The sequence below is a fragment of the Vombatus ursinus genome, unplaced genomic scaffold (assembly GCF_900497805.2).
Source record: "Vombatus ursinus unplaced genomic scaffold, bare-nosed wombat genome assembly UNPS02014768.1, whole genome shotgun sequence".
Lineage (NCBI taxonomy): Eukaryota > Metazoa > Chordata > Mammalia > Diprotodontia > Vombatidae > Vombatus > Vombatus ursinus.
In genome coordinates, this window is record NW_020954546.1 from 37,433,362 (window position 1) to 37,577,540 (window position 144,179).

Genomic DNA, 144,179 nt, shown 5'->3' on the forward strand with positions numbered 1-144,179 from the left:
CAAAATGTCCACACATGGCAGTTCTCCTGTCTACCCAGCAGTAAGTCTTCCAGTATCTTCCATAGGCATGATGCCATTTTAGTTAATATTTGCATGTACCAAATCCCCATTACATGATGATTTGAATTCTAGTTCTAACATTTATGTATGACTATGGTCAAATAACTTAACTTCTCTGAAACTCAGCTAACTCTTCTATAAAATGGTAATAATAATACCTCCCCCCACACTCCCCTAGGATTGTTGTGAGACTCTGAATGCATAAACAATAGAAACTTCACAACAAATACTGAGGCTGCGGGGACCACTTAATTGGTAAACAACTGGATCTATTATCTATCAATGATAGTAATAAGTATATCTGACAGTTTCTTTGTTTTGTATCTGCTAGGGAGGAGCTTGGTATAACAGTTTCTCAAATGCAATCTAACCTGTTGTTCTATTCCTATTATATTATAGGAATTGTCCCTCCTAAAATTGTCCTCTTCAAATATTCACTATATAGATATACAGATCAAATATCCAATATATACACATGGGTGTATGGGGGGTTCAGGGAGGGCTGGTACTTCTGGTGTGAGGGCTACTGAGCCCTTTCCAGGGCTGCTCATCCACCTTTGGTGTTTACCTGGCACTCAGTTTCTCACCTGTGGCTCCAAGAAGCTGTAGCATGTGCATCGGCCATTCCCAGGTAAACTGTCTTCCCAGATGGGCAAAACAAGGTTGAGGGCAACACCAGGTTGAGGGCAACTGAAGGGCCGCAAACCTGTTGGTGAGTTAGAGGGATGTCTACCCCAAGCATGAGTGGAATGGGTGAATGAGAACAATTTGTTCTCATGGAGGTGGCTGAAGCAGGCTCCGTGGAGTACTTAGAACTTGGTCAGACACCAAAGACGTCAAGGTCATCCACTGTATCCCAGACTTTTGTCTTGCCACTGGACTTGAGACTGATGACTTTATGCAACTCTGCCACACTTAAATCTAATTCATGCATGAGTTAAGACATCACCAGTGAAGCCATCGGTCCTCTTTAAAAATGAAGGACAAACAACAACATACAGATCTATAAAATATACAACATATTCAATATATCTGCATTGATTGGCTAACTCAGCTCAATTCTAATCAAGTCAATAAACATTTATGGAGTGTCTACTACAGGGAAAGGAAGGGAAAAAAAGGGAAGGAAACAGCAGAGATTGGTGTTCCTGGGTGTGTGTGTGTGGTGGGGTATGTGTGTAAAGTATTAAAAGACTGGAAAAGTAGAAGGGGCCAGATTTTGAAAGACTTTGGACAACAAACAGAGGATTTTACATTTTATTCCTGGAGGTGACAGGCAGCTACTGGAGTTCATTGAATACGGGGAGGGGATAACACGGTCAGACCTGAGTTTTAGGAAAATCACTTTGGTGTCTAAATGGAGAATGGATTGCAGTGGAGAAAAACTTAAGGCAGGCAAACCAACCAGCAGCCTATTGCAATAGCCCAGGCATGAGGAAATGAGGGCCTACACAGGCTAGCAGCAGTGCCAGAGGAGAAAGGAGGAGGTATTTAAGAGATATTGCAAAGGTAAAATCCACAGACCTTGGCAACAGATTGGACATTAGAAATGAGCTATAATTTGCATCACTGTAAGGAATATCCATGTTGATGAGATCATAGGTCCGCTGGAATATTTTGAGTATCTCATTCCCAACCCCAGACCCTGACGAAAGTGCTACTCTGATATATAGAGGTGTTGTACAGTGATAAACCTAGGTTCTTGAAGGCTATAAGAGCGAAGCACAAGCTTTGACAATTCCTTCAATTTAGAATGCTTTTGAGTGTAGGTTCAGAAACAATCTGGGTGTTTTGTGTCAGAGAACCAGCCTAACCAAGTCAAGAAAAGCTTACAACAAGTTGGTTGCAGGATTATGATCACCATAACGTGAATGAGGTCTACCAGCTTTCAGGGGACTTGTAACCCTTGCCAGAGAGTTAAGTACTTTCATGGCCAAAATCACAGGTCTTTGAAGAATAAAGCGCTCATGTCCTTCTCTATGCCTGATGCAATAGGTCTTTGAGAACTGATGGGCATTCTGAGATTTGTAGTTTAAAGGGGAAAACATTTGCTCTCAGCTCTGAGAGCTCTCTGGGGCTATCATAATCTTTAAGCCAGAAGGTAGACTTGAGTCATGCATGGGAGTTCTTTAAAGTTCTTAAAGACTCACGGTCTATGAGACTTGACTGAACGAGGAAGATTTGCAAGAGTTGAATTGTAGCAGCAACAATGGGGAGGCAGCTTAGCCAGAGAAAATTTGTTGCACAGGGGCACCTGGCAGGAGAAACAGAAAAAGGAAGCTGAAAGAAAACAAGGAAAAGGAGGACAGAGCTGAGGCAGAGAAGGTAGAAATCAAGGAGGGCCATATGGGTCCTACAGACTTCTCAGAGAAGACTCAGTCTGAAGCTATGGGTTGTACCCACCTCTTTATGAACTGAGGGAAGTTCTGAAAGAAAAAAGGTCTGCTCTTCCCCCAACTTACTTTCCCTGTGCCTTACTAGTAATAGACCCTGTAACATACTCTGCTTGTTTCTTTTACCTAAACATTTCCTGTATCCCGATTTTTGCCTCAAGTGTAACGAGGCAATGAGTTAGTTAGAGATACATAAAAATTTAAATTAGGGCAAAAACCCAACTCTTAGTCTGAATGTTAGAAAATTTCCTAACAGGGCTCTGAGCTATGTTGATTGTAACTTTTCATTTGCTATGAAGTTCATAAAATAGAAAAAGTGACAATGTGGACCAGAATGCTTTTTATTGCCTTTAGACAAAAAAGCAAGCTAATTGTTATTACTGAGTGTGGCTCATTAGATCTCCAAAGAGAAAGTTGTGGGGAGGGGGAGAAGGATAGTGATTAGAGGAAAAAACATCACTTTGTAAATCAAGTTCTGGGAAGGATTCATCTCTGCCACTATCCAGCATAGAAGAGGGAGCAGAGATGATCAAGTATCAGCCAACCAACTCTATCCTCCACAGCAACACACAATAGTGTAACAGTAGTATGCTTTTCCCCATCTTCTCCCCTTTAAAGCCTGTTTGGCATTTGCCACAGGCTGTTGCCTTAGCTTTCTAGCTAGAAGTTCTGGGCTTGGAGTAAGGAAGACCTGGGTTTGAATGCTGCCTCTAATGCTTACTAGCTGTGGGCAGATGGGCAAGACACTTAGTCCATCTGCTTCAGGGTCCTCATTTGTAAAATAGGGATAAAGATATTTTATGTATCTAACTCACAGGGTTGTTGTGAAGTTGAAATGAGATAATGTATATAAAGTGCTTTGTAAATATTGAAGCACTATGGAAATGTTATCATCATCATCATCGAAATTCTGCTCATCTTTTTCAATGAAGCTTAGACAGAAATGGTCCTGGGATAAGTTGTTATAGCACTTTTTTTGTCCTTCTCTTATGTACCTATTATACTCTACTTTGTATAATACTTATTTGTGTACATTTCTTGTATCAAATTAGATTTTAAGTCTCTTATGCACAAAAAATTATATATGTATATATAAATCATATATGTATATGTGTGTATATATGTATATATATTATCCTTATTTACAGCTAACCAGTAGTTTACACACAGAAGATTTTCAATAAGTTTAAATGAATAACTTAATGAGTATGTATTATAGAATCATAGGATCTCAGGACGGTACCTCAGAAATTATCTAGTTCAACCATTCAATATTTTAAAAAATATTTCAGTCAATGAAAATCCACCTACCCTCTATCCCATCTCTCCACTTCACATTGAGAACAAAATAAAAACAAAACCCTTGTTACAAATATGCATAATTGAGCAAAACAAAGTCCCTATTAGTCATGTCCAAAAAATTATGTCTCAATCTGCACTCTGAGTCCATCAATTCTTTGCTAGGAATAGCACATTTCATTATGAGTCCTCTGGAATTACGTCAATATATTTATTTAAGAGCTGATACTGGCCTGCAAAGATCAAGTAACTTGTCCAAATTCATATAGTTAGCTAGAGGCACAGCTGGTAGTATAGAGTTATACGGTTAGAGCTTGAAGGGATCTTAGAAGACAGGTTTCTAGAGCTGCTTTTCCTGACTTCTAGTCCAATGCCTTTTTTCCCCGTATACCATGCCTATGCCTCTGATTGAATCACATAGTTTCTAAGATCCCTTTCAATTCTAAATTCTATAGTCCTATATCTAAGAGGCTGCCTCTTTCATATATGGAAAGTTTTACTGATGGAAATGGGGAGGAACTGTGAGAGCTGTGACAGAAACATGGGGGGGGGGAGTAGCCTCACCAAGAAAAGGCACTTAAGGAGATGATGGTTGAAGTGTCCTATTTCCTAGTTTCTCATTCACATATGATTGACCTGAAGATTTTGAAAGTAATATCTGGAAAACCCTGATTCCTAGAACTGTTTGCTGACTATGGAGCACATGTGTATTGCCTAGTTTTGGTGCAGATGGCAGAAATGTGGATTTTAGTCTATCTGATGGAATAGAGGTGAGTCATGTCCTTGAAGAGACTCTGCTTTAGACCAGTAAGGTTGCTGAGAAGGATAGAGCTGAGCTGAGCTTAGGGTTATAACACAGTTTGAAACCAAGAGCTGACCTCAGAAGAAACCCTTGGTCAGATATGAGAAGAAACCTCAAAATGTGCACTGCCATTTGTTGCTTGGAGTAACTGACTGGCTTTGCATCTCCTGGACGAAGAGCTGACTGGAGGTAGAAAAGGCATTTTCCTTGACTGACGCTGTCTGAGAGCTGGAAACCCTTCACAGCTCATGCAAGGCACAGACTTGGAGAAGCTCTGCAGATCCCAGGTTTAGGTGTTCTATTTTAGCTAAGAGTATAATATCAACTCAGAGCCCAGCCAAAAGAGCAGATCTAGAAAAGTTCTGTATGTTCTAGGCTTAGGGTTTCTGCTGTTCCTGAAAGAATGTAATACTGTCTCAACGATCCAGAGGAGGGAGCGACTTTATTGTAGCAATCAGTAGAGGTCAGGCTCAGCAGAAGAGCAGAGAGGCCCAAAACAGGAGAGGCTGGAGTAGAATAGCTGGTGGAGAAGCAGTCCTTGTTTATAATTGAACTATTGCACACTATGCCTGAGAGAGATAAAAGACATCAAGGAACACAGTCCAGAATTTTGAGTTGCTCTGGATACATTCATTCCCTATGGATGTGCCTATCTATTGCAGGTCTGCGGATTTATGCCATTCTCCCCTCCCAGACACTGTGTGCATTAGTAGGAGCATATATCCTTAGTTTGTGGGCAGAATGTTATGTTATTATTCTTCTTGCTTTGCCTTCTGATTAGCAAATATTTCTGATTAAGAGTTAAACAGAGTTTAGTAATAGAGTTGTGACTCCATTTGGGGTTTTCTCGCAGAGATTCTGCAGTGGTTTTCCATTTCCTTCCCCAGCTCATTTTACAGATGAGGAAACTGAGGCAAATAGGGTTAAGTGACATTTCCCTAAGTGTCTTTTCTTGGTGAGGCAACTTTTTTTCAGTGTTTCTCTCACAACTCTCCTTGTTTCTGCTCACTTTCATCAGCAGAACTTTCCATACATGAAAGAGGCAGCCTCTTAGATATTTGTTCAATGGGAAACCACAATGGCTACTCCCTCTTGAAATCCCACCAACCTACCCAAAGAGTCAGCATCTGAATTCAGGTTGAGATGAGGCGAACCAGAAAGAGGAAAGGGGTATGTAGCACACTAGTGCTACATTTGAGTCCTTGGTCACCATTTTCCAAGTGCAAGAAGAATACAGATAACTCAGCTCTGTATGTTCTAGGCTTATGGTTTCTGCTGTTCCTGTAAGAGTGTAAAGTCATCCTAGGAGTAGAGAGTCTCTGGTAAGGACTGTTGTCTAGGAGGCTAGTTTGGTCAGTGCGCACCATCATTTTCCAGACTTTATTTTCTCCCTGTGACATGGGAGAGTGAGCACTTCATGCTCACTGGAGCAGTTTGGTTAAATTCCCACATGACTTAATGGGGTAATAATGCATGAAAAGCTAGCTAGGGACTTTAGGATAACATCATTGTTGTCTGGGCCAGTCCATCCCCTCCCTGACACTTTGGAATCTGCTATCATGCTGGTGTAAAAACACCTATAAGAGGTAGTTTTTAAGATAGGTCTCTGAAAAAAAAATCTATGAACTCACCCTACATTTTCCTAACTTACCCTCATGGACACATAGTTTTAGACTAGAAGGGACCCCATAGATCATTAAGTCCATTCTCCTTTTACGATGAGGAAACTGAAGTGACTTGCTCAGGTTCACAGAGACATAAGGCAGAACATCTGGTATTTAGAGTCAAATCTGATATTTAAAGTTCAAATCCTGTGCCCTTTTCCCCTTATGCCGCTTCTTCTTCTCATGTGTCCTGTCAACACTTTGTCTGATGCCTGCAATGAGCATCAGAACGTAGTTTGCAGTAAGGAGGGTACCAGTCCTGGGAGTGCCATTTTCCATTTTCCATGAACTTTTCAATTGCCCTCCGGATTTCTTTTAGGCTCAACCACTTATCTCTTGAACCCTGGACTTGTGGATCCATGCAGCCTGGAAGGGACTGGAACTCTGGAGTCTGCTCTTGAAGGTGATTCAGGAACTGGGACTTCAGAACTTTGACCTCCGGGTCATTAAAACCTTTTTAGTAACTGCTGTCTGTCACCCCTCTGAAGCCTTCCCTGAGTTCCTCAATTGTTGGTGTTCTTTCTTCAGATTTCCTTGTCTTAAAGTTCCCATTCCCCTCTCCTGCCCACTCTCTCCCTTAGAATACAGTCTCCTTATTTTTGTCTTTGTGTCATATGATAGGTTGCACATAGTAGGTACATTCAGCAAACGTTTAACGAATAGAACTGAATTGAGGGTATAGTAGAGGAAACAGTGGCTTTGGAGTCTGGGGAGCTGGATTCAGGTCCCAGATCTGCCACTATTAAGTATACTATTATTGTTGAGTTATTTATTAACTCAATTAACTAATTAATAATTTATTATAAGAGTTATTATTGTTGACTCTTAATGATCACATTTGCAGTTTTCTTGGAATGGTTTGCCATTTCCTTCTCCAGTTCATTTGATGGATGAAAAAAACTGAGGCAAACAAGGTTAAGTGACTTGCCCAGAGTCACACAGCTAATAAGTGTCTGAGGCCAGTTTTGAACTCAGGAAGATGAGTTTTCCCGACTCCAGGTTCTGTCTACTACGCCACCTAACAGCCAGTTAAATGTGTATTCTAGGATAAGTCTCTTAACTTCACTAGGCTTCAGTTTCTTCATCTAAAAAAATAAGTCCCTTGGGCTAGATGACCTCAGATACTCCTTCTAACTCTAGAGCTGTATCCGATGAATGGAAATAACACTGGAAGGAAACTTTTTTTTAACACTATGTGATACCTATAGTTGTTACTTCTAGGAACTCAGAAGGAGTGGCTGTATTCAGCAGCTTTGGCGTGTCGTCTGAGTGGTTTCAAACCTTTTTTTTTTTTTAAACATCAAAAATATTCCCAGACTTTCCTCACCCCTCAGAGGATTACAGATGTACTTTTTAGTATCCATTGATTGAGAAAAAACATGAGGACAAAAAACTGCTGTGAATTCTGTCACACTTTCAAATAATTTTATATTTTGCTAATTACAAAAGCACCAAAATGCATTTGAAAAATAGTCATGCATATATGTGTGAAACATATGGTTTACTCAGTCTGCAGGAGGCATGTTTGCTTGTTTATCATACTGAGTCGTTTAATGAGTTAGCGGCTGGGGCTGTTTTTGCAGCTTTTGGAGACGGGAAGTCTAGTTGAAGCAATGAAATGTTCCCCCTTAGAGCTGGCTTCACATCCAGCTTGTTTTAGTATTTATTTTCCATTTTAATTTAAATATAAGTGCCAAAAATCCACTTTCACCCATTATAAACTTGCTGCATATTCTGTTAGAGTTAAACAAAAATCAGAGTGACAATGTGCTTGGTGCACATATAGATTGGTTCATGCCACCGATTAGGAACTAATGATCTAGAACATGGGCAGTTAGGGAAGCCCCAGTTAACACTACTGGCTCAAAGCAGAGTCTGCGTCATTGTCTTGTGTGGGGGCAGCAACATACCTTGGGATATAGCTTAGGGGAGTTGGGATATGGTAGAAGGAAGGTATAGATGAATCCTTATCTCAGGTGCTACAAATTTCTGGCCAAGCTATTTGCTTTTCATGACGGGAAAGGACTTTGAGACAGAGGAAGGCCAGAATCTCTTCCTTTCCCCTTTCTTCCCAGGGCTGCAACTGGGTACGAGCTTGAGACTTCATTCTAGCCTTTTGGCTCGAGGACAAAGACTCTTGTGCCTGTGGTGGGGGGTGGGGTAGGGAGGGGACGGATGGAGAGAGAAGGGAGGAAAAATTGGGGACTGTAAATTCCAACAGGATTTCCAACACAGACGTGTTGTCAGGGCAAGGCAGGGTAGCTCTATTGAGCAGAGCAGTTCATGCATGAGGGCCAACTGTGCCAATTCTATAGAGCAGGTCTCCTGTATCACCAGACTTCTCCCACTGACAAAGTTATCTTTCCCCAATCTGCTTAGCCAAAGCATCGAATACACTTCCCGTTTTTGTGCTGAGTGCACAGAAAGGATCAGGCCTCTGACATTAATCCAGTCTAGGCTAGGAGGCCTTGCTGGGGAAGCCACCTTCCATCACCTCTGAAAGCCAAGGGCACATGCTTTAGAAGCCTGGGCAAAAATGCCAAGGCAAAGATGGAAATACATCCTTTTGTCTGAGGCACCAATGGGGGAAGTGTAAGATAAACCCAAGATGACACAGAAGAGGAGGGGGATTGGTGGGAGAGAAGAAGGGAGCAGTACCCAAGGATCCCTTTTTTCTTTGTTCATTTTGAGTCAGTTAAGATATAGTCAGTTTCATTTTGTGATATTATTATAGTACATGCCTTCTGATTCTCTTCTTGAAAAAAGTGTTCATTGTAAAGCAGCATGAAACTTCTGTGCTGCATACACACTCAGAGCTTTCTCTTTTTAATAATGAGCCATGTTGTCTAACATTTTTTTTCCAGTCTTTCTCCCCTAGGACCATTTTGTATTGAAGTCACGTGATGTAGTTCAGTGGAAAAAATGCTAAATCTGGAATCGCAGGGAGTCTTTCACTTCCTGTATTCTCTCACTTGCCTCAGTTTCCTTACCTGTAAAATAAAGGGTTTGGGCTAGACGACTTCTAAGGTTCCGTCCAGCTCTAGATCTCATATGGTCTTTAAAATATATGTTGATTTCATTTATTTATTTTTCTTTTTTTAAAAATATTTTTTGTTTTTAAAAAAAATTTATGGAATAAAACAAGCCTTTCCATAACACAGTATAATAAAAAAAGATAAATGCACATGAACATTTAGAGGGCCTTATCAAGTTAATGGAGTTTTTCTGCCTCCTCATCCCATGTAACAGATGTTGGCAGATAAGCCATAATTATCTTCTTAGTGATCTGTGTGCTCATGATCATCGTACCAGCAGGAAACGCTGCGATGGAAGATAATTGTTCCTGTGAAATAACACTTCTTGTTGCTTTTGGATGCACGATCTGATCCAAATCCATCCAATCTAACAAGAATTTGTTAAGTGACTACTCTGTGTGCAAGGCACATATGTGAGGGGTGCTCAGGACAAAAAGACAAAATAACAACAGTAAAAACTCAATTCCTGCCCTCAAAATGCTTGCATTCTATTGAGGGGCAGTGAGGCTAGTTAGGCAGGGAATCCATATTTAAAACCAATGATCCAACCAGCTCCAGTCTCTTCACAGATAATCCGAGATCCACCGTTGAATTTAGCTGCAATTTCCTTATATCTTTTAGTTATATTTATAGCAAGAATGTCAGTATTGATCCTTTTAGAGCAAAGTTATTACATTTAGAATATCAACAGTTAAGTTGATAGATGATTTTAAAATATGTGATTCTGATCATCTTCTGCTGCCATTTCTGACAGTCTACCATTGTTACTGTGGAAACAGAAGGCCTGTAGGTGCTTGAGGGACATTTAAACATTTTCTTCTTTTTGTGGATTGCTTCCATAACCAAAGATTTAATCACCTGGGAGCAAACCTGCTGATAGTTGGTGTCTCCAACTTCATCTAGACTGCTCTATATCTGACACAGTCTGTCACTGGGACGACTCCAAGCCATTCCAACATGGTGGAATCTGCTAGAGATCACACTGTATTTATGGCACTGCTTTTGTGAACCCAGGGTCACTCCCATGCCATGGAGTATAACACCCCAACTCAGACTTGTAGTGGCTACTTGGGTTCTCAGAAAGCAATGACTACGACAGTGCTCAGTATTCTGTACTTTGGCAGTTTGGGGTTTCTAGTACTGTTACTCATGACCCTCCCGATTTAGTATACTATTCATTATCAATAAGCCATCTTTTAGCTCTTAGAAAAGGGATTTACCTAGAAAGTATGAGAAGCACAATAGTTACAAAACAATTTCCTCTGACTGGGGAACACTTTCTCCTTGAATACACAAGGTCCCTGGGGCACATGAGCTCAAACTGAAAGCGTATATATAGAGCAAGTGTATAGCTATATTAAAATACTATATTCTAGATAGTATCATATAGTATATAATATATAAAGCCTATATATGCATGTATACATACACTCATATACACATATATGTGTTCACACATACATATGCACATATATATTCAGATGTGTTCTCCATATAGCTATCTTCCACAGATAGCTATATGGAGAACCATGTAGCCAAAGGGCCACCATCTGACTCCTGTCCCTGGAACTGTTTTTCTCCCTTCATGGAGGTTCCCCTTAGGTCTAGCTCTCTAATGGGCTCCGAAGGTTGGTGCCTTTCTTGAATCCAGAGCCAGAATTTCATTTCCCTTCATCATGAGGGGTCATGTTCTCTGAAACTCCCTCCATCTTCAGTGGAGGGTATCTTTCCACCACTATGTGTGAGTGCTTCCCCTGCTGTTGACCACTAGTGCTTTAGCAGACTGTGCTACAGGTTGTGGGTGGAACCTGTGGTGGCTATGATTGATCTCCCTCTTGGCCAGACCCTTCCCCTTTGGAGTATGTATTTGCCCAAGACCAGGGACGTGTAAACACAAAAGAAACAGAGACAGTATATGCTCAAGGGCATATGGTGTCTGGTTGGAAGCTAGGGCAGCTTCCCATCCCTCTACCTGGCAGCTCTGTCTAGGAAGACAGATATCATTGCCAGTAGGGAAAAGAAACCAAAAAGTCAACCGGGGAGCAGAGCACTCCTTTTGTACGCACACTTAGTTCTGGCTCAGCAGGCTCAGGGATCACCAGTCCTTCTAGCTCTGTAGCCAAACAGAAAACCTTTCATCACCATATAGCACCACTCAGTCTCTCATGGCCAGAAATAGGTGCACCAAGCCTTCATTTGTGTTTAAATTGGAAACTGGCGGAGGGTGTCTCCCCATGTTCTCAAGGACTGGCTCTCCATTGACCATTTCCCCCATTATAGAGAATGCCTCCAGGGATATAGGCAGCTAGGGGGCATGGTGGATAAAGCAAGAACTGAGTTTGAATCTTGCATCAAACACTTCCTAGCTGTGTGACCTTGGGCAAGTCATTTAGCCTCATTCAGCTGTAGTTTCCTCATTGGTAAAATAGGTCTGACGGAATTGTTGTGGGGATCAAATGAAATAACATGTGTAAAAAACTATATAGATGCTAGCTTTTTTCCTTTTTTGTAGACATGTAACTTAGTCAATAAACATTTATTAAGTGCCTACTATGTGCCAGGTGGGTAGCTAGGTGGCACAGTGGATCAAGTGCTGGGACTGGAGTCAGGAAGACTCATCTTCCTGAGTTCAAGTCTAGCCTCAGACACTTATTAGCTGCATGACCCTGGGCTAGTCACTTAACCCTGTTTGCCTCAGTTCCTCAACTGTAAAATGAGCTAGAGAAGGAAATGGTAAACCATTCCAGTATCTTTGCCAAGAAATCCCAAATAGGGTCATGAAGAGTGGGACATAACTGAAACAACTGAACAACAACAACACATGGCAGGTACTGTGTCAAGCACTGGAGACATAAAAAAGAGGGAAAAGACAGTCCCTGTCTTCAAGGAACTTACACTCTAAAGGGGGAGACAACAAGCAAACAAATATATCCGAACAAGCCACATATAGGATAAATAGAAAATAAGAAATGAAAGACACTAGTATTAAGAGGGGTTGGGAAAGGCTTTCTGTAAAAGATGAGATTTTAGTTGAGACCTAAAGGAAGTCAGTTGGTGGAGATGAGGAGGGAAAGCATTCCGGGCATGGGGAACAGCCAGAAAAATTCCCAGCACTAAGAGATGGAGGGTCTTGTTTGTGGAACAGTCAGGAGGCCAGTGTCACTGGACTGAAGAGTATGTGTAGGTAAGTAAGGTGTAAGAAGACCAGAAAGGTAAGGGGGGGGCTGGGTTATGAAGGGCTTTGAATGCCAAACAGGGTTTTATATTTAATCACGGAGTTGATATGGAACCACTGTAGTTTATTGAGGAGGAGCTGACATGATCAGACTTGTGTTTTAGGAAAATCACTTCAGTGGCTTAATGGAGGATGGATTGGAGTGGGGAGACTGAGCTGGGCAAACCCACCAATAGGCTAGTCGAGTGAGAAGATGAGGGTTTGCACCAGGGTGGAAGCAGTGCCAGAGTAGAGAAGGGGAGATATTTGAGAGATACTATAAAGGCAAAATTAACAACCCTTGGTAAAAGATTGGATATGGAGAGTGAGAGATGGTGAAGAGTCAAGGATGACACTTAGGTCGTGAACCTGAGGGACTAGGAGGATGGTGTTGCCCGTGATAATTCAATCCATGGGAGCTGATGACATCACTAAGTTGAAGTAGTATAGAGGGAAAGAGAAGAAGGTCCAGGACAAAATTCTGTGGGATCTCTCTGGTTAGACGGTGTGATCTTGAGGATCTAGCAAAAGAGACTGAGAAGAAGTGGTTTGATAAATAGGAGGAGAACCAGAAGAGAGTGGTGTCCGAAAAACCTAGCGAGAAAAAAGTATCAGGGAGAAGAAAGTGAATAAGAGCCCCAAACTGCAGAGATCAAGGAGAATGAGGATTGAGAACAGACCGTTGGATTTGACAATTAAGAGATCAGTGGTAGCTTTGGAAAGAGTGGTTTCAGTGGAATGATCAGGTGGCAAACCAAATTACAAGGGAATGAGAGGAAAGAAAGAGGAAGCATCTATTGGAGATAGCCTTTTCAAGGATTTTAGCTACAAAGGACAGAAAAGATATTAGGATGATGGGTAGAGGGATAGAAGGATCAAGTGAGGGCTTTTTGAGGATGGGAGAGACATAGGCAAGTTGTTAGGCAGTAGGAAAAGAGCCAGTAGATAGGGATAGATTGAAAATAATGGTAGAATGGGGATAACAGAAGGGGCAATCTGTTGGAGGAGACAGGACAGAATGGGATTACTTGAACAGGTAAAGGAGTCAGCCTTGGTAAGGAGTAAGGTCACCTCATCATATGAGACTGGGTAAAGGAGGACATAGTGGCAGAAGGCATATGAGTGATATGAGATGAGCAAGAGGGGAGCTCATGGTGAAGGACCTCATTTTTTTTTTCTGTAAAATATGAGACAAGGTTCTCAGCTGAGAGGGTGAGGGAAGGGGAAGCCATGGAATATTTGAAGAGGAATGAAAATGTTTGGAAGAGCTTCTGTGGAGAATATGAATTGATGAGGAAGGCATAATAATATTGCCTAGCAGCAGTGAGTACCCATCTGAGGTTGTAGTGGACCCAGTCAGAATGATTGCATGATTTTCTTCACCTTCATTCAGCGATACGTGTACAGGAATGAAAGCAGATGGTAGGAGTGATCCAAGCCTGAGGTTTGGCAGGGTACAATTGGTAAAATGATAAGGAGGATGGTGACTCTAGAAAAGAGAATAGTGTAGGATTGAATGTTCACCGAAGGGTCAAGATGGAGAAAAAAGAAGAGAGTGGCAAGGGCAAGGGAGATTGTCTCAGAGAGAATTGAGGGGTCAAGGAATTGGAGGTCATGGTATAGGGGAAGAGTAGGGTTTGATAAGGGAAGACTGAGGGAGAAGTGGAAAACTAATAGCTTATGGTCAGATAAGGGGATTTTGGATTTCTTGAACATAGAGGTGGTACATTTGTGGATGATGGCAAGATTAAGGGTATGATCATCTTTCTGTGTGGTCAAGTGGGTAGAGGAGTACATCATACAAAGTGAAGTCGAACTGAATGACTGATTTTTGAGGCGGAGTCAATATGTATGTTAAAGTCTCCTAGCATGAGGCCATTAATGTCAATTTAATTTAATTCATTAAATAGTTATTAAACACCTTCTATGTATATGAGAGAGGAAGTACGGTATAGTGGTTAAAGTGCTGGACTTTGAATCAGGAGGACCTAGATTCCCATCCCACCTCTAATTCTTGCTACCTATGTAGTTCATGGACAATTCACTTAACTTCTGAGAAGCCTCAGGCAATTAAGACTTTAAATTACAGGCTACCTGCGCTATCTGTGTCAGTGAAGGAGTACCCACACCATTGAAGTCACAGGTTCCTTATGTTATATGCAAAATGGTGTGCTAGGTACTGAAGATAGAAAGTAGAAGTGACACAATATCCCTGCCCTCGGGGATTTTAGAGTCTAGATAGAAGATGGATGAACCATGCACACAAATAACACTAAATTAGAAAATGAGGATGAACATAGGAATGTTCAGACAGAAGGAAGCTGAGAGATTCAAAGAGGGGCCATTAGAGAAGGCATCATGGAAGAGGTGGCACCTGAATCATCTTTGAACAATGGGAATAGTTCTAGCTAATGGATATTGGTAGAGACTATTCTAATTATGAGGGAAAATGTACCACATCACACAAAGGTAGGAGAGAGCACATCTGTAAAATGGGCTTCTACTCTCTTCCAGCTCTAAATCTGGTACCTTGATGTGATAAGATTCGGAGTATAGAGTACTTGATGGGGAGTATCCTGAAATAAATAATGGTCTACTCTTGTCCCTCCACATGCATCATGAGCTCTGCTGCTTCTATGCCTTTGTTCATCTGTGCTCTAGGTTCTCTATACATGGAATGCCCTCCTTCCCTGTCAAATTACTTCCCCCTTGGACCTTACATAGCACTTTAAAAAAATTTTTAATTTATGGAATAAAACAAGCATTTCCATAACACAGTACAATAAAAAGATGATTGTACGTGAAACTGGAAATCTATTATGCACAACTGACATACTGATGCATTTCTGTGCATAGCTATCTATGTGGGTGCCTGATTCCCTTATTAGTTTGTTAGGTCTATGAAGACAGCTATATTATTCTTTTAACTCCTTGTCTTCTCCATGCTTTGGCTAAGGCAGGCATTTAATAAAAAAATTATTGAATGAATGAATGAAATAAAGATTGAAGGCTATATTTTTCCTCATTTGACTAGATCTGAAGCCTAGGCCAGGGACCCTTGGATCTCTGAAGCTTAGAAAGGAAACCTAGCTACCTCCCTGCTCCATGCTGGGACTCTGCCTGTTCCACTGAAACATAGCAATGGTTTTATCCATTTTGTGGAGTTGTGCGCTCATTTCTTGCATTTGCACTAAACTACCACTAGGTGGCCTCCGCACCACACGGAGCTAGCCCATGGGTCTAGGCAAGGCCAGAAACAGAGCTGTGGAATTCTAGCTCAGGCATGGCTCTCTGGAGGACTCATGTGGTTACCCCTCCTCCGTGCCCGGCAATATAAAGATAACAAGACATCCACTTACGATGATAAAAGCAGGCTTCTATTTTTACCCTCCATCACATTCTGTTTGGAGCTTGCTGAGGTAAATACACAGGCTTTGCAGTCTGAGGTCCCTCCTTGTGTCTGAGATACATTTCTGCTCTAGCATCCCTCAGAGCACAGTTTGGAAGCTCGAGGGGGCGGGGAGAAGGGGCTCCCTGCCTCCTTTGGGGTTCTCCTTCAGCTCCTCCAGTCATAAAGAGCTCATCTTGCATTAGCCTCCCCTCCCGTCTTCACGCAGTCAAAGAAAGAGAGTCTTGCGCATAAAATGAGAGATGCTTAGTGGGATCCTGGGAAAAAAAATGGCCCCTCCTGATCTGGTCCATTAAAAGGCCACTGTTAGAGTGGCAGCATTTACTATAGACACCATATTAAAGTGGCAGGACGTCTGCCCAGGGGCTCAGTTTCTTCAGGGTAATTTGCGGCTGTTTGCCGTCCTCAGAATGCCTTGGGAACTGTGACCATAGTGTTCTTAACAGGAAGCTGCATATGGTGCATGGTGAGCAGGGAGCCTGGCTCCAGCTCAGGGAGGGCTCTGTTCAGAGGCTGTTACCAATCCATCCTTTCAGAGGCTGGGTTGACTGGAAGCCAGGGAAGCACTGGTGTGACTTGACCTCAAAGAGAGTTGGGCAGAATGCCCCAGGATCTGTTTTGCTTGGGGGTGGGAAGGAAGGTGGTGGTGGAGACGGCAGCACGAGCAAATGCTAGAAGGAAACACAGTGTGGTGGAAATATTCATGAACTGCCTGGCCAGTAGACCTGCTTTGCCACTAATTGGATGCCTGTGGGGCAAAAGAGTTGGGGCTGGGGAGGATCAGGCAGTGGTAGCAAAGACTGCTGGGGGTACAGCTTCATTGGGAGAGGAGAAGACTTGTCCCCCAGAGAGTTCATTCTGCATTTCCATGAAGGTTAAAGGCAGAACCGAGGAGAGGGTGCCATGAACATCTCACCTACCCTGGGCTTGAATTCTCCACTAATCATTGTCCTATTCCCAGTCTGAAGACCATTCTCTTTGGTAGAGAAAACGGAACAGAATTTGAATAGCTGCCTCTGCTCTTCATCGTCTAGTGCTAGTGGCAGACCCTTCTTTAACCTTCTTCTTGCTTTCAACATATTCCCCGCCTTTTTAAAATCAAAGTTTATGGATGAGTTCCCTGTGTAGTCCCATTCTTTTCTTTAGCCACCTTTTCTTCTTTCTCTTTCTCATCTGCGACTGTGTCATCAGATTTTTTTTCTTGAGCTAATTGCCTTTTGAGAGTCTGAGGGTATGAGATCCCACTGATCTTATTTCTGAATTCTTCAAGATCAGTTTTTCTAGAGTCTATGGTACGTGTTAAGCTCCCTCCTTATCTCTCACAAATTTTATGATGGCATGATCATTATCTCTTAAGATTCCTTCATTTCTAGTACTTCTCAGTGTCAGCACGGTCTTCCTTCTGTGTGTTTGAGATCTTTCCTGATAGCTATGACATTTCTGATCATGAGGAGGTTATGTAAGGAGAATGAATGAAAGAGTTGTAGAGTCTTATAAGAACAGTATCAGGAAGGTTATGGTCCATTATGAGCTGAGGTTTGTGATAAATGCTAATAACAACTAAAATGAGATTTACTTTAGGTATGTTTGAGGCAAGAGGAAGAGCAATCCAAGTCCACGAACACTTACTTTGGGTAGACGGGAACACAAAGTCATAGTTCAATGCCTCATTGTGTCATGGAGGTGACCTTGGGTTATCAAAGATTGTGTCAGAAGAATATAAGTGCTGGTAGGTTCTATCATGCTGGAAAGGCTTTTAGTGTGTATGGTCCTAAAAAATTCTGGTAACTGTTATCCACCAATCTCCAGGACACTCTCCCTCCTTTCTCAATGAGTTCAGTGCTTGGGTCATAGTCTTCCTCAGCATCTAACTCCTGCCTTCGTTTCGAGGGAATGTTCTTATGTTGCTGCTGCCTCAAATAACTATTCTTCCACTCTATGTTGGGGCAGCTAGGTGGTGCCATAGTGCATCGAGGCCTGGAGTCTTCCTGAGTTCAAATCTGTCATCAGACACTTACTAGTTGGGTGATCCTGGGCAAATCACTTCACTGTTTGCCTCAGTTTCCTCATCTGTAAAGTGGGCTGGAGAAGGAAATGGCAAACCCCTCCAGTATCATTGCCAAAAAAACCCGAATGGAGTCACGAAGAGTTTAAAATGACTGACCAACAACAACCACCACTCTGTGTTAGCTACACGTAGGCTATACCTTTAGCCTTGCCATCATACATTTAGCCTTGCCATCACTCACAAGGGCCCTACTTCTGCGTTTAAGAACTCTGAATTTCCTTTATCTGATCATGTAAAGTCAAGTCAACAAGAGTTTATTAAGTACCTACTATGTGCCAGATACTGTACTAAGCTCTGGGAATTCAAAGACAGACAAAAACAAAACAAAAACAAACAAAAGACTCCTACCCAGTCCTGCTTTCAGGAAGCTCATAGTCTAATGGGGGAGAAAACATACTAAAAAAAAAAACCAAAACAACAACAATGTACAAACAAAATATATAAGATAAATTGGAGATAATCAACAGAGGAAAGGTACTAGCACTAAGGACAATTGGGAAAAGATTCTTGTAGAAGGCAGGATTTTAGCTGAGACTTGAAGGAAACCAGGGAACCCCTAAGTGGAAGTGAGGAGGGAGAGAATTTCAGGCATGATGGATAGCTGGTGAAAATGTCTCGAGTCTAGTGATAGAGGGTTGTGTGAGGAAAAACAAGGAGGCTAGTGCTTCTGGATCACAGGGTATTGGGGTGTGTGTGTGTGTGTGTAAGATGTAAGAAGGCTGGAAAGGTTGAAAAGGACCAGGTTATGAAGAGCATTAAGAGCCAAACAAGATTTTGTATTTGATCCTGGAGGTAATAGGGGGCCACTGGAGTTTATTGAATGAGGGAGAGGGTATGTAGGTAACATGATCAGATTAATTTGAAAGCTAATTGAAAGCTAAGTGGAAGATATACTGATCACAGTCTTTTGTTTTCCCTAAACCCACTCTTTGTGCTCATTATGACCTCTAATCTCTCCATCCATCTGTACTCTGCCTGTTGGCTCAACTGTGATATACAGTTGTTGGACAACCTGTAGAGATTATCCACAAGTGTGTGTTATCTTTCCCTAGTACTGTAAATGGATGTTGAACTGGGCCCAGAATTGAATAGGAGGAAAGAAGCTGACTCCCTTTGGGAAATCCTAGTTTGTTTAATGTCTCCCAGCTTCTCCTCGAAACAAAGGTCTATCTTTTGAATACCAATTTTCTTCCAGTTCTGTTAAATGGCTTTGTGTGGTGGAACCCTCCAATCTCTGAAAAAAAGGGGGGGTGCAATAGAGAGTTACATGGTTGGTGTGAAGAGGCTGGATGTGAACATGTTTTTACATTTTTAGGGTATCACGTGATCTTTGCCACCATCAAAGAACGAAAGAAATACCGGCAAAGGATTACTGAGTACTCTAACTCATAGTCGAGTCTATAATTCTAGTGATGCCTACACCCACTGGCAAAATTTGCCAGGTAAAGATGGGGCAAACACCCTCCTTTGCTCTATCAGAGTATCTTCTGTCCTCTACTTTGTCCTTTCAGAAAGATACTTTGATAGCCATGGAACCATTAATGTGGAAATTCAATCTGAAAGAGAAATATCTCCCTTTGGGATAATGAAGAAACTCAGAAAGGGACGGGATTGAACAGAAACAGATTGTTAAGGCACTAGGCACAGAAGAGGTCCTTCAGCAAGGAGAAGGGGCCAGCAATTGTAGTAACATCCCTCAGACTTCTGAGATACACATTTTAGGAAGTGCTCAGAGGCACCATGTAATGAGTATTCCCAAAAGAAGATTCTTAAACACACAAATATTGCCAAATATCCACAACAATAAGTTTACCTGATTTTCCGAAGGTTTGGATTACTAGTTTAAAAATGAACTGGTTAACAGTGATCTGAGACTAAATAAGAGAGGCGATAGTAAGAGAGCGACTTTTCAAAGAGGTAAAATCACCTGGTCTAGTTGACCCCAGTTTCAACTATTGAAACAACTTAAGGATGTGAATATTGAATCGCTTGTCAATGATCGCTGAGGAATTGTGTCTAACAGGAGAGATGCCACTTCACTACAAATGGACAAATATTACTCTGATTTTTTAAAAACTGGAAGAAAGTAAATATACTTGGTGTTGATATCTTGTAAAATTCTCCTAACCATTCATTCATTTATTCATCCATCCATCCATTCATTCATTTTTTTAGGGTAGAATTGATATTGTAAATATTTTAGAACAGATTATTAAAGGGATGTTTTTATTTTTTAAAATCTATTAATTTATTTTGATTTATCAACAATCACTTCCATAAGCTTTTGAGTTTAAAATTTTTCTCCCCCTCCTCCCCCCCTCCCCAAGACAGCACACAATCTGATATAGGCTATACATATACATTCCTATTAAACATATTTTCACATTAGTGATGTTGTAAGGAAGAATTAGAACCAATAGGAGGAACCATCAGAAAGAGGAAACAAAACAAAACAGAAGAAAAAAAATAGCAAATAGGGTGCTTTGGTCTGCATTCAAACTCCATAGTTTTTTCTTTGGATGTGGATAACATTTTCCATCATGAGACCTTTGGATATATCTTAGATCCTTGCATTGCTGAGAAGGGCTAAGTCTATCAATGTTAGTCATCGCACAATGTGGCTGTTACTGTGTACAACATTTTCCTGGTTCTGCTCACTTCCCTTAGCATCAGTCCATACAAGTCCTTCCAAGTTTTTCTGAAGTCTGCCTGCTCATCATTTCTTATAGCACAATAGTATTCCATTACATTCATATACCACACCTTGTTCAGCCATTCCCCAATTGATGGGTATTCCCTCAATTTCTAATTCTTTGCCACCACAAAAAGAGCTGCTTTAAATATTTTTGTACACGTGGGTCCTTTTCCCATTTGTGTGATCTCTTTGGGATACAACCCTAGAAGTGCTAGTGCTGGGTCAAAGGGTACACACATTTTTATAGCTCTTTGGGCATAGTTCCAAATTGCTCTCTGAAAAGGTTGCATCATTTCACAACTCTACCAACAATGCGTTAGTGTCCCAATTTTCCCACATCTTCTCCAGCATTTATTATTGTCCTGTTTCGTCATGTTGACCTATCTGATAGGTATGATGTGGTACATCATAGTTGTTTCGATTTACATTTCTCTAATCAATAGTGATTTAGAGCATTTTTTCATATGACTATAGTTGGCTTTAATTTCTTCATCTGACAACTGCCTGTTCATATCTAAAGGGATGTTTTTCAAGCACATGGAAAAAGGAAGAAGCTTTCACAAAGTGTCAGTATGAATGCCTTAAGAACATTATGTCAGACTAAACTATTTTCCTTTTTTTGGACTCGTAGATAAGGAAAGGGCAACTAGGTAGTACAGCAGATAGAGCATTGGGGATGAAGTCAGGAGACCTGAATTCAAATCCAGGCTCGGATGCTAGCTGTGTGACCCTGGGCAAGTCATTTAACCTTGTTTGCCTCAGTTTCCTCATCTGTCAAATGAGCTGGAGAAAGAAATGGCAAATCACTTCAGGGTCTTTGCCAAGAAAACCCCGAATGGGGTCATGGAGAGCTGGACGTGACTGTAACTACCGAACAACAACAGATAAGGGGAATGCTGACACAGGTGAAGTTTACCTGGAGTTTACGATGTCACTTAACCAAGTATCTCCTGATCCCATTTTAGACAAATGGAGACATGTGGGCTGGATGGTAATAAAAGGATGGATTTTGAAGTGGTTGAATGACAGAAGCCAAAAAATGCTTATAAATGGATCCATCCTTTTCAAATGTGTGAGAAATCAGTTCAGCCAAACAGACATTTGTTAAGGTTGAAGTAGTTCCTACTATGCACAAGGAGTAGAACTAAGCTCTGGGGATACAGAAACCAAAACGGAACACTCCCCTGTCATCAAGGAGCTTTCTCTCTACTGGAACTAATAGAGGGCCCCAGGTTCCTTCCTTGGCCATGCTCTGGCCAACACTCTTATCAATGAGTGGAGAAATAGCACACCAAGCAAATTAGTGGATAACACAAAGTATGGCAGGATAATGATTTAGAAACGACACTTGGGATCCAAAAAACTTACGCAGCCTGGAGTCATGTCTTATATAATCTTTGTATCTTCTTAGCACTTAGCAGAATATGTTAAACACAGTAAGCGTTTAACAAATATTTGCTGAATTAAACTGAATTGAACAGAATGGGGTAGTGAGTAGGAAAACCACTGGATTTGGAGTCAGAAGATTTAGTTTTGAAACCTAACTTTGGTCCTTTTGTTACCTGGTTGATTTTGAGCAAATAACAACCTTTCTGGGTCTGTTTGTCATCAGTAAAATGAAGGGTTGGAGTCGATAATCTCTAAGGTTCTTTGAAGCTCTGAATCTTATGATCCCATGAATTGAATCAAATCTCTGTAGACTGGTGTGATGAGCTAAAATTAAAATGAAACATAGCCCGTTAAATGTAAAGTTTGGTATATGGATTAAAAATAAACAAAAACTCGTTTAATCATAGCATGAAGATAGAAATAGCTAAATAGCTTGTGTGAAATCCTGGTAGTTTGAAAGCTCTATGTGGCACAAGTATGATAGTCAAAAAGCTAATGGAGTCTGAAGGCCTATCAGAAGTACAGTGTCCAAAATGAAACCGTATTCTGTATCTATAATTCAAGGTTCTTGGCCCTGGTCAGAACATGTTTGGATATTATACCTGGTTCTGGGCACCATATTTTAGAAGAGATATTGACAGGGTGTTCTAGGAAAGGTTGACCTGGCTGGTGATGGAAACCATGCCATGTGAAGATTGGTTCAAGGCATTGGAGATATTTAATTAAGAGAAGAGGGTTTTTTTTTGGGGGGGGGGTGTCGTGTGATAGTCTTCAAATATTCAAAGGGTTATCACATGGAAGAAGAACTTGTTCTTTTTGGCCCTAGAAAGCCAAATTGGGATTGATAGGTGGAAATTCAAGGAAGAAGACAGCCCTCAGTGTCAAGGAAAATTGGCTAACTCTTAGAGCTGTTAAAAAATGGCATGGGCTGACTACTTTGGGGAGATATAGTTTGGTTAGGGTTGAGCAAGATGAATTGAGAACATTCTAATCCTAGGATTCTAATGCTTCCAGGTGGGCTCATTTGAAGACAAAGAGAATCTAACAGTTATAGAGAAGAGCCCAATACTGTCGCTGAAGGATAGAGGAAGGTAGAGGATTGGGGGGCAGAGAGTGAAGTGATTAGAGCGCCAGGCCTGGAGTCAGGAAGATTTGTTTTTCTGAGTTCAAAGCTGGTCTCAGACACGTAGTAGCTGTGTGACCTTGGGCAAGTCACTTAACCTTGTTTGCCTCAGTTTCCTCATCTGTAAAATGAGCTGAAAGGAAAAGAAAATGGCAAACCATTCAGTATTTTTGCCAAGAAAACCTTAAATGGAGTCACAAAGAGTTGGGAATGACTGAATAACAACAACAGAGTTCTGAAGGCTTCCTGATCATGATGTAGGGCAGAACAGATGTACAGGAGATAGTATGGTATAGCTGAATAAACACTGGAGTGAGAAGATCTGTATTTGAATCCTATCTCTGCCATTTGTTAGCTGTGCAATCTTGAATAAATATCTTCAATTGCTTAAGTCTCAGTTTTTCATTTATAAAGTAGGGGTGATAATGTCTGTATTTTTTATCTCAAAGAGTTGCTGTGGAGGTAAGCACTTTGTAATCCTTAAGGTTTAATAGACATTAGAGGGCAGGATGGAGGGATAGTGCTACATTTTCCATGAGGCTCTCGGCCTCAAGGATGAATGAACTTGATTAAAGTTCTTAGGATTTCCATCCTAGATGCTGGGTGATTATGTCAGGAAGGCGATCATTCACTTTCTTACTCCGGGCACCTCTGTGAACAATTCCTCCACACAGTTTTCCCGGACTCCTCACCAGATTATCTCAAATTGATCTCGGCAGCTGGCAAGCAGGCTTACCCGCTCCTATTCCATTTTCTCCATCGGGTGCTGTCAGTGACCAACTTTTCTCTGTGTAGTTTCTCCTATTTCTTGCTCAGCAATCTTTGCTATACTCTTGATGCACTCACCCTTTGCCTCAGGCATAAAGTCCGAAGAGAGCCAGACTCAGGGAACTTCAATCTGGTCTATCTGTGATGCTTGAAGCCTCATGGGAAATGTAGTTTTCTTCATATAATTCCTCTTTCTCTTAGTTTCTTCATAATTAAATTGTTTGTGAAAATTATAATTAAAATGTTTGTTAGGTGGGTCTAATGCTAATCTACCTAACAGGATTTCTGTGAGGATCAGATTGGATAAATGAGGGCCAAATATATGTGAAATACTTTGTAATAAGAGTGCCATATTAATATAAACTATCATAGGCTAGATACACACAGTTTCAGTATTGTTTTAGGAACCCTTTGGACCATGACTTTCAGTCAGGTTGACTGGCACAATTATTTTGCATTTATGTGGCTATTTTAGGCTGTGGACCCTGGATCTCATTGAAGACAATCAGAAACTTTACAGGTCCTCCTACCCAAGATGTGAGGGTGGCTCATGAAGATAAAGGAGAAAGTTGGTATGGGAGAGCAGAAACGAGAACAAGGAAATGATGGCTCAAGAGAGTACAGCTAGTGAGTGGTCTTGTCCACCAGACACAGGTCTGATGTTTGCAGCCAGGAGAACTGGCCTTTCCACCCACAGCACTGGTCTCCACAGAAAGGTAGAGGTAGACAGTGGCTCCTCATTAGAAATGTGTGCGGAAGCCCCTTGCCACTGTCTGTTTGGAGTCATCTCTCCCTCCATTTTGCTTCTGTGTGGGTCCCCAGGCATCCAAACAATGTCTCTCCAGGCAGCCCAGCATTGCTATCATAAAATGCAACTGAAATCCGTATCTATGGAAACAAGGTTTGTTCCTTGTTTTCTCCTCAATCTCTCCCTCCTTCTCTGCCCCCCTTTCCTAGTGCTTATTGTAGCTGAAAAGGGAGACTTGGCTATGGGACTTGTGCAGTCAAATTCAGGTCTGGTTCCTGTCCCTACACTAAGTGTCCATTCCCTGGAACGAGGAGGAGCAGCTGATATGGGGCGAGAGGATCTGCTCTCTGGGCTGCTGGGGTATAATCAGGCAGTTCTACCAAAGCAGGATGAGCTCTGTTTTGGGTTGCTGTTAGGGAATAAGGGCTCACTGATCGCTGGAAAAGGGAAGCCAGTAGGTCAAATGGTCAGGATTCTGAGAGTAGGGGGAGTGACTGTCTTTTCAGTCAGCTAGGACTGTTATTTTTCTAGACAGTCAATCAGCCAGTCAGTCAGCTAGCCAATCATCAATCCAGCCAAGCAGTCATTTAGCCAACCAGGCAGTCATCCAGTCATCCGGTCAGGCAGTCATCCAGTCATCCGGTCGTCCAGTCACCCAGTTAGCCAACCAGTTAGCCAGTCAGCCAGTAAACTAGCCAGCTAGTCAGCCAGTAAGCCAATCAACAATTTTTATCAAGTGTCTGTTGGGTCTAGAGGCACCTCCTGGGCATTGCTTGGCTTCTCCAGGACCCAGTTTCTTTTGCTAATGAATAATAATAGCTAGCATTCATATAGCTCTTTAAGGCTTGCAAAGTACTTTACATAAGTTAGCTGCTATTTCTCCTGTACACTTGTGTACATAGAACACTGTTCTGAATCTGTGAAGTTCGACCAGTTGAGAGGGTTGCTTTTTGGCTTTAATATGGACTGAAATCAGCCTGTTTCAATTAGGCAGTTCTAGCCGAGGGAGAAACAAAGATGGAGAGAACATGTCGGCACGGAGATGTGGGCAGTGCTCAGTCAAACCCAGCTCCCTTTGCCTTTTCTAGCCCAATGCCCTCATGCTTGGAAACACAAGACACTCATCAGAAGCAGAAATGGGCTGGTGGGAAAACACACGGGAAAGGGAGGTGCCACTGTGGGACTGCCCAGTTATACCAGTATGCAGATCTTTGACCAGGGGTCCTGGAAAAACAAACAAACAACCAGTCCCTTTCATTCCCACCATTGAGGCTCATATTAACTCCTGGACATCTTCCAGGGAAAGCAGCTTGAATCAAAGATGAACTAACAGCTGTGGTGTTTGTGCTGAGACCACGAGGGGGCGAAATTGCCTTACTTTCACCCTATGCAGGATTTTTTTTTTTTAAATTTTTAAAAATTAAATGACCAGGGGGCTTGAGCACGAACTAAGAGGCCAGCTTCAGGCTTAGTGATGGCAGTCAAGTGGAATGCTTTCATAATGCCCGCAGAGATGGGGACAGTCCATATATTAGGGATTAGGGGGCTAGGAGAGGCAGAAGGAATGAACTAAGGCATGGATTGTGGTTTTGGTTAAATCATCCACTTTCCTGCACATCCATAGGAATGAACAAAAAGGTTAATTGATCTGTGTGTGGGTGGAACTGGGAAGACCCCAAACTGCACCCCTCTGTTTCTTCTTCCATCTTCCACCAGTCCATTTCTATCCCTGATGGGCAGGTCGGAAGCCCCCCCCACTCTCCACCCCCAGTAGCCACTTAAATAAAAATGCTACTGAATCTGAGATTCTCTGCTACGCCCACGCCCTCAGCAGTCTGTGCTGTTATTCATGCCTTACCACCTCCACCTCCACATACACTCTGCAGCCCTAAGCGGTGGAGTCAGAGGTTGAGGCTTTGACAAGGAGAGGAGTGGGTGGAAAGGGAGGGCAGGGGTGACTAACCGTGGGGTTGGGGCCACACGATTGGAAAGCAGAGGCTGAACTTCAGTGGACAGCAGATATGCTGATCACTGTTGTAAGAGAGGGAAACACTGGTGGAGAGGGGGGTGAGGAGATGGCAGAGTGGAGGGCTTGGGTGGGGGGCACAACTTTCTGGTTGTGTAGGGAAAGGATCCAGTCTGCAAGAGGCCACAGCTGAGATTTCCTGAAGCTGATTCTTCAACCTACAGTCCTGAGACCAAGTCCCCTGTAGAAGGAAGCCCCCTACCAATTTGTGGTGGCAGACATGTAGCTCTCCTGTTCTCACATGATCCAAGCCCAGCATATATGAGCACATGTGTGTGTGTTGGGGGAATGGAGGGAGGGCTGCTTATTCCTGCCCTCCCACTCAATGAAGCTTCCCAAGTGGTTCTGAAAAGCCCCTTCAGAACCTATATTTACAGTTAGCAATAAAAAGAGACTGCTGCCTTCTGCTGAGGAATCCTGTCTTTAAACCAGTCACGAGCCTAGTTCCAGTAGAAACACAGGAGGCACACGTAAGGTTTTCTCTATCCCCAGTGGTCGCCTAAGGTTTGTGGCTAAAGCATATTAAGGATAGTGGAGAATTAGCTGGCATAGTCAGTATTCATAGTCAACTTCTGATTATCTGTGGAAGTGGTGCATGGATTCCTGAGAAATCACTGGGCTCTGGAATGCATCCTGGTATTTGTTTTAGCAGATTTATTTTGCTAATTGTGTTTGGCTTAGACTAACACTAAAATGAGCTTTCATTTCCTAAGTACACTGCTGAATGATAGGGGGAAATGGTCCAGGGGAAGCTGGGTGGTAGGGAGAAGCCAGCTGGGATTAAAAATGTGCTATGATAAGCCTTAAAGGGGATAACCAAGAGTTGAACCTTTTCTGAGTAGTTCTCTATAGTTCATCCCTAACCACATATTCTGTATGGAATGAAGCATGTGCATTACCATCCCTGTTTTTTAGATGGCAAAAATGAAGAGTTTAAGTGTATTGACTGAGTTCACAAAAGGTTGTGCTTCCATGGATCATAGGTTCACAGATTTTGAACAAGAAGCAGGAGTGTGCTGGTTTAATAATGTTTAATAACTGGCTTTCTGAAAAAAAAGTATCAAAGACACACTTTTAAGTTTAATTGCTTTTATTAATTGTTTGCATCACTTGTCTAGACAATCAACAAAACAGTAAATCAAGTGTTGATTTATAGAGTCTGCAGATTTCTGAGATATAAATGCTCAGTGAAAATTTAACTATCAGCACCCAAGAGCCAATATGAGTTGGCTCCAACACACCCCTGGCTAGAAAGGTCCCCTAATCCAAATCCCTCATTTTAGAGATAAGTAAACTGAGGCCCAAAGAGATTACCTGACTTGCCCTAGGTCACAGAGGTAATTATTAGTAGAACTCAGATTTGAACTCAGTCCTTCTTATTTCCAAAATTTCTGAGTTTTGTACTACTCCACTCTGACTATGGATTTTCCATTCTTACAGAAAATTCAGTAAATATGTACACATTTATTATAGCCAACCAACTTTTAGTGCAGCAAAGATAGAGCCAGGTTTCTAATTTTATTTTCTGCATGTTAGACCCAGAAGATTATTTAGTTTTGGGGCTGAAAGGCACATTGAAGATCTAGCAGGGGTAGGGAATCTGCAGCCTCGAGGCCACATGTGGCCCTCTAGGTCCTCAAGTATGTCCCTTTGATTGAATCTAAACTTCACAGTGGCCTTGAGGCCACAGGTTCCCCATCTCTGATTCTAGACCATCTCCTTCATTTTGTAGATAAGGAAATCTCTCACAGTTACACAGTGAGCCAGTGGGAGAAAAATAGAACCCAGGTGTCCTGACTCCAGGTCTAGGGATTTGAGGCATCCTTTAGACACACTCTCAGAGACTCAATAGCAAAGCCAAGAATAGAACCCATCTCCTGGTATTTGTTACCCTTGTCTGATTTGTTTATATTTAATTTCTTGAGCAGACAGCTAGGTGGTGCAGTGGCTAGAGCACCAATCCTGGAGTCAAGGGGACCTGAGTTTGAATCCAACCTTAGACACTTATTAGCTGTGTGACCCTGGGCAAGTCACTTAACTCTGTTTGCCTCAGTTTCCTCATCTGTAAAATGAGCTGGAGAAGGAAATGGCAAACCACTTCAGTATCTTTGCCGAGAAAACTCCAAATGGGGTCCACAGAGAGTCAGATACAACCGAAACAACTCAACAACAAAACAATAACAATGTCTTGGGCAAGAAATAATAATGGAGAAGTTACAAGAATAGCTTGTAAAGTTTGGTTTGAACCAAAATATTGAAGCTGATGTTATGAATTGTTTTTAAGAGAAAAAAAAGAAGATCCCCAACCCATTGGGTACACCCCTGTGATTGAGCTGAGCCGGTTACAGTGGAAAGAGCATAGGCTTTGAAGTCAGATGACCTGGGTTCAAATTTTGCCTCCTGTCACTTAATGTTTGGTCTTTGGCATCTCTTAATCTCTTTGACACTCAGTCTCCTCATTTGTAAAATGAGGCAGACATGGATGGGTGGCAATTTGCATTGTTGGTGGAACTACACACGTTGATGAAATCATAGCTCTATTTGAGTCTTTAGTATGAAGCTCTGGGCTACCTGATTAGTGTTGAAATGGCTTTCAGAATTTAATAACAATAGCTAATAACTGGTGTTCAAATCATGCTTTACGATTTGCTAAGCACTCTACAAATATTGTCTCATTTTATCCTCCCAACAAACCCAAGAAGTAGGTCTATTATTTCCCCATTTTACAGACCAGGAAACTGAGGCACAGAGAGATTAACTGATATGTCAAGGATTACGCAGCCAGTACATATCTGAGGCAGGATAAAAAAACTCAGATCTTCTTGACTCTGAGCCTAGCACTCTAGTCACTGCATCAGCTAGCTGCCCCTGATCTGGAAGAAAGATCTTGAGGGAGAAGTATGATTGGCTGAAAGAGATCTGGTAATCATGTTTCTTGGATGTGGAGAAAAATGATTCCACAAATGACTACCTACCAGGTCTTTATATTTATATTAAAATGATAGAACAGAAATGAGAGTGAGGTGGGAGGGAACCTATCCTATTTTGATAATGGAAATAGAACTGAATTTGTAGTCAAAAGACCTTCGTTTGAGTCCCAAAATTATAATTTACTAGCTGTGTAATCTTGGGTCAAGCTTAGGTCAACCAATCTGAGCCTTAGTTTCTTTATTTATGAAACAGGAATAATACTGCTTGCATTGCCTACTAGTATTGTTGTGAAAATCATGAATGTTGTATCAAATAATAATAATAATAATAATAATAATGAATAATCAGCAAAAAGGTTCTCTTTCTTGTTAAACTTGCCAGAAGATAAACCATAGCAAACAAACATGGATATTTTCAGAAGGCTTTATTTAGATAACTGATATTTATGAGCAAGGAGATGTTTAAGGGAATTTCTTATCTACTTGCCTGTCTAGAGTGTTTTGAGGCTAAATCTGTGATATTTCTCTTCTGTGATAATGTATTCCTCTGTGGCACGTAGGGTTTGCCTTGGTCCCTGGGAACAATCTCCGGGTTGACATTTAATTGGCTTGAGTTTTGCTCCCCCTCAACTCAGGCATTGTGTCTGGCCCCCAAACACTGCCTTCAGGCCCCTAGGCTTTCCTTTCCATCTATTATCAGGTGCACAACAAAGGTGATAGGGAAATAGAGGGAAAGCCTGATAAGGTGAGGGCTGAGGCTGGTGATCTAGCGTAACCATATTAGTCACTCAAGATTGGAGCAGAGATTATTCTAATTCTCCTTGACTAACCATCCAGTTTGGCTGGAAACCTTTCCTTCAAATAAAAGAGCACAGCAGATCTTGAGAAAAACCTTTGCTTAGGCAGATGGAGAACTGTGGCACCAATTTATTCCTTTTAAATCAGTTCTTTCCCGTGGTGTAGACATGTGCTGAATATAAGCCTTTTCTGTTTGTATCCCCAGGGCTTAGCTCGGTGTTTGGAGTATGGTGTGCCCTTACTAAATGCTTTGCCATTCATTCACAAGCCCTCAATGTTACCCAAATGAACAAAACCTTGATAAATCCAATGATTAAGTGCTTCTTTGGAAGTTGAGAAGGAGTAAAGTGGGAGAACCTCCATAACATTTCTTTGTTTTCTTTTAGTGAAGAGACAGAGAAGGGAGAGAGAAGTTGGATGCTGAACCTCAGACTTGAGGGCAGTGAAAATAGCCCTTATGAGGAAGAACTCAAGTTGAGGGCATGTTTTTAAAATTTTTCTTATTTTTCCCATTTAAAATTTTTTAACATTCATTAAAATTTTTATTTGAATTCCAAGTTCTTTCCCTCCTGCCCTTCCCCTACTCATTGAGAAAGCAAGAAATGTGATCTCAATTATATATTTGAAATCATGCAAAGCATATTTCCATATTAGCCATGTTGCAAAATAATAATAAAGGCAAGAGAAATAAAGAAAGTGAAAAATTATGCTTTGATCTGCACTCAGACTCTTTCTCTGGAGGTAAACAGCCTTTTTCAGCATGAATCCTTTGGAATTGGAGGACATGTTTTGTAGTAAACTCTGGGATGAGGGTCCAGGAAATCTATTGTGCAGTATAAGATTTGGGGATGAAAGATCTTGTATTTTCTCCTTATCCAACCAAACAACCAATGTATCAAGGATCATTTATTAAGGATCTACTGTGTGCCAGGCACTGTGCTGCTGTAGCTACAATGTTTTGACACTGTAGGAGATGGATGGAAAGAGAAACAGAAAAGAGACAGCCAGTATACAGGAAGGTAAGAGTGACAGAATTACTGAAAAGGGGAGTCACTAAATATAGGTTGTATAGAAGTGGTTTCTTCCTAGAGAGGGGCCAAAGCTCATCCCCTCTTCTCCTACCCCTATCACGGTTCAATTGTATGTGGGGAGTTCTATTGAAAAAATCAGTCAAATTATCTTTGCTCCACTTAAAGTAAGTAATAAAAGCCTATGTCCTAACACCTTTGTTGTTGCTGAATTATTTCAGTTGTGTTCAACTCTTCTTGACCCCATTTTGGGTTTTCTTGGCAAATAAACTGGAGTGGTTTGTCATTTCCTTCTCTAGCTTATTTTATAGAAGAGGAAACTGAGGCAAATAGGGTTAAGTGATTTGCCAAGGGTCACACAACTAGTAAATGTCTGAGGCCAGATTTGAACTCAGGTCCTCTTAGGGATAGTGCTCTATCCACTGAGCCATCTGGAACCTTAACTATGTGCAAAGGCATCTTGATTTCATGAAATCAATTTCAACTAAGTGTGTAAAGGCCTAGATTAGTTTAGATGCTTCTGATGAACCAACCGCTAGATGTTCTAAAAAGACATTTCTCGGAAGGGAAATACATGGATTGGCTGAGGATCTTCCATAAAATAATGAACCAGTGAAAAATTGAGATTGACATTTTAACTAGTGGTGAATATAGAAAAATCATTCCAGCTCAAGTTCCCTGAAGAGTTGCTTGGGGGGAGAGGGGAGGAGAGCACTTTGTCTTAGGCTTTAGTCTTTCCCACTCACCCTATCTTTGACTCAAGGAGGACCTCATGAACTTCAGAGGTCAGGAAGACTTCTCATCTTTCTGTTGAGGTCTTAGCACTTGAAAAAACAGCTGTATCTGCCTTATGAGCCAAGAATAGGTTGAATGGTATGGTGGATAGAGCACAGGGCATAGAGTCAGGAAGACCTGAGTTCAAATCCTGTCTCAGACACTCACTAGCTATGTGACCCTGGGCAAGTCACTTAATCTCAGTTTCCTCATCTGTAAAGTGGGGATAATAATATCACCTACCTCCTAGAGCTGTTGTGAGAACCAAGTTATTTCACATAATTGTAAAATGCTTAGTTGGCACAGTACCTGGTCCACAGTAAGCAATATATAAATGTTAGCTATTGTTATTTTTAGAGAGTTCTGTAGAAAACTATGCTATGCCTAAGGGGAACTTCTTTCTCTTCTTTTAAAATTAATTTTTTTTTCTGCAAATTCCACCCAAAATCTAAGTTATCTCCTTCCCATCTTCCATTTCCTCTCCCCATCCTGCCCTTCTCAGGGCACAAAAAAAAAAAAGAAAAAGAAAAACAAAATCCTTGTAACAAATAGTCAAGCAAAACAAATTTCTACATTGGCTATGCCCAAGAAATAGAAGTCTTATTCTATACCCTGGGTCTATTATCTCTCTGTTAGGAGCCGGGGAGTATGTTTCATCATAGGCCTTCTAGAATTACTTTTGTTTCAGAATTACTTTGAGTTAGATTGTTCATTGTGTTAATCAGAATTCTTGCAATTTTCAAAGTTGTCTTTACAATGTTGTTATATGAATTGTTCTTGTCCTACTCACTTCACTTTGCTTCAGTTCATATAGGTCTTCTAGGTTTCTCTGAAACCCTTCCCTTCACAATTTCTTGCATTGTGAGTATTCATTATACTCATATACCATACCATAATTTTTTTTCAGCCATTCTCCAATTGATAGGCACTCTCTTAGTTTCCAATTCTTTGCTATAACATAAAGAGCTGCTAGAAGTATTTTTTGAACAAAGGGGTCCTTTCCCTCTTCCTTTGATCTTTTTGGGCTATAGGCCTAGTGGTAGTATTATTGGGCCAAAGTTGAGTGACTTTTTGGACTTTTTTAAATGGCTTTCCAGAATGGCTAAACCCACTCAGAGCTCTACCAATGAGTGGGGCATTAGGATACCGATTTCTTTTGTAGCCCCTCAAACATTTGTTATTTTCTTTTTTTGGTCAACTTTATCCATCAGAGTGTGAGGTAGAACATCAGAGCTGCATTAAGTTGTGATTCTCTAAATATTCATGACTCGAAACATCCTCTCCCCTCAGCCCCCCAGTATAGCTATTTGATAGCTTGAATTTCTTCCTTAGAAAGCAGCCTGTTTATATCCTTTGACCATTTATCAGTAGGGGAATGGCTCTTCTTTTTACACATTTGCATCATTCCTCATATATCTTAGAAATTAGACCCTTATCAGACAATCTTGCTGCAGAGATGTTTTTCCTACTTACTTGTGTCCCCTATCATTTGAGCCATGTTGGTTTTGTATGTGAAATATCTTTTTAATTTTATGTAATAAAAATCTCTGTTTTATCTTCTGAGATCCTCTTTATCCCTTGTTTGCTTACGAACTGTTCTTCTAAGGGAACTTTTTGAATACTCCAGGAAGAAGAGAAGAGGACTTCCAGCAGGCAGAGGCTATAATTATCCCTTTGCCACCTGTACTTTCTAAGCTTGAGCCTACTTTCCCTTAGTTTCTATAGATATTTGTAAGAGAGTATGTTGCACTTTTTTTTCTTTTGAAGGAAGGGTGGTTCATATTCTTACCATTACTTACAACTATTCTTACTGTATGACCTTAGTAACTACTTCTTCCTAGATGCTAATTAAGTCTGGTTGACTAAATAATAATCAAATCACAATCATGGTGGGAAGCATACTGGTGGAGGCTTGTGAGTCTTACACCATTAGAAAACCACTCTGAAACCATCACAGCTACCCCTAAAACTGTGAGGGGGATGTGGTAGTGGAGCTCTAAGGATGCAACTCATCAGTGTGTGTGTGTGTGTGTGTGTGTGTGTGTGTGTGTGTGTGAGAGAGAGAGAGAGAGACAGACAGACAGACAGACAGACAGACAAAGGCAGAGACAGAGAGACACAGAGACACAGAGAGAGAGATACACAGAAAGGGAGAGAGGCACAGAGACAGAAACAGAGATAGAGAGACAGACAGACACACACACACAGAAACAGAGACAGAGGCAGAGAGTTAGGGTTGCCATTCCACAGGTAATGAAAAATTAGGAGAGTTCACATTCACTTATTCACCTTGTGACTCTGTGTAGTTAGACCAGACCTTCCAAGGAATAAGGCTTTAACAAAATGTGGCGAATGCATAGCCCAGTTCTTTTCATGTTTTCTGCCTTAAGTCTTTGCTTATAAATGGTGTTCTTAAAGCCCCATTTTAATCATTCCTGGTTGCTTGGAAATCTCCTGTTAGGTCAGAGTCACCAAGCTGTTTAGCAGACTATGGAGGAGATAGAGCCAGAGCCCACAGAAGGATTAGATAAAGACAAATGGACAAGACATGTTTTGGTCTTCTTTGGCCCTTGATCTTCTTGCTCTATCTTTTGTCTTCTCTAGGCAATCATAGGATCAGAGATTTCAGAAGCCATCTTGTCTAGACTCCCTCATTTTACACATTAAGTGGTTTGTCCAAGGTCACAAAGCTAGTAACTGTCATAGATGGGGTTTAAACCCAGGTCCTTTGACTCCTTAGTGAGTGCTCTTTCTAGTGGACCAACACACCTCCTTCAAAAGATCTGGGCTCCATCAATCGAGGAATGGCTGAGCAAGTTGTGGTATATGAATGTAATAGAATACTATTGTGCTATAAAAAATGATGAACAAGCTGACTTCAGAAAAACCTAGAAAGACTTGTATGGTATGATGCTGAGTGAAGTGAGCAGAACCAAGAGAACGTTGTACACCATAATAGCCACGTTGTGCGATGACTAATATTGATAAACTTAACCCTTCCCAGCAATACAAGGATCTAAGACATCTCCAGAGGCCTCGTGATGGAAAATACTATCCACATCCAAAGAAAGAACTATGGAAGTTGAATTGCTATTTTTTTTCTCTTCTGTTGAGTTTTGTTTCCTCTTTTTAATGGTTTCTCCTATTGGTTTTAATTTTTACTTACAGTATCACTAATGTGAAAATATGTTTAATAGGAATGTAAATGTATGGCCTTCATCTTGGGGAGGGTGGTGGGGAGAAAACTTTTAAACTCAAAAGCATATGGAAGTGATTATTGATAAATCAAAATAAATTAATAAAGAAAAAGAAAAAGAAAAAAGAGATCTGGGCTCACCTAATATTTGAACCTGGGGCCTTTTGCATCTGAGACAAGAATCATCCCTATGCCAATAAGCTACTTTTCTCTTCTTCAACCTGCTCTCTCCTTTTCTATTTTTTTTAAATGAAGAAGCACTCACTACCAAAAGGAACATTTTTTTTTTTCAGTTTTTGTTTTAATTTTAGTGACTTATTCTCCTTTAATCTTTTTTTTCCTCAACTGAGTTAAATGAGGTCTATATTTATATCTGATGGAGTCAGCTAACTAACTCTTAACAATGGATTAAATGTGGTTCCAATTTAATTAAATCCAGCATGTTTAAGTGCATTCTATATTAAAGGTAGCTTACTAAGTTTTGTGTGTGCATGTGTGTAAAAATAACACATGGTCCTGGTCCTCGAATAATTTGAAAACTACTAGAGGATAAGACATGTACACAAATTGTTGTATATGACAAGAATGATTTGTGTCATGAGAATGTGCCAGTGCTATCTTCAGTGTTTAAAGAAAGATATTACATGTCAACCTTAATTTAAAGAATAGATAACAATAAAACTATAAAATTAAATAAAGGAAATTAAAACCCCATAGATGTATTTGCAACACATGTTCTAGCATATTTTTCTGCACACAGTTAAATTGCCCAAGCATTTATTAAACACTCACTGTCTGCAAGACCCTATGCTGGGCACTGAGAATACAAAGCTAAATATAGCCCATTCTGTTCTCAAGGATCTTACAATATAATTGGGGGCGGGGAGTGGTACATTCATGGATAACTTGTTGTTGTTGATTCTTCATCTTCAAAGAGGACATCATGAGTAATGTCTTGATTCACAAGTGAATTGGATTCAAGTGAGGCAGAGTTGTACCAAGTTATCAGCTTCACTCTCTCTTCCAGAGTCATCAAAGTCCAGTGGCAAGACAAAAGTCAAGATGACTGGTGATGGCTCAGGATGCCATGGATGACCTTGGAGTCTCGAATGTCTGACCAAGCTCTAAGCACCTTCAGTTGTGTCTTGAAGGAAGGAAAGGAGTTTAATTAAGAATGTTGGTGTGAAGTCTATTCCAGACATGGAGGAATGGTGTAAACAAAGGAATGAAGACAGAAGAAAAGGGAGCATAAGAAAAGGGAATGGAAACTAGTTTTTGCTGAAATGTAGAGTATGTAACAACAGCAACTAATATTTCTATAGCACTTTAGTGTTTGCAAAGAGCTCTCCTCACAACTTCCTTCTTCCTCCCCGTCTCTCCCATAGCTGAGGACCTCACCTCATACTTTGATGAGAAAATTGAGGACTTTGGCTGCTGAGCTCCCTATCTTCTCCTCTTCATCTCTAAGTCTCAGCACCGGTGCCTCTCCTCCACTCTCATCTCCTTTTCCCACAATGACGTGGTCTTTCTTTTTGCCAATGTCAATCCCTCCACAGGTGCCTTTGCTTCCTGTCTTCTCCAGCCAATTTCTTCTTAAATCATCCCTCCTCTCTTTTTAATCTTTGATCTCTCCCTATCTATTAGGGAGTTTCTTCTTGTTGCCTTCAATCAAACCCAAATCTCTCCCATCTTTGCAAAATCTTCACTAAGTCCTACCATCCCCTCAATCTACTCTCCTATATCTCTTCTCTCTTACTCAGTCAAACTCCTAGAAAAAACTATCTCTACTTGCCCACACACAACCTCTACTTCCTGTCCTCTTATTCACTCCTCATCCCTTTGCTATCTGGCTTTTACCCTTATCCCTCAACTGGAAATTCTCTCTCCAAAATTGTCAATGATATGACTAAGTTGGATTTATATCCAGAATTCAAATATGACTCATTATTAGGAAATGTATAAGCATAATTGGCTATATTAATAACAAGAACACAAAATTATGATTATATCAGTAGATGCAAAAAAAGCTTTTGACAAAATAAAACACCCTTATCTGTTAAAAATGTTAAGAAAACATGGGAACAAATGGAGCTTCCTTTAGTATCTGTCTAAACCCAGAAGTTAGCACTATATGTAATAGAAAAGAACTATAGGTCTTTCCCATAAGATCAGGGGTAAGGCAAGGATGTCCATTATCACCATTACTATTTGATATAGTGTTAGAAATGCTAGCAATAGAAAAAATACAAGGAAAATAAATCTAGAGAATAAGAATAGGCAAAGAGAAAACGAAATTCTTGCTTTTGGTAGATGATATGATGGAGTACTTAGGAAACCCTGGAGAATCAACTTAAAAATCAATTAACGCAATTAATAACTTCAGCAAAATAGTAGGATATAAAGTAACTCACATAAATCATCAGTATTTTTGTGGATTACAAATAAAACTCAGCAGGAAAAAATAAAAAGAGAAATTCAATTGAAAATAATTACACGTTTATTAAATACTTGAGAGGTTCTCTACCACAACACAAGGCACTATATAAACACAATTACAAAACATTCTTTATAGAAATAAAGACAAACTAAATCATTGTAAGAATATTAATTTCTCATAAATAAGCTGAGCTAACATAATAAAAAAGATAACACTACCTAAAATAATTTCCTTATTCAGTACCATACAAATCAAAGTACCAAAAGATTATGTTTATAGAGCTAGAAAAAATAATAATGAAATTCATATGGAGGAACAAAAGCCAAGAATTTCAAGGGTAATTTAAAAAAAAAGTGATAAAGAAGGGGGACTGAGCATTCCTAGATCTCAAGCTACAAGACAATAATCATCAAAATATTTAGTACTGGGTAAAAAATAAGCAAGTGAAACAGATTACGTACATTATTTTGTTGTTTCAGTTGTGTCTGACTCTGTGACCCCATTTGGGGTTTTCTTAGCAAAGATATTGGAGTAATTTGTCATTTCCTTCTCCAGCTCATTTTACAGATGAGAAAACTGAGGCAAACTGGGTTAAGTGACTTGCTCAGGGTCACACAGCTAATGAGTGTCTGAGGACAGATTTGAATTCAGGGAAATGAGTCTTCCTGATTCCAAGTCTGGTACTCTATCCACTGCTCCACCTAGCTGAACTGCCCATACATAGAAGCAAATGAACCCAGTAGTCTAGTGTTTGATAAGCTCTAAGACCATAGTTTTTGGGGTAAGGACTTACTATTGGACAAAATTGCTGAGAAAACTGGAAAGCAATTGATAGAATTTAAATTTAGACTCACACCATCCCAAGATTAGCTCCAAATGTTCACATGACTTAGATATAAAAGGTAATTTCAAACAAATTAGACAAACAAGGAAGACATTTTCTTTCAAATCTATGGGTAAAGGAAGAGGTTCTTGATTAAATAAAGGATAAAGAAAATCATGGAAGATAAAATGGACAATTTTGGTTACATAAAATGGAAAAGTTTTTGGGCAAACAAAATCAATGTAGCTAAAATTAAGCCATATTAGCTATATTAGAAAAAGATAGCTGGGGAAAAAACATATCCATAGCAAGTTTCTCTTATAAAGACCTCATTCTCAAGATATGTAAGGAATTCATTCAAGGTTATCAATGAACTCTCAGTTGCCAAATCATAGTATCACAGGATCATGGTTTTAGATATGGAAAGGACCTTTGAGGACATATCATTTTACAGTTGAGGAAATTGAGTCTGAGAGAAGTGAAGGAAATTGCCCAAGATCAGAGCTAGGATTTGAACCCAGGTCTTCTAACTCCAAATCTAGTTTTCTTTTTGCAGGTCTTTCCCAAGTACTCATCCTTCTAGACTCCTATGCAATGTTTGACACCGGATACTCTCTCTTCACTTGATTTTCTGTGACATGTTCTCCTACCTGTTTGACCATTACTCCATGTCTTTAGCGGGTTCATCATCCATATTGTGTTCCCAACTTTGGATGTACCCCAAAGACTCTGTCCTGTTCCTTCTTCTCTTCTCTTTATACTGTTTCACTTGGAGATCTCATCAGTTCTCATGGGTTAATTATCATCTCTATGCAAATGGCTCCCAAATCTACTTATCCAACCCTAATCTCTTTCCTGAGTTCTGGTGTTGCATCACCAATTTCCTATTAGACTTTCTAAACTGGATTCCATAAATCTGAATATGTCTGTAACAGAAATCATTATGTTTCCCTTAAAATCCTTGCCTCTTCTGAACTTCTTTATTTCTGCCAGAGATATCACTATCCATTCTGTCTCCCAGGTTCACAACCCCAGCATTAGTTCTTTATTCTCCCCACTCTCACTCATCTCCCAAATCTAATAGTTGCCAAATCTTGTCATTTATATTTCCTTAACATGTCTTGAATACGTCTCTTTCTCACTACTCATACAGCCACTGCTTAATTCAGGCCCTCATCACCTCTTGCTTAGATGATTGCAGCTGGTCTTCTTGCTGTTACACACATGACTCCCTCTATGCCATATCCATGCCTTTCCCTATCTATGATCATGCCTGCAATGGAATCTCTCCTCACCTCTACCTTGTAGAATCCTTTACTTTCTTTAACATTCAACTCAAGCACTTCCTTTTACACAAAGCCTTTCCTGGCCACTCTTAGATATGGTTTTAGAGATGGAAGGGACCTTTGAGGACATCTCATTTTACAGTTGAGGAAACTGAGTCTGAGAGAAGTGAAGTGAGTTACCCAAGATCAGAGCTAGGATTTGCACCCAGGTCTTCTGACTGCAAATCCAGTTTTCTTTTTGCAGGTCTTACTTCCCTACACTACTGGATACTTATTGTGTATTTATTCCATGCAGATTTAAAGATGTAATATTGGCTTTCTGACCAGAATGTTAACTCTTTGAGGGCAGGCACTGTTTCATTTTTTTTTTGTTTTTGTATCCCCAGTATCTAGTATAGTGCTTGGATTCTAGTAGGCACTCAGCAAATGCATCACTTATTGACTAATTACATGTATTATTTTGTACAGTTTACAGATGAAGCAACTGAGGCTCTGAGGATCAAGTGACTTGCCCATGATCACACAGCTATTGTTTAATTTTTATTATTTTAATTTTATTCTCTCACTCACTCTCCAATTCTTTGCCATCTGGCTTCTTCAAAGAGTTTACATTCGAATGGGGAAAGAAAACACAAAATGGAGCTGAAAAGGGTGTGGAGAGAGGGAAGGTACTTAGACTGGGGTATGATGGAGAAGCTCAGAGGAGCAAAATGGATGATGAAGAGATGGCTGACTTGGGTGGTTCCTCCTTAAATTGAAGTTCTGGGAGGAGCTCTGTACCTTCCAATCAGAGGAAGGGACCCCAGGGGCCCCACCCTTACAAATGTATAATGAGTCTGAGTCTAGAAAGGCTAGTGGGGACCTGATTGTTAAGACCTTTAAAACTCAAAAAGAAGACTTTATCATTTATACATTTCCTTGGTGGCATTATCTATTTTCATCCAGTGATCCAAAACTCCTATGGTTCTTTCAGACTGATTAAAAACTTCTTCACAATTCACTTACTTTTGATTTATTGATTGATTGATATCTAGGCCTCCTGTAGGGAGGTGGTGTGAAGTCCAGGGCTGAAGTGACCTTCCATGATGAAGAGGTCCCTGGGTAGTGATGGAGAAATCCAGAGAAGTGGGGTGGGACTAATAAATGCTTGTTGATTGATTGGTTACAAAACCATTGATCAGTAGAACATATCAAAACTTGACTCTCCTAACTCTTTGGAAATAAGTATAACCTATTAGAAAACCTACAGTCTACCCAATGGCAAATCCAGGTTTTGAAACAGATACTGTTGTTTGAGAACAACAATATCTGCTTGGACAGAATGCCCTGCATACAACTGAGTCCAGCTGAAGGCCAAAGCCAAGTACGTGTGTTACCAGGTGAGCCTGTGAAAATATTGCATAATACTGGATCTGGGGATGGCCCTGAAATACGTAACAAGTAATCAGAAAGGATGAGTTGGTTGGCTAATATTAGGCGCAACTGATGTGTGGTGGCTAATGAGACAGCTGAACATGCAATTTGGAGGACATCCAGCTTGAGCTTTGGGGATTTCACCAGCAGACATAACAGAGTTCCTACAACTATATGTCTATCAATTGGTGTGGAGTTATAGGTGTTATACCATTGTATTGTATGTGGTTGCACAGAATACATGTCATTAAATGGTCTCAGATGGAGTTAGCTTACCAGATCAACAATTTCTGGCCAACAGACCAGTTATTCTATCTTATAGTTAATAAAATTTATTAAATATCTGTTGTAATAGATTGTGTAATTGATTTTGCTGATTCATTGTGCACAAGTATTTCTGAGTAAAGCAAATATGATAATAATAGGCATTGATATAACATTTTAATTTTACAAAGCACTTTATATATTTCATTATTTCATTTGATTCTCAGGTAAGCTCTTGGGACTAGGTAGTACAGGTATAATTTTTGATATATTTCACATGAAGACTTTGAGACTCAGAGATCATAGGACCATAAGGTTAGAGCTAAAAGAAACCTTAGCTGTTTTCTAGGCAAATTCTCTCATTTTGTAGATGGGGAAAGAGACCCAGAGAGCTTAAGTGAATTGCCCCAATGTCATGCAGGTAGATGGGGCAAAACCAGGTTTTGAATATAAGTTCTTGGCTATGAAATGACTTGCCTAGGCTCACACAGCTAATGAATGGAAGAGTCAGAATTTGAATCCGGGTCTCCTGAAACCAAGCTCAGTGCTCCTTAAGGAGTTGGCTCTGGTGGAGAAGCTGACACTGGATGTGGAGAATGAGGAATGCCAGAGGAAAGCTTCTCATCCTATGGATGGTAGGAATGGTTCTAGCTATTTGAGGTAAACATCTTCATGACCTGGGGATTCCTGATTGGCTCAAGTAAATTCAGAAGAGGACACTTCTGGATATCTGGTGTGTAAACAATTAATTTTTTCCTCAACAGTTAATGCTCATAATATGCTCAGGGAATAATATCCAGATTGTTTGGAGATGAGATTAACCAGAAAGATAATCAAGAGAAATGACCCTTATGTCAGGCACTGGCAACCCATGGTGACAGTGTCAGAGGCAGCACATGTGATAATCTTTGGTGACACTGTGGGCAGATAGCCTCTGAGAGTGCCTTTGGCCAAATGCAAAGGAGGCTAAGTTTGGGGGCCTCCCAAATCCTCCTATGCACTTATCTTCCAGCTCCTCATGCTCTCTCTCCCTGGACCGTCAAACACCCAATGCCCTCATGCTCCTCTTCAGCTATCCAAACTGTACCTCTGAATAATCCATTCAGTTTTGTTCTTTCCACCCTGAAATACTTCAGAATTATCCTTCCCTCAATGATCTCCAAACAAAAAATTTCTTGATGCAATTGATCATGGAATCTTAAAATTGGAATGGTCCTTAGAGATGATCTAGGTCAACCTTACAAGTTTCCTGGCAGATAGTCATCATTCTCCAATGATGGGGACCTCATTACCTAACAAAGAAGATCATGGGGCAGCTAGGTAGCATAGTGGATAAAAGCACCAGCCCTGGAATCAGGAGGACTTGAGTTCAAATCCAGCCTCAGACACATAACACTCACTAACTGTGTGACTCTGGGTAAGTCACTTAACCCCCAATTGTGTTGCCAAAAAAAAAAATCACTACATTTTTGAGCAATTCTAATTGTTAAAAATTCTTTCACTGAGTCCAAATCTGTCTCCTTTTTGCTTCAACCCATTGATACTGATTTTTCCTTCTCAAGCTACATAAATTAGATCTCCTTCATCTTCCCCAATAGCTCAGCTAGGTGTTAGGAGGAAAGAAATTTGTTTGAAGTAATCATTCACACAGTAGTGTATGAATAATTTATAGCTTTACCATCCTAGGGGTACTGGGAGAGTTCTGGGTAGTTAGGTGGCACAGTGGTTAGAGTGCAGGGCCTGGAGCCAAGAAGAACTGAGTTCAAATCCCGCCTCAGGTACTTATTAGCTATGTGACCCTGGACAAGTCATTTAACCCTGTTGGCCTCAGTTTCCTCATCTGTAAAGTGAGCTGGAGAAGGAAGTGGCAAACCACTCTAGTCTCTTTGCCAAGAAAACCCCAAGTGGCATCATGAAGAATCAGACGATTGAAAAACAACTGAACAATAACAGTCGCTGATCTCTTTGTAATAAGGATGACTCTGGCCTTATTCTCTCAGGGCCAAGCCACTTACATCTCCTTCTCAGGGTTTTTAAAAAAAAAATTTTTTTTAGGCAATTGGGGTTAGGTGACTTGCCCAGGGTCACACAGCTAGTAAGTGTCAAGTGTTTGGTCTGAGGCCAGATTTGAACTCATGTCCTCCCGACTTCAGGGCTGGTACTCTATCCACTGCGCTGCCTAGCTGGCCCTTCTTCTCAGGGTTTTCAGGTACCCGGGGAATTGTGGGTGTTTCTTTTCTCTGCCATTGGCTTGAACCCCTACTGGCTCTGTCCCCTCATTTTAGGGGGCCAGTGACTAGCGCTCCAGTATAGTTTCTGAGGGAGGGTTGGGGGTAGATTAGGCTCATAACTTAGCTCGATTCCTACCTAGTATCGGGCCCACCAAGTTCATGTTCAGAGCTGACATCATTGTCAAATTCTGTTGGGACAGATTCCTGGATCCATGGTCCTCGCTTCACTGCTATGCTGGCTGTAATGACTGGCTTGAATTCCTGCACTTCCGGATCCCATGGCCCACACACCTGGCTCAGATCAGATCCTCCCTGCACCAAGAATGGAAAAAGAATGAACAAAAAGGCCAAGGACTCAGGCTCTTTTTGGGGAGATCATATGGAGCCAGAGGCAGAAGGACCCACAACCTTCCTTTACAGCACGGCCCCCCCCCCCATTGGAAGCTATGAGCGAAGGCATCGTCTTACTCCCTCAGATACAAATGCAACAAAAAGTGGGTCATGGCTGAATGTTGAAGGTGTAGACGGTTCTGGCTATGCAGCCAATGGGAAAAGATTTCCCCAGTTATTTGGCAGGCTGACAAGATGGTCCATGTGAACTCAAGTACTTCTGATTCTCTGGTTCCCTAACACCCTCCCCATGGATGAGCTTAAACCTTGTGGTATAAGCCAACCTACAATAAAAGACTACATCCCTAAAGTCACTAACCTATGCATACTCTTCTACTCAAGTAGATCACTTTGAGACTTCTACTCCAAAAGAGATAAAAGAAAAGAAGGAAAAGGATCCTTATATAGAAAAACTTTTATAGCAGCTCTTTTTGTTATAGCAAAGAATTAGAAACTAAGAGGGGTGTTCATCAATTGGGGAATAAATGGACAAATGGTATCTGCGCATAGTGGAATACTATTGTGCTGTAAAAAATGAGAAAAAGGATGGCTTCAGAGAAATTTGGGAAGATTTGTGTGAACTGATGCAGAGTGGGATGAGTAGAATCAGGAAAACAACTTCTACACTAACAATAACATTGCAAAGACAAGCAATCTCGAAAAGCAGAAGCACTTTGATCAACGCAATGACCCACCAGGATTCCAGAGGACCAATGATGAAGCAAGCTGTCCACCTCCTGACGGAGAGCTGATGGACTCAAGATGCAGAAGATGTATGTTTTCAGCCATGACCAATTGTGGGAATTTGTTTTGCTTGATTCTGTGTATTTGTTACTAGGGTTTTTCTTTCTTTTCTTTTAAAATTCAGTTGTAGGAGAACGCAGTGAAAGAGAAAGAGGCTAAGGATAGAATAAGCAAAAGAAAGAAGGAAAGAAAGATAAAAGAAAGAAAAGAGGGCTATTGAAGCATTTTTTTTAACTTTGTGGAAGAGAACAGAAGGAAGGCCAGAAGGAGTCGTAGATAAGCACAAGAACTTTGAAAGTTTCATGTTGAGTTTAATATATTTAAAAAGGAAGAAAATGTACTCACAATGTCATATATAATCTTATTTTTCAGTTCTACTTTGTGTATATATGTATATATACATATGTATATACAATGTACACATACTTATCTACATATATGTATGTGCACACATATAAATACATGCATACATATGTGTTTATGGGTGTATGTATTGGAAAACTAGGTGGTACAGTGGATAGATTGCTGGGCCTGGAGTCAGGAATACTCATCTTCCTGAATTCAAATCTGGCCTCAGGTACTTACTAGCTGTGTAACCCTGGGCAAATCACTTAACCCTGTTTGCCTCAGTTTCCTCATCTGCAAAATTAGCTGGAGAAAGAAATGGCAAACCATCTTTGACAAGCAAACCCCAAATGGGGTCATGAAGTTTTTTAGTCACATGTGGCTAAAAAACAACTGAATAACAACAAATATTTATAAGAAATGCTACTTTTACTTGGTGTTTATTAAATTCAGAATTTAAAAAAAACTGTGTCATTGCTGAAAAAAGTATGTTGAACCCTTTTTTCACAGTGCCACAAATAGAGGATTCCCATGGGGGCCTAGTGGAGAATGAGGCCAGAGATGGAAGCTGAGGTCAGATTGGAGGGGTCTTGGATGCTAAGATAAAGAAGAGTCAGTTTTATCTGGCATTTGGAAGCCTCCTTGTCCAGTTTCCCAGGGCATGGAGGGAGGTCAGAAGAGAGCCAGAGGGACCAACTCCAGTTTCCAGAAGTCATGGCTCAGGGTCTTACTTGCTTCTGGGAAGGATCCCACCTCTGCTCTCAGAGACGCTGATGAAGTCTGACTTTCCTTTTCTCACAGCATGTGTTCCCAGCCTCTGGCTGCCTTCCCCTGGGGAGGACATCCGTGGGGACAGTTCCTGTTCCAGTCCTTGCCTTCCTGAACCTGATATGATTGTTTCGCTGGGCACAGTGTAAAGATGCCAGCAGGGAACGGAAACATCTCATGCCTCAGCAATTTTTTTTTTAAAGGCAAAAAGAAAGGCTATTGAACCTGAGAGCTATGAACCTAGGGTCCCGTCTTCCTGATGAGGGAGAAGCAACATTGTGAGCCAGCTTCCAAACCGGGGAGCAAATGATTTAATTCTCATACACAGCTAAGCTGCAACAATAGTACCAAATTAATCTTGCATTTCAAAGCACAGAATTTATTGACTGCCTTCTTAGATTACGGACTCAGATAGCATTATTGTCATCATTATTAACAAACAATATTCAACAACAAATCCAATTTAGCAAACATTTATTAATCACCTACTGTATGCAGAGACTACATTAGGCTGAGGGAGATACTGACATACAGATAAGATACAAATAAGCCTTAGCCCCTGTTCTCCTGGGACTTACTGTTTAGCAAGAGGATAACGCAAATAACTGGGATGCAAAATAATGAACAAAAAAATGTATGAGGGGTATAGACAAAGGCCTGTGTGAGGTCTGGGCTGCTGGTGGTGAAAATTAGGGAAAACTTACTGGAGATGGACTACAGGTTAGACAATGGCTTCTTTGAGAAAGATCTGGAGTTTGAGTGGGGTTAAATCTCAAAATGAGTTGATGGTGTGACTTGACAGTCAGAAAGAGTTAAAACTCTATAGGGCTGCATTACAAGAAACTGAGGGTACAGAAGGAGGGTGCTCTGCCCTGGTTGGGGCACTTCATTCTGAGTATCACATTTTAACATCAAAGAGATCATAAATTAAGAGCTAAAAGGAAGCTAAGAGATCTTATTGTTTTAACCCCTCATTTTATACCTGAACATTTTTTATTTTATTTTTTCTGATTAAAAAAATCTCTTTTTTCTTTTCTATCTTTCCTTCTCCATCTTGGGAAAAAAAAAGAGAAAAACAGAACCTTTGTAACAAGGATACATAGTCAGACAAAGTCCCATGTTGGTCATGTCCAAATCTCCATGTCTCCAGCTGCATTTTGCATCCATCACCTTTCTTTCAGGAGGTGGGTAGCATTTTTCATCATACAACCCTCTCATTTTATAGCTGAGGACACTGAAGCCTGGAGAATCGCAGTTAGGTTGTAGTTCAGTTGTTTTCAGTTGTACCCGACTCCTCGTGATTCCATTTGGTGTTTTCTTGGCAAAGTTACTGGAGGGAATTGCCATTTCCTCTTCCATGCAATTATGTACCCAAGTTCATATAGCCCCAATTGGTTGAGGCAGGATTCAAATCCAGGTCCTCTGACTAAGTCCAGTCTTTTTTCCCCTGACTTATTCCATACTAAATCCCAACTAAATCTTAGGAAAGACCTACCAGGGGTGGGGAACCTGCGGCCTCGAGGCCACGTGTGGCCCCTCTAGGTCCTCAAGAGTGGCCCTTTGACTGAATCTAAAAAAAGTCACAGAACAAATCCCTTTAATAAAAGGATTTGTTCTGTAAAACTTGGACTCATTCAAAAGGCTGCACCCAAGGACCTAGAAGGAGCCTTGAGGCTGCAGGTTCTCCACCCCTGAGTCCTAGACAATTCCGAAACTCGATCAGAAGATGGTGGCCAGTATGAAGAGGGAAACTGACATAAAAGGACTGCTTAAAGAAACTGGAGGTAGTTAGCTTAGAGAAGACAGAGGAGACATGCTCGCTGGCTCCATATAAGGGTTATCTCTGGGGAAGAGGGATTCTATTTGTTCTGGTTCCAGAGGGAAGAGTGAGGAGCTCTGTGCAGAATCTGCAAAGAGGTGGATTTAGGCTTGAGCTAAGGAAGTGAATTGTAGCTACCCAAACTGGAACAGGCTGATATAGGTGACTTTGAGTTTCCCATCACTGATGTTTTCAAGCAGATGTTGACTGGCCACTTGTTGAAGATATTCTAGAGGGACTTCACATTCAGCTTCAGGTTATACCCACGACCTCTAAGGTCTTACTTGGCTTTTTGATTTTGTGATTTAAGCTTTCAAGGATATGCAGAATTCAAGGGGGTGAGGGAAAGGAAGGATACTAGGAATAGAAAGAAGTGCAAATAAAGTCACAGAGGTGAGGGGCACATAACGAGGAACAAAGAATGTTTCCTTCAGATCGGTGGAAGGGCAGGGGACATAGAAGGGAGAAGGAGATGAGGTCTAAAAAATAGGATGGCACCAGATTGTGAAGAGCCTTGAATGCCAAACTAAGAAGTCTGACTTTATTTGGTAGGCAACAATAAATTGGGGGAGGTAGGTGGCTCAGTGGATAGAGTGCCAGATCTGGACTCAGGAAGAGCAGAGTTTGAATCTAGCCTCAGACACTCACTAGCTGTGTGACCCTGGGCAAGTCACTTAACTGCTATTTGTCTTAGTTGCTCATCTGTAAAATGGGAACCCACTAGAAAAGGAAATGGCAAACCACTTCTGCATCTTTGCCAAGAACCCCATGGACAGTACTGGCATGCTATGATCCACTGGGTCATGAAGAGTCAGACATGATTGAACAACAACAGAACTTTTTAGGGGGCAGCTAGGTGACTCAATGGATAGAGTGCCAGGTCAGGAAGACCTGAATTCAAATCCTGTCTCAGACATTCATGAGCTGTGTGAACCTGGGCAAGTCATTTAACCTCTGTTGCCTAAATCCGCTGGAGAAGGAAATGGCAAGCCACTCCAGCATCTTTGTCAAGAAAACTCCATCACAGGGTCACAAAGAGTCAGACACAGCTCAACAACAACAACAAATAAATTAGCATTTATTAAGTACCTACTATGTGTCAGGCACTGGGCTAAGTGATAGAACCATTGAATGGCTTTGAGCCAAAGGATGACAAGACCAGATCTCTGCTCAAGGCTGATAAATTTTCATGGAGGATGAGCTGGAGCAGGGAGATAACAGAAGCAGGAAAGCATAGTAGGTGGTTATTTATAATGGTCTAGGTAGGTGATAATGAAAGGCCTGTGTTAGGGTGCTGCCAATAGGAATAAGGAAAAGGAGATGAATGTGAGAGCATTTGGCAAAGCTGAGTTAGCAGAACTTGGTCATTGATTGGATTGGAAATGAAAAGTGAGGGAAAGGAAAGTGCCAAATATGACATCAAGGTTTGGGAGAGACTTGGTGATACCACTGAAAGACTGGACAAACATTCAACTCAATAAACATTTATTAAATCTGTGGAGCAATGGGGAGATACAATTAGCTGAGAAAGTCTGAGCCCTTGTGGAACCTAAAAGGGGGAGAACACAAACATACATGAACGTAATATAGCAATAATAAGTTCTGTTCAGAATATGTTGGAGGGAGGGGTTGGTGGGTGGTAGACAACATGCATTTATTAAGGGTTTGCTATGTTCTAGGCATTATATGCTAAGTGCTAGGGATGCAAACACAAGAAAAAGACAGTTTCTGCCCTCAAGGAGCTTACATTCTAATGGGGGAATACAACACATAAAATGGGGGGGGAGAGGGCACCTCTGTGGGGCCATGATGGTAAGAACCAGAAACACATCCGGGAGGAGAGTGAAGCTGAGCCTGTCTGAGCCTGCCCTAAAAATGGAGGCCTCAGAAGGAATGCACCATTGGGAGAAGGGAGCTGGCATGGCAAAAAAGATGAATAATTGTAATGACAATAACAATTAGCATTTATATGTAGCTCTTTAAGGTTTGCAAAACACTTTACAAATGTTATCTTATTTTAGCCTCACAAAACCTGTGAGAGGTAGGTGTAATTATTATCCCCATTTTTACAGATGAGGAAACTGAGGAAGACAAGTGACTTGCCCAGGGTCACACAGCTAGTAAATGTCAGAGGAAGGATTAGAACTCACATCTTTCCAACCTCAGGTCCAGTTCTCTAGCCACTTTGCCACCAGCTGTCTATGGTCAGGTGTTGCTGGATGAAAATGACCATGTGCTGAGGGAACTTCCCAGAGTGAGAAGGTAGCTAAATCATGGCGACAAAGTCCAGAGATTGATGGTCAACCATTGGAGATGTCTTAGAGGCAAATGGAGATAACAGGTCTGGGACTTGGGAGATGTGTCAGGCTGGAGATGGAGATTTTGGAGGCAACTTCATTGAGATGATGGCCGTGGGAGTGGATGAGATTGGACTGAGTACCTCGATTGGATTGAGTACGTCTTATGTAGGTCCCCATGCCAGGAAATGGAATGGGAAAGGGTATATGCCCTAAAGGAAGGGCAGGATTTCAGAGTGGCAGGGGATCCCTGAGGTCACCTGGAGGCCAGTCCAAATAGGACCTGAGCAGAAATCCCTTCTGCATCATCCCCAACATTCCCCATCTAGCCTCTACTTGAAGGGCTCCAGTGATGGGGAAGCCAGTACTTCCTGAGGCACTTGGGCCATTAGTGTTAGAGGAGTTTTTCCTTATTTAATCCAAGTAGACAGGACTGAGTAATAAAAAGATAACTCACAATACCAGATAGAATGTAATAAGTCCCAAATGGATGATAAAGATAGTCAATGCTTTGGGAAGTTGTAAGGGAGAGGGAATCATGGTGAAGTAGGGAGGATGGTCAGGGAAGGCCTTATGAAACAGCCAAGATTTCAGCTTTGCCTTGAGGGAAAGGGAACAGGCAAGCATTTAATAAGTGCACTGTGCTAAGTCCTTCATAAATATTATCTCATTTGATCCTCATAATAACCCTGGGAGGCAAGTGGTATTAATACCCCCATTTTACAGATGAGGAAACAAAGGCAGACAGGGGTTTAGTGCCTTGCCCAGGGTCACACAGCTAGGAAGTGTCTGAGACTGGATTTGACCTCAGGTCTTACTGACTCCAGGTCCACTATTTTATCTCTTGCATCAACTAGCAGCCTTAGAAGGAAGGAAAAGATCTTTGATAAGCAGAGATGAAGATTATTCCAGCAAGAAGGAAAGGCAAAGGCTGTGAGATGAGTATATGGAAAAGATTGCCAGGCTAGAGTAGAGGATTCCTAATGATGGAGTAGTGGGAGATGTGGTTGAAGAGGTAAAGGAGGGGGCAGGCTTGTGGAGGGGCTTGAAAGCCAGGTTAAGGAGTTTAAACTTTGTCCTGCAGGAAGTGAGGGGTCAACAATTTTTGGAGGGGCAGGGAAGGCTAACATGGACAAAAGGATGTTTTAGGAAGATTAATCTGGCAGTGGGGTGGAGGATGGAATGAATTGCAGGAAGGGGGGACTGGAGACAGGAAGATCAGGTAGGAAATTATTGTGATAAGTCAAGGGGATAATGGGCTGGGCTAGGGCGGCTCCTCCAGAGTGGGCATGAAAAAGGGCAAGGGGCTTATGAGAGACCTTGTGAAGGAGAAATAGACAGGACAGGCTTTAGTTAAGTTTTCTAGAATCCCAGGCACCTACATCTCAGAGGCAAGATTAGAGCTTAGGGTTAGAAACTCTCCACCCTGAATTTCCGTTCTGGCTGGTAGACTAGGGCTCTACTGCCTCCCGGGGTTCAGAGAACATGAAGAATTGTCCAAGCAGCTTTCTTGTTTGGAATGGTGGCCCCTCCTCCTCTTCTTCCTCCTCCTTCTCCCTCCTCCTTCTCCCTCTGCTGCTGCTGCTTCTAGCTTCTTCTTCTTCGTCTTCATACAAGCTTTATTTATGCTATCTGTTTTTACACCAGTCATTTTGGGAAATTCTTTCACCTCGCCCCCAACTATTGATCCTTTCCTTGTAACAAAACAAAACAAAATAAACTAGTAAACACACAATTATGCTTCTTTTTGTTCAGTCATTTTTTAGTTGTGTCCAACTCTTCATGACCCCATTTGGGGTTTTCTTGGCAAAGACACTGAGGTGGCTTGCCATTTCCTTCTCCAGTTCATTTTACAGATAAGGAACTGAGGCAGACAGGGTTAAGTGACTTGGCCAGGATCACCCAGCTAGTAAGTATCTGAGGCCGGATTTGAACTCATAAAAATAGTCTCTTTGGTTCTAAGCTCAGTGCTCTATCTACTGTACCACCTAACTGCCCATAACTCTTTTTAGTTCTACCTGAAACTAAGGAAAAAAAGCCATCAGTTTTGTTTCCAGGGAGGTTAATTTCCCATTCCATTCGTGCATCAGCCAAACATTTATTGAATGACTTTTATATAAAAAACAGAATGACACTATGGTGTGTGGATACGGGGAGAGACTAATTTAAAACATGAATAAGACAAGGTCTCTGCTTTCAAGGGGGTATTTTGGTTTTCCCAAGCCCTCCTTTATTTTTTTTCCTCCATCCTTCAGAGACTTATAATTCATCTAGTGTATTTTAGGGTTAGGAGATCCAGGAGTTATATACTCTAGATGCCCTTATCCTTAGCAGATTCACTGGTTCCCTAGAAATGACAGCTATATGCCAGTTACCTTTTTGATTTGGTAATCCCCAAAGATGCTCTTCTGAAGGGTATCCCCTTCTCAAGTAAATTCCCAGCAAAGACAATGAGGAGGGCTACTGTTGTAGAACCTGACTGCCAAGATTCACTTTTTATGTTCCTATGTCATATTTTGGGGCTAAAAACAACAGTCCACAATTGTATAGCTCTTTAAGTTTTGCAAAATGTTTTTCACATGTAACAGGAACTGGCCAATGAGTCCAGACCTCATGAGCCTGCCCAGAATGCTGTGGCGATGTAATTGCCACAGGTACTTTGCAGCAGGTGTGAACAGTCTGGTGTTTGAGAAAGTAAGTGACTTGTCTAGGGTCACACAGCTATTAATTGTTGATGGTAGGATTTGATTTCAGATCTTCTGGACTTTGAGTCCAGCAGTCCATCCCTGATTTTTAAAAATTGTTTTATTTTATTTATTATTATTATTTTATTTATTTTATTTTTTAATTTTGTTTTATTTTAATTTTATTTATTTATTTAATTTTATTATTTATTATTTAATTTTTTATTGCTTTGTGCTCTGAGACCAGTTGCTCTCTCATGATGAAGAGCGTATTCGGAGTCAGAAACCCTCGTCCTTGGGGTTTTATTGGAGAAAAGATGATTGACAATTCTGAATTCTGGAGTTCAAAGGCAGACAGATGGTTCTCATTGTGATTTATGGGTGCGTGTGTCCATGTGTGTGCACACACGTGTATCTATTCATGTAAGAGGAGGAAGGAGCGGACAATGACCTGGGGTGGAAGCAGGGCCAAGGTGGTGGTATTGTGTAAGAGGTCTAGAAGAAAACAACAGAGCTGGGATGCTCAGATCACACTGGCTGAATGATTTCAGACCAGGAAACAGCTGCCCTGGTGATGGCTGGCCAGATTAGTCCTGGGCTCTTGGAAGCCTCCTAGGCCTACAGTCTGACTTCATCTCAGTCTGGTGGTGACTGACAACCACTGACACATGATGCCGGGACAGCGACCTATAGGGAACAGGTTGCGAAGTGCTGTCCTAGGATATTTGTTATTATTGTTAAGAATTGTTGAGAAACCATTGTCGTCTAATCATTTTTAGGCCAGTGAGACTGGAAACTGGCCTTCCAGGTGTTTCCCAAAACACAGATCTGACCCTATCAGTCCACTGGCAAATGGAGCTTATTGAGTAGGGAGTGAAATGGTCAGGCCTGTGCTTCAGGAAAGCTCCATTCCCATCTAACTGGCCTGCCATCTGTTTCCTGGGTATGGCATTCCACCACCAGCGATGCCTTTGCACAAATAACAGCTTTTCCTCTCCTCCCCCCGGGCTTGTTGCAATGAATTGAGTGAGTTATGGGGTAAAGGACAATGGAAGTGAAGGCAATGAGGCCTCACAGACTTTAGACAAAGTTCAGAAGAAGAAATCCAGGCTGTTTTTATACTTCTCCCCCAGAGCTTAGAACAGTGCCTGGCACATAGTAGGTGCCTAATCAATATTCATTGAATTGAACTGAATTGAATTCATAGCCTCCATATCAAGCAAGCTGCTCACTCTTGTCACCCTTCTGTATGAGAAGGTTCTAAGCAAATCTACTATACCACCTATGGATGGAAGGGGGGCGGAAGTCACCTCTTCCTGCTCTCATTTGCTATTAGAGGGCATTAAGTTCTGCAGAGAAAGCATTAGGGCGAGTCAGAACCAGCTAGGTTCTGGGTGATGGCAGCTCTGAGGGAAAGTCATAAAAAAATGGGCAAAGGCCATCCTAAGAAGCAGAGATGCCAAATGGGCAAAAAATGGGCAAAGGCCATCCTAAGAAGCAGAGATGCCAAATGTCTTCATGGGCCTTCTTTGGGCAAACCTGCTGAGAAGGGCACAGGAAACAGCACCTGGATGCTTTAGTGAATTTCCCAGAATGTCCTAAAAAGAAGAAAGGTAGAAGACAATGTCTGCTAAAAAGAAAGATAAATTTGAGGACATGGACTGAGCCAATAAGATTCATTGTGAAAGAGAAGTGGAAACTTCCATTTCCCCTTAAAGGAGAGACCCAGAAGAAGTTCAAGGATCCCAATGCATCAAGAGGCCTCCATAGCGTATTTTTTCATTCTGTCCTGATTATTGTCCCCAAATCAAAGGGGAACAACTTGGCCTTTCCATTGGAAAGGGGGCCACGAAACAAAAAAAAAACTTGGGAGAAATATATATTGCAATTGGTCTCCCCGCTTCAAGTCTTCCCTTATCAATCCATCCTCCATACCACTGCCATATAACAAAAAGTAATTTTCCCAAAATTTGGGACCAACCACCCCTGCTCAACAAACTTCCATGTTTCTCCATTTTTTCTTGGATCGGATAAAAACTCTTTTGTTTGACACTTAGAACCCTTCACAGCCTGATCCCTATCTCTTTCCAGTTTTATTTTAGATCACTCCCCCTTATGGACTGTATGGTCCGATCAAATGGCCTTCTTGCTACTCTTCACACACTATAATCCACCTCCTGTCTCTTTGTCTTTGGCCTGGCTGTCCCCTCATTCCAGGGATGCTCTCCCTTCTCTCCTGAGCCTCTTAATACCTGTACCTTCCTTCCAAATTCAGCTCGAGCACTATCTTCTCCATGAAGCCATTTTTGGTCCCCCAACCACTAGTACCCTGAGCCCCAATTACCTTGTATTTATTTTGTGTGTATTTCCATATGCACATGTTTCCTCTGACAGAACGCGAGCTCCTTGAAGACAAATGCCATTTTATTTTTAGCTTTGTGTCTCTAGGGCCTCGTATGAGCTCTCACACATAGTAAGAGCTTAATGGGGGGAAGCTAGGTGGTGCAATGGATAGAGTGCCAGGCCTGGAGTTAGGAAGACTCATCTTTCTGAGTTGAATTCTGGTCTCAGACACTTACTAGCTGTGTGACCCTGGGCAAGCCACTTAACCCTGTTTGCCTCAGTTCCTCATCTGTAAAATGAACTGGAGAAGGAAAGGACAAACCACTCTAGTATCTTTGCCAAGAAAACCTCAGATGGGATCAGGAAGAGTCAGATACCACAGAAAACTGAACAGACAACAGCAGGTGCTTAATAAATCTTTGTGCACAAGGCAATAGAGCCATTCACAAATACAGCTGTAAATCATTCGATCAATAAATATAGACATAGTAAGTGCCCACAATGTGCCAAGCACTGTGCTAAGTCCGGGGGATAGAAAAAGCGGCAAAAGATAGACCCTGCCCTCAAGAAGCTTATGATCTAATGAGACAACATGCAGATAAATATATACAAAGCAAACTATATGTAGGATAAATAGAAAATCATTAACAGAAGGAAGATGCTAGGATTAGGAGGGACTGGGAAAGGCTTCCTGTAGAAGGTGGGATTTTGGTTGGGTCTTAAAGAAAGCCAGGTTGGTCAGCAATCTGAGCAGAGGAGGGAGAGTTCCAGGCGTGGGGGGAAATAGAACTTAGGGCTCTTTACTAGTGTTCTGAAGTGGCTGTAAAAGTATTTAATGATGTTTTAAGGCACCGGAGCCTGCCACTGCCTTGTAAATGTCTGGGATTCTCCAGAGTTAAATCATTCAAATGAGGACAGGACTGTGGGGAAAGTAACAGGTTATCTCTCACCAGAATCAGCTGTGGCCATTTGAGCATCCTAGGGAGGGAGTGAAGGAAATGTCAGCAGTTTTCTCTTCGAATGATGAAGTCAGAGTGACTCTGCCCTTCAGGCCCCTCCCAGTCCCTGGGCTCTGTCTACTGGGCCACATTGGGAAAGAGTGTCCCCAGCCCTGCTTACTGTAGAGTAAAAAGGACCTTAATTGTCACAGACCTGCAGGATTATGAGTAAGACAGTGACTTAGGAACTAAGGAATGTCAATGACTCCAGGACAAGATGCTCTTGGGCATGTTGAGGTTTTTTTAATTGCTGCTGCTGCAGATCTGAATGGGTGCTCACGAGGTGGGTGCTCGTCAAACGTTTCCTAAGACTGGCTAGAATGACTCATCAGTGAAGGAGAGGCAGAGACAGAGGCAGAAATCCTTTGGCTCCATCCTAAGCCTTCATCTCAGGGCTGAAAAATGAGCCATAACCTTGTTGCCCGCAGGTTGACCCAATGCCATTCCTTTGTCATTGTTTGGATCCTGTTAGAGGCCAATGCCTTCTAGAACAGGCCTGGATCACGTCAAAAGAAGGTGCCACCAAAGATTTGATTGTTGCTGACCTTGTGACATAGAATCCTCACTGCCCAGCCCTCGGTTGTGTCCTGTGCTATAAATATTCTGTAGGCTTATTGTAGAGCACATACGATGTGCTTATTTCCAGGAACACAGACAAGACATTGTTCCTTGGTGTTATGTCCCTTTAGTTTCCATAGATAAACTGGGAAAAGTCACCTAACTAGGTCGTCAGAGTGTACTTCTGAAACCAACCTTTTTACTACTCAAGTGTGAGTCATTTACATGTATCCGTAATGAATTTCATCTTCTTAGCTATTGTCTAATCCTCTAGCTCAGAGGTATCAAACAAGCCTGAGTGCAGCCTCAACCTGATTAAAAATGTTATTGGGAAATATTTAACAAAATAAATACAAATACAGTAGAATATAGATAACATTCATACGTGGTTTTCTAAGTCGATATAGGTGCATAGCGATACTTACAGATGTTGAGTGACCCCATTTTTATTTGAGTTTGACATTACTGCCCTGGCCTATTGAGATCTTTTGGGGTCCTGACTTTTATCTACTGAACTATCTATCCCTTGCAGTTCTGTGACATCTGCAAATTTAATGAGCGTACCATTGATGCCTTTTTCCAAGTCATTGATAAAAAGGTTAAATAGCACTGGGGTACTTCATTGGAGACCTCCTGCCGCTGTGACAATGAACTATTAATAATTATTCTTTGGGTTCAGCCATTCAGCTGGTTCCAAATGGACCCAACTACACTCACCCAAGCGATTTCTTTCCATCTTCTCCACAAGTAGAAAACACTTTATGGGGTACTTTGCTTTGGGTGGTTTATGATTAATTTGTGATGTCAATCACATAAGTGTGATGTCAGTAACAATAATACTGTATTACCCTACGTGGGTAAAAGAAGGAACGACTTAAGGAGAATCCAGAGGACTAAGAATGTGTGTTTGCCTGTAACAATGTGACCCATAGCAACTCATCTAGGGTGGCTGATCCACAGACTTTTTAAGAGCCCAAGGATTGTACCTTCCAAATATTATATTAATTATAAATAGCTGTTAAAAAAACAAAACAAAACTCAGGACACAATGGAATGAATGCCTCCAATAGAGAACTGGAGTGGGGAGGGGAAAATGAGGACAGCACTGACATCTTCACTTTCTGATTCCTGCTTATGGCTTCCTTGCAGACCTCAGCTGGGTTCTTATGTCCTGGAAATCCCTTTTGGGTTGCAGATTCTTCCTCTGGTGAGTCATGGTGTGGGTACAACGTCAGGGCAGGTCCAGAGACAAGGCATGTCCTGTGCAGTCAGCAGGTACGGTTCGTGCTGGCAATCAGCACGTGCACATGCTTACTTGGTATGTCTTCTAGTTGGGTGATTTTTGAATGACTTTGAGCATAAAGGCCAAAGTTTTACAAATGACTTTTTAAAACAATGCCGAAAGATAAATCTAATAGTTGAGAGAAATGATTATTTCTTTCTCATATTAATAATTAATTATTGAATTGGGACCAGGATTTTTTTCAGAAGCCTGTAGGTTGTTCAGTCTCTGAAGGACATTGCTGATAATGAGTTTGGATTGGCTTTCTTCTCAATCTTGTTTAGACCCCACCCAGGTCTACTTAGGTTCAGTAGGGATAAATTCTTTGATTAAATTGCCCAGGACAGGGGATGATTATGAAGTAAATGACATGATCAAACTCAAGTCCCCCTCCCCATTATTATTATTATAAGGAAAGAGGATTAGCTATGTTTTACATTAGAATAAGCCCACCTCTCATTACCATATTCATTCTCTCTCATAACTTGTTAACCAATCAGAGTCCATTACCACCCCCAGGAACACTTATTCTTCCAAGAGCATATAAGTGTTGAGTGGGTTCCATGATTTGTCTTTGGTCATAGCCAAATGACCATCCTTTTAATAATAATATGCTAGCCTTATTAATAAAATGATTACTCAGAAATCAAAGTTTTCATATGTCACATAGTCCATTAGCGACTCACCAATATTTGCTTTTCCACCAGCCTATCTTCTAAGAAAATTGGCCATCCTTTTACTGATCAGGCTGTCTATCTTAGTCCACTCATCAAGATGCATTTATTAAAGTGTTTAGTATGTACCTGGCACTGTGCTAGGTGCTGGGGATATAGACATAGGAGCGAAATGGTTGTTGTACTCAGGGAACTTACATTCTTTTCCAGAAATGGAGAGACCACACACATATCTACATAAGGGTGTATACTTAGTCGTATGCATACAGTACAAATATAGTCAAATATACAAGTGTATACACACATATACACATACACCTATGGTATATATTGTTGTTGTTCACTTCCAGTCATGTTCAACTCTTCATGACCCGATTTGGGGTTTTCTTGGCAGAGACGCTGCAGTGGTTTGCCATTTCCTTCTCCAGCTCATTTTGCAGATGAGGAAACTGAGGCAAACAGGGTGAAGTGACTTGCTCAGGGTCACACAGGTAGTAAATATCTTAGACCAGATTTGAGCTCAGGAAGATGAGGCTTCCTGATCAGGCCTGGCACTCTATGAACTATGGTGCCAACTACCTGCCCATACAGTACATATGCAGTCATATGTATATACATACATATATACACATACACACACACACGCACACATACACACATGCAAAATAAATGTAGGAATGGAGAGACCCCACATAGCTACATAACAGAGATGGAGAGACCATACTTACCTACATAGGTGTATATACACACATACGTGCAAAATAAATACAAGGTGGTTTTGGGGGAAAGGTACTAGTAACTGAGAAGACCAGAAAAGTTTTCAAACTTATTTTCTATCCTTTGCCCAAGACCAATCTCCCATCTCCTGGACACCTAACAGAACATCCATTCTAACCCTCAGGGATACTCTATGGCAAAATTGTCAAGAAAGGTTGAGCTTGTCTTTGGTTCCTTCCCATTCCCCATGAGTACCAGGCTCTCCAGATGAGCACTGCCATCTCTCTCCTAGCTCCTTGCTTATGACCCATCCCTCTGGGTCTGGCTCTCAGCTGGTTTTCAACTAATCCCTTCTAAAGTGGTCGCTGATAAGGCTTAACAGTTCCCAGGAGAATTGACTTTTTAACAGAGACTCCAGTCTAGGAGACTTAGAAGCATTTGTCACTTGAGGCAATGAATCTATCATGACTGTATAGAGCAGACCTTTAATAAATGCTTGTTGAATTGTTATAGGGATGGACAGGATTGGGGAATCTGTGGCTTTCTAGGTCCTTGGCTGTGGCCTTTTGACTGAGTCCAAGTTTTATAGAACAAATCCTTTTATCGAGGCCACATATGGCCTCGAGGCCGCAGGTTCCCCTCCCCTGGGATAGAATGACAGAAGATGAGGGGAATATTTTGGGCCAGGGAGCCCTAACTAGCACCTTCTACAGCCCAATAATTATAGGGCATAGGCGGCCACCTACTTTGCCTACTAGTAAGGGTCGATCTGCCCACTCCCTTACGTTTCTATGCCAGATCGGTTCTCCCTCACATCTCTGATATATCCCTTGGACCCCTCCTCCCTCGACATACATTCTCCATTCCACATTACATGCAGCCTTTTCTCAGCACTGCATCACCTTTGCATTCTGCCCCACTTTCAAAAATAAATCATATGTGTCTTTGTTTATGCTGATCATGTTTCTTAGAATCCTTGCTCCCACTCCTCTCTTCCCTTCCAACTTGCCCTTTTCGGGTCCAGTTCATATCTCCATGAAACTGAGTTGGTCAGAAAGGGCATTTTAACCTGACCGTTTCAATGAATAATATGGATATGGCAAGTGGGGACTGAGACTCTCTGTAACATCCTTCTTCTTGAAGACAAATAGCTTATTCAGTCTGTCGACTACCTCTTTTGAAAAAAAAAAATCTCTGAGTTTTCCTTTGCCCTGCCTTCTTCAAAGAGGTCTATCCATTTTCTTTTGTTTTATAAAATACATTTTGTGGAGGCCTTTTGTTTTTCCAGTACAGTCATTCCCAGAAATAATCTCCCCCACCTCCCCATTTTGAATAAATGCTCCCTGTCACATTCATTTTCTAGCTGGCTTCCTTCCTTTCAAAAATTGATTCTGGAGTCCTTAGCAAAAAGTGGTTCTCAAAGTCCTTTTTTTTCCCCCCAGTCTGCCTAATGTCTAGTTTATACCTTGCCTTCCATGCTTTGTGGGTTTTCCTTTCCTCCTCACGTGGGTTATTTTTTTAGGGGGGAGGGTTTGAAATATCCTTCCTTCTTTTCTAACTTGAATCTGATAGCCATGCCGAGTTGGCTTTCTTTTTTCGTGTTTTTTTAAAGTATCTGATTTTTTTTTTACCCTCTTCACACATTTTCTTTAATAAGCGTCTTAAATAGTCTCCAGGCTTCTTGTGAGTTTTTGTCTCTTAAGTTCTGCCTTTGGATTTCTCCTTACTTAATACCTACATGTATCATAGTTCCTTTTCCGAAGGTGGGGTGAGTGGAGACCTATACCATAAGGTTTATGAAGAAGAGTCTTTGGTGCCATGAGATCTATCTGCAGCAAATCTGAATGGATGAATGCAAAAGCATTTTAAAAGTACTTATTATATACAAAAGTATTAGGAATGCATATAGAAGAATAAGACAGCCCCTGCCCACAGGAAGCTCATGTTCTTGCTGTTATTTGTCCTTTGTTCTTGAACAGGACCGTGACATCAGGGATGTGAAGCCAAGACATGCAAGTGAATTGGATTTAAGTGAGGCAGGGGCAGTGTAAGGTCACCAGCCTCACCTTCTCCTAAGTGGAGATGACCAGACAACACATATAGAGGGGTTTCAGCTACAGGTCAGATGAGGAGGTCTCATAGCCCATTAAGTCCAGTGGCAAAGCAAATGTAATGCATCTTATTAATCTTAGTTACACTCATAAAAACATATCACCTTCTGGTGTTGAACCATTTGACAATGCCAAAGGCTTCACAGTATAGTAATGGTGTCAAACTGAAAGAGAAATAGGGGCCACTGAACTTTACATAAGAATCCCTGTGGACCACATATTGATTTAGGAAACCTTATAATAATATTATCTGTTTTATTTATTTGGTTAAATCTTTACCACTTGTATTTGAATCTGGTTTGGGAACATTCAAGAGTGTCATGGACTGCATGCAGCCTTCAGGTCTCATGTCTGACACCTTCAGTGTAGAGAACTTTCTTTGTTGGGTCTTAAGTAAGTGTGACTATAGCATGTGTGAATCTGGTCCCAATTCCACAGGGGATGCTTCCTGGGATGATGGCTGCAGAGACTGCTCTGGAAGCAGGACTGGTGGTCAGTGGGCTGCTGCCACTCCCGGGGCTCTTGGGCTCACCTGCCTTTGAGGAGAAGTTATTCAGCCTTTGGTAGTGATGGTGAAGGTGGGAATGATTTCTCCCCTCATTCATGGCTGTCAAGTGCAATACGGAAGCAGGGCTGGAGGATTGTGGGGATTTTAAAGGCTTTGGAGTTCAAGGTCCTAGGAAGGTTATCTCCATTGGGGTCAAGGTGGTGATGAGAGTTTGACCTGCTTGGCCTGAGCCACCTTCTGTCTCTCCCTTGGGATACTTTGTGTTCTTGTTTTCCTGAGCAGTGAGTATGATTTTAAACCTGTTTCCAAGACTATTTCAGTGTCCTAGAACTGGATCTGGTATCTAAGCCAAAAATCCTTGAATGGGAACACATTCTACTAAGCAGTCCTATTGTTCCTAACAATATGACACAAAGCTACCTCCTCTCTAAGACCAGTAATGTGTATCCCTCAGGGATAGTTCCAGAGCAATTTCATTGGTATGAAAAATTCCCAATATGGAAACTCTCTTTACCAGGGTGGAAACTCCTATCACCCAAAGCAAATCACACAAAATGGCAACTCTTCTGTAATTTATAGCCTTAGAAAAATGCCTTGCATAAGAGTTTAAATGATTTGCTCAGGGTTATTCAGCTCATATATGTCAGAGGCGAGACTTGAGGATAGGATTTCCTGACTCTAAGGCCAGCCTTCTATCCATTACACCACCTTGCCTCTTATTCCTGAGGGATATTTATGGCAAATATCCAATCTCTTATTTGATTTGGAAAAATTCAACAAAACACTTCAAGTTACAAAGAAAGGTGGTAAGCGGAAGGGTGGAGAGGCAGGTTAGGGTCAGAGCCAAGGACAAAGTCAGGAATCATCAGCCACTCTTCACTCTGATCAGCACTTCAAGTCATACTTCTAAATGCCTCTAAGTAGACTACCCACAGGGCAAATTACCCTGCACTGCCAAATAACAGTCCTGTGCTGGTGCTAATTAAGCTAAATTGTGATGGAGAACAAGACCTTTTGTTTCCTCACCTAGGGATATGACAGTTGTGTATATAGGTGTAGACTGCACATTAATAGTGTGAACCCAAAAATCCATGAACCCCAATTTGAAACAGAATCAGCTCTAAGAAAAAGACAAATGAAATCAGGGTGCGTGTATCCATGGTTTAATCTCTCTCAAGTTGGCTTGACATGCATTGCCTGGGAATTCAGCCCAAAACTGGGCCCCTCTAAGGGAGCTGTTCAGAACTGGCTCAAATTGGGATTTTGGTGGGTATGGGTTATATGCCCTTTGAAGAGTAGGTGTTCCCAAGGGATGCCAATCAACTCTGGGAGGTGAACTATATTAATATGAGCGTCTTTCATGCCCCAGGTCACTCAATCCTGGTCAAAGAGACATCAATTTTTGTATCACCTGTCTTGACAATAGGGAGGAATCAACATTCTCCCAGACCTGTCTAAGCAACATAATGAGCAGGAGAGACCTATTTAGATTACATCTTAATGTCCCTCTTTTTTTTTTTTTGCTTAGGCAGTTGGGGTTAAGTGTCTTGTCCAAGGTCACACAGCTAGTAAGTGTCAAGTGTTTGATCTGAGGCTGGATTTGAATTCAGGTTCTCCTGACTTCAGGGCTGGTGCTCTATCCACTGTGCCACCTACCTGCCCCTTGATGTCCTTCTGAAGAAGGACTGAACTTAGAAAGAAAAGAGGATGGGGAAGCTCTGAGTTTCCAAGATAATGATTACTAAGGAAAATAAATTTTCACAACAGGAATTTATTTTGCATGTACTATGTACCAGGCATTGTGCTAAGCACTAGGAAAACAAATACAAGCAAAAAGAAAGACAGACCTGCCCTCAAGGAACTTACATTCTAATAAAAGAAGATAACATATAAAAGGAAGATGAAAATGAAGGAGAGAGCTGGAAGAAGGGAAAAAGAGATAATAGCATGAGTGGGCAGCTAGGTGGCGCAGTGGATAGAGTACTGGGCTTGGAATCAGGAAGACTCGTCTTCAGATACTAGCTGTGTGACCCTAGGCAAGTCACTTAACCCTACTGGCCAAGAAAATCCCAAAATAAGGTCATGAAGAGTGGGACATGATTGAAAATGACTCAAGAACAACTAAAAATAGCATAGTAGAGAAAGTCCAGAGAGTTAGTGGTTAATAAATACTTAGCACAGCGCCAGGCACATAGTAGGCATTTGATAAACATTTGTCAAATTAAATTGAATTATCTGTTGGAAAGGAAGCATTAACTATCTTCTTCTCAACTCCACAGAGAGTCTTATTTACCCACCTCAGTTTCAGGACTTTACTGCCAACAAGATTTCTGCCACCCCCCTCCCTCTCTAGTACCCCATTATACTATGATCTGAAGCCTTTGGAAAGAAATGAAAAAAATTGCTTCTTTTCATGAAAGATTGAAAACTCATGCCCCAAAATAACCCTTTAGAGACCTCCATGAAGGATATATCTGAACAGCACAGAGAGAAGTCTCCTACATTTACACAATAATCCATGTTTAAACAGAAGTCCCCATGCCCCTCCCAGAGATCATGATTAGCACCAGAGAGTTCATATGCAGAAACATTTGCACGTGTTTTATACTCACTTAAGTTTTCTCCACTGCTGAAAATGGCCTCCACGGGTTTGGGTAGGCCATGTTGAGCCATCCAGGCCACAGGTATTAGTGAGTAATTTTTAGCAGAGGCCCATGGGGACTTTTGCTGAAAATGGTTCCCTCACCATTTACCTGTCCTGGGGACAGAGGAATCAGAGTAAGGGGATACTAAGGAAGCCTCAGGGAAATATTGAGCTGGATGAAGAAACAGGTTTGCTCCATGAGTCCAGGGTGTGGGAGGGAAGGACGGCTTTCCAAACATGATTTCACCCAAACTAATGCCAAACCCTGTAAGTACAATGTTATCTCTATAAACCAGCACCTGGTTTGGGCTGGGCTGGGCTGTCCCACTGTGTTCATGCAATGTGCCTCTGGTGGCCCTGGTTTGGGCCTTGGCCTCTGCTAAGACTGTGTGATGTTGTGGGAAGAACATTGAACCGGGAGTCAGGGAGACCCAGGGCCTCGGAAAAACCATTTTACCTTTATGGGTCCAATGAGTTTCTTCATTGGGAAAAGGAGGCAGTTGGAATAAATGGTCTCTGTGGTTGACTCCTTCCGTCCTCTTCCCTATCTCCCAAGCCCCTTGACCAACCGTTCCCTTCCTTTCAGGACCGGTCACCTTGACATGAACATAGTCAGGGCTATGAGCTGTCTTCCTTGTCCTTTCCCCTCTTCTGACTGAACTGCTTTCTCTTCAACTCACAGTGGGGAAGGTCCTTCTGGTAGTAATGGGCATTTTGCTGTGGTCTGGGGAAAGCTAAGTGTAGATTATATGTAACATATAACTATATATATATATATGTAAGTATATATGTGTATATATGTATATATATATGACCTGCAAAGTGGAAGAGTTACCTCTTTCTTTTTTGTTTCAGCATCCTGGCGAGGTCCTGCCTTCAACAGATTATTTTCAAAGCTGAACAAGTGAGCTTTGGGCTGGGACCATTGTTTGGGTTTTGATGGTTCAGAGTGAGTATAAATAGCAATTGTTTCTTTTCTGGCCAGAAACTTTGAGGGTCTTCGCCTCCCAGACTGATCCTTCTGTGAAGGCAAACCAGTCCATCTTTTGCCTCGAATCTTACCTAGCCTTTAACTGCTGAATGGGTGTTGCCTCAGACAAGTTGAGACCTGGGAAAGCTTACAGAGGCCAAAGTCTCCCACTGCATCCGGGGGCCATTGCCAGCCGTCCTGACCTATGTCTTGCCACTGGAGTCCAGTGACTCTGGAGGAGGGGGTGAGGCTGATGACTTTGCAGAGCCCTGCCTCACTTAAATCCGATTTACTTGCAAGTCAAGACATCACCCTCCCGATGTCATTGGTCCTCTTTCAGAACAGCAGCAGTAATTCAAAGCTGTTGTTCTCTGGGGTTCCTTCCTGCTGTGTCCTTCTGTCTCCCCAGGAAGTAAAGTGGCAGAGAAAGCATGAGAACCCAGGAAGGGCTCCATCTCTGAACCCAATGCAGTTTTCACTGTACTGTACTTTTTGATGAGGTGGCATTTGAATTGGGTTTTGTATTTCATTGGGTCCAGAAACAAAGGAGATAATGTATGTAAAGTGCATTGCAAGACCTTCCTTCTGTTCTCTTCTGTGTATTAAAAAAAAGAAGCCTTCAATAACTCTCTCCTCCCCGACCTCTGCCTCCTCTTCCTCCTCCTTTTCTGTAGAACCTTTCTCAGAAGGGACCCAAAGGGCTAGAAGAACTGAGGCAAACCAGGATTCTCTGAGCATGAGGAGTATAAGCTCAGTTGCCTACTTTTCCACCTGGGCTTTTCTCTCTGCTCCTCCTTCTCCAGGACAATAGAAAGGATCTGTGTTTCCCATCATTCAACACTCACAAGAATTCATGGGCTTATCAGAAGTTGTAGACATAAGGTCGTGTACATCTCTCCTCTTTCCCTTTCCACTTCTGTCTACTCTTTCCTTTTCTGCCATATTCTTTCCATCTCTTTTCCTTTCCTCTTTCCCTTCTTTTCTTTATTCACCTCTTAATAATCTAGGAAATATATGTAAGAGATCTTATGAACATGTTGTTAGGCTAGGTGCTATATAGAATTCAATGATTCATTTATTCAATAAATATTTATTGAGGAAGGAAGGGAATAAGTATTTATCTAGCACATACTATGGGGCAGGTACTACGCTGAAATTTTTTTAAAAAATATGACCTCATTTGATCCTCACAACGATCCTTCGAGGTAGGTGCTATTATTAACCCCATTTTACAGGTGAGGAAACTGAGGCAGAGGTTAAGTAACTTGCCCAGGGTCACACAGTTAGTAAGTGTAAGTACTGAGCATCCTCTATGGTGAAAACATTGTGCTAACAGCTACGTGGTGCAGTGGATAGAGCACTGACCCTGGAGTCAGGAGGACCTGAGTTCAAATGTGACCTCAGACCCATAACACTTACTAGCTGTGTGACTCTGGGCAAGTCACTTAATCCCAATTGCCTTGCCAAAGGAAAAAATAAAGATACTGGAGTGGTTTGCCATTTCCTTCTCCAGCTCATTTGTGGCAGCTGGTGGCACAGTGGACAGAGTACTAAAGCCCTGGAGTCAGGAGGACCTGAGTCCAAATCTGGTCTCACACCAGACAGTTGACACTTACTAGCTGTGTGACCCTGGACAAGTGACTTAACCCCAGTTGCACTGCAAAAAAAAAAAGAAAATCCCAAAAACCAAACAAAAAAACTACACTAACTTTGGACAGCAAGGTGGCACAGTGGATAGAATACCAGCCCTGAAGGCAGGAGGACCTGAGTTCAAATCCAGCCTCAGACCAAACACTTGACACTTACTAACTATGTGACCCTGGACAAGTCACTTAGCCCCAATTGCCTAAAAAAACCAAAAAAAAAACCAAACATTGTGCTAGCCCTGCCTGGGGGACGTAAAAATGAATAATACATGGAACCTTGCCCTCAAGGAACTTATGATCTGGTAGATTATATGTATGTGTATATATATATATATATATATGTACACACACACACACATACATACACATATATATGAGACAACATATGTGAATAAGCATAATATGAGGTAGAATGTGAAAGTGTGTTAAACAAGTTACAAAGAGGAAGAAAAGATGGTTTGTTTGGGCAGAGGGGATGGGGAAAGCTTGGGCTGATTTAGACTTTTAAAAAAAGATTTTTTTAGATGCAGATATGGTCTTGATGCATAAAATAGGAAAAATCAAAACAGAAAAGAAAACTATACACCTATATTCCTAATGAACACAGATGCAACAATTTTAATTAAAATATTAGCAAAGAGAATAAAATGACATATCACAAAGGTTATGCAATATGACATCTCAAACGGGATGCACCATAGACACCTTAAGCTCAACTCCCCCCTTGCCCAAACCTCCTCTCCTTCTAACTTCCTCATTACTGTTGAGAGCATGATCATTTTCCTGGTCACCTAGGTTCACGTCTTAGGTGCCATCTTTGACTCCTCACTCCCTCTCACCGCAACTCCACCCCTCCCATACCAATCTGTTACCAAGTCCTCTCAATTTTATGATTTTGCTGTGGTAACATCTCTCACATCCAATCTCGTCTCTCCTCTGACACTGCCCCAACTCTAGTACAAGCCCTCGTCACCTCACACCTTGACTATCATGGTGGCCTGCTGGTAGGTCTGCTGCCATGAGTGTCTCCCCATTCTGGTTCATCCTCCACTTAGCTGTCAAAGTCATTTTCCTAAAAAGCAAGGGTCTGACCATGTCACACCCTCACTCAATAAACTCCAGTGGCTCCCTGTCACCTTCAGGATCAAATATAAAATCCTCTCTTTTGGAGTTTAAAGCCCTTCATAATGTCCTCCTCCTTACCCTGCCCCCCCACTTTCCATTCTTCTTACATCTTGAATCCTCTGATTTAATAATACTGGCTTCCTTGCTATTCCTTGAACAAGATCCTCCATTTTTGGACTTAATTTTCAAGGCTATCCTCCACGCCTGGAATACCCTCCCTCCTTATTTCCTAAACTCCTACCTTCTACAATAAGGTTTTCTTTATCCCTCTTAATTCTAGTCCCTTCCCTGTGTTGATTATTTCCTATTTGTCCTGCATATAGTTTGTTTATACATTGTCCTCCTCATTAGACTGGAAGCTTCTGGAGAGCAGGCGTTGTCTTTTACCTTTCTTTGTATTCCTAGTGCTTAGCACAGTACCTGGCACATAGTAGATGTTTAATAAATGTTTATTGACAGACTGGAGTTCTACTAGAAATTTAGGGCTGGTTTAATTTTAGAAAAAACTCTAAACTTAATTAGCCATATCAATAAAAAATCATATGATTGTATCAATAGATGCAGAAAGAACTTTTGACAAAATATACCACTCATTTCTGTTGAAACATTAGAAAAAAACAAATGGATCTTTCCTTAAAATGATAAATAGTGCAAGGAACCTGGCTTTGTCACATTCTCAGATGAACAAAAATGGCAGCCCTCATGGGGGAGATGGCAGGGAGAGGGCAGAGGATGCCCTGTGTTTCCCTACCACATGGATGAGAACAGTCTCTTTTCCATTGGCTGCATAGCCAGAAAGGGCTGCATCTTTAAACTGTCAGACTGGGACAGTTTTTCTCTTTCTTGCCAGCTGTATCCAGAGGGTAAAGATCCTGTTTATCCACAGCATGGACATCACGAACTGGACTGGGTTGGGGGAAGGACTGCCTGCCCCCTTACCCCTTTATGGCCCCAAGAGTCAGGCTTGGGGTTTATTTTTTGGGGGTATCTATTTTGTTTGTCATTTTCAGTTCTAGAGACAGGTAGTTAAGTCCCAAGACCCAGGAGATGGAGCCGTGGAGACTTTGGAGGCAGGACTCCTGGCCGAAAATTGATTCCAGCCCAGCAGGGAAGCCCTGAGAAGCCAGGATGCTGGGATTTGAGCCCAGGGAGGCTTTGGGCTTAGAAATTGGTTGGACTGATGCTATATATGCACTGAGCTAAGCTATGAATCTAATCTCCTCCCTAGAGACTAAGATGGTGCAGGGAGGATTTATGCCTTCCAGGTGTTGGAGGGAGAATGGTTATATGTTTGTTTGTTTTTTTGCTAGACTTGTGAAGTAACTATTCCTAAAAAGTTTAAGTACTTAAATGCAGCTGTGGTAAAAGAGATTCTCTAAAATTGATGGAACAAAATCAGTGGGTACTGGAGCCAATGGCAGAGGCAGGACAAAAGAACTCTAAAGAATTAACTAAAAATTAATTGAAATGATAACTTCAGCAGACTTGCAGGATATAAAATAAATCCACAAAAAATCCCCAGCATTTCTATATATTACTAATAAAACTCAGCAAGAAGAGATAGAAAAAGAAATTCCATTTAAAATTATTACAGAATACATAAAATACTTGAGAACCCCCTTTCCAAGATACATATAAGAACTATGTAAATATAACTATAAACAATTCTTTACAGAAATAAAGACAAATCTAAACAATTGGAAAAATATTAATTGCTCATGGGTGGGACAAGCCAATATAATCAAAATGACAATACTATCCAAATGAATTGACTTGTTCAACTCCACACTACTGAATAAAACTACCAAATCACCCTACAAAAGGATTACTCTATAAAATTAAAAAAAAATAATGAAATTTGTGTGGAGGGGGGATAAAAAGGCCAAGAATCCACAAAGAATGAAAAGACATGGAAATGAAAAGGACCTACCAGAGCTAGATCTCAAGCTATATGACAAAGCAGTGATTATTAAAATAATTTGGTACTGGTTAAAAAATAAAGAGATCAATGGAACAATTAGGTATACAATATACAGAAACAAACATATCTAATATTCTCATATTTGATAAATGCAAAGGCTCAAGCTACTGGCATAAGAACTCACTATTTCATGGGCAGCTAGGTGGCGTAGTAGACAGAGCACCGGCCCTGAATTCAAGAGGACCTGAGTTCAAATACGACCTCAGACCAAACGCTTGACACTTACTAGCTGTGTGACCCTGGGCAAGTCACTTAACCCCAACTACCTAAGCAAAAACCCCCCAAAAAACAAAAAACAACAACAAAAAAGAACTCACTATTTCACAAAAGCTGCCGGGAAAATTAGAGAGCTGTATGGAAGAAGTTAGATTTAAACCAACATCTCACACCTTATATGATGATAAGCCCCAGACAGAATCTAGATATAAAAAGCCACATCATAAACAAATTAGAGAAACATGGGGAAAATTACCTATCAGATCTATGGATAGGAGAAAGGTTCATGACCAAACAAGGAATAGAGAGAATCATAGAAGATAAAATGGATAATTTTGATTACATAAAACTAAAAGAGCCCTGTACAAAGTAATTTAATAAAAATAAGATTAAAAGGGAAATAAATAACTGGGAAAAATCATTATAGTAAGTTTTTCTGATAAAGGTCTCATTCCCAAGATAAATAAGGAACTGATTCAAATTTATAAGAAAAACAGTTATTCCCCAACTGATAAATGGTCTAAAAATATGAACATATATTTCTGTACAGGAAAAACCCAGGCTGTCTATAGCCATATGAAAACAAAATGCTCCAAATCACTACTACTTACAGAAATGCCAATTGAAGCAATCATGAGATTCTACTTCTCCTTTATCAGAGTGGCAAAGATGGCAAAAAATGAAAATGATAAATGCTAGAGGGGCTGTGGGAAAACGGGCACTTTGATGCATGGTTGGTAGACCTATGAATGGGTACAGTCATTCTGGAAAGCAATGCCATTATACAAAAATGTTGCCGAACAGTCCATGTCCTTTGACCCAACTATACTTCTGCTAGACCCATACCCAAAATAGATCAAAGAAAAAGGAAAAGGTCTTTTATGTACAAAAATATTTATAGCAGCTCTGTTTATAGTGGCAAAAACCCCCCAAAAACCCCAAACCCTGGAAATGAAGAGATTGACCACAAGTGAAAAAAGGCTGAATAAGTTGGAGAATATGATTGTGATAGAATACTACTGTGCTGTAAGAAAATGGGGAATAGTTAGTTTCAAAGACATGGAAAGACATATAAACCAAAGCAGACTAAAGAAGAAGAACCAGAAAAATAATTTATAACATCAATATTATAAAAATGGACAATTTGGGGGACTTTTACAAACAGATGAAGAGTGAAATGAGCAGAACCAGGAAAACAATTTATCTTGTAACGACACCGTAAAAACAAACAGCTGTGAAAGCTTTAAGAGCAGTGATCATTCATGATTGCAGAGGACTAGTGATGAAACATGCTATCCAATAGAGAGAGGCAATGGATTTAAAGAGTAAAATAAAATATCTCAAAAAAATTTTACAACCATTCAAGGAATTTGTTTTTCCCTGACTGCAACTTTGGAAGAAGAAATTTGTTTTTCTTCTCCTTCCACCAATGGAGTTGGAGGGATGGAAGGGAGAAAAATCAATTTCTGTTAATTTTTTTTTTAATAGAGGCAAGAGGTACAAATGTGAAATGTGACTTCACTTTTGGATGAAGTCACTGTATTATTAATTTTGCCTGTTTTACTTGGTAACAACCAACCTCTGCAAAGTGGGAATAATCTGTAAATGTATGTAATGCTAAAACAAAACACACAAATAAAACGTTTGTTTCTGTTTTTGTTTTTGTTTAAAGGAGGGGGTAGAGAAAGCTCCGGCCAATTAAACGGCCTCCAAGGTCCCTTCCAGTTTTATATCTATGATCCTGTGACCAGAGGACCATACGTTTTACACCTGGAAGAGACCTTAGAGATAACTTAGATCGATGCCTTCATTTTATACACAGGAAAATTAAGGCCCAGAGAGGTCACACTGCTTGTCTGAGGTCACTCGGGTACTGGAGCAGCAGAGCTGGGCTTTGAAGTTGATTCCAAACCCAACGTACTTTGTTGAAGAGAGGCATTTGAATTAAGTCTTGTATTTAATCTTGAATTATCAAAGTACCCGGCACATTAAATACTTAATAAATGCTCATTTCCTTTTATTGAACTAGATCCTATAGAATCAAATAGGATAATGCACATAGAGTACTTGGCAAACTTTAAAGCACCATATAAATGCCACCTATTATCTTTATTATTATTATCATCATCATTGTAAAATGGGGAAGGAAAGGAAACAAACATTTATTGAACACCTACTGTGTGCCAGGCATTGTGGTAAACTCTTTACAGATATTATATCATTTAATCCTCACAGCAACCTGTTGTTTTACTATCCCCATTTTACAGATGGGGAAACTGAGGCTGGGGGGGGGTGGAAGTTAAATTACTTACTCAGGGTCACACTGTTACTAAGTGTATGTCTGAGACGGGATTTGAAACTAGGTCTTCCTGACTCCAGGCCTAGCACTCTGTCCACTGTGCTGCTGAGGTGGTAGAAGTCAGGCAGAAAAAAAAAGAAATGATGTAGGAGTATTTGGAGAAGTACTTTCTAGGTGGAAAAGGCAAAGTAATTGCAGTCTACTGTGTCCCCAGCAGTTTTAAAAACTGACTGCAAAAAGACAGGATGGGGGAGGTATGGTTAAACAAACTCTCCTTTGAAAAAGACCTGGAAGAGAAGCAGCAGGCAGTAGTGACTGAAGAGCTACTCAGTCAGAAAGATTTGGGTTCAAGTTCTACTTCTGACCCCCCCCCCCCCAGAACCTGGCTAGGTAACCCTGAGCAAATCATTTAGTATCTTAGTGCCCCAGCAACTCTGTAAGGCTAAAAGCTGAATAGCAGATGCTTATCTGTGTTAGTAGAACTCCCCTCACTGATGAAATCACAACAAGAAAAAAAGCAAGAGAGAAAGAAAGCAACAAAGAAAAAAAAGAAAAAGAAGAAAAGAAAGAGAAAGAAAGAAAAAGAAAGGGACAGGAAAAAATGAGAGAGGAAGGAAGGAAGGAGAAAGGAAAGAAAGGAAGGAAGAAGAAAGAAAGGAGGAAAAGAAGAAAGGAAGGAAGGAAAGAAAGAAGGGAGACAGAGACAGAGACAGACCTGGCGGACTGTAAGCTTAACATGAGGCAACAGTGTGTTACAACGACCAAAAATCAAATGTGATCTGAGGTTGCATCACGCTAGAGGTATGGCATCCAGAACGAGGGCGGTGAGAGTCCTGTTTTCTGCTCTGATAAGGCCCCATTTGTGGAATTCTGCTCAGTTCTGCAAATCTCATTTCAGGAAGAACACCCAACTGAAATAAGTCAAGAAGAGTTTGTCCGGTATGAAAAGGAGGCTGGGAACCATGAGGATCTGCGGATCTGGGGGATGCTTGGACCAGAGAAGAGCTGGCCTGGCAGGGGATGGGAGCATGTGATTGTTGTCTTTAAATTTTTGAAGGGACACTTTGTGGGAGAGGAATCAGATTTGTTTTGAGTAGGTCCAGAGGATACAACTCAGAGCAGTCAACTGACTTATCATTCAGTCAACAGACATCTTTATGTAGCAGTGTTGCAGGTTTATAACAGATAGAGGTTTGATGGAAGGAAGGGCTCCCTGAGAACTCAAGGGGAAGTGAGACGACCACTTGCTGCTAATGAGGGTAATACTGCAGAGGAATTTGTCATGATTTACTCACTGGACTTCTGAGATGCCTTCCAGTTCTCAGATTCTCTAATTCTGTACATTTAACTCTAACTGTACATGTAACTCTAAATGTACACATGCATGTATGGATATATACACACAGATATCATCTGTCTATTTGTGAATACACACATACATTTTGTGCACATATATACATATACACATGTATATACATACGTGTGTATATGTGTACGTGTATGTGTATGTGTGGGGAGAGAGAGAGAGAGAGTCGAAGCAGGGAAACTCTATTGAGTCCCTGTGTTATTATAAACTCACTGGTGCCATCCTCTCTTGCCGCGTCAGGCCTCCTGCGGCTCTCTAACTGGCGACACGTTAATGCCTCTTTCAGAAACTCTAAACTCGCACACATGGCAACCACTCCACAGTCCAGCTGAGTGTGAATTACTCAATCAAGTTCCAAGGGCCCTGTAAAGCGATAGCTCTTGCCACAAAGACCTCAGGAATTCAAAGGGCTTTCTTCTTCCATTTGCAGGACAAACAGCTGAGAGTCAGGAATTTGGCCAAGGCACCATTCCCCTGCCAGGCTGTCTCCCTCCTCCAGCTCTGCGTTGCTTCTCCTCTGAATCGTGTTGCCCCACCGATGAGCTATCATATAACTGCTGCACCCAGAGAGGTCAGGGACTTCACCTGTTTTCCGACTTGTTTCCCTGACGGGGTGGTATGTATTTCCTGGGCACATTTTGGGGAAGAGCAAGAGAGTCCAAAGCCTTTGAATATCTTGCATTCTTTCTTATATCTATAGGCCGTTCCCCTCAGTTAGATCAACTTATCATTCCCAGTTATTTCCATCACGGTCTCCTTAACAAACCCAGTAAAACATAAGCTCTTTGAGGGAAGGGGCTGCTTTTCATTTTTTTGTGTCTGTACCACACAGGTGGGTGCAGCACCTAACAGGAGGTCCTTACTAAGTGCTTGTTGGATTAAACCCAGGTTTCTCATCTTTGGCCATGTGTCGTTTCTCTCAGTAGTCTCATCTCCCACAGCCTCTTTTACCTATATCTCAAACATATGCACAGACACGTCAGCACACACAGTCATTTGGGGACCCTTGATGATTCATACAAAAGTACCAAGACCAGTATACTCCATATGAATGCAATCTACCAGGTGGGGACTTTCTTCCCCTCATGCCGCACCAGACTATATTTCCCTCTAGGCTTGGGGAAGGGGCAAGTGTCTTAAGAGAAAATTCTAGGAATTTTACTCCTCCTCCCAAAGACTTGTGGATGTCCAGTAAGGGAATGAGATGGAGAAGCAAGAAAACTAATCCCTCGCCAGAGGTGGGTTACATTTCCAGAAAGATGGATAAGTATTCACATGGGCCTCCATCGATGCACAAACACTGAGTCGGGACTCCTCAATTCCTTTAACAAAGACAAGCTCGTTGTTATACTTGGGCAGTCTCTGTCAACAGCATTCTCAGTAAACAAGAGAAGGACGCTCTACAATAAAGCTTAGAATACTCTGAGGGGCCCTGCGACTGGGTAGCCTTGGGCTCTGTATGTGAGCAAGTTCTTCAGCCGAATTGGGTCTCTGTTTCCTTATCAAAAAGTTGGGGGGTGGGGAGGGGTGCAAAGAAGCTTGGACTCCTTCCTGCTTGAAAATCTGATGACAAATTCTGCAAGCTCGGGAGAGGTAATGAGCTATGAAAACTCTAATTATTACTGTTATTATTATTCTGACTTATCTACTCAACACATTGTAACATTACGAATACAGTGTGGGATAGACTGGACTTGGAGTCAGGCAGGCCTAGATTCAAATCCTTCCTTAGATACTTATTAGCTGTGTGACTGTGGGTAAGTTAGTTAACTTCTCTGAGATTCAATATACCCAAGTAAAAAAATGCAAATAATGATAACAGTGCCGGTTTAGAATCGTAAACTTTGTGCTGGAAGGAACCTCAGAGACCACCTAGGTGTCACCCCTTCATTTTGTAGATGAGACAGAGGTAAAGTGATCTGCCCAAGACCACACAACTGGTAAATAGCAGAGCTGAGATTTGAATTCAGGTTTTGTGATTACAAGATCAGAGCTCTTTCCGCGGTTAATGCTGCTGTATTTTCTTTTATAGCTACTGAGTAAGGCCTGGGTGGACCAAAGTAACATAACAGTATTCAATGCCACCCTTGACCAAGGGAGGAGAGAGGGGTAAAGATTAAAGCTGCCAACCTTTCCCAGAGGCAGAATAGGCTGCTATCTCCTGTGGTGATTTTAGTGACTTCCCAATGGGAATGCATCTTTAATTGGAAAGTCCTTTTGCCACCTCCTGGACTTTACTTCTCAGGATAGGGAGAAAGAGAGAAGAAAGAGAGTGATGAAGAGGGGGGGAGGGAAAGAGAGAGAGAGGGAAAGAGAGAGAGACAGAGACAGAGACAGAGAGACAAAGAGACAGAGAGAGAGAGACAGAGAGAAAGAGAGACAGAGAGAGAGATAGAAAGACAGAAAGAGCCAGAAAGATAGAGGGAGACAGAGAGAGACAAAGAGAGATAGAGGAAGACAGAAAGACAGAAGGAGGGAGAGAGAGAAAAACGGAGAGAGACAGAGAAAGAGAGATAGACACAGAGACAGAGAGACAGAAAGACAGAGACAGAAAGAGACACACAGAGAGATGGAGACAAAGAAACACAGAGAGAGACAATGGTGAGGGAGAGACAGACAGAGAGAGACACACAGATAGAGATAGATCCTTGTAGTCTCTCTAGGTCTTCCCTTTTTCAAGCTAAAGCCCTCTATTCATCATATAACATGGTTTCAAGAGCCCTGAGACAGACAGACAGACAGACAGACAGACAGACAGACAGACACACACACACACACACACACACACACACACACACACAGAAACTCCCAGACTGATAGACAAAGACAAACCAGGCTGTTTCCTCCCATGTGGCAGAGGAAGGCTAGAAGTCCCCTAGAAGCAGATTCTTACCATCTCCCACATGGGTGCCTTCTTCTTAGATGATTTGGGCATGCCCAATGAAGCCCTGTTACACATAGATTCAGTTAGCTTCCGTCAAACTATAAGAGAAAGAGCATATCACTGTGCCATCTGTCAGGGATGTGGTAGGAGGGATTTCCGTCCTGGGTGAGAGGCTGGATTAGGCGAGAAAGACACCTAACGGAAAGAACGTCCTAGCTTTGGGATCCTGCATCATTGACTTCATATCTTTAAACAGGGTTAACACATGTATAACTGGGGCAATGCTTTCCATGGCTTCTGGTCTTTGTAGTTTCCATGCCCCCTTCTTGTTGTATGCATAAAGATATAATTTTGCTTCTTAGGATTGAATCTTCAAGTATTACCCTTCCTCATTCTGAGGAATGTCAGTGAATCAGTCTTGCTTGCTGTAGAATACATACACGCATAGCTATACCAATTTGTACAAAGCTATATAAATAAATAAGACTTTTAGCCCTTGGTTAGGCTTTTTGTGCATTATAAGTTTGTTAGCATTCATAGATAGAATCCTAAGGGAAACAAAAAATCATAAGCACATTTGATCCTTCAGTTTAGAAAACCACCCAAAAGCCATTTTCCTGGAACTTGCCTGATAATTGGCATGTAATAATATAATAAGATAATAGCTGGATTTAAGGTTTGCAAAGCACTGTACACATGTCATCTCTTTTGATCCTCACAACAACCCTGTGAGGTCAGTGCTATTATTCTTCCCATTTTATAGATGAGAAAAATGAACCTGAGAGGAGGCTAAGTCACACAATTAGAAAAGTGCCTGAGGTGGGATTTGAACTCAAGTCCTCCTGACTCCATGTCCAGCACTTTTAACTACTACATTCATCCTTACTTGCTTGTTTTTTCCCTGCTTAGATTTTGATTTCCTTGAGGGCAGAGACTGTCTTTGGCCTCTTTTTGTATCCCCAACTTTTAGCACAGTGCTTGGCACACAGTAGGTGTATGATAAATGTTTATTGACTGTCTGTTTACTCCTCTAAGTGGTAAGGGTTCCTTGGTTTTTGCTTTCACCCCTAAAAGCAGCAGAAGTCTCCCCTTTCTTTTTCCAATAATAATTTTCCAGATAAGTTTTCATCTGGTGCTTCATAGCACCTGGTGTCATAGATATGGACCTTCACATCAAGGAACATTCCAGTCCCATACTCTCATCCTCCCTAATCAGTTACGGCACTCAGAGATCCCAAAGTATAGAAATGGAAGCGAGACAGTAGATGACACTCTGTTCCCCATTAATCACCATTCTGGAACCCCTGAAAAGGAGGCAACATGTCTAACACACATTGGAGAAAGTCCTTTGCCTATACAAAAAGGGAAACTTGGGAAGTCATCTTCTGACCTGTCATGTCACCTCAATCAAGGGAACAGCCACACCATCTTCCCCATCTAGACAGATTGGAACGCCCACTGCCTCCCATTTCTGTCTCCAGTGGGCTGTAAAGACTATCCTTTAATAAATCTCCTTTGAACATCAAAGTCCTGTGGCTGGGTTTCCTTTTCCCTTTCTTAGTGTGGACACTTTGGTTACCACATAATCACTCAATTCAAGAGGCTTTTTACCACCAAATGATGAAATTGAAATGGGTAGGAGAAACTGATTGTTTCCTCCTCAATTTTAAACTCCTCAAACTCAAGAAATCCTCCTCCTAATTGTCAGAGTGATCCTAAATTACTTCCAGGGCTTAATTTCTCCATCTGTAAAATGAAAGGGTTGAATTAATCCAGGGGTTCTTAACCTTAACCTTTTTTTTTTTTTTTTGGTGGAACCCTTTGGCCGCCTGGTGGAGGCTAATACCACTATGCTTTGTTGCCTACGTCTATAATTGAAGGAAATGATACATTTCAGTTAGAGGTTAATGAAAATAAAATGTAGGTTTTGTTTTATAACCTTAATAAAAGATCAATGAAAATTAAAATGTAATTTTTTTCATCTCCAAGTCCATGGGCCCCCTGGAATCCACCTATGGTAAGAATTCTTAGACTAGAAGATCTATTAGGCTCCTTCCAAGGTCCAAGATTCCATGATTAGATGAATCACTCCTACTTCTTTGGGCAAGCCAGATCAGTATTCGTATTACCCATAGAAGCATTTCCTTTCAGTCATAGTTAATCCCGGAATTCAGAGAAATTTCTCCACAGCTGTTCGCTTCCTTCCCAGGATAGAATTGGACTAAGCCAAGGAATGGTAGTAACTTCCATCTCATTCTGCTGGGTCATAGACTGGCTCCCAATTGTGACCTTAGCCCTTGACAAAATATTAAAGTTAGCAAAGTTTGCATACTAGGAGGCGGCAGCACCGTCAGCCTCCCATTTCTGGGCCCTGTTTCCCAGCATTGTACTGTCCTTATCTTCCCCACCCCCATCTTGTCCTCTAATCTACCATCCCTACTGTGACTCCAAACCCATTCCTTCAAGTGTGCAGGACCCTAAGAGTTCCTTCCTTCCTCACCTCTGAAATTCACGCTCAGGCAAGCGGCTTGTATTTGTAAGCTGCTGTTTCTTGAGCCACAGGGTTCCCCATTGTCTTGGGACCAAGTGATTATCTCTGGAACCAGGGAAAGGGTAGATGGCCCCTTAATACATTCCCCAGGGGCTTAGGTCTCTGCACCCAGCTTTTCCAAATCCCTTGAATCTTTGGGTAGATCTTCTGTCCCTTTTTATGGGTCTGGGTTGCATCTCAGATCTACAATATACTGTGTAGCCAATAGAGCTGTTCATATTTATTAAGGAGGCACAGAGTCCAAAATAACAGCCTCGTCCTTTAACCTTTAGTTATCCTGGTCTATATAAACCCCTAGAGGTTAGCTAGTTCAGTTAGCTTTGTAGTATGAGTAATTTCTCCATGAGAGAGTTGGACTTGACCAGAGGTTTATAAATTTCATTTCCATTTTTTAATGTCCAAACATTTCAGGTGCCCACATGATAGGAGCTGTCTCACAGTACCTATTGGCGATAACATTACATGACAATACCTTGTACGTGTCTGGATTTCCTGATCCCTACTGACTTTGAGGTCCCCCAGTCTAGGAACAACTGATCCAGTTCAATCCTTTTATTTTACAGAGGGAGAAACTGAAGCCCAGAGAAGTGGATTTGTCCAAGGTCACAAAGGTAGAGAGTAGGTGGTTCAGACCTAGACCCTTTGACTCAACTATAAAACATTGCCTTCTTGAGGGAGAAACTTGGTGAAGTCTGAGCAAAAGACATGGTTTTTTATTATTTATTTATTTATTATTAGAATATATATTATTATTAATTATTAGGCAACATCCCCAGTCTGAAGGGCTGTTGTTTGTCTATTCAATCCTTCAGCCATCATTTAATGTTTCAAGTGCCTACTGTATGCCAGGCATTGTGCTAAATACTGGCATTACAAAGATAAAAATATTCAATACTTACATAACTTGTGGCCCTTCTCCCAGTCATGTGTAGGACTAGGATTTATCTGACCTTAAAAATCTTAGGACCAGTTAGGCCCACTGGCTGCTCAGTCAGGGTCTGGTACAGGTCCTTGGTTGTAGTCTCTATTTTTTTTTTAATATGTAAGGTCATCTATTATAAATGGTTAACCCTTTGCCTGCAAGAATGAATCCCTTGCTAAAATAGTGGCTTAGGACTGGTAAAGAGGGAAGTAGGGAAGGCATGTGAGGAACCTGGGTCAGACATCTCATGGTGGCAGTGAGATGGAGTGTGGGCCTGGAGTTAAGGAAGACCTGAGTTCAAATCTGACTTCAGGCACTAATGAACTGTGTGGCCCTATGCAAATCACTTAACCCTAGTCTGCCTCAGTTTCTTCAGTTGCAATAGGGATCATTATAGCACCTGCTTCATAGGGTTGTTGTGAGGATGAAATGAGGTAATATTTATCAAGCACTTTGCACAGTGCCTGGCACATAGAAGTACTTAATAAATGCTAGTTCCCTTCCCCTTCATAGGGCAGCCAGTTTCATTTTTAAAAAGCTCTAATTAGTAGGAAGTTCATCTTTATATGAAGCCAAAATCTTCCTTCTTTTAATTTCTACTCATTGGTTGCCTAGGGCACAACCTGGGACATAAGTAGTACTTTTAAAATGCGTGTTGACTTTGTTTGATCGGCTCTAGTTCTTTCTTTTGAAGCTACCCATGTTGAATCTAAACCCTCTTTCTCATGATAGTCCTTCAGATATTTGGAGACACTTTTCAGTCTCTCTAAGTCTTCCTTTCTCCAAGCTAAACAGCCTATGTTTATCATCTAACATGGTTTCAAGTGCCTTCATCATCCTGGACAGAGACAAAGAAAGACTGTCCCAGCCTGATAATTTTAGAGAAGAAACTGGTTATTCCTACCCATTTGGTCAAGGGAGGCAGGAAGTCTCCCACAAGCAGGTCCCTGTCATCTACCACATGGGTACTTCCATCTTGGATGGTCTAGGTATGCACAGAAATTTTGGCAGTCCAGTCACCTACCTCACTCTGCCTCATATATCATTCCCCCTTTGAGGGGACATCTCCAAAGCTTTTATAAGGTGCTTTAGGAAGTTTTTATTTTTCAGTAGCTTCAAACCTCCATGACACATTAAACTTGGCAGCAAAGGTATTTTTCGTTTATTTATTCTTTTCCCATTTTGACCGACTACTTTCTAGGCATCCCAGTTCATTTATTCATAGTACTTTACAGTATCCTTGGGCCAGAGGAAAGCGACCCATGTAAAACTAAGTAAAGAAATGATCCAGCCTTGCTTAGCTATGGAGGTTCAATCCCCATGTGTCTTAGACACTACTAAATGTCCAGTAGCCAGCCACCTTTCTATGGTGAACCACAGATTGGTAGGTGGTGGCTATGTCAATCAATTTTTCCAGCCTAATGATTGATTAATCAAACTGATGCTTCCTCTTTTCCTTAGCGACTGCTTTTTGGACTTAGCAAAAAGTTGATTGTTGTCAGTGTTTGTCAGATAGATAGTATTTAGTGCATATGAGACAGGAAGCCGAGTGCTCCAATGGACAGACTTTTCTTAGAAGAGACACAGAGGGAAAGAATGTCATAGGATCATAGAAATAGAATTGGAAAGGACCTTAAGGGTTATTGACTTCAATCCCATTTTACAGATGAAGAAATTGAGGCTGAGAGGAGCTAAGTAACTCAATCAGGTCACAAAGCTTTTAAGTGTCTGAGGCAGGATATGAAACCAAGTCTTACTGACTCCAACTCCAGCTTTCTGTCCACTGCACAACCCTGCCTTGAGTCCGAAAACCTTGGTTTAAATCCCAGGGCTGCCTCTTACTACCTACCTTTCTGGACTCATGGGTAAAATGAGGGAGTGGACTAGACCAGCTTTAAATCCACGACCTACAATGGTAGCACAGGACTCCCCAAATTCTGTTAGTTTAGTTGTTGGTGGTGAGTAAAGCAAACTCATGGCTCATTTCTTTAAGCTAGGAATTTCTGTAAAGAGAGGCATGCTTGGAAGAAATATGTCTTTTCTCAGCTACAGATGCCATTGGAAACGTTGCCATGCTTAGGAGAGAAGACCCCAGTGAGAGAGTCACCAGGAGTTGCGCCAGTTTAGATAATGACAGTTGCAGAGATGATCTTCCACCTTCGCCTTCTTCATGCCAAGTAGAGAGCCTTTGCCCTGGCCGGGTCCCAATATCTTGGCATCATGAGTTCTTTGAGATAACTCACCGGACTTACTCAGATAAAGCAGTCCTGGATGCTTCTGCTTGAGGAGGGAACCTGCATAAAAGCTTTCAATACGGATTACCCCTGGTACTTCCAGGAAGGAATCCCAAGTGGAGGATAAAACGTATTGTTTTAATTACAAAAGGATAATGGTCTAAAGTAAAGAAGTTTTACCGAGAGGAAACGAGTTTCACATAATGAACAATAAAGCATTAATGTTATTGCAGCGGCTATTATTGTTACTGGTTTTATTCAGAACCCCACATTGGGAAGCAGGCCAGCTTTGTCTTTAGCAGCCATTACCTTTACTCTCAGACCCTTCGCCCCAGGCCCTAGGGACCCAAGACTCCACTGTTCCTGCAGCCTTTCTGGTTGAGAGGAAAGCATCATTTAACTCATTCATACTAAGGTGAAAGGCGCTTAGTATGTTACCCTTCTCAAGGATGTTTACTTTTAAGAGATTACAGAGAAAGAACAATGCTTAACCCAAAGGAGTGAATCTCTTGGAATTTCAAATTTTGCAGTGAGCCTTTTGGGAGAGAAATCTGGGCAAGATTTTTTATTTTTTAAATGGAGCCACTCAATTCATATCCAGGGAATTAGGGTGGTAGTGAAGTGTGTTGGAGATTAATTACAATTAGAAGGTCCAAATGGAAGATTACATCTGGGCTCGAAGTGCAAATCCCAATGGCTAAATAGAAGGCCTAGATCTAAGGCAAGCATTAATAAAGGGCTAGGCAGAAAGTTGTGAGCTGAGGAGAATAGAATTGTTGCATCTCAAGGGCTGGGAGAGACCTCAGAAATCATCTACCAGCAGTGGGGAACCTGTGACCTCTTGGCCACATGTGGCCTTCTAGGTCCTTGGGTGTGGCTTTTTGACTGAGTCTAAGTTTTACAGAACAAATCCTTTAGTTAAGGGGATTTGTTCTGTGAAGTTTGGGCTCAATCAAACAGCTTCACTTGAGGACCTAGAGAGTCCATGAGCGTGACCTCGAGGCCGAAGGTTCCCCATCCCTGACCTGAATAAGAATTCACTGCCCATCATACCCACAGATGGTTAACCAGTTGAGTTTAGAAGATTAATGGTGGGGAAGAATCCATCCCCTACCAAACAAGCCCAGCCCCAGCACTTCTTGTCAGGAAGCTTTTGTTTATATCAAACTTAAATCTGTCTCCCAACAACTTCTTTGCTCATAGTTCTGTTGTCTGCAGCCGAGTGGTTCCCCAAAATCGACCTTCAAATAGGATTATGGATTTTGGAGCTGGAAGGGGCTTTAGAGGTCGTTCAGTTCAGCCCCTCATTTACTTGAAGACAGTTTTCATATCCACCTTCCCTTCTCCAGTTAAACACCCCCAGTTGCTTTATCTGATCTTAGGATCACAGATCAAGAGCTGAAAGGGACCTCCTCCCACCCTCTTATTTTACAGATGAGGTAAGTGAGGTACAGAGATGTTAAGTGGCTTACCCAGGAACGGGTTTTGCTAATCTCATTTAGAAATGTGAGTGATGATCCCCAAAATTAGCACCTTGGCTACTGTCATTAGGACACTGTCTAGGTCATCAATGCCCTTAAAATACTGTGCTCAGAATGGAACACAATATACAGATATGGTCTTCTCTGACCAGGACAGAATATAGCAGGATTATCACTGTCTAAGGTCTGCAAACTATACCTCCCTTAATGTAGCTTGAGACTGCATTAGCTTTTGGTGGCTGTTGTTTTTTATATATTTTGTATTATATATAATTTTATTACGTTATATATTTTGGGGGCCATTGACTCATATTGAACTTGCGATCTTCTAACAGGCCCTTAGTTCTTATTTTTCTTGATATGTCTAGCTATGGCTCTCCCATTCTGTACTTGCATAATTTATTTTATTTTTTATGTAAGGCAATTGGGGTTAAGTGACTTGCACAGAGTCACACAGCTAGTAAGTGTTATGTGTCTGAGGCCAGATTTGAACTCAGGTTCTCCTGACTCCAGGGCCAGTGCTCTATCCACTGTGCCACCTAGCTGCCCCTGTGCAATTGATTTTTTAAATTTAAGTATTAGACTTTTACATTTATCCTCATTAAATTTTATCTCATTAGATTGTTCTAGCCTGTTGAGATCTTTTTGGATTCTGACCCTATCATTGAATGCATTAGCTATCCCAGTTTTATTCCATCTGCAAATATGGTAAGTATACCTATTTATGCCTTCTTCTAAATCATTGATAGAGATGTTGAATAATTCAGGATCAGGGACAAATCTCTGTGGGGCCTCACTAGAGACATCTCTCTAAACTGAGACTGACCTACTAATGTTTATTCTTTGGGTCAAATTATTCAATTAGTTCTAAAAATCCATTTAAATGTGCTATCATTAACTCATATTTTTCCTCCATTTCTACAAGGATGGCATTAGAAACTGTCAAATGCTTTGCTAAAATTCAGGTAAGCATTCTACGTATATGGCATTTCCCCTGAACTAACACTGTCAAAAAAGGAAATGAGGTTAGTCTTGCAAGATTTTAGGCTAATAGGATTGTAGGATTTGGAACTGGAAGGTAATCTAAAATAATTTAGAATAGCCTCCTCATTATACAGATGAGGAAACTAAGGCCCATGTTGGTGAAGTAACTGTCCAAGGTCAAGTTCTTGAATCAATCAATCAATTAATGAATCAATACTTATTTATTAGGTATCTGTTGTGTTCCAGGCACACTGCTAGATGCTGGGGCTACAAAGGCTGAAGTGAAACATCTCCTGCCTTAAGGAGCTTATACTTTCTTGGGGTAAATAATGTGTACCTGTATAAGTGTATATATATGTATACACATGTATGAGCAATTGATTTCTTTTGTGTATATACATATACACACCTATATAAGTGTGTGTATATATATACGTACACATATATACACATACACAAATGATACACAAAATTGATAAAGGGTGATTTAGGAGGGGAAAAGGTCATTAGCAGCTGGTGAAGATCAAAAAAGTCCTCCTGTACCAGATGATGCTTGAACTTAGTCTAAAAGAGACTAGGAATTCTAAAAGGTGGAGATGAGGAAGGAGTGATTCCAGGTCTGTGTGCAAGGTTTGTGATCTGTATCCTGAATTGCTCATCTATGTTTTCCTTCTGTCCAGGTGGCCTATAGTATATTCCTATGACAATATTGTTTCTGTTTTTTTCTCTACTGATCCTCACCCAAATGCTCTGCCATGTTTCCCCTCCTCCAATTGATGAATTTCTTCACATGAGTATATCTCAAGATACAATGTAACTTTACTGCTCCTTTTAGCTGTCCTCTTCCATTTGAACAAGGTGTACCTTTTGAGAACTATATTCCAGTCATCAGTTTCATCTCAGAGAGTCTCAGGGAGACCCATGAAATGGAATTTACCTCTTCATGTAAAGCTGTCTTCTTCACTGTTTTACATTACTTATGCATTTTCAGATAGGCATATGATTTCTTTAAGAATTTTTTTAATTGAGGGTATGCCCATCAATTGGGGAATGGCTGAACAAGTTGTGGTATATGAATGTAATGGAACACTATTGTGCTGTAAGAAATGATGAGCAGGCAGACTTTAGAAAAACCTGGAAAGACTTGTATGGACTGATGCTGAGTGAAGTGAGCAGAACCAGGAGAATGTTGTAAACAGTAATAGCCATATTGTTCAATGACTAACTTTAATAGACTTGGCCTTTCTCAGCAATACAAGGATCTAAGACATCTCCAAAAGTCTCATGGTAGAAAATGTTATCCACATCCAGAGAAAGAACTATGAAGTTTGAATGCCGATCGAAGCATACTATTTGCTCTTTTTTTTTCCTTCTGTTTTGTTTTGTTTCCTCTTTCTTGTGGTTCATCCTTACAACATGACTAATGTGAAAATATGTTTAATGGGAATGTATATGTAGAGCCTATATCAGATTGCACACCATTTTGAGGAGGAAAGGGGGAGAAGGGAGGGGGAGAAAAATTTAAAACTCAGAAGTATATGGAAGTGATTGTAGAAAACTAAAAATAAATTAATAAAAGAATAAAAAAAGAATTTTTTTAACTTTTAAATTTTTATTTTTTATTTTAGTCAGTTTTAATATTGACTCAACATTAATATTATTTCCTTAAAATTACTCTTCTTCTTCCTAGGTTATATCTACTACTGTCTGTGATACTTGGCTTGACATAAGTCTGGACAGTTAGTTCTCTCCCTTTCCTTCCATATTCATTTTAACGTTTTCTTGATCAGATTAACATGGACTCTCTTTTGGTGCATGAGATAGGAGTTGGTCCAGTGGGCTCATCTGCTCCTGCAAGTAGGATATTTCATAGGCCATCTTGGCCTAGATTGTGGGAAGTCTTTAGGAGGAAAGGTCCATAAACAGATTGATTCGTGCCAGAAAATCTAGGAGGTCCTCAGCCCACCCAGTAAAATGGGACTCACTGTGCTTTTGTCAGCCAGGGCAGTCAAATCCACCTGCTCTTAGAGCATTCAGTACTTCCTGTAAGTCTGGGAAGATTCCCTGGAACTTGTCCAGGTCTTCTCTGGTCTAGTCCAACTGTTGCTAGAGTATAATGTTTTAGGTGTACAGAGCTGGAGGCTTCAGCACTGTGGTCTGTGGGGTAACCAATGGCTTTGTCATCATCACAGCCCAGGATGGAAGCTTATTTTTGTTTTGATGTGGGAAAAGAATGTGTTATTCCTGTTCCCCATGGCAGTGGATGGGGAAGTTTGGAAGAGATAGCAGCAATTAACTTCGAGGGGATATTTTCCAAGGGTAGGGGGATAGAGTAAGGAGGGAAGGGCTTGGTCTAAGTCAAGATCCAAGCAGGTAAACAGAAAACCAAGTTGAGGTTAATGCAAGAAGTCAGCAAAAGACTTACCAGAAATCCTCGGACGGAGTCAGAGCACAGCAGGCTGAAGATCATATAGAGGAAAGGCACACACACTGGAAGTGAGGAACACAAAACAGCAGCACCCGACCTTTTCTTTTCATGCAAGTAATAACCCCAAGAAGCAGTCCTAGGATATTGGTGATGTGGTACCCCTCCTCCCCACTGCCTAACCTCACCCAGTTCTAGCTATGCAGCTTTAAATGGTCTGAACATACTCTCAGATACTTTCAGCCTCATCCGGCACCTCAGCTCATCCTAGTATGCCCCCATAAACAATGTGATTAACGCAAGCCAGAAACCCTTGCTTTGTCCCTACAGCTAAACAAAGAGCAATCCTCTAGGATTAGTTCTTCTTTCACTAGGGAAATTAGACAGGACACATTTTTCCTGTGATTAAGCCTACTGAAACGGACCTCAGATAAGGGACACAGACACAAACCAGGAAAGAAGAAACAGGAATACCAGACTAGTGCATGGCAAAAAGAACAGCATTGGAAACATCTAGATGTACACAGGAGACAAGAAATGATCAGGCAATAAAACCCATGGCCTCAGATTTCTATGTACAAATGTACAAAGTATGAGTAACAAGAAAGGTGTGTGAAAGACACTAATGCCAGGAGGAAAATTAGACCCCAAATGTCACTGAGTCTGGGAAAGATGAGACCCACGACTACACTATGACTTAGAAAGGATATTCTTTTGTAATGGTTGGGGTAGGAAGAGGATATGGTACACATAGGCAGGCCCCTAATCTGCTATGCCTAGGACAAATATCATAAGGTGCTTAGCCTAAGCCCAAGGAAACATGTTGCTCAATGTTTGGGGGTTTACTGTTTTGGGGATCCCTTGGTCCCCTACCCTGTGATGGCAGAAGTTGGAGTAAGCTTATGCCAAAGCTGCATCAGAGAGGAGTGGTCATTAACCTAGGAGGCTTAAGTAACCTTAAAAGGGGTGATTCTACTCTCTGGTTCTGGCTCTCTTCTCATTTGCCCATCTGGCTCTCCCTGGAGGAATGGAGAGGAGCCACCTCTCACCCACCCCAGCAACATGGCAGCTGAAGTATTACGTGTTTGCCCCTGGATCTCAAGGTCTTCGCTGCCTCTGCTTTGTGTTTATTAAGTAAAAGTGGCTGAACGGCGGATGTACCTAGTCTTGGAGATAACCTTGTGAATTCAAGAAGTGGAACTCCTGGGTTCTCTGTCAATGCTGAAGCCCTCTAGGAGAAGCTCCTGGCAATTACTCCACTGCTCTTTGGAGAAGATGACGACCAGCTGGGGGATGAACTCAACCCTTGGACTGGTTTGTCTGAAGACATGTTCTGGAAGCCACCATATTGCCAAGGTTGAAGAAGAGCATCCAGGGAGAGGCTCAAAGAGTTCTGACTCATTCTGCTGATGGGAAGAGAGAGTGGGGCAGAGGTGAGTCACGCTCTTAAAGTTCCACTGAGTGAACCACAAGCCTGTCAGTCTGAAGCCAAATATCTCCTCAGAAGTTGCCAGGGCACAGGCTCAGCACTCCGTGAGTTAAATTCTAGCTGCAGTAGACTAGAAAGTCTGTTGTTTCCCTTCTTCCCCCTATACCGCCCCCCCCATTATACTTTAGTTAAAAAGAACAGGGTAAGTAAAGGGTCAGTTCAGAAAAAAATATATAAAGAAAATATATGCATGTCAAGAAATCTACTCCATTTGTTAAATCTTTACTATGTACAAAGCACTGTCCTATACACTGAGAATGAAGTGAGGGGGTGGGGTAAGGTGGAGAGCACACAAATGAAGATTAATGGAAGGGAAACTGTAGGGATATTGTCATCAAAGCACATTGCAGACCACTTGTACGGAAAGAGGGAAAAATGCAAAATTTGGGAGACAGACCACATGCCTGGCAGGGGGGGCAGTGTGCTAGAGTAGGGAAGACTTTGATTTTCAGGACATCTGTTGGTATTCTTTCTTTGCCAAAAGCAGAGTAGTTAATAAATTCTTCACTTTTCTTCATGATAGCTTCATTCTTCAATAGTTAGAGGAACCAACAAGGGGAAAATTCTATTCCAGATTTGATTCTCACTACCGACAGAAACTGGTTGCTAGGTAAGAAATGATAGGAACATTGGAGGAAATGACCACTCCATCTTAGAATTTGTGATAGAAGAGAGGAAGGCCAAGAATAGAATGGCATGCATCTTGGTTTTGGGGAGGGTAGATGTCAAAACGTTCTGAGCAAGATAGGTAAGAGCCTGTGGCCTGAAATCATTCAGGGGAAGTCAGAGCAGGATGGATAGGAGACTCAATAATGGAATCCTGAAGACACAAAGAGAAATAGATCTGTTGAATAGGAAAAGAGAGAAATTAATTTAGAGATATTTATTTAGATGCAGAGGGAATATACCAACCAATTTGTGTGATAGATAGATAGAGAGATAGATTAGATAGAGAGATAGAAATAGATAGATGGAGATAGAACTAGATAGGTAGAAATAGATAGAAATAGATAGATAGATAGATAGATAGATAGATAGATGGATGGATGGATGGATGGGAACAAGGGCAGGTAATGGAGAATGAATTAAAAAACATGGTCTGGTCCTGTAAGAATAGTACCATGGATGCTAGAATTCAGAATAATCAGAATCTAGTGAGGAAACTAGAGATAACAATAGAAAAATTTTTAAAAATTTTGTTGGGGAAGAAAACAGTATCAAAGAAGGGCTCTGGGTGGATAAGTTGATGATAAAGGATGCCAGAGAGGCAGTTAGACAATAAATATTTTAAACACTTACTATGTGCCAGGCACTATAATAAGCACTCGGGATATAAAGAAAAACAAAAGACGGGCCCTGCCCTCAAAGAGCTCAGTCTAGTGGGGGAGACAATGCGCAAACAACCATGTATGAACAGGCAATGTACAGGATAATCGACAGAGGGAAGATACGTGAATTAGGAGGGACTGGGAAAGGCTTCCTATAGAAAACAGGACTTCAGATGGGACTTGAAACAAGCTAGGGAAGCCAGGAGGTGGCGATGAGAAGCGAGAGTATTCCAGGCATGGAGGATAGCCAGTGAAAATGCATGGAATCTACAGATGAAATGTCTTGTTCATAGAACAGGCAAGAGGCCAGTGTCACTGGATCAAAGAATCCTGGGGTGGAGGTGGGGGGTAAAGTGTAAGAAGACTGGAAAGGTAGGGGAAGGACAGGTTATCAAGGGCTTCAAATGCAGAGGATTTTCTATTTGATCTTGGAGGCAATAGGGAGCCACTGGAGTTTATGGAGTAGAGAATGACCGTGGTCAGGCCTCCCTTTGGGAAGATGACTGACAACTCAGTGAGAGAGAAATCAGAAAGGTTCGATTTTTATTTTGCTTCTATTTTCTCTGTCAAGGAGAATGATCTTTGCACTGGAAAGGACAGAATGACTAATTGAGTTGATCTCCAAGATAAATAGGGAGGTAATAAAAGATCATGGAGTTGTCCTTGATGAGTTCAAGTCACCAGATCTGGATGAATTACATTCTCGGGTACTGAAAGAAAAAATATATGATGAGGGGCAACTAGGTGGTGCTAAGTGCACAGAGTGCTGGACCTGGAGTCAGGAAGATCTGAGTTCAAATCCAGCCTCAGACACTTTACTAACTGTGTGACCCTGGGCAATTCGTTTAACTTCTGTCTGCCTCAGTTTCCTCAACTGTAAAATGGGTAAAATAATATCCTCTACCTCCCAGGGTTGTTGTGAAAATCAAATGAGATACTCTTCGCAAAGTGCTTAGCACAATGCTTGGCACATGGCTGTCAGTTATTATTATAATTATATTATTATTATTAGTAGTATTCCTGAACCAATATCAGTGTTGAGAAACAGAGGAGATTTGAAAAGGGAAAATGTCTCAATTTTCAAAAAAAAAGAAGAGAAAGAAGACTGCAAATTATAGGCCACTGAGTTTGACTTTGATTTTTGACAAAATTCTATAATTTATTATTAAAGGATTACATGGTGAAAATTCAGTAAAGGAATCAGTGATCACAGGGAGCCCAGCATGGCTTTATCAAGAACAGGTCAGATGGGAATAATCTTAATTCCTTTTTTGACAGTGTTACTAGACTTGTAGATCAGGGGAATTCTGTAGCTACGGTTTACTTAGATTTTAGCAAAGTGTTTGACAAAAATCTCTTATGCTACTGCCGTGGAAAAGATAGAGAACTGTAGGATAGACTGTATTTGTACAGATGGGTAGTTGTCTTTGGATAGAACTGGTGGAATGACCTGATCCAAAAAGTTCATTGTCAGCTTGGAAAGGGGCTCCCTTATCAAGTGCCCATGGACCTACGCTTGGCCTCTTCTGTTTCCTTTTTTTGTTTGTTTCTTATTAATGACTTGGAGAAAGGCACAGATGACATACTTATAAGATGACACCAAGCTGAGAGCAAGGGTTGACATACTAGATAATGGAGCCAAGATACTAAAAAAAGACAAGCTCAAAACATTGGGCTGAATCTAATGAGATTAAATTTAATAATAATCAATGTACAGTTTTATGTTCAGGTTAAAAAAAAGCCTAGCTTCCTAAATGGAGGAGGTTCGACTTAACAGAAGTTTGTGTAAGAAACATTTTGAGTCCTAGTGACTGGGAAGTCCACCTATCAATGGTGTGCTCCTAGGGTGTGTTAAAAAAGAAATAGAATCCAAAATTGAATTGGGGATAGACTTCTTGTACTCTGTCCTGGTCAGAGTATTGTGTATTAATATTTTGGGCCACATGGAAAGAAAAGACATGATTGAGCTGAAGTGTATCCAGAGGAGGCTAGCCAGGTTGGCAAAGGACCTCAAGATCAGGCCACATGAAGGTCAGTTGGAGATTGGAGATGTTTAGCCTGGAGAAGAGAAATCTTCTTGTGGACATGATGGCTGTCTTCAAGTATATAAAGGGCTGTCTCATAGAGAAGGGATTGGATTGATTTTCTGTGCTCAGAGGACAATCACTGAAGGCAGAAGTAGGAGCAGAGTGGAAATTAAAGAGACAGCTTTAGATCTGATGTGAAGTAAAACTTCCTAACAACTAGGGCTGTGTCAGAGTGGAATGGCTTTTCTTGGAAGGCGATAGGCTCTCCACCAATGGAGCAAAGCCTGAACGACTACTTGTACATGTTGTAGATTCTTACTATGAAATGGGTTGCATTAGATATCCTCTGAAGTTGAAAGACCTCCTTTCGTCATCAAATTCACACAGCTTCCCTGCATCCAGGACTTGCTCCCACACTGATGCTAAGGCAAAGAGCCAGTTCGAGTTCTAAGTTAGATCACCAGCCCTATTGGCTTGGCTCTGTTGGCTTATTCCTGCCTCTGTAACTTGACTGAAATTCTCCCTCCCTGGCTCTGCCTGCTCAGATTCTAAGCATTCTTGAACACTTAGCTCAATTCTTTCTTCCATGAAGGCTACTCTAACCTGCAAATGTTTCCTGTTTCTATGAAGCCCCATTTTCAGATGGATGGAATTCTTTGTCTCCATGCTGGTGACTACTAGCAAGGAAAAGGATGAGGAGCGTTGCAGGAAATATCCAGGAACAGGGAACTTTGGCAGTTTTTGAAACCTGAACCTGGTAGAATGGGATAGATGGAGGCTTAATATGATATTGCCAAAAGAGAAAGTCACATATATGGACCCTTTCCTGAGAGCCCAGCCCCACTGGTGAAGAGTCCTCACCTAGAACAAATATAGTGACCCCAAAGCAACACATACTTGGAGATGAGGGGTAGCAGAGGAAGCGGTGTGGTGGTGAGGGATGGAGGGAATTTGGTTAAGAGATTCCACTGAGAACGGTATTTTATCAGAGATGCCAGGGGAAAGAGGTGACAAGGAAGCGCTAAAAGTCAATGAGGTGCTGCTGATGGGGCCTGGAGCTGGGCTCACACCTTCCCTGACAGTCCACTTTCCTACCCCCTTAACTCTTTTCTGGCTTGCTCTTTCCTCCTCCCCCCTCTCCTACAGAGACAGCTTTCCTCTTGAGTTCTTCAGCATAAGGAGACATTTAGAGGAGGGATGTCCATGCCTCTCTCTCTAGAGGGCCTTTCAGCCATTTTTTTGGGGGGGTAAAGCACTTTTAAAATGTGAGTTATAACAATAATTTTATCATCAGCATCAGTGTTTTCATCCATTGGCATTATTATTATTATTCTCATCATTGTCATCAGAGGTGAGAAAGATAGAATCCCTGCTTGCTGAACTGTGAACAGAGAGCCCCTATTCTGAAGCTTGGGGAGTCACCATCTTATTTCTGGTAAGTGAACAAAGCTTGCTGGGCTTTCTAATACATATTGATGAGTGAGAGAGCTTACTCCTCATAACCACCCCTTCAAAACCCTTGGCCATTTCCCTCCCCACTCCCACCCCAGGCTATAGCAGGACCATGGTGAAGAAAGGTGGAAGGAAGGGGAATTGTTGATGTTTTAGTGAAGGTTCTTCTGGACCCTCAGAGAACACCCCATCAGCAGTCACCTATCTCTACTCACATGTGGGACTTATGATGACTATAAGGTCAGCCACCCAAGGAGCCTCTGCCTTCAAGGAGGGAGATTTGGCAAAGTGGCTGAAATTCAGTTGTCTGTATATTTGAATTCTTGAACTTATCTCTGTTTCCAACAAAGAGGCTTCAAGCCCCTGGGACCTAGTAGTAGCCAGCTCACCCACGAGCAGCCAAAACAAAAATATTGGGGCAGGGAACACAGCTTGGCACTAAACTGCCTATTGTCTTCGTACGGTGGTCATCTGTGATATATGATTTGTAAAGTGTGTGTGGTATGCGAGGGGGTAATGTAGGCATATTTATATTCCATGGAGAGTTCATAGATTTAGAGCTAGAAGAGACCTCAGAGGTCTAAACTTCTTATTTTACCGATGAAGAAACTGAGGTTAAGAGAGTAATTTGCTGAAGTCATTTGCTTAAGTTCACATAAGGAATGAATGCCAGAGCTGGAATTTGGACTCAGGTCTTCCGACTTCAAAGCCAACACTTTTCCCACTTTCTCTCAAGAAAAAGAAATATTGACCAAGTACTTGCTTCTATCTGGTTTCTTATCTTTTGCCAATGAATCAAAAATGAGATTTATTTGTGGTGCATGAGATGATAATATGAGATATATTTGTCATAAGGAGGTGTTTCTGTGAAGCATATTTGTAGAAATAGGTAGACATATGTCAGCTATATTTATTATAGTGGGGAGTAAAGAAGGAAGGGAAGGGAATGATGGTAGCTGCATTCAGGAGCGGGGCAGGCTTCCAGCTTACAGAGACTTAAAATGAAATCTTGGCCATCAGATCCCCAACTATGCACAAATAGCTGCTTTGCTGCCTATCCATCTCTATCTGGCCATTTTTCGACGTATCTCACCATCTGTGCATTCTTGTGATGTCTCTCAGCTGTAGCTCCAACAAACTTCTTTTCACACTAAAGTAATGGTTGAATTAAATGTTTACCCATTGATGTCCGCTTTGGTCCTAGGACCCCTGGTTTGAGGAAAGTTCTGAGTGTCAGGTACAGAGGGAGATCTCATTGAATACTTGTTTTTTTGATTGAAATCAGCAAGACCCTGGTTCAGATCCTGCCTCTGATTCTAGGTGTGTGACCCTGTGCATGCATGGCATTCCATCTCTTTCAGCCTCAGTTTCTTCCCTGATGGATGAAGTGGGAACAATGAAGAATATCTGTGAGAGGCAGAGTGGGGTAATCAGTCAGCCAGTTAATCAGAATTTGTTACATACCTACAACCTGCCAGGCACCGTGTTAAGCACTGGGGATACAAAACGAGGCAAAAGATAATTCCTCTCCTCAAGGAGCTCACGATCTAATAGGGGAGACAGCAAACAAATATGTATAAACAAGCTATTTACAGGTTGATTAGGAAATAACAGAAGGAAGGCACTAGAGTTAAGAGGGGTTGAGAAAGAACTCCAGTAGAAAGTGGGATTTGATCTGGGATTTGGAGGAAGTCATGGAAGCCAAGAGGAGGTGATGAGGAAAGAGAGCATTGCGGGTATGAGGGACAGTCAGAGAAAATGCCCCTAGCCAAGAGATGGAGGGTCTTATTCATGGAGCAGCAAGAGGACCGATGTCACTGGATCAGAGTACCTGGTGAGGAGTAAGGTGTGTCAGAAGACTGGAAAGGTGTAGATTATGAAGGGTTTTTGATCTCCAAACAGGATTTTGTATTTGATCCTGGAGGTTATAGGGAATCACTGGAGTTTATTGAAAAGGAGGTGACTGCTCTTTAGGAAAATCACTCTCGTGGCTGAATGGAGGATAGATACAGCCTCAGAGCCAGAAGACCCAAGTTCAAGTCCTAACTCTGACCATACTGGCTATTTGATCCTGGGCAAGTCATTTAATCTTTCAGTGCTCTGGGCATCTCTCTTAGACTCTTAGTGGTAGAGAAGGTGCCAATCTGCGCTGGTAGGAGGAATATCCTCACCTGGAAATTCTCCATTATAGTGAAATAACCGATCTGGTTCCTATCCTAATGATATCTGTAGTACCCATCTTACAGGTGGAGCACCTTCCTTGGGCTGTCTCCCACACTAGTAGGGTTGGGTCCCCAAGAGCATTTGGCTGCTTTTCCCCACAAGGTCCTGGGGGTAACCACTTGAGAGACTGGGGTTTCTATTGTTATTGCTCACAACTCCCCATCTAATGTGTTCCCTTAATATCCGTTAATATTGTTGATATCAATTAACCAGTTGATATCAATTAACTTTCACAAAATGATATTTACTGAGAAGGTATAGCAAAGGATAGGTTACAAAACATCTCTTCCAAACCAGGAAGTTCTCTCTCTCCTCTGTATATACTTGGTCCCTGAGGAGAACAGATTAAAATTTAAAGTGGTTAGTACTGTGGAGAAAGTATTTATTATTTATCCTTTATTGATATTGCTGAACCTAGCTTTATGTGGCTAAAAAATTGTTTAGCCCAAAAGCTTACTGTAGACGTCAAGCTGACTTCAGAAATGTTCCAGGAAAGCTGATGGTTATGAGGAATGCTTCATCCAATGCTTGATTTGGGTCCACTCAGAGCTTGTGTTTTGGGTTCCCCAAACTAGATTGATTTGCCTGCTGATATATATCTCAAACTGCCCTTCTCTTGAAGACTACCTACTGCCTACGTGAAGTCAATCAGGCAAATGTCCTTAATGCCCTTATCTGAACTCTGTATAATGTAATCTCACAAAGAGGAAGCCACACCTTCTTTCTGGCTCTCTCCCTACCAAATGACCAAATGTATTTCTTTCTAAAACTATTTCAGATTCTGGAGTTCATTCTCATGATTGACAGTACAAAACATTTCCCTCAAATCCAACCCAAGGGGGTACTTCCTGGCCATGAAAGCCTTTTTCTCTATTTTTTTTTTGGAGTCCTCATCAGCTTTACTTCGTGGTGTGCTATAACCAACGGATGAGTTGCTTCCTTGCTCATCTGCCTCATCTTCCATACGATTCACTGCTGTGTTGGGGTAAGCAGGTTCTGCTTCAGGATTGCCCATGGTTCCTCATCAGACTCAGCCACGGCTGCCATTGGCTCTGGTTGTTGGCGGGACCTTGAATAGCTTTGATGGATCTCCCAGTCTCACTGGTCTCCTGAGTGCCTCCTTCTCTATATACTCATTCACCTATGATCAGCAAAGAATACACACAAAAGAGACAAGAGAAATAGGGCTGCCAAGTGGTCATGGACACATGGCAACCGGGCAGGAGATAGTGCAGTCTGCCCAGCCCCTACCCAACAGTAGTTAGAAATTCTCCTCACTCAGAAACTGCCAGAGAAGAGCACTAAGTAGACTCAGCAAGCCTTTATGCAGATTGGTACCAGGTAAAGTGCATTGGGCATGATGAGAGGACTTACTTATTTCTCGGGGTGCTGTGAGGTGTAAATGAAATAATACCTATAAAGTAGACTTTAAAGCACTGTGTATGTGTATATGCATATGATTGTTATGTATGCATATGATTGTCATTATATTTTTTCTCTGCACTTGAGCCATTTTCCCTCCTTTTTCTCCTGTATGTAAGTCTCCTTCTCAGGGGTATGCTGGAGCCAGCTGCACCAGCTCAGAACAATGATTGTTACATTTCAATGTGAACACTTACATCTCAGAAACAGGCAAACTCTACTAATGAGGGCTTGATTTATTTTGTTGATTTTCGAGATTTAAGAAAGCGACGGAGAAAATATTAATTGTGCAGATTAGATTTAAAAGTATGTTGTGTATGTTTTTTTCCTTTTGGAGAGTCAGTAAATATTTACTAGAACACACTTCCCCTAAAAGCATGGAAGCTAACTCTCACTACTGGAGCCATCTCCAGTCGTCCTGATGTATATCTTGCCACTGGACCCAGATGGCTCTGGAGGAGAAAGTGAGGCTAGTGACTTTGCACAGCCCTCCCTCACTTAAATGTAATTCACTCTGCAAGTCATGGCATCATCCCCCTGATGTCATTCTCTTTGGGAATGAAGGACAAACAACAACAATAGCTCTCCCTAAGTGAGCCCCCTCCCCTTATATAAGCTTGCTCTCCCTAGGTAAGCTCTCTTTCTCACAAATAATAACCCTTCCTCTATGGTAGTCCTCCTCCCATATATGTGTTTAAGAGTTACAATGACAAACCTAGAGATAATTTCTAGCCCTAAGGAGCTCACGTTCTACTGTGGGAAGTTACTTTTTATACATACAGCTGTATAAAGTATGCAGTATGTTCCTAATGGGCAAATCCAGGTAAAGCTGAAAGTTTCTTTTCAATCCAGGTCAAGCCCAAACCCTTTTCCTTCAGCGTCCTCTTTCCCTTTAGGCAGCTAGTTAGTATTTTCGCACCTCCTTCCTCTTCCCCATCCCCTTATCAAAACGTCCAGATCTTACATTTATGCTGAGGTATATATAACTAATAGTAGCTTATGACTTTGAGCTGGAAGACACTGAGATCATCTCCAAGTCCCTCATTTTATATATAAGAAAATCAAAGCTTAGAAAAATGGCTGACTAACCCAAGGTCACACAGCTAGTATATAAGTAGCTAATCTAAGCAATTTAAAACTAGGTTGTCCTACTCCAAAGTCAGTGTTCTTCAACTGTTACCCTATGCAGAGGGTATCTGAGAAGGATCAAAGCTAAAATGAAAGGAATAAAGCCCTAGCTCTTGAAACGACAAGCGTCAGCCAGCAGCTGCAGAAGGTATTTGGGGGATCAGAGCCTCTCTTGATCTCCTGACATCCCACCATATATGAATCATTTCACCTAGGACCAAGATCACACCTGACTCTGACCGCTGTCAAGCACACTTTCTCTCTCTTGTGTATTTATATCTCTCAGGGAGCTTGATTAAGGAAATCCCAATCAATTGGATGAGTCCCTTTAGAATTCTGATAGCCAAGAAGACAAGACTAATACCAACCTGTAGAATACCAAGACTATAGAATCAGGGTTTTTCATTTGTTTGTCTGTTTGTTTGTTTTTTACATGGAGTATCTATGTTTCAGGGGCCCCAATCTGGTCAAGGGCACATCTGACTCCATGTAAGAGTAATCAGCATTTTACAATAGACTTTTATTGCCTTTTGTTTGGTTAGATATCTGTCTTTTTCCTTTACACTATCATCAAAGTACCATAGAATTGGAGCCTAAGAGTACATAAAGATCATCATTTTACAGATAAGGAAACTGAGGTACAAAGCGATGAAATTATTTACTAAAGGTCCTACAACTAGTGAGCAATACAGTTGGAATTTGAACCTAGGTCCTCTGACTAGGGCCAGAATCCTAGAATTATAGGATGGTAGGGATGGAAGAGGCATTGGATGCCATTTAATCCAACCCTCTTGTTTTACAGATGAGAAAACTGAGAATAGCAAGAGGTGACGTAACTTGCTCATGCTTACAACAACCAGTTAGTGGGCAAAATGAGGTCTAGAACTGAGGTTCTAGATAGCAGAGACTGTTTCTCTCTATTTCTCTCAGATGGGTGTTTAATAAAGGCCTTGGATGACAGTGCCTTGGAAGGACATAACAAACCTTGGAGGCACTTCAAAAAAATGGCACAGCCTTCACCTCCAGGCAGTTTTGATTACATTTCTAGCTTGGCAAATGAGGTATCTGAGTCCTGGAGAGGTTATAAAAAGGCTGGCCTAGATGACTTCTCTGGTCCCTTCCAATTCTGTGTCTATGATCCTATGACCCACCCAAGGTCACAAAAGAAGTAAGTTACAGGAAAAGGATAGCCAAGGCCCCTGCCTCTTAATTCAATATTTTTTCTATTATACCATGCTGATGCCCAGAAAGTTTTTTTTTTAAAAGAGTGATAAAAACAACAACAAAAAAGAGTGATCCAATATGACAGTTGCAGAGATGAACACTTTATACAACCCCAATTTAAAATATTGCAGAACTGAGAGCTACAGAATGATAAATTCACTGGTCCCAGGGCACAGAGTGAGTCAGCAGAACAGCCAGCAGCACACGAAATGCAGGGGAGATCAAAACTCACCTTAATGAATATAATAACTCCTCTGTCTCCCAAAGCATGCTGGAGTTGACTCCCGATCTGATACTGTTTTATAAAAACAGAGGTGCTGGGCTCTTGTTCTGCAAGTCCTTCCCTGCCCCCAATCCTGCACTGGGAATTATTCTGTTACTTGAATTAAATATTATTTTTGTCAACTCTCCAAATGTGTGTGTTGGGAACTAAATTGTCCTCAAGCCTGTTGGGGCTCCCTGTCTCATGGAAACATTCCTCTCTTAAGAAATTCATTCAGTTTACATGTCTGCATTCCTGGCTTCCACAAATGGACCAATATAGAATCAGTGGAGGAGAATATCAGAACAGTATCATGGAGAATGGGGTATGGGACTAAGGGATGAGGCTGAATGATGAGCATATGTGAGAGAGCCAAGAAAAAGCAGGAAGGAACCCAAATCTAAACATGTATTTGCTTAAACAGCATTCTGAATCAGGGCTGCTCTAGGTAGAATTTTTAGAAAGGAAGCTTGCCATTGCAATCAGCTAGCTTCTCCTTTTAATGCCCCTCTTCCCCTCTCATACCACACTCCTATCATCACTCTGGTACCTAGTTCTCTCCTCCTGCTGCCTGGTCACTTAGGACACCCCACTGAGGTGGCCCACTCCATCCTACAGTAGCTGGGACAATGGCCTGAGCTCTGGATTGGCATCTCTCCCTTATTCCGTTATTAAGCTGTCAATTTGGAAAGGATTTGATCAACTAATCCAGAGTCAGGTCTTAACGATTGAGGAGAGCTGAAGGTATAACTCACCCCAGAGGTATTTGCGTTACCCAAAAGAATATGTTGTTAATGGTAACATTTCAGGTAGGCCAGTGGTGGGGATGGGGAGCAAGGAGAGGAGAGAAGACAGGTGTTTTGGGGTGAGAACACGGGCATTCTTAGCGCCAGGAGGCTGGACCCAGATGGCTCTGGAGGAGGACAAAGTGAGGTTGGTTCTTGTATGTGATACCAGGGCAGCTGGTAAGAGGAACAATCTTATCAGCTTCTCAGCTGGGACATTTAGGGGTCCCAGGAAGGAGGATCTTGTTGAAGCAATGCTTTGGTGGATGTGGAGACAGACCTTGGTGCTGATAGAACACAGCACAATAGTTTTTGATGAGAGTCTGAGCCTTGAGGTGAGAGAAAGGCCAGTAGGAACAATCAATGTGGTGGCCCCTGTTGCCTTTGACCCTGGGCCTCATTCTTTTTGGTTGTTGTTGTTGTTGTTGGTGGTGGTGGAGGTGGTGGTGTGTGTATGTGTGTGTGTGTGTGTGTGTGTGAGCGTGAGCACGTGCTGCGGGAGGGGAGGTTGGCTTGCCTCTAGGTCCTCCACACCACATGTGCCCATACAGAGAAGTGAATGATGATGGATCTGTGGAATTAGCACCTTCTACTTGTCTGGTTTGAATCCATTGAACTTGTTTTCCAGTTCCTAGAGGGGTACAGGGCACCATAACATTTAGTGCACTGCCTGGAGTAAGATGATTCCACAACTGTAACCAGCACAAGGTGAATGGGGTTTTCCCCCAGAGCTTTGATAAGAGAGGGTGTGTCCTGTGTTTTTCAGTGGGATATGGAGGGGCAAGCCATCCCACCCGGGTCCTGTGGCCATGGTTCCTCTCTCCAGGGGTACTTTCCTCTCCTCCCCCGAAAAGGCTTTATTCTCTGGGAAGGGGTGGGAGTCGGGGAGAGTGAAAGGTGGAAAGGGTGAGCAGGATTGTTCTCTATCACCTCCCCTTTCCCAGTTAAATTCGCCCCAGGGCTCTTTATGATTTTCTTCCTGTTCTAGACAAAAAGGAAGTCTGGTTAGAATGACTATCAAGCACAGCCTTATTGAACAGAACCAAGAACGTACACATCAGAGGGAGCAGTAGGTAAAAGTGTTGGGGGAAGGGGGTGGAGAGAAATAGCCAAAGGGCACAAGACGTAACCGGAGAGAAATCAGCAGTTCTACACGGAAGAAGAAAGTGGAGCTTCGCTGCCAATCCCTCCATCATTCCTTTGGTGACAGGGATTCACTGGGGAGCTCTTGACAGTGCTTGATAGTTCCTAGTCTTGCCTATAGTCATTCAAGTCAACACAGCACCTACCTTCTGGGTCGTAGGCATCAGTTTTCTGCCTGAAGTCATTGTGTGTGTGTGTGTGTGTGTGTGTGTGTGTGTGTGTGTGTATACACATATGAATCTCCTTCAATGTCCCACAAATCATTATATCATTGTGTAAGCGTCCTTCCACTCTGGAAGTTAAGCTCTTACTGGTATTAACCCACTTCAGAGGCTGTGTGGGCCAATCAGTATGGGACAATGTCCTCAAAGTAGATGGGCCAATTCTGACAACGTCCAATTTTCCAGAAGCTCATATCATAATGGTTTTTGGGATAGGAGAATATTGACTAAAATAAGGCTTGGGAAATTGTTGATGCATTGCCTTTATCTCTACCTTCCATATTTAATTACCAAATATTTCCGAATGGTTATAACGTCAATGGTGTAACCAGATTGGAATTTTAAAAGACACAGAACTATTGCACGCACTATGAGCGGCCTTTGATTCTTTAAGCCCTAAAAAAACTGTTTATCTACTTGCTGCATTTTCGGTGAGCCCTAGCAAATTCTTGGGAACTAAGAAATTAACTACCTCAATATCTTTTCCATCTCATCAATTCAAACTCAAATCAGAATACCATGCAATGATGTGAACAAGAAAAAAATAGCCCATCTATAGCCCTCATATTTCAGGATATAAACTCATCTTACTTTGTGGTGGGAGAGAAGTCCCTCGTCCCAATTTGGCAACTGAAGGCCAGACTAAAGCCTTGAACCTATATATCTGGACAGCCTCTTGGGGTCTTATTCTAGCACAGCTTTAGTCTTTGCTGTGTCTCATCACTGGGGAAAACATGAGGGTATGTGCCCTTTGTAACCTCAATGCATAACTCTTCATGGATTCTTGCCATTCTCAGAGATCAGGAATGCCAATGAGTAAACTCATAAGAGGCCATGGAGTCATCACTAGCAAAAATACCACGTTTTAAAAATATTCTTCAAGTGGTTTATAGAAGGTTAACAATTCCAATTACTCTTGTTCACTGGGTACTGACATCCTTGGCATGGCTTCTGCCTTTTGTGGTAGTATCAGCAGACACTCTATTTGTGGCAGGCTGTCCACAGACGATGTCTGTCCTCCAGGGAGAAATCCAGATAAGTGATGTGAGGCTCATCACCACAGTTGACCACAAGGTGATGATTTCTTTTGGCCATAAAAGCTCACGAAGACTGGCTACTGCTTTGATGAAGGGAGCGCCCATGCAGATTAAGCCATAGATCTTCTGACATATTGAAGTGCTATTTTTGTTATGAAAATCCCAAAGGATTTGTGATTTTTGACATTTGGGGAGGTCCTCTTGTAGGGGTGTGAGAACTCTCCGTGAATGAAGATCACAATCAGTTAGTTAGTCAACAAGTATTTATTAAGCACCTCCATTATGGGCCAGACACTGTGCTAAGCATCGAGAATATAGAGGAAGAGAAACCAGTTTATAACGTTAGTAGATAGGGTCTTCAGAAGTTGTCCTGAGGCAGGAGAAAGCTAAAATGATTTGCCCAGGATCATACCACTAGGAAGTGTATATGTGTGTGTGGGAAGGTGGAAGATGGTGCCAGTGAGATTTAAACCATGTCTATCTACTCTGCCAGGCTAACATGCTATAAATAATAGTTAGACCTGGGTCCATGGTTTCTCCTTCTACCAATGCAAGTCTTTATCTTCTTTGTAATTTATAGTCTTAGAGTTGCCTGGGGATAGATAATGAGATGTTAAGGGACTTAGCCAGGGTGACATAGCCAGTGTGTATCTGAGGCAAGATTTGAATCCAGGCCTTCCTGGCTTCAAGGCCAGTCTGCTCAGCTCTCTATTCATTACGCCAAGCTGCAATCAAAAAGAGACAAGCCACATTGCACAGAATAGAAGATGCTCAGCAAACATGGTGGGTTGGCTGGCCACCTTGTATGAATTTAGCCTCGCTAAAAGATTCTACATGTACTTCCCCTCCCTATCCCTTAAACCCCGAACCTTCTCACCCCAGTTTAGTCTCTACTGATTTTCAAGCTGAGGTCATTGTATCAGTGTATTTTGTGAGAGAAAAAACAAACTCTGGATTATACTGGCTTTTACAGGAATTGAAATGTGTTGGAAAGAGCCCTGCATGAAGTCACGTACTTATTCTGGCTTGGCTCCTGACTCTGTGACCTTGTGCAATAATCATAATAATAATGGATATTTATATCGGCCCTAAGCTTTACAAGGCAATTTGCATAAATTACCTTGTTTGAGCTCCAGAACAACCTAGGTCCTCCTCCTCCCCCCATCCCCAAGGTATATAAAGAAGGTATTATTATTTTTCCCATTTTTATAGATCAGATTAGGCAGCCAGAGGAACAGTGAGTAGAGTAATGGACTTAGAGTCCGGAAGACCTGAGTTCAAAGCCAGCCTTAGATACTTACTAGCTGTGTGACTAGATAAGTCACTTAATGTCTGTCTTTGTTTCCTCAACTATAAAATGGGTATAATAATGGCCCCTACCTTACCAGGATCATTATTCAAATGACTACCTTATGTAAAGCACTCTGCAAGCATTAAAGCACTATATAAATGAAGCTCTTCTTATCAGATGGGGGAACTGAGGCAAAGAAAGGTTGAGTTGCCCAACTTCATAAGTGGTGGAACTGGGACGTGAGGCTTAGGTCCTGGGAAAGCAGGTGGTAGGGAAAGACCTTAGAGACCATCTAAATTAGCTTGCTCATTTTACAGATGAGGTAACTGAAGGCTGGTCAAGTTAAATGACTTACCCAAGGTCACACTGGTCACAAGAGACAAAGTCATGAACCTCTGACTCTGATTCATCACTCTTCCCATGGTAGCTCTGCTGGCTTTGGATTCTAAATGCAATGCTCTTTCAACTCCATTATAGTCCTCTACCCAGGTCTCAGTTTCTTCATGTGAGGGGGTCTTTGGATGATCTCTGGGGCCTTTTCGAGCTCTGACACTCTATGCCTTTGCCTTGGGTCCGTGTGGCTTCTAGCAACGGCAATTCCAGCCTGGGGAATTAGTTTTCCAAGCATGGTCCCAGCTTCGCTTCAGGCTCCATAAAGGCTGATTGGACTGTGAGCTCCATGAGGTTAGGGATGGGTCTTATCTATTTCTCTTCATCTTCAGCTAAGCTTTCTTTACCCAGTTGGAGATGTTGGATAAATGGATGAAAAAATGAATGAGATTTGATGCACCTGGAGAGCAAAGAGCTCAGAACAGGCAAGGTCAGTAAGTACTGATTTAGCTCTTAGCAGGTACCAGGAACTGGACCACATACCAGGGATTCAAAAACAACATTCATTGCAAAAAACAAACAAACCAAAAAAAAAAACTCTGATTTTTTTTAAATGTTGAGGCTACTTCCCCATGACTGACTCCTTTCCCCTTCCCCCAGGACGTTTCCTTGTATCAATGGAAAACAAAGCACCCAACAGCCATATCTGATGATGTCTCCTTCATTCTATACTTATAGCTCATCACCTTGCTACCCAGAGACACGCCTCACAGTCAGCCCTATGAAGTCAACACTGTAGCGATCAGAGATAGAGCACCAGGCCAGGACTCAGGAAGACCTAAGCTCAAATCTGACCTTAGTCACTTACTAGCTCTGTGACTCTGGGACAAGTCACTTGACTTCTGTTTGCCTCAGTTTCCTCATCTGTAAAACAGGGATAATAATAGCCTTTGACTCCTGGGGTTGTGAGGATCAAATGAAAGGATAATTGTAAAGGGCTTAGCACTGTGCCTGGCACTTAGTAGGTGCTATTTTAATGTTAGCTATTATTAGCATGCAAGTTTTAGCTTTTTCTTCTGGGGCAACTTAGAGCAATGATAATACATTCATTCACAGCAAGTCTTTTCTTTTTGATGAGACCTCGGCAGTTTATTTGTCTCCAGATAAGTTTCTTCTCTAACTCTTTTCTGCCCTCTCGCTTTTGCTCCAAGTTGTCCACTGTGGCCAAGTTCCCATCTAGAGGAAAGCCCATTCTAACTGCTCACCTAGTTTTTTTTACATCTAGCAGTTCCCACAGCTGGGGTTATCAGGAAAGTGGGGATTGTGAAACAATGGCAGAGGAAGCCAGGCTGGCCAGCGGAGCCCATATCCTGTCCAGACTCCTCGACCAGGGGCAGGTGCAAGACCTTGTATACTTCCGCCATTGTGGTCTTTGGTTTGAGTTATGTCTTTTTGGACAAGAGGGCTTTCCACAGAGTGCTGGCTTCCAGATCGACCTTCTTAACGCACAGCTCTGAGCATTGGCTACTGAGCAAAGTCAACACTTGCTGTTGTTCGTACTTGGTTCTCAAAGAGGACCAAGGACATCACGAGGGTGACCTGGCATTCAAAGCCCTTCACAATCTGGGTCCAACCTAATTCTCTCACATTATTCTTTCTTCAGGCACACCGTCCCCCTAGCTGATCCCATACTTTATGGCCTCCATGACTTTGTTCACATCTTTCCCTATACCTTGGATGTCTTCCCTCCCGTTTCTGCCTTTTGAAATAACAGAATCACAGAATATCAGGAGGGAGTCTTAGGGATCATCTAATTCTGGGGTTTCTCAATCTGGGATCCATGGACCTGGGTCAATGGGTAGATTGAAATTTCCTTCAGTTATGAAAGCAGGCAATAGAAGATGATTCTGAGAAGGGGGTCCAAAGGTTTTGCCAGACTGCTAGAGGTCCATGACACATAAAAATTTAAGAACCCCTTATCTGGTTCAACCCACTCATTTTACAGATCATCATAGGATCATCGCACTAGGGCTGGAAGGGCCCCCAGAGGCCCTCTAGTCTGACCCCTTCATTGTCTAGCTGAGAAGACCAGAGCCTACAGAGACGAAATGACATTCCCAAGGACACACAGGTCATCAGTGGCAGGGCCGGAATTTTGCCCTATACTATGCTGTATGAGGGCACTGGGGGAGTGAAGAGGGAGTTAATTTAGTCGTTTTTCAGTAGCATCTGATTCTTCATGATCCCATTTGGGGTTTTCTCGACAGATATACTGGAGTGGTTTGCCATTTCCTTCTCCAGCTCATTTTTACAAATGAGGAAACTGAGGCAAACAGGTATAAATGACTTGCCCAGGGTCACACAGCTAGTAAATGAATGGGGCCAGATTTGAACTCAGGAAGATGATTCTTCTTGACTCCAGGCCTGGCGCTTTACCCACGGTACCTTTGTAAGGCTGCCAGCTTACAAAAGGAAAAGGGGAGCAAGTGTAGAAGGTAGAGACAGACTTCATTCATTTCACTATTAAGTGCCTTTTGTAGCTGAATAAAAATATTAGGATATAAGGTCATTTTCTGTAGGCTCACTAGAAGCACCCTGAAAGCAAAATAAAATGATCATGGTGGTTATTTTTCTTATACTAAAGTGGCTTGAGATTCTTGGGTGAAAGCTACTAACAAAAGTCAAAATATTATAGCTGTTACTTTACCATTTACTTTAGTAACTAGAAAGAAAAGGCGGCAGAGGGACACTTGCATGATGACTTAGGGAATGGCCTTCTTTTGGAGGCCAAGGCACACTGAAAGTCTTTGTGGATCCTTCAGCCTTTAATAACAGAAAACTGCACTGCGACTTTTGGGACTCCCTGTAGCACCATGCATGGGAAGAAATGAAAAGAAATGCAATGATAAAAAAAATAATGGCAGCCCTTCAAATAGCCTACCTAAGTCGGACAACTAGATTTGAGATTCCATCTGGCAAGTTGAGCATGAAATTTGCTGTTTTGAGAAGATGAGCTTTGACTGATAGAACAGGGTTCTAAATGTAATGAGCAACTTACTTCCTCTCCTGACAACGGAGAGGAAACAGAGATCTTTTGGAGAAGAGACACAAACACAACAGCTCCATAGTTGTGGGTTTGTTCGTTTTTTTTTTAAATATCCCAGAGAGCATTTCTCTTTCTGAGTATCAGCATGAAAAAAGGTGAACAAAGAGATAACACATTGATACAAATTCCAAGTACTGGTTTACCATCCTAGAGATGTAGCTTAATGAATAGACTAGGGCATGCATATTTCCTTTGCTTGGCTTGCTGTGAGTTGCAAACTTAAAAAGTTTTATTTTCAGTCCTTTGGTAAACAAAGCATCCCTTCCTCTCTCTCTCCCCTCCCCCACTCCCCAGTAGAATGTAAACTCCCAGAAAGCAGACACTGGGTTTTTTCATCTGTTTGTTTTGTCTTTGTATCTTCAGCATCTAGTGCAGTGCTTGGCACATAGTAGGTGCTTAATAAAAGTGAGTTGAATAGAATTTTCTAATCAGTGTTTGAAATAGGAAATCAAAATCAATTTCTACCAAAGACGATTAATCTTAGGTGGGAAAGTGTACCTGGATCACTGCAGAATCTTTATCAAAGAAATGATAACTGTGCTTTGTGCTTCTGGTGTGTTTCAGTTGTGTCCAACTCTTTGTGACCCCCTTTGGGTTTCTTTTTAAATAATATTTTATTTTTTCCCTCAATTACAAGCAAAAACAATTTTTAACATTTGGGTTTTTTTTTAAGTTTCGAGTTTCAAATTCTATCCTCCCCTCCCTCCTCTGTCCCCTCCCTGAGATGATAAGCAATTTGACGTAGGTTATCCATGTACAATTATGTAAAACATATTTCCACATTAGTCATTTTGCGGAAGAAAACTTGAAACAAAAAAAAACCGAAAAAGGGAAAGAAAATAAAAAAATAGTACGCTTTGGTCTGTATTCAGATGCTGTCAGTTCTTTCTCTGGAGACAGCATTTTTCATCATGATTCCTTTGGGATTGTCTTGGATCATTGTACTGCTAAGAATAGCTAAGTCATTCACAGTTGTTCATCATACATTATTGCTGTTACTGTGTACAAAGTTTCTCCTCACTTCACTCTGCATCAGTTCATGTAAGTCTTTCCAGATTTTTCTGAAATCATCCTGCTCATCATTTCTTATAGCACAATAATGTTCCATTACAATCAGATACCACAACTTGTTCAGCCATTTGCCAATTGATAGGCATCCCCTCAATTTCCAATTCTTGGTTACATTTGGGGTTTTCTTGGCAAAAATACTGGAGTGGTTTACCACTTTCCTTCTCCAGCTTATTTTACAGATGAGGAAACTGAGGCGAACAGGGTTAAGTGACTTGCCCAGGGTCACACAACTAGTGTCTGAGGCCAGATTTAAACTCAGGAATCTTTGTGACTCCAGGCCCAGTACTTTATCCACTGTGCCACCTAGTGGAAAGGATTATATATAATGATACTGTGGAAGAGTATAAAAACACAGCTCAGAATCACAGAAACCAGAGACTTTTCAAAAGTCATCTGAAGTAATAGCACATTCAAGCAATGTTTGCACCAGCTGGTGATAGATCACCAACTAATCCTGGTTCTTCCATTTACAAATTATTACATTAGCAAATTATTTAACCTTTCTGGGACTTGGTTTCTTCATCTGTAAAATGAGGAAGCTGGATTAGATGACCTCCAAAGACCCTTCTAATTCTTAATCTAGGATCCTATGGTCCTATTTGTATGTTTAAAAGAGTTCTTTACTCAGCTCTCTTTTGACCCTTGAATTCCTGAAATATCTTCTCCCTAACATTACCAACATTCTGGACGAATCAACTTCCTTTCCTCAAGTGTAACAAAGTGGGTCAAGGGAACGATATTCAGTCACTAAAGAATTCCTGGTCAAATCACCTCTTGGGCATTTCTCAGAGACTCAGAATGGGAGGGGACCTCAGTGATCATCTGGTTGAACCTATAAAGGAACAGTCATCCTTCCCACCCCATCGAGGTTTTATTTTATCTTATGTTTCGTTGCTTTTTAAAGGGTTCAGTTGAGAGGCAGATTCCTAGCAGTTAGTAGAAGGAAGATGCTCAGGAAGGGATATCTCTTGAAGAGAGAGGATTTTAACCAAACTGTTGTTTAATTGAGGATACGAGAGAGACTCTGGAGATTTCATGATGGGAGGTAAGGGCATGGGACAGGGAGACCCTGAGCTCATTTCTGAATAGCTGGAAATATGGGAGAAAAAAAAAACAATGGAAAGTAGGTGGGATCTGGAGTCAGAAAATGTGGGTTCAAATCCATGCTCTGTCATTTGTCTCTCGTGTGAACTTGGGCATAACTTAACTTCCCAGGGCCTCAGTCTCCTCATTTGTAAAAACAGGAGGTTGGATTAGATGACCCATGAGGTCACTTAAAGCCATTAAATCTCTAGTCTTATGAATCAGGAGCATTTTTGGGAAGCTAATTAGAAAGTCTTTCACAGTCCCTTGTAGTAAAATGATAGATTTAGAGTAGGAAAGGTTACTTCTCCGCCATGGCCTCTGCCTCTTATAATCTCTGGCTTTCTTGGGGGCCTAGCTCACGTGACACTTCTTAGAGTAAGTCTTTTTTGGTGATGCAATCAGGGTTAAGTGACTTGCCCAGAGTCACACAGCTAATAAGTGTCCGGTATCTAAGGTCAGATTTGAACTCAGGTCCTCCTGTCTCCAAGGCTCTATCTACTGCGCCACCTAGCTGCCCCTAGAGTAAGTCTTTCTTGATCCTCCTGGTTGAGAGGACTCTCTCTCTCCTCAAATTATCCTGCATATACTTATCTTTTTACAGCTAGGTAGCACAGTGGATAGTGGTTGGATTTATAATCAGGAAGACTTGAGTTCAAATTTTACCTCAGACACTTACTAGCTGTGAGACCCTGAGCAAGTCACTTAATCTCTCTGTGATCTCTAATCTCTTAATCTCTATCTGTCTATCTCAGTTTCCTCATTTGTAAAATGGAGATAATAATGCCCACTTTAGGGTTGCTGTGAGGATTAAATGAGATAATGGGTAAAGTGCTTTGCACAACTTACAGCACTATATAAAAGCTATGGTTTAGTCACGTCCAAGTCTTCATGAGCCCATTTGAAGTTGGCAAAGATACTGGAGTGGTTTGTCATTTCCTTCTCCAGCTCATTTTACAGATGAGGAAACTGAGGCAAACAAAACTGAGGGTTCAGTGACTTGCCCAGAATCACACAGCTAAGTAAGTGTCTGAGGCTGGATTTGAACTCAGGTCTTCCTGATTCCTACTCTACCGCCTAGCTGCCTATATATAAGCTAACTATTACTATTATTATGGCACATATTTCAGGGAAATGAAAACCTCTTGAGGGCAGGGACTGTTTTTTCTAGTTTGTGTGTGTGTGTCCCCTGTATTTAGTACAGTGCCTTGTGTATAATGCTTGCTTGTGGATTGGATTAGGGACAGAAATCTGGAGACTGGGGCTTAAAGAGGTGACTTACCCAAGGTCACAGAGGTAGGGAGTAGCAGAAGCCAGACTTTCTCTGGAGTCTTTGGGTTTCATATCCTGTGTTCTTTCTACTACATTGCACTGCCTCACATAGGTAAGTGCTCAATGAATATTTGTTGAATTAAATTGAAGACTGATTCCCCCTTCAGCAGAGCACAAAAGGGTGAAAAACAATCCCTTAATGGAAACGGAGTAATCATGTGAAGAACACTGGCCAGAAGAATTCTATTGGCTTCATCTCTACACAGGCTTGACTCTGTAAGGATGACTTATTGGGCTTCCTTTTCCTGCAGCGCTAAAGGTACCAGGGATGGTCAACAAGATGCCTGACAATTGTGAGCTCAATGTCGCATCTTCACAGTAGTGACGAGAGATTGAGATGTTGACAACTATAGAAGGAATTCCTCTACAAGGTTCCATAAGGTTGGGAATATCTTTTCTCTGATTCCCACTGGCAGATCCAAGTGGAGTAATATTGTACATTATTTGTTATTCCATAGGCATATTCCCCTGGCCTTAAAGTTCCATTTTGGAATGTAGCAGTTCTTGGGGGTGAGGAAGAAGTAGGGAGAGGCTTAGACAGGAAGTTCATTGTTGCAATGAAATTTCCACAACATTCTCCAGCTGACCCACTACCTTCCAATGACTGGAGGAGTCTGGCTTGACCCAAGAGGAAATACCTTAGGAAGGAGACAGAGAGAATTTTGAGAGAGAAGGATGAGATAGATGACTCTTCATGCCTTGACCTGGATCCTTGATCTACCATTCAACTAAGGATGAAACAGAACTGAGGAGCTAGAGTTCTAGTCAGCCCCATTGATGAGCTAGTCTCTCCAGGAAGCACACTGAGAGCTGGATCAGCTGTCTCTCCAAGGAATTACAAAAAGCAGACCTCCTAGTTTCTAAATTCCCCAACTGGCTGGACCTTGACCCTCTGGGAAACTTTGGGTGGAACCATGCTTACTAACTCTTGGTGGGGGTGGCTGATGAAGACGTTTGAGGCTAAATACCTGAACTGTGTCCTTAGATAGACTTTGAGATGTGGGATGTGCATACAGATTTAGGGATACCTGTAACTAGGAGGAGCCGTGGGAAGTCTCATCTGTGTAATGGTTGTTTGGATATATTTGATTTTATTCTTTTTGCTTTATAGGTTATGAATAAAGAATGGGTTGTAATTAGACTATCCTTATTTAGTTAATTATATTACATCTTGCTCATGTGATTAAAATTCATTGAAATATACTATTTATTAATAAATTAGTCAGTCAACAAGCATTTATTAAGTGACTGATTCGTTTCAGGAACCTTGTGCTAGGCACAAAAAAGCTTATCACCAGGAAATTCATTAACCAGGAGATTACTTCAGCTTTGGTACTCACACCTCATCAATACCATCAGCTTCTGAGCCTCTGATTGAAAGGCTGGAGAGTAGAAAAAAACACAAAACAAATGAAACTCCTCCCAAAGCCTCATTTAAAGAGGACCCATAGCTCAATCATTTCCCAATAGCTGTGCTCCTTGGATTGGTCTCTACTTTCAACCCTGTACTCTCTTTTCAGCTTTTCTGTGTGTTTGATCTTTCCCTGTTAGATTGTAAACTTCTTGAGGGCAGGACTATCTTTTCCCATTTATATCCTCAGTGCTTAGCACAGTGCATGGTACATAGCAGGTGTTTAATAAATGTTTATGGTATTATAAAAAGGAACAATTCCTGTCCTCAAGAAGCTTGCAGTCTAACTGTAGTAGACTATATGTGCAAAGCTATACATAAAATTTATATAATATACGTGCTAGGTCCTTGTGGCTAAGAGGAATCAGAAAGGGTCTTCTACACAAGGTAATACTTGAGCTGACTTGAATTGGGACTTTAAAGAGGCAGAGATGAAGGAGTTCATTCTAGACATGAAGGACTACTAATACAAAGGTACAGAGGGGTGAAATGAAGAGCTATGTATGAGAAACAGCAATAAGTCTTCTGTGACGAGACAGTGGTATTTGGGAAGAAGTGTGATGAGTAATGGGTTGGAATAGTAGGCTGGGATTAGGGTGTGTTAGGGGTTTAAAGTCCGAACAGGGGAGCGTATATTGGTAATATGTAGTCATTGAGATTTATTGAGTATGATGACCAGATGGAATGCAATGGTCAGACCTGTGCTTTCGGAAAATCACTTTAGCAGCTGTGTGGAATATGAATGGAGATATGAGATAGGGAGACTACTTAGGGGACTTGCAATAGTCCGGGCAAGAGGTGATGAGGGACTGATCTAGGGGAATTGCTGTGTGAGTAGAGAGTAGGGGACCAACGTAAGAGATGTTAAGGAGGTAGAAATGTCAAGGTTTGGCAATTGATTAGATACATGGGGGTGAGGAAGAATGAGGTTTCGAGGATGACATCAAGATTGTGAACCTGGATGACTGGAAGAATGATGATGCCCTTGAGAGAAATAAGGAAATTTGCAAGAGTTGGGTTTGGAGAAAGAGATAACGTATTTGGACATATTGATATAATCAACCTTTTGGAGCTCAGGCAAAAGACTTGGACATGGAGCAAAGGGAAACAGGGTAGGGGAAGGGCTGTTTGTGGGTCAGACAGTCTTCTTCCCATAATTCCCTAAGCTCCAAGGAAAATCAGATTTGACTTGAGGGCAAACTACCCCAAGTACCTCTGACTTTGCTCTTGGAGGAGGAGACTTATGGGTAAGAGAGATGGAGGCCAGGCTAAGCGAGCAATGTTTGGAGAAGTAAATAGAGATGATCAGAGACTTTGATCTTCACTAGTGTAGAGAGTGGAATGGATTCTAAACTCAGAAAAGCTCAGGGGGAAAGCAATCTTAACAATAACTCTGTCTTTGTTTCTGCATTTGCATGGTCTGCTCCTGGGTCACCTGAGCCTACCTCTGTTACCTGTGAGCAGTGACCTTGTCAGACCTCACCACAACCCATGATGGAAAAGTTCAACATATCAACTCTAGTTGGGACACTGTTCTGGCTCCAACTTCCGTGAATCTTTACATTTCTACCAAGGTCAGTTTCTGCTCGAAGTAGGTAGTGGGCAGTTTGCCCTCAGGTTAAGTAATAAATTAGACACCCCATCCTGCCTTGTCCATCTTTGCTCCATGTCCAAAACTATTGGCTAATCTCCAAAGGTAGGTTACATTCAACATGAAATGCTTACAAGATAGCCAGTTCAAACTGTGGAAATCAAGAGACTAGTTTTCGATATAAATGTGAGCTTGCAAGCATCACCAATAGAGAGTACCGAAAAAGAAGAGAATAGGAGATAACCCAGTGCAGTGACCTGGGCAGGGGGTGGGCTAGGGGATGCGATGTGGATGATGATCCAGCAAAGGAGATTGAGAAGAAGCAGTCTGACTAGGTAGGATGGGAAGTAAGGTCATGAAAGCTCAGAAAAGAGAGAGTATCTAGTAGGACAAGGTGGTCATCCCCGTCAAGTCTTCAGAGAGGTCAAGAAGGAGAAAGACACAAAACTGGCCATCAGATTTAGTGAGAGATCATTATTGACTTCCAGTACAGGCATTTCATTGCACTTCATAGATACTTTTGCATAGATGCATTTTTTTTTAGAAATTGAAGGTTTCTGTCAATAAGTCTATTGGTGCCATTTTTCCATAGCACATGCTTACATTGTGTTTCTGTGTCACATTTTGGTAATTCTCTCAACATTTCAAACTTTTTCATTATTACTACATCTGTTACGGTGATCTGTGATCAGTGATCTTTGATGCTGTTATTGCAATTGTTCTGGGAGGCCATGAACCGTGCTCATATAAGACAGCAAACTTAATCGATAAATGTTGTATGTGTTCTAACTGTTCCGACCGGCTGTTTCCCATCTCTCTCCCTCTCCTTGGGCCTCCCTATTCCCTGAGACACAACAATATTGAAATTAGGCCAATTAATAACCCTACAATGGCCTTTAAGTATTCAAGTGAAAGGAAGAAAAAAAATCAATGCAGTAAACTTCGTTGTTGTCTTATTTTAAGAAATCGTCACAGCCACCCCAACCGTCCAGCAACCACCACCACGATCAGTCAGCAACCATCAACACTGAGGCAAGACCCTCCACTGGCAAAAAGATTATGACTCACTGAAGGCTCAGATGATGCTTAACATTTTATTTTTCAGCAATAAGGTATTTCTAAAATTAAGGCGTGTACGTTTTTTAAGACGTAATACTATTGTACACTGAATAGACTACAGTATAATGTAAACATAACTGGGAAACCAAAAAATTCATTTGACTTGTTTTATTGTGATGCTCACTTTGTTGTGGCAGCCTGGAAGCAAAGCCACAATATCTCTAAGGTATGCCTGTGTAGAAGTTTCAGTTGAGTGGCGAGTCTGGTAGACAGACTTCAGGGGATTAAGAAATGAGTGAGAAAAGAGGAAGCAGAAGACAATAGCATTTTGTAGAAGTTTGGCTGAGAGAAGAGAGACAGAGGATAATAGCTTGCTGGAATAGAAGGAATTAGTGAAGGTTGCTTTTCTTTCTTCCTTAAAGAATAGGGGAATATGGACACGCTCATAAACAGCAGGGAAGTAATCAATAGATTGAGAAAGATCCAAGATCAGAGAGAGAGAAAATGATTGTGGGATCAATCTGCTGGAGAAGATGGCAAGAGACAGGATTTAGGGCACATGAAGAGGAGCTGGCCATGTCAAGGAGAAGGGGCACTTATTTGTCAGAGGCTGGAGTAAAGGATGAGAGATTGGGGGGTGTTATGGGAGGTGATACTTAAAGAACGGGAGGAGAGGGAGCTCCCTGTGAATGGCCTCAATTTTAGCAGTAAAATATGATGTGCCACTGATAGCTCTTCTGTTGTGAGGGTGGGGCCAATGTGGGAGGCTTGAGCAGAGATTAGAAAATCTGAAACAGCTGCTGTGGGGAATAGGCTAGAGAATCAATTAAGGAAGAGGAAAATCATTGCCTTGCTGCAGAAATTAGATAACAAATTTGTAGCGGACCCAGTCAGTACTTTCACTTGCTCGATTTGGCAGTACATGAATAGGAACTAAGGAAGTGGAAAAAGGAGGAATGAGGAGTTTTCTTGATTGGTAGGGACTAAGCCAAGAATCTAATTGAATAAATGAATACAGACCACTTCCCTAATCAATTGAATCAAGTGCTACCACTCACAGAAGGATCAGAACTGGGAGGCAGGAGCAGCTACTTCTCTGAGAGGGGCAGCTGGGTGGTTTAGTGGGTAGAGCACCATGCCAGGAGTCAGGATTAGAGCTGAGTTCAAATCCAGCCTTGAACACTTACTAGCTATGTGACCCTGGGCAAGTCACTTAACCCTGTTTGCCTTCGTTTCCTCATCTGTAAAATAAGATGGAGAAGGAAATGGCAAACCACTCCAGTATCTTTGCTGGGAAATCCCAGATGGGGTCACAGTCAGAAATGACTGAACAATAACAACCTCTCTGAGAACCACACAAAGTGTGTGTGTGTGTTTTAACTCCCAGAGTCCTCTGGTATTAAGTGGAGCGAAAAACCTTTGGGTTAGGATTGACAGTACTACACCCTCATTATTGAATTGTATCACGCAAGTGGACAGTCATGCCCCTACCCCATTTTTCCAAGTGGCATCCACAGATGAGCTTCTTAAGAAACATACTTTAGGGAGTAGTGCAAAGAACAGAAGTAAATCTTCTTTTTCTCTAGTCAGTCATTCTCTAGTCATTCTTTCCAGAAATACCCTCTTTCTCTTATAACTTGCTTTGGAAATATAACTATTTTTGCACTTTTGTGATATTTTCATTCTCAACTCACCATTTATCTCTTTGTTCTCCACTCCTATCTATTTGTTGCTCTTTGTTTTTCCTTATATAATGGGATGACAATTTTGCTAATTGAATATAGTACTACTATTCAGCAGCAAAGAGAAATGGCCCAGTGGAGGAAGAGCCAACAGAAAAGGATCCTAACCCAGAGGAGGAGCAGACTGACTTAGAAGTGGAGCAGTCCAGCTTAGCTACAGAGCCACCCATTCACGCCCATTCTTGAACTTCTGCAGTTTCTGAGGAAGATAAGGGAAATTCAATTCCAGAGTTATGAGTTGCCTTGGGCACATGTTTCTTACATATGTGCCTTACTACTTGGTACTTTTAAGTTTTTGCCCAATCTTTTTTTATTTATTAATAAATTTATTTATTTTTAGTTTTCAACATTTACTTCCACAAGATTTTGCATTCCAAATTTTCACCCAATCTAGCCCCTCCCCCCACCCCAAGATGGGATGCATTCTGAATACCCCTTCCCCTAGTCTGCCTTCCCTTCTATCTCTCCCCCACTTCTCTTATCCCCTCCCCCTTCTATTTTCCTGTAGGGCAGGATAGATTTCTGTACTCCATTTCCTGTATTTCTTATTTCCCAGTTGCATGTGAAAACATTTTTTTTTTAAACACGTGCTTTTAAAACTTTGGGTTCCAAATTTTCTCCCTTCTTCCCTCCCCACCCACCCTCATTGAAAAGGCAAGCAACTCAATATAGGTTATACATGTGCAGTTATGCAAAACACTTCCATAGTAGACATGCTGTGAAAAACTAACTCTATTTCCCTTAATCCTATCCTGCCTGTCCCCATTTATTCTATTCTTTCTTTTGACCCTGTCCCTCCTCAGAAGTATTTGCTTCTGATTACCCCCTTTCCCAATCTGCCCTCCTCGCTATCATCTCCCTACTCTCTTGTCCCCTTTCCCCCCTATTTTCCTGTAGGGTAAGACAGATTTCCATGCCCAATTGAGTGTGTATGTTATTCCGTCCTTAAGTCAAATCCTATGAGAATAAGATTCACTCATTCCCTCTCACCTTCCCTCATTTCCCCTCCACTGTAAGAGCTTTTTCTTTTCTGTTTTTTTTGTGAGATAATTTACCCTGTTCTACCTCTCCCTTTCTCTTTCTCCTAGTATAATCCTCTCTCATCCCTTAATTCTCCACATATGACTCCTTCATCTTCAACTCACCCTGTGCCCTCTATCTATCTATCTGTACATACATATAATTTTTTCCCTCCAACTACCCTAATACTGACAAAAGTCTCATGAGTTACAAATATCATCTTTCCATGCAGGAATATAAACAGTTCAACCTTAATAAGTCTCTGATGATTTCTCTTTCCTGTTTACCTCTTCATGTTCCACTTGAGTCTTGTATTTGAAAGTCAAATTTTCTGTTCAGCTATGGTCTTTTCATCAAGAATGCTTGAAAGTCCTCTATTTCACTGAATTACCATTTTTTCCCCTGAAGGATTATACTCAGTTTTGCTGGGTAGGTGAGTCTTGGTTGTAATCCCATCTCCTTTGCTTTCTGGAATATTAAATTCCATGCCCTTTTGTCCCTTAATGTAGAAGCTGCTAAATTTTGTGTTATCCTGATTGTGTTTCCACAATATTTGATTTGTTTCTTTCTAGCTGCTTGCAATATTTTCTCCTTGACCTGGGGACTCTGGAATTTGGCTACAATATTCCTAGGAGTTTTCCTTTGGGAATCTCTTTCAGGAGGAGATTAGTGGATTCTTTCAATTTCTATTTTGCCCTCTAGTTCTAAAATATCAGGGCAGTTTTCCTTGATCATTTCTTGAAAGATGATGTCTAGGCTCTTTTTTTGATCATGGCTTTCAGATAGTCCAATAATTTTTAAATTCTCTCTCCTGGATCTATTTTCCAGGTCAGTTGTTTTTCCAATGAGATATTTCACATTGTTTTCTAATTTTTCATTCTTTTGGATTTGTTTTACAGTGTCTTGATTTCTCATAAAGTTACTAGCTTCCAATTGCTCTATTCTAATTTTTAAGGAAATATTTTCTTCAGTAATCTTTTGGACTTCCTTTTCTATTTGGCCAATTTTGCTTTTTAGGGCATTCTTCTCCTCATTGGCTTTTTGGACCTCTTTTGCCATTTGAGTTAGGCTATTTTTTAAGGTGTTATTCTCTTCAGTATTTTTTTGAGTCTCCTTTAGCAAGCTATTGACTTGTTTTTCATGATTTTATTGCATCACTCTCATTTGTCTTCCCAGTTTTTCCTCTACTTCTCTTACTTGCTTAACTCGCTTCTCAAAAACCCTTTTGAGCTCTGCCAAGGCCTGGGACTGATTCCTATTTTTCTTGGAGGCTTTGGATGTAGGAGCTTTGGCTTTGTTGTCTTCTTCTGATTGTATGTTTTGATCTTCTTTATCAGCAAAGTAAGATAATATAGTCTGACTCTTTTTGCGCTGCTTAATCATGATCCCAGCCAATTACTTGAGTTTTAAACTCTTTGTTAAGGTAAGAGTCTGTTTCCAGTGTGGAGAATGTACTGTCCCAAGCTTCGGGGGGTTTGTACAGCTGTTTTCAGAGACAGTTCTAGGGACCTGTAAATTTTCAGTTCTTCCAAGGTGGTATGATAAGGCGTGAGGTGTTTCCTCTCTACCCCCACAACGAGTTCTACCATGCCAGCACTCCTCCTCACCCCAGGAACCCTCCTTAGAACTGTGACCCAGATCCAAGCACGGGCAGAGCAAGAAATTCCTGCCTCAGCACTGGCAAAAAGATCCCTGCAATCCCCCCTCTGATCAGCCACTAGATTCCCCTCAGTCTGTGGGCCAGAAGCTCAGGAGGCAGCCACTGACCCAGAGGCCACATTTGGGACTTGCGACTGAGACTTAGCTCCTTCTCTCACCGCAGTCATAGACTTTTCCCACTGACCTTCCAAATTGTCTTTGGCGTTCATGGTTTGAGAAGCCTGGAAACCCGCACAGCTGCCCGCAATTCAGTCCTCTGAGGCCTACTCCAGGTTCCCTGCGGCCTGTGCGCCCACGCTGCACCGGGCTGCTCTCCCCACCTGGCGAGATATACCTTTCTGATCAACCATCCAGCCTGTCTTGGGCTGGAAATTTGTTTCACTCTATCTTTTTGTGGGTTCTGCTGCTTTGGAATTTGTTTAGAGCCATTTTTTTTTACAGGTATTTGGAGGGGTTTGGGGGAAAGCTCAAGCAAGTCACTGCTTTCACTCCACCATCTTGGCTCTGCCCCCTGCCCACTCTTCCCCACAAATACTACAGCTATTTGTGGGAGAGTGTACCCAGACTTATGAATGGGCATATAATTATTTTTGCTTTGCTTTGTATTTAGTAAACGTTTTGATGAATAGTGAGGGAAGTCAACTGGCTGATTTGTTAAATAAGCACAACAGGGGAGCTAGGTGGTGCAATGGATAGAACACTGGCTCTGAAGTCAGGAGGACCTGAGTTCAAATCTGGCCTCAGACCAAACACTTGACACTTACTAGCTGTGTGACCCTGGGCAAGTCACTTAACCCCAACTGCCTAAGCAAAACAAAAAAACAGAACAAACAAACAAATAAATAAGCACACCAGTAGGGGCTTAAGAGCTACAGTGTAGAATAGAAGGGGAATAGCCAAACACCAGAGTTACCCCCAGAGAGATTTGATTGGAGCACATATTGCCTCTTTTGGGAAACTTTGACCTGCATGGGTGCAGGATGAGATGAACAAGATAATCCAGAGAAAACAGAGCTAGAAAAGAGAAGAGAGAGGAGGTGGGCAAGCCACCCACCAAGCTTATGGTTAGAAGTCTAGATTTCTACGATTCTTTGAGTCCTCTGCTAATGATTCCCAGGAAGTGTTTGCTGAAAGTGGGAGCTAACTGACAGGTCTTCCTGTCTCTTGTCTCCAGCCCATACCTATTCTGGGTACATATTTGATTTTCTAACTACCCAAACTTCATATTTACTTTAACTGGAAACATATTGTTTGAACTGCATTGCATCTCAACTTTTCTCCCAGGACTTTCAAGTTTTCAAAATTCTTTAGTATCTGCTTGACATCTTTTTTCCTCTATCCTTTGAATTATGTCTGATGTGCCTATTGTCCTGAATCTTTCCCCATGCCACTTCAATCCCTCCCATTCTTTAAATGTTCATAATTCCCCCTTTGCCCTGTATCTTGGTTTTTTCATTAGGTTTTTTTCTGGGCTCTCATCTTTTTTTTCCCCCACCCTCCTACTACAACCTCAGGTCAATGAAGACTAAAACTTAGTATCATGGAGCCTTAGAGTTCAAAGAGACTTTAGAATAGGAGTTTTGTCTACTCCTGCTCAGTGTGACCAAAAATCATGAGCTTGTAATTGAGGGTTAGCTCATAATTGCCTGGGCTTGTTCAGCTGAAACTAGAAAAACTTGAAGATTATGGTCAAATGAAGTGCTTGCCCTTAGAGGTGGAGAACACCTGTGTAAAATAACACCATTAAGACATCCTTTTAAGGTTAACAGAACACTTTACATACATGATCTCATTTGATACTCACAACACACTGTGAGGTAGGTGCCATTATTGAGCACTTTTTGCAGATAAAGAAACCAAGGCATAGAACTGCTGTGAGATATCTGAGATCACATACCTAGTGAGCATCTGGGAGGATTTGATAATGAACTAATTGCTCCATTTTCAGTGAGTTTTGATTCTTAGGAGTATACCAGTCTTCTATATGAGTAAGGAGGATGGGAAGAGGGAATTCTAACAGATGGCCCTTCTTGTGGTCATTGCAGGGAACAGGAAACACATGGACCCTTATGGGAGGGGGCCCTTGACCCTGAAGATCTATTAAAGCCTGAGGAAATTCCATCTAAATGGCAGGTTGGCCTTCACATGTGTGTGCATATACATATAGGTATGCATGGATATATATATATATATACATGTACATGTATAAATATCTCACTATCTCCATCCATGCATCTATCCATTCACATCTCTGTCTCTGTCTCTCTCTGTCTGTCTCTCTGTCTCTCTGTCTCTAGCTCTCTCTCTCATCCTCTTGGCCCTGACAGATGGCTGTATGTAGTGAGGTATGTTCTGAAAAAAAAAAAAAGTTTCTGGTGAACTAAAAGGGGGTCATTTGGTGAACTGAAGCTGAGAGCTGAGTTCCATAGTCCATCCTTGGGTTTCTGAGCTCCAGCTCATTCTCAGGAATGTTGTCCATCTATTCGTGAGTTCCCAGCGACTTCAGATTCTGTGCAGTAGAAAAACATTGGTTTTAAAGTGAGAGATCTGGGTTAAAAGTCTAGCTTGGCCATTTACTAGATGTGTGACCTAAGGCCAACCAATTCCTTTCTCTGGCCCTCAGTTTTCTCACCAGGCACGTAGCATGTAGCACTCTCTCTGGGATCACTCTCTCAAACCTCACTTGACCTAGCAGGCTAGGTCCCCTAAGGCAGCTGACTATTCTTCCTCTCAGGATTCCAGGAATAAGCCCAAGAGGCATGTGATTTTTAATACTATTGTTCTCAAGCCTTCATCTAGCATGCTTCTCCAAATATTAATTCATCCCTTGACATCAAGTTAGCTTTTGAATACAACAGAGCATTTACTGAGAAGTTCTAGAAAAGACAAAAGGTACCCCAAAACTCACCTCAAACTGGGGAACCCAGTCTCCTCTGTGCATGCTCAGTCCTTGGGGAGAACTAAAATACAAAGATGGTCAGGCACACATGTAGAAAATATGTGCGACTATGGGATACCTTGTGATTCCTGGTCATTTTCTCCACTGGAGTCCACACCATGTTCTCTTCTCAGCGTGGTGTCACCAGTGGACAAGTCACTCCATTCTCAGATGGGCTAGCTCTTTGTAGGAGCTCAGCTCCTGGGCTGGGTCAAGCTGGTCACTCCTCATCAGATTTAGCCATTGCTGCTACCAGCTCCAGGTGCCGATGGGAGCTTTTGAAGCTCACAAGGCTGTAACATGTAACATCTGCCTCCATCAACGCTTTCGCCTAAGATCAGGAAAAAATAAAAAAACTGTAATGTAATCATAACCACATGGTAACACAGAAAGGGGAATAAAGTTTGCCTGGCCCCTCTCCCCACCCAACAGCTCAGAGCAGTCTTCCTCACTTGAAAGCTCTCAGGAAAGATACAAGAGCAGGGGAGGGACATATCAATCCTTTTGCATTTGAACTGAATTACAGGTCCTTGCTTAATTAGAAGATACAGTCCTAGGCCCTCAGCAACTCATGCCTGGAAGAAGGTTCACCAATCAACCATATGTCAGATTGAAACCAGGCAGGATATGTCACACAAGCTCATATAACGCAATAGGAAGTGGGCAAATCCAAACATGGCAAACTACAGCCTGAGGGCCAAATCTGCCTACCTACTTTTGTATGGTCTGGGAGTTAAGAATGTTTTTTTTTTTTTTAACACAATAAAACTACTTAAAAATTTAAAAAAAAAACAACAACCCGTTCTTTGTAGTCTGGCTGTACAAAAAGGGTGGAGGGCGGACTTGGCCCACTGGCCATGCTTTGCTGACCCCTGCTCTGAGGACTAGACCTTCATTAGCCAATCCTTCCATTGAACTCATAATGGAGGGTTTGAAAGAGCACTCCTTCTGGCTCTAAATCTTGTGAGTGAAATAACCTCTGTAGAGTTCTTTCATTGCTTCTCTGGCTCAGTGGCTGTGGAGCATAAGAATTGCCCAGGCCGAAGAGCCTGGAGAAGGTCTTGAGATTTACTCCCTGTTTTGTAATTTAATTTGTGGTAGGTTCTGGGGTCAATCATTTTGTCTTCGTGTTCATCTCCCCAGTCTGTGGAGCTGTAATAATACCAGCCTTAAGCCTGGAGAAAGATCATGGCAATGGCTAAGAAGCGAGCTTTGGGAGGCAGGATGAATGATTATGATTCCATATAAAATGCAAACTGAATAATCAGGCCAGAGAGCCTCTGAATAATGAAGAGGTGAGTGTCCTTCTAAAGGGTACAGTCACCCTGAGGCAGCAGCTAGGAGATATCTTCAGTGCGTCCTAATTGGCTCCTTGGGCAGCCAGGTAGTACAGTGGATAGAGTGCCAGGCCTGGAGTCAGCAAGACCTGAATTCAAATCTAGCCTCAGACACGTATTAGCTGTGTGACCCTGTGCAAGTCACTTAACCTCAGTTTGCCTTAATGCATTGGAGAAGGAAATGGCAAGTTATCCCCGTATCTTTGCCAAGAAAACTTCACAGGCAGTATTAGTGCTCTACGGTCCATGGGGTCATGAAGACTTGGATAAGACTGAACGCTAAGGTTCCTTATGCTCTGAATTCCAATCCTACCATCAGATAACCCACAGAACCCTTCCATGGGTTCATGCCATTCTCAGGGGCTGCTTTCCACAACTTAAGCCAATGGGTATGAGAATTGCCCACCTTCTTGTCATCTCAGCTTGTGGTTTAAGTAGCTGCCAATCTACCAGTAATACTCTAGCCCCAGTGGAACCTTCTCTCATACATACTGATCTCCTTCCAACCTCCACCTAATCCAAATCCTACTCATCCTTCAAGGCCCAGCTTCTTCCAGGAAGCCTTCCCAGATGCTCCTAGCTCACAGTGATCTCTAACTCCTTTGAATATCTACAAGACCTGTAGACTGCTCCATGCAATTAACATTTAATCAAACGTGGTATATGGAATAAGACTAGTTTTCGTGTGTGATGTGTGGAAAGAGCTATGTCCAGTTGTATTGATATACATATATTAGCAAATGAGATAATGTATAGAAAGTGGTTTGCAAACTTTAGAATAATTGTTGTTCCCCTGTAGAGCATAAGCTCCTTGAGGGCAGGGACAGTTTCATTTGTTCCCTTTTGTATCTCCATTGTCAGGCACAGAATAGGGGCTTAAAAAATATTTTTTGTCGTGATTTGAATTTAGTTAATAACAACAATAATTATAATGAGCATTTACATAACACTTTTTAAAGGTTTGTGAAATGCTTAACAAATATTGTTGTGACATATGAAAAGTCCAAGAGACATAATTTTTGGTTAATTAATATCAATTTATTAATTATGGCTAGTTAATAATTAACAAATGAAGTCAGTGGCACTCTTGGGAACCCAAAATGAACTTTGGGGGCTGCTGCATGCTAATATACTTTTGGAAAAGCGAGTGTTCCCGACAGGCAGCAATCAATTCTGACTGGTAAACAATTAATGAGAGAATGAATGTTCTAATGAGGAGTTGGGTACATGCCTCTGATCGCGCCACTTTGGGACCAAGAGACTTGCCTTTTTTTTCTTCCTTTCTTCCCTTTTCTTTCATTTTTTGGATGTATTTTGTTCTCATTTCATCTTCATTTTTAAATACACCCCTCTACTACCTAGAAGGTCATTCCTTGTAACAAAAAAAATATTTTTTAAAATGAGGAAAAAAACAGTTTAGCAAAACTAACCAACACATCAAAAAAATCTGACAGTGTATGTGATGTTACGCACCCATAGTCCTTCACCTCTGCAAAGAAAAGAAGGAGGTACTCTTTTCTCATTTGTTTTCAGGGATAAGTGGAGGAAATTTTGTTAATCGTAAAATATAGATTTATATCGTATGATGTGATGTCCAACTCGGATAGACATAGGGCTACTAAACCTATTTAAGGATTTCTGTGGCACATATTGACTTAGAAAACTGCATATTAACATTATATATGTTCTATTATATTTTTATTTATTTTGTTAAATATTTCCCTATTATATTTTAATATAATTTGGCATGGCCACCAGCCCTATGTTTGGTACTTTTCATATATAGCATTTCTATAGTGCCTATCTCCTATAATCAATATGCTAGGCCTACTCTACAGATGAGGAAAACAACGTCTAGGGAAGGTGTCACCTGCCAGAGGGTAACAGAGTTAGGTAAGGATGCAGTGTGAGTAAATGACAACTAATGGGCTAGATTAGCTCTCATAGTAGGTCCACAAACCTACAAACAGGAGAAACCCTTACCTCTAACACCTAAAATAACATTTAAAAAAAATCTCAGGCCTCAGTATCTGATGACAGTGAATTGTAAAAATCTGAGTGAAGTGGGTCAAATTGATTTTTCCATCTGAATTAATATTCTGACCTTCTTTTTTGAACCTGTTTGATTTCCTCTGAGGACTGCATCTGACAGACTTGACTTTATTTGCTAGCCTGTATTGGAGGGTCAGAGGGAGTTTGTCTTTAATTCTGATTTCTTTTGGAAAGAAAGGAAGGAACTTCGTAGCTTAGGGCTGCATTTTCCTCATTCTTCTTTGTTCTTCTTTTCTGAGCTCTGAAGTCACCCTCTGAATAGCTTTGACCAGATTTAAAAGAATATCTGGATAAACCGGCAGAAAGACAGGACTGTGCTGGAGTTTGTTCTACCCAGTTCCCTGACAGCAGATTCTTAAGTCTTCAGTGGAGCATTGACACCTTGGAAATCAGCAAGAGCTACAAATCAGAGCTTGATTTACTGTTTTGTTGATTGTCTAGGCTTAAGAAAGTGATGGAGACAATGTTAATAATGCAGGTTTAATTTAAAGGGTATCCTGGGTAAAATTGTTTTTTGGAGAGCCCATAGTTAAATAATTATGAGTAACTCTTACTGAAAAGCTAAAGGGATGCCAGGGACACTGATTGGCATGGAGAGAAGGATGGTAAAAGTTTTAGGGGAAGGTGGAGAAAGGAGCAGGTAGTAGATCAAAGCTCCAACTCAAGGTCATCAATAATTAGAATGTCAGTATCAGTAATAATATGTCAGCTCACTTTACAAAAATAGTTCTTTAAGGTCAGCAGAGAACTTGGCATACATGATGGCGTCATCTGATCTTTGCAATAACTATGAAATAGGGGGGCATTATTGTCTCCATTTTAAAGTTGGAGAAAGGCTCAGATTGGTCATGACTTGTCAGTATAATTATCCCTACTTTACAGATGAGGAAACTGAGGCTCAAAGGGGTTGAATAACTTACTGAGGGTTATGAAGCTCATAAGGATTTTATGTAGGGTTTGAATCCAGCTTTCTGATTCCATATTTACTCTTGACATTTTCACTACCCCTACTGTCTTTCTGTCAATACAGAATCTGATCCTCCCAAATGGCAACCTACAGAAAAACCAGAGTCCTTCCCCAGGGGAATAAGCAGGCTCATTGGCCTGGGTGTTTCCTAAATGCTCTGGGAATAGATGAGAAAAGAGATAATATCTGACCTTAGTAGAGTTACCATTTTGCAAATCTCTTCAGTGTGTTCCGTGCAGGCCCAAACCAGCTCTCTAAGCTTTATCTCCTACCACTGGTCTATAAGAATCCCACATTCTAGCCAAATTGGACTCATGATCTTTTCCACACCAAGAATGTCTTCCTCTGCCTGTCTGGCTGTTGAAATCTGACCCATCCTGCCAGATCTGGCAGGATAAATTCCATCCAGTTTGCTGTCTTCCTTGACTTTGCCAGGTCGCAGAGATCCCTTCTCTGAACTACTGAAGAGAATTTGTTTTTATCCTTTATGTGGCATTTAACCTATGTTATCTTATAATGTTAGTTGTTTTCTAGATGTTAGTTGTTTGCATATATTGGCATATATTATAATAATGTCATTATAACGTTAGTTGTTTATATATGTATATCTCAATCTCCTTGAGGAGGTAGGAGCATGTCCCATTTCTCATCCATCATGCTTTACATCCAATAGACATTCAATGAATACTTGCTTAAATTCGCTTCTTGAATGAGGCATCTGGTGGTGCAATGATAGAGTGTTGGGCCTGGAGTCAAGAAGACCTGAGTTCAAATCTGTCTTCAAATATGTACTATTGTATCAGTTGTGTGATCATGGGAGAGTTATTTAACCTCTGCCTGCCTCAATTTCCTCAACTGTAAAGTAAGGATGATAATAATAGGGTTGTTGTGAGGATTAAATGAGATTTTTGTAAATCACTTACACCACTGCCTGGTACATAATAGAGGCTATATAAATGCTGGTTGTTGTTATGAACATTATCATTACTATGGATTGCCACACCATAGATTGTGGTCTCCAGAGGTCTTGAATACTAGGGTAGTTATTAAAAGATTTCTATCAAATGAGCTTGCAAGTACTTTTTCCTCTTTATTTCCACAAATAACAGCTGACCAAAATATTACTTATGAGCAGGAAGCCCTCATATTGGGTGGGATCTCCCAGGATTTCCAGTTATATACTTAGCTCTGTAGTGCTGGTGGCTAGGTGGAAAAGAACTGCTAAATATACTTTTTTTTTTGGTGAGGCAATTGGGTTTAAGTGACTTGCCCAGGCTCACACAGCCAGGAAGTAACATTTCCTAGCGTCATGTGTCTGAGGCTGGATTTGAACTCAGGTCCTCCTGACTTCAGGGCTGGTACTCTGGCCATTGCTCCACCGCCTCCTAGCTGCCCCTAAATATACTTTCGAGCAATGGATAGAGTATCAACCCTGAAGTCAGGAGGACCTGAGTTCAAATGCAGCCTCAGACCAAACACTTGACGCTTACTAGCTGTGTGACCCTGGGCAAGTCACTTAACCCCAATTGCCTATATATATATATATATATATATATATATATGTATGTATGTATGTATGTATGTATGTATATATATACTTTTGACTGGTGTGGAGAACCTCTAGAGGAAAATATCTTATCATATTTTGGGTTTTACTGTGAAATTGGTATTTCAAGGTTGCCTTGTGCTTTTCACAGCTATTAGGGACAGCTTGAAATCAGGGCTTCATTCTCCTTTGAGGACAATCTGTGAAAATGAATGGGGTCATTTCTTACATCCTTCTCTACTCATTTTCTCATCTTAGAACATATGTAGAGTGTCTCTGTGATAAGGCAAGGCATAGAATCTTGGCCAAATGTCCTCTCTGGGCCCTAGTTTTTTCATCTTTAAAATTAGAGTGTTGGACTAAGTCCCTTCCCTTCCTAAGGCTATGATCCCATAAATTCTATGACCTTGTCTCCATTACTATGTATTTTATGTTATGCATTTAAAAACAATATTTTGAAAAATCTGGAAAGACTTACGTGAACTGATGCTAAATGAAGTGCACAGAACCAGGAGAACATTGTACACAGTAAACAGCAACATTGTGCGATGATCAACTTTCATAGACTTGCCTCTTCTCAGAAATGCAATGAGATCTAAGACAATTCCAAAAGACTCATGATAGAAAATGCTATCCACATCCAAAGAAAGAACTATGGAGTTTGAACGTTGACCAAAGTATACTATTTTCTCTCTTTTTTTTCTTTCTTGTGGTTTTTCCCTTTTGTTCTGATTCTTCTTTCACAACATGACTAATGTGGAAATATGTGTACTATAATTGTACATATATAGCCTGTATCAGATTTCAGGCTGTCTTGGGGAGGAGGAAAATTTAGAACTCAAAGTCTTATAAAGGTGAATGTTGAAAACCAAAAGTTAATTAATTAAAGAACAAAACAAAACAAAATATGATTCTGAGAAGGATCCATGGCTTTATCAGACTGCCAAAGGGATCTGGAGCACAAAAAAAGGCTAAGAACTCCCGGTCTAGAGACTACTACAGGTGATGTGACCTCAGCAATTCAAAAGCTGGGGAAGAAAGCTCTCTCTTTGAGTACTGTTTTTGAGATGGATAGAAGGTACAAGAAGGCTTACCAGCAACTTAAGTCTGATTGTCTAATTAAGCAGTGGCAGAGTACAGATAAAACCAGGAGAAACAAAGGCAACATCTAAGTGTGAGAGAGGCTGTGTGGTGCTGTGGTTAGAAGAGAGGATGTGGATTCTGTTAGTGTTTTTACAATTCACATTACTTAGAGCATTTGGTTTGGAAAGGAGTCAAGTTCCTTCCTACTTTCTCTATCTCCTCTGTGACTTGTGGCATTATCCCTTTCAAAGACTCTTTTTTCTTTTCCTGCCCTTGCATTATAGCATTTTGAATATTTTCTTTTTTTTTTTTTTTGTGCTCCTAAGCAATCATCTCTGTATCAGTGGGTTGTGAATGAATGGATAATGAATAAGTGAAAAAGCATTTATTAAGTGTTTGCTATGTGATGGGGAAACAGAGAGAAATAAGACAATTTCTGCTCTCAAGGAGCTCACATTTCTAATAGAGGGGGACAACACGATGGCCTAATTTTAGTACCTTTCCCCAGGTACCTGCAGTTTATTAGAAGCAGCTTTGAACTGCCACGAAGGTCTGCCACACAAGTCCTCCTCACTCACCCATGTGATCCAGCTAAAGGATCCCTCCTGTGGGACAGATTTACCTATTCACAGCTTCACAAAATACATTTGCAGCTTAAAATTAATACCCATTGGTTTAAACTAAAACTTTTGAAAAACCCCTCACATTTACATTTTAATAATTTGCATTGTATATCTTACCAAGTTTGCACAGTCTACTTGGAGGTCTCATCCTGGCTGGGAGGTGATTCTGTCTTCACAAAGTCTAAGCCAACAGAATGCAAGCTCTGACAGGTTATACCATACTAGAAAGACTTTTAGTATGGTCCCTATAGAAGTTAATATCTGCCTTCCAAGGACCAGCCTAGCTTAGGATGGAAAGGATAGTTACCCACAGGCTAAAAAATAAATTTTGTTTTGTTTTTAATTAATTAGCCTCTAGGTAATGACTTTGTTGAAGAGAGAAAAACATTTTAAAATAATCTTCAGTGCAGCCCCCTTTCTGTTTTAACAGTGGTAGAAAAAGGGGCTACAAATAGTATTCCAAATGTGATATTCTTGTCCACTGACCAGTAAGTGGACCTATTTATTGGCATTTTTGTCATAAATAGAGCCTGAAGAATGTTCACTCACCAGTTCTCCTTGGAGAAGCAAATAAAGGAGATGGTGGAATTGCTTTATATGTCCCCATTAGATTGTGAGTTCCTTGAGGGCAAGGACTGTCTTTTGCCTCTTTTTGTATCCCCAGGACTTAGTACAGTGTCTGGACATAACAGGCACTTAATAAATGTTTGTTGATTGGTTGATATCCAAAGAAAACAGGAGACATTATATTCCTTGTATATACCAGATTATATACCAGAAAGCCATTTTCAGCTTATGTGTCAGCCTGTCTTGTAGAGGATGAAAAGGCAGAGATATTTCACAAATTAGGTGATGATGAAAACATGCTTTCCCATGTGATGACTTTAATGCAAAGATACAAATGAAAACAGTAAAAAATATTGGAAAACATATTTCAGGAATAAAAAATTGGGCGAAGCCAATGACACATAGATCATACTGATGCCTGTATATCATGAAAATTTTCTTTAAGAAGAAAATTGGGAGGCATTGGACATTTAAATAATCAAACAATATCATAAAATTTAATTGTGCTTTAAAAGAGAAGAGTTGATTGATTACTGATGAGAAATGGATAAAAGAACAGACATTGAGACGTACTATCACCATTTCTTCATAGAAATTTAACCCATGTAAAGCCATTAACACACCAAGCGAATGAGTGAATGATGGAAAAACATTTCTTAAGTACCTACTATGTGCAAAGTATTGGGCTAAGTGCTGGGGATGCAAACAGAAAAGCAAGACAATCTCTACTTTCAAGGAATTCCCATTCTAATAGTGGTAGACAACACAAGCTATAAGTCAAATAGAACTGCCTTGTATTTCTTTCCAAGCAGGGGTTAACATGTGTTCTTTAATGTTATTTCCATTAATAAAATCACATCAATTTCTGGTATGGAACCATCTGACAATGCCAAGGACTTTGTTGGCAAAAGCTTTCTTTTGCAGATCTTGACTGACTGTGACTGCCAAGGTAGTATCTGCAAAGGAAGTTGCCAAATTCCATCTCCACTTTGAATCACTTCCCTTGACAATGGCTGCTGGGGCTGGTCTAGAAGCAGGGCCAGTGGTCTTGGATAAGCTGCTGCTTCCAGCACTTTGGGGCTCTGTTCTCTGTTGGTTGGCAGTTGATAGTTGCATGGATAGTGGGCCCCTTCTCCACAGAGGTTGCTTCACCCCCTCAATTTTGACTGCAAGGATTAAGCTATAAGCAGGGGTGGTGGTAGTGGGATCATGTTTATTTCTGGAACTTTGGGGCTCAGGGATAGTGGATTTTCTCTACCAGGGTTTTAAGAGAGGTGGTAGTTGGGATGGTCTGGACCACATGGTATATGCTTTTCCCTTTAGCAGCCTTGCTAGGCTGGCTTGTCAACCCTATGGATGGCAGATATCTCCTCCCAAAAAGTTAAAACTATGAGGCTACTAGTTCCTTCCCTGGGTGTAATCCCTTTAGTATGAGATGCTAGGGAACTGCTTCAGGGAGAATTGTTAGGATTAATGTGTGTGTAGACATTTAGCAACTGCTTATGTAATTTCAGTTGGTCCATCAACCCCAAGGAGTTTTTTGGGAGAAGTCTGATTGGGAGAAGGCTTTTTTTTATTGGTAGCAAATATGTAACTGTCAGCGTCTTCAAAAGGGCTGGAGTTAGCTTTGGCCACATCTTTGGATGGTGATGATTCCTTTGTTCGTGATCAATGAATATGCAGTAAGGAGGAGAGAGTCTTAGGGCCTCTTTCTCTGTCTTCTCCACCATCTCCCGTATGGCCCCTCAAGAAAAGGGTGTGGGTCCTTGGCCTTTTCATTCATTCTTTTCCTTTCTAGGTACAGAGAGTGGAGTCTTCAACCTTGGGAGTTTCCAAAGCCAGGAGTACTGGGAGTCTAGGAACGTAGGCCAGGTCTTTCAGTGAGGTGAGCATTGAGGCCTCCAGGAGCACAAAGGATTCATCTGGAATGACTTTTGGGGCTTCAGCCCACAAAAACTGGAAGAAAGACTTTAGACTTGAACTTGGTGGGATCAATGCTATTTAGGAACTGAGCTAAGTTGTGAGCCTAATCCTTGCCAAAGACTGAGGTGGTATAGAATACTATGTGTCCAAGTGTTAAGGAAAATGTTTGTAGATTTGTTCTTACTTTATCTGTGAAATAAATATCTCTTTATAAAGGCTAATTGAAGCTAATTGATTAAATGGAAATAGGATACTCATCACTGGTTCCCTAACAAATGGGGAGAACCAGCTGCTGAGGATTTGAGGTGATGGCAGAGAAGATACTCACAAATTCCTTAAGGTATCTGAGAACCTTGAGGAGGGAGATGTATCAGGCCTGGTACTAACAGAGGGAGGCCAGAGCATACATAGCTCAATTATGAAAGATGGTGGTAGAAGATTATGAGCAACATCACCTCATAAAAGAGCAATAAACAGTAGAGAAGATAGAAGTTTACAGAAAGCTTGGCGACAGATTCAACTAAGGCATCCTGAGGGCATTTGACTAGAAGGAGGAAAATAAAAAGCGGAAAACATTTGTCAAGGTTACTCTTAACAAATGATTTTCCTAATTGATGACAGTGGGGCCACCACATTTGGACAGTAAAATGAGGAAATACAAATGAGATCAAAGAAAACAAAGATGGGAAAAGCAGCTGGATCAGATAAAATGCACTCATCTGGTTTTGGAACAGAAACACAGTTACACCCACCTCTCATAAAACTAGAGTTTATTAATAATATAGAAGCCATGAGTGGGAGCCTCTCTCAAACAAAAAGGGTACAAGGAGATGTGTGCACCCGTCACGCCACTATACCCAAGTCCCTGTTTTGGTCTAGTCTTGGGAAACAAAGCTGCTTGCAGTTGCCACCCAAGAAATCAGCTATCTGTCTAAATTACAGATAGAATAATTGAATGGCTAGAGGTGGGTAGGGTCTTTCTGGCTTTATACTGAGGTAGACAAAGGGAGCTAGAGCAATGTATACCAATACCAAATTTACAGTAAATAGATTCCCAGGTACCTTTGAAAACACCAGTCATGAGCAGGTAAGATACATATAAACACAGGGGTTGGTTAGAAAGCCTTTGGCGTCAGGGGTTGCACTCATCAATCCATTCTAAATGTTTTTATCTCATTACCCTGCTTATCCATTTGGGTGAAGAGTCTAGGTTTAACTAGTCTGTATCACTAAACACCCATTTAACAGGCTTTTGCTGGATGTTATATAATTTTGAGACCTTTGAGGAATCAATTCTCAACACATTGGAGATGAGAGGATAATAAATGCTAGGAAAAAGCCATGAGATCTTAATAATTTTAAAAAATAAATTTTTATTAATATTTTTAATTTTATATCATGTCATTTTCCTGCTACATCTTTTCCCTTCCACCCTCTCAGAGAGCCATCTCTTATAACAAAGATTTTAAAAAGATAAAGAAAAAACACTTTTTTTTAAAAAGCAAAACCAATCAACACATTGAAAAAGTCAGAGGTTATATGTAACGTTCTACTCCCATGGACCCCAACTCTGCAAAAAACAAAAAGACGTATCTTCCCATATCTCCTTTTCAGAACCAAGTTTGGACATTATAATTTCACAACGTCCAGTTTTAGTAATTTTCTTGGTTCCTCCCCCCCCCCCCGCCATTTACATTATTGTAGTCTTTGTACATATTGTTTTCTTGGCTCTGCTTATTTCACTCTGCATCAGTTCATGTAACTCTTTTCATCCTTCTCTGTATTCATCATGTTTGTTATCTCTTTTAGCACAGTAATATTCAATTATATACCTATACCACACTTTGTTTAAAATATTTTTAGTCATTTCCTAATTGATGGACAGCTACTCTGTTTCCAGTTCTTTACTACTACAAAAATGCTGCTTTAAAAATGTTAATTGAGAGGATGCCCATCAATTGGGAAATGGCTGAACAAGTTGTGGTATATGAATGTAATGGAATACTATTGTGTTACAAGAAATGATGAACAGGCTGACTTCAGAAAAACCTGGAAAGACTTGTATGGTCTGATGCTGAGTGAAGTGAGCAGAGCCAAGAGAACTTTATGCACAATAATAGCCACATTGTGCAATGACTAATATTGATAAACTTAACCCTTCCCAGCAATACAAGGATCTAAGACATCTCCAAAGGTCTCATGATGGAAAATGCTATCCACATCCAAAGAAAGAATTATGGAGTTTGAATGCAGATCGAAGCATACTATTTGCTATTTTTTTTCCTTCTGTTGAGTTTTGTTTCCTCTTTCTGGTGGTTCCTCCTATTGGTTCTGATTCTTACTTACAACATCACTAATGTGAAAATATGTTTAATAGGAATGTACATGTATAGCCTATATCAGATTGTGCACCGTCTTGGGGAGTGTGGTGGGGAGGAATGGGGAGAACAATTTTAAACTCAAAAGCATATGGAAGTGATTGCTGGTAAATCAAAATAAATTAATAAAAAATGTTGTTATTGGCCTCCTTAGGGCATATGCCTAGCAGTGGAATCTCTAGGTTAAAGGGCATGGGCTTTTTGATAATTTTATTTGCATAACTCCAAATTGCTTTCCAGAATGGTTGTACCAATTCACACCTCTAACAACAATGCATTACTGCGCTTGTCTTTCTTCAGTCCCTGTAACACTGACTTTTGCAACTGTCTTCTGACTTCATAGGGTGTGAAATATTGTTCTGATTTGCATTTCTTCTGTTATTGGTGATTTGGAGTATTCTTTTATGTGTTGTTAATAGTTTATAATTCTTCTTTTGAGAACTCTTCATATCCTTTGACCACTTATCTATTGGAGAATGACTTTTGTTCTTTATAGATTTCTGTTAGTTGCCTATATATCTTGGATATCAGATCCTTATTAGAGCTATTTGATACAGACTCAACCCCCCCTGCAATTAATTGCTTCCTTTTAAATCCCAGATGCATTATTTTTGCTTATACAAAAACTTTACAATTTTACATAATAAAATTGACTCATTTTATATTTTGTAATTGTCCCTAGCCTTTGTTTACTTCAAAATTAAACACTCATCCACTCTTCTTTTCAATCAGAGTGGCTAAAGGTTTATGGATTTGGTTAGTCTTATTAAAGAAACAGTTTTTAGTTTTGTCAGTTTCATAAACTTTTTTTTTTATTTCCAACTTATTTGTTTCTCCTCTAACTTTCAAGATTTCCTCTTTAGTGCTTGTTTTGGGCTTGTTAATTTATTGACTTTAATTTTTAAAAATGAATATGCAGTTCATTAATCCTTTTTTCTATCTTGTTAATATGTTTTTAAGGGTAAAATGCGGTCTCATCTTCATCATTGTCTTTCACAAAGTTTATTAATTGTTTCCGTGTTTTGTTCATGGACTTACTTGCTATTTAGGATTTCATCATTAAATCTCCCTGTAGGATTTGGGTCTTTTGTTTGTGTTCTCTGAATTGTTACTATTTTTGTTGTGTTATACTCTATAAAGGATGTGCTTAGTATTTTTGCTTTTTTACATTTGTTTGCAATTTCTCTGTGCTCTAATGCATGTTCTAATTTTTTTTTTTTTTGCAAAAGTGCCATTAGGTGCTGAGAAATATGTATATTATTTGGTAGTACCATTCAAAAGATGCCATAAATTTTTTAGTTCTTACTTCTCCAACATTTTATTCAATTATATAGTTATTCTTTTGTTCATCTTTCTGTCAAATCTGTCCAACTCTGAGAGAGGAACAATAAAGCTTCCTATTATTATATTACTATCTATGAGTTTTTGTAAATCAGATAGTTTTCCCCTTATGAATTTATATGCATGGCATTTGCAGCATATAAGTTTAACACTAATAATGGTTGATTGTCTAATGTTCTTTTAAGCATAATGAAATTTTTTTATTTAACTTTGTTAAACATGTGAATTTTAAAATTGCTTTGTTTGATAACATTTTTGCAATTCTGATTTTTTTCATTCACCTAACGCTTGTAAATTTTGTCCTTTATAAGCAACAAGTTGTCGGTTTTGTTTTCTTATTCAATCTGCTACTCTCATTTTATTGGGTCGGTTGTTGTTGTTTGTCCTTCATTCTTGAAGAGGACCAATGTTTAATCCATTCCCATTTAAAGATATGAAGGAAACAAACATTTATTGAGTGCCTGTTATGTGCCAGGCACTGCACTAATCACTTTACAAATATTTTCTCGTTTGATCTTCACAACAACCCTGGGAGGTAGGTGCTATTATTACCCCAATTTTACAGTTGAGGAAACTTGGGCAAGAAGTGGTTAAGTGACTCGCGCAGGGTCACACAGATAGTAAGTGTCTGAGGCTGGATTTGAACTTGAACTTCCTGACTCCAGACCCAGCGCTCTATCTACTGTACCACCTAGCTACCTCTATGAAAGGTCAGCTTATATTTTTCTCCATTTATATCTTTAGTATTGTTTTTTAAAGGATATTTAAAAATCCCCCTTCCACTTTTAAGTATAACCATAAAGGAAGGTGTACTGGTCATCTACTGAGAGTGAGGGATAACCAATGGACAGTCCAAATGTTCCGTTGTTATCCATATGGTATCAACAAATCCAAAAGAGTAGACTCCTTGTGGAAAATTTATGGTGGGGAGAAAATTTACGGATAGACAAGAGCTGCTCATGATGGGAAGGTATGAATGGATTATGATCTATATGATTGGAGAGTATAACAACTCCCCCTCCCCATTCCCACCATTAGATCACAGATCCATTGAAGTAGGCATCTAAGTGTTGAAGTACCACGAGGCCTCGGGTGAATGTTGATGGAAAGGCTAAAGGGAAAGAGGGAGGAGGTCCAGTGCATGAAGCATTGCCGGAGAATAAAGGCTTGGGTGGACTGTCAAATAGAGGCTCTGGTCATCCAAGGAGAGACAACATGAGGGCCCTGGGAACCTGGAAGGATCCCCCAGAATGGGGAGAAAGGCACAGCAAGGAGATGTAGAAGAGTAGTCAAGGGTAGAAAGAATGCAACACTTGGGGAGTGGAGAGCTTAGCTTGCATCTTGGCTCTGCCACCAGTAATGTGACTATAGATGATATACTTTTCACCTTGGCTTTCTTATCTGTGAAGTACAAATAATATTGTGTGCTTACACTACCTATTCCAAAAAATTATTGTGTTTTTTTTTTTTATTAACTGTACAGCACAATACAAATGGGAAATGATGGAATTAGAATCACAGAGGTGGAAGAAGCCTCAAAGGTCACCTAATCCAATCCCCAGCTGAAGCATACTCCATTATGGTTCCCTGCCTCATTGACTCCCACCATTAGTGCCTATCTGTGCCTTCTCATCCAGGGCAGTCCTTATCCATGTCCTTCCATGATTGTTCAGAGAAAAACATCGAGAGACTCAAGTGACAGATAATATATGTAAAGTGCTTTGCAAATCTTTAAAGCAGTATATAAATGTGTGCTATTATATAACCAATTTGCAAAACTCCTTTCTTTAGGGTTTATAATATTTCATTGATGATAGGATCATTAATTCTTAGAGTAGAAAGGACCTTAGACATCATCAAGGCTATTTACTCCACCTCACTTTACAGATAAGGCAACTGAGGCTCAGACTGATTAACAGATTTGTCCAAGGTCAAACAGATAGTAAATGTCTGAGTCTGGATTTGAACCCAGGTTTTCCTGGTTCAAAGTCCAGTGCTCTAGACATTAGACCACACTGTCTATTTGTTTTCTCTCACTCTTGCTACAATACCAAAACCAATTCGTTCTTTTCTCTGACTAGGCATATTCCTGGCGATGTCCTTGATACCATGTCTCACATGTCAGTCATTGGTAGTGGCATGCTATACACTATATGCTACACTTCTTTCCATCATCCTCCAGATCCCCTACAATCATGATTCTCATTTGTCACCATATAGCATTACCATCTTGCTTTATTCTTTATTTTCCCAGTGCTTGGCACGTAGCACTTAAATGCTTTTTCATTGATTCATTCATTCATTAGAGAATATCGGGGCTAAAGAGATGGGGTTTTGCAGCAGCGAGCAAATTGGGATCAATCAGTTAATCAATGAACATTTGTTAATAGCCTACTATATGCCAAGCACTGGGGGTACAACTACAATAAATGAAACCATCACTACCCTCAAGGAGCTTACGTTCAACTGGAAGAGATAACAAGGACATACGAAGTCCATTTGGAATAAATATAAAGAGAATAAATACAAGGCAGTTGGAGAGAGGGGACATTAGAAATTGAGAAGCATCAGGAAACACTTTGCCTACAAGGTGGCACTTCACATGTGTCTTGAAAGAAGAGAGATTCTATGAGATGGAGGAATGGAAGGGAGTGCATGCCAGGCATGGGAGATACTGAAATGGCTGCACAGTTTCTTGACTGGACCTCCTTCTCTTCAAGCTCATCATCCAGTTGTAGTGGTTGTTCAAGACACAAGTACTGAGGAACAAATTCCAGTAGGTTGTCTGTCCATCTTTGGCAGGAGCCTTTATCTACTTTGTTTCTCCTTTGTGAATTGGAACATAAGGCTCTTTTTAATGACAATGGATTTCACCAAGGATGCCCAGTAGTTTTCTGGGGCTCCTGCAATCAGCACAATGTCATCCATAGCCAGGAATATCAGCAGAATTTCTCTGTCAAAAGGATATTCCTCATCTTTTTGGTTTATATACACATATGATATGATAATCACACCGTATCATACCATATTATATGTTATTACATTAAATTTCATCACGACATATTACATTGTAATATTTCGCATTATATATTACATTATTATATTATTAATATATAGGTAGTATAGTTAATTGGGTGTTAGGCCTGGAGTTAAGAAAAATTAAGATCAAATCTGGCCTCAGACACTTACTAGTTGTGTGATCTCTACCTCAGTTTCCCCATCTGTAAAATGAGGAAGGGCAGCTAGGTAGCTGGTGCAATAGATAGAGTGCTAGGCCTAGAGTCAGGAAGACCTATATTACTGAGTTCAAATCTGGCTTCAGACACTTACTACCTATGTAACCCTGGACAAGTCACTTAATGTTATTTGCCTCGATTTCTTCATCAGTAAAATGGACTGGAGAAGGAATGGCAAACCACTCTATTATCTTTGCCAAGAAAATCCCAAATGGGGTCACGAAGAGTCTGAAAGGACTGAATAACAACACCAAAATGGGGATAATAATAGCACTTACCTCCCAGTGTTGTTGTGAGATAAAATGAGATCATATTTGTAAAGAACTTTGCAAACCTTAAAGTACTATATGAATGCTCATTACTATTAAATGTATTTGTAAATACTTGTTGACTAATAATGTAGGTGGCACAATGGATAGAACACTGGGCCTGAGCTCAAATTTGGCCTCAGACACTTACTATTTGTGCAACCCTGGGAGAGTCACTTAACCTGTCTGCCTCAGTTTTCTCATCTGTGAAATGGAGACAATAATAGCACCTACCTCCCAGGGTCATTATGAGGATTAAACAAAATAATAATTATAAAGTGCTTAGCACAGTGCCTAGCATATAGTAATTGCTATATAAAATTTAGGTATTATTGTTATAATAATGTATCATATTAATATAATTTATGAATAATAACTATAATTTTGGTTTCAGATGAGTTTGACTTATTATTTCCTTAGTAATTCCCTGTCTTGTGTTACTGTATATGTTATCATATCTACGTTCTCACATAATGGGCAGAGTGAATACCCACACAATCAGCAATATCTGAGAATCCACAAAAAGAACGGTGGGAGACAGGATGGTTGGTGAGGGCAGTTAGCTTGGGTGGGGGGTGAGGTAGGGGGCATCTTTTGTTAAGTTGGGTTTGGAGGTTGAGATTGAAGCTATCTCTTCCCCCAACATAAATCATCTCTCAAGATTTGTGACAGGGTTTTCTCAGGGTTTGTCAAGGTCATTCTTATCTTCTCTAATGTTTCACCATTCACTCAACACATTTCCTTTTGTGTGTTGTTTTGTATGCATCTGGGGATTGGAGGGGGTGGGGGGGTGGGGAGACTGGTTTTCTGTTTTGCTTCATACAGCTATTCTGTCTGTTCCCACAGGTTGTTAGTATTGGTTTTGAAGGATGATTCAGAGACACTAAAGGGTCTTGGTTCCAAGAAGATAAAAATATCACCGCCAAATAGTTTGCTCTTGATGATTAAAGATGAACCTCTCTTCAAGAAAGCAACAACTGCTAACCAGGGAGGATGACCCTTCTTGGTGTAATGTCTCAGCTTCAAGGGAATTTAAGTGGGGAGGAGCAAACCTATTTATTTATAAGAAGGTGTCAAGTATGGCTGCCCCATTTAATAAATAGTAACTTGAAGGATCCAGTGCAGACCAACAGAAATTTTTTTGAGTGCTAACACAGTCTCCTTTGTTGGATCATCATGTCTTATCACCCGCAGTGGGTGTACCCCATGACTCTCTTCTCATCTCTCTCTATACCCTCTCTCTTGGCAATCTCATCAGCTCTCATGAATTCAATCATCTCTACACAGAGGACTCCCAGATCTGTACCCAGCTCTAGTCTCTCATAGGCTTTCTAGTATTGCATTTTCAACTGCCTTTGGGATATTTCCAGTTGGATGTCCCACAGTCATCTCAAACTTACCAAAACAGAATTCATTATCTTTACCCTCCAAACCCACTTCTCTTCCTAACGTCTTTATTTCTTTGAAGTCTCCACAATCCTTCCAGTTACCTATGTTTGTAATCTTAGGGTCATTCTGGATTCTTCCCTCTCCTTTGCCTTTGATATCCAATAAGTTGACATACTGTATCTCACATCTATCCCCTTCTTTCCATTCACATGGCCCCCACTCAAGTACAGGCCCTCATCCCCTCTCACCTGAACTATTGTTCTCCCTGCCCCTAGTCTTCCTCTCTGTAATAAATTATCCTCTACACAGCTGTCAAAATTATATTCCTGAAGCACAGGTCTGATCATATTATTTCCCTATTCAAGAAACTTCAGTGGTGTTCTGGATAGTAATCAGGAAGTTTGGAAGAGGGGAGAGTTTTAAAAAGAAGATAACGATTTTAGTTTTGGACATTTTGAGTTCAAGATATCTATGAGATACCCAGTGTGAGATGTCCAAATAAGTGTTGGAGATGTGAGATTGGAGGTCAAGAGAAGATAGGACTGGATAAATAGGTCTGAGAATTATCTGCATACGGATAATAACTGAATCTGTAGGAGGTGATAAGATCACTAAACTAGCATAGAGGGAAAAGAGAAGAGAGGAGAAGAGAAGAGAAGAGGAAAGAAGGTAAGGAAAGGAAAGAGAAGAGAAGAGAAAAGAAGAAGAGAGGAGAGAAGAGGAGAGGACCCAGGACAGAGCTTTGGGGGAACACCACTGTTAGTGGGTGAAACTTGGATGAAGATCCAGCAAAGGAGACTGAGAAGGAGCTCAGACCAGGTAGGAGGGGGACCAGAAAAGAGCCCTGTTGAGAAATTCTAGAGAGAAGAAAGTATGCAAGGGAAGGGGCTGATCAACAGTATGGAAGTCTTCAGAGAGGCCAAGAAGTGTGAAGACAGAGAAGAGACCATAAGATTTGACCATCATGAGATCGTTGGTAACTTTAGAGGGAGTAGTTTCTGTTGAATGATGAGGTCAGGAGCCAGACTGACGAGAGTTAAAAAGAGTGAGAGGATAGTAAGCAGAGACATTTGTTGTAGGTAGCTTTCTTAGGAAGTTTAGCTATGAAAGCTAAAAGAGATATGGACTGATAGCTAGGGGGGATGGACAGTCAAATGAGAATCTTTTTTTTTTTAAGTATGATGGAGACATGGATGTGTTGTAGGCAGCAGGGAAACAGCCAGCAGAAAAGCAAAGTTTGAAGATTAGTGAGAGAGTGTGGATGATAGAGGGAGAAACTGCTGAGGAAGATGGGTTGGAATATGACAAGGGTGAGGAACCTGCAGTCTCAAGGCCACATGTGGCCCTCTAGGTCCTCAAGTGTGGCCCTTTGACTGAATCCAAACTTGGCAGAACAAATTCCCTTAATAAAAAGATTTGTTCTGTAAAACTTGAATTTAGTCAAAAGACTGCACCACATGTGGCCAGGAGGCTGCAGGTTTCCCACCCCTGGAGGATCACTTGTGCATGCAAAGCAGTTAACCTTCGAAAGAAGAAGGGCTGTCTCTTCATGTGAGGCTGGGTTGACAGAGATCGTCATGAAAGGCATTTCTATGATGAGGAGAGGAGGGAAAGGGGAGGGGAGGAAGAAAGAGAAGGAGCTCTTGGAGAATGGCTTCTATTTTTTCAGTGAAATATGAGGCAAGGTTCTCAGCTGAAAGGGGGAGGGAATTGAGGGAGGGACTGTGAGTTTGAGGAGGGATGGAAAGGTTTTGAAAACTCATTGTGGTGAGTAGGATAGTGGATCAATTAGGGAGGTATAAAAGTGATTGCCTTGTTGCGGTGAGGGCTTCTATGAAGCCTCTTGGGATCTCCCAGTTGCCAATGCTTTCTCTTTCTTGACTTAACTTTCATGCATTTTTCTGTGCACCTGTGGAGATTATTGTTTTGGTTTTAGCTCTCGAGCACCCACATGGTCCTTGTATGTATTAAATTTTAGTGAATTTTGTTGACTTGAGGCAAATTGGATTGTATACTATCTTCTGTAAAATGATTTTTTACATTTTCTTTATATTTCCTCTTTGGCAGTTTTCTTCTATCTTGTTTCACTGCACCAGCCCAGACAAACTTTTCTTGTGACTCACCCAAGATCATACAGCTAGTAAGGGGCAGAGCCAAGATGCAAGCATGAGTTCTCACTTTTACCATTCGTTATCCGTTACACTACATGCATACTC